The following is a 112,821-nucleotide window of genomic DNA, read 5'->3' on the forward strand; positions in this document are numbered from 1 at the left end:
CCATACTTCCTTTGCTGTGCATGCCAAAGGTATGGGAGTGAAGGAGCACATTTTTAGTTTGCAGGAGGGCACCAAACACCCTAGCACCGGCTCTGGATGAGAGAGCTCTCGTTATCGATGGTCATTTGACTATAGCATGATGTCGTCGTCGTTCCCCCCCGCCATCGATAAGTGTGTATACACTTGCGGATGCCAGCAGCCCACCAGGTCCCCAACCGCCGCCACCAATATAGGCTTCAACTGGGACTCATGTAGTGTGTATGGGGCTTAACGCTATTGGTTAATAAACCTTTCCTGTTCCTCCGTCTGATTTAACGTGAGGACATATGTGCTATTGTGTTTTCCTCTGATGCTACCACAATAGTCCCAATGTTTCCAATTCTGTGATCTGTCATCTTTACAGTAATTGCTTTGTGACCCCAAGGGCATTATAATGTAGACGTTCACTTTAGGAATTTAATTGTTTGTGGTTTTGCTGCCTCTCTGCCCAGACTGACTTCCATAAACTGTAATGTTCACAGGAAGAACCCTTCATTCTGCTTTTACACTGACAAAATGGCTATCAGCCATCAACAGACATCATATCAGTAATATAAAACTACCGATATTGAGCACAAACTTTCAGTTGCGGAATGCATCCTGATTACCTCAGATGTCTCTAGATTTATGGAAACCCTGAAGCAGATAGCCAATGGTAAGTGGAGATGCCCTGACCAATGGGAGGAGGTAAGTGGGGATGCCTGGCCAATGGGAAGTGGTGAGGGGACTGACTTCAGATACCTGACAGCCAGGAAGGTTCTTCTGACAACCCGACAATACCACACTGCACTGGACTTTCTGCAATGCAGTCAGTGGGTCAGTGCAGCCAGTCCCCACTGACATGGAACATGCAGGCAGTGTGGTGGCCACCCCTCCCTCTCTTCAATCCCTATTCTCCTACACCTGACTTCCATCCCCACTGGCGCCTTGAGCTCAAGCTCCACTCGCTGTGGGCTCAATCCTTCCCTGCCCAGAGTCCCTTTACCTGGTTTATATACTAGATAAATCAGGGCATAGGTGTAGCAGTAGGGACAGGGTGTGGTTGCTATGGGTTCTGGCCCACCCCCTCACCTAGATATGCTACCAGCCATATACTCACCTCATGATCCCTGTGGGCAACTTCTAAAGGGACACCTGCTCTTCAAGCCAGCTCTGATTCTCCTCACTGCTGCTGGGAAGGGGCAAGGCCATGCTATGCCTTTGAAACACTCCCCTACAACGGCCAGCATCAGTCAGGAGTAGAGATGGCCATCGATGGTTGCCATTAATAGTGATTCTGCAACCAGCCATCAATAGTGACATACTATGTGATGGACGACCATCAATAGCTTTACCTATCGATGGTCATTCATTTTCTTTGATTGACTGGCCAGTAGGCCAATCAGAATGTGGGGGCAGGCTTCAGGAGTGTTGTGGGCTGAGCTATGCTCTGTGTACCGGCACCTTGGTAAAAAAAAACTATTCGGCTCTGCTGTGCCATTCTATATCAGCCATAATCCCTAGTTAGGAGGACACGATGGAGCCAGCTGGGACAGCAGATGTGCCTTCTGCAGCACACTACTAAAGGAGAAGCGTACTGTCCAACTTGAATACTTTCCTCTCTGTGAGATGCCTGGAGAGGAGAAGCAGGTGGGTGGTGAAAGGGGCGGGGCCAACCTTACCTAACGGAGTTGGTAGTACATTGTGGTGGTGGAGGAGGGGGTGAGGTTGGGGTTACTTTGGCAGTCGGAGGCATCAGGACAGGTCCTGAAATAAAATAGGTGTGAGGAGGTGACAAATCCCGACAGTCATTAGCCCGACGTCGGGATCCCGACTGTCCGGACTCAGACAGCATGTCGAGCGCAACAAAGCCCCTTGCGAGCCCTCTGCGCTCGCCACTCCATCGCCACTCCATCGCCAGAACCATCATATCCATCTTTCAGTGGTGCTTATGTTACTTCACTACTGAACCCAAAAAGGACGATCAGCCCCTTACACACTAAAAATAGCATCTAAGATTATGGCAGTAAGGCTTCAATCGCTCCTTCCTGGCCGGTAGACAGAACAAAGACTGGACTTGTGGGGGGTTGCCAATTTATGAAGTGTACAGTATCTGGACAGCTGTTGTTTCTGCTACTGATATTCCCACTCAAACTCCTATTAATAATGTCCTCCTTATCCTGGATGCCAAAAAAGACATCTAATCCTGTTCTGTGGTCTGTAATAGTGGCACATCAGTGGTTCTGACGTCCTTCAATCATTTCATTTGTTTTTCTATTATTTCAATCACAATCCTGGCATCTATTGATTAGCTGTATCCCCTCTCTTATACCGCTTTCAGACCACAAATGCAGGGTCGCACCGGGACTTTAAAACGGTTCAGTCCCGGTGCGACCCTGCATGTGCAGTCTGTTCAGATGGCCTCTGCAAACCGGCAAATGTTGCCAGTTCACTGACATCATGTGGGGGTGCGGTGGAGCATTGGCGCATCATCGGGGGTGGGGGAGGAGGCAGCGCTTAAAGTTGGTGCTGCTCCAAGCGCTGCCTTCTCCATATTGTGAACGGGAAACAGGTCGCTTCCGTTTAACCCTTTCACACTGCACAGAAACACTTCAATAAACCGGTAAGAACTGCTTTTTACCTGGTTCGGATTGCCTTGTTGTTACTGGTTAGCTGTAACCCCTTTCACATCGCACTAATTACCGGGTCGTACCGGCAAGAAACCGGCTTGTACCCGGTAATAAGGGGCGATATGACAGGGGTACTACCTAATTTATCATTGGACTCCCTTTACATATACCCTCCAACAATTCCTGCACTCCTAATACTCTGGCTAAAACCGACCCTAATTCCCTGTTATGTTGCCCTTAGCAACCAATAAGTTTCAGTCTATCATTTCTCTATTGCACCCTAAAAAAAATGATAGCATCTGATTGGTTACTATGGGAAACATCACCTCAACATATTTAGAACCTTTAATAAATTGACCACGTACACTCTTCATGGTTCGGTTCACTGTAATTGGAATCCTGTAAGTAGATCCAGTGACAGATTGTGCAAACCCATCATCAATTATTCCAGAAAACGGAAGCCCAGCACCAAGTCTAGTAAACGGGGAGGCAGAGGTCTCATCCTATCGATGAGACTTCCCAGCCAGCTACTGTATGTATCTCCAACAGTTTCGGAACTGGAGGGTTGTGGGCCCAGATGTAAAAATATAATTTGGGCTCCCCTCCTCCACCCCAACCCAAGTTCACAATGTGCAACACAGCAGTGGGTGACAGGAGAAATGCAGGGGGAGGCAGAATGTGACAGGTAGATGCAGGGGGAGGCAGAGTGTGACAGGGAGACACAAGAGGAGGCAGAGTGTGACAGGGAGACACAGGGGAAGGAAGAGTGTGGAAGGGGGAGGCAGAGTGTGACAGGGAGACTCAGGGGGAGGCATAGTGTGACAGGGAGATGCAGAGGAGGCAGAGTGTGACAGGGAGACTCAGGGGGAGGCATAGTGTGACAGGGAGTTGCAGAGGAGGCAGAGTGTGACAGGGAGACGTGGGGGCAGAGTGTGACAGGGAGACGCGGGGTGGGGGCAGAGTGTGACAGGGAGACGCGGGGGAGGCAGAGTGAGACAGGGAGACAGATGGAGGCAGAGTGTGACAGGGAGATGCAAGGGGAGGCAGAGTGTGACCGGGAGACGCAGGGGAGGCAGAGTGTGACCGGGAGACGCAGGGGAGGCAGAGTGTGACAGGGCGACTCAGGGGAGGCAGTGTGTGACAGGGAGAAGCAGGGGAGGCAGAGTGTGACAGGCAAAAACAGTAGGTGACAGGAAGAGGGTGACGGGCCCCAGTGAACTGCACCTGCTGCACCAATAGTAGTTCCGCCCCTAGGAGACGATTCATACCTGTACGCACAGGTCTGAATTCGTCCCCGATGGTGGGGGACTGCACATGTACAGACCCCCACAGCAAACGCTTTCAGCTACATTTTCATTTGGCGGGGCGCTCACTTCCTGATTGACAGGCAAGGGACGTTTCACGTGCCCACAAAAAAACGATGGGTGGGCCCCTGCGAACACAGGTGTGTTCCTCTGTCTGCTTTGGGCGGACGGATGACGTCACATGAAAATAATGCCCGCTCCCAATTTGCAGAAGACCGGTCAACTGAAGAGTAAGCCCTAGCTGACTTCTGGTAGTGAACAGAGGAAAAATCATTCAAAGGTGAGTAACGCTCGCAGTGTAGCCGGGGATTCAGGCAGCGAGGTGGGCGCGTGTTCACTGGTGTGGCGTTAACCTATTCGCTAGGTTCCGAATATACACAGATTAGCGAGCAGGTCTGAATAGGGCCCCTGGTCTCCAAGCTTGTACGCAGACTGTAATATATATATATACATATATATATATATATACAGGTTTGTTCCCATTATTTTGGGTGCTGGTTCTCCTTTAAGGAGCAGTTCCTATGCCGTGCCAGTGTGTAGTTCCCTAGTGACTGCTTCGTTTCGTCTGTGTGTGTTTTCCCCAAACAGCCTTGTTTAGTTCTGTATTCTGGTAGAAATCCATCTATACCGTACAGCAGGGCAGAGACATCACAGTGCTTCCGTCTTATAACTATTAAGGCCCCAATACACTAGGCTGAGGCATCGTGTGTGGTCCTCTTACATATGACATATTGCATGTGATCCCAGCAAGGGGTGCAGGTCCATACCTCCCAACTGTCCCGTGTATCGCAGTAACATCCCATTTTTTGGGGGCCGTTCCACTTCCCACATCCCTCCCAGGGCCGGCAGTGTCCCGCGGTGGGGGAGGTCAGTTGGGAGTCCCCCCGTGTCACACATAAATAGACGCTGTGCTAATGACTGTCGGGATCCCGACTGTCGGAACCGTATACCACACCCTTTGAATACACCCCACCCAAATCGAATTCACTCTGCATGTGTTACATCTGCTCCATCTGCATTGCAGCATGGTTTTGCCCATTAGAGAAAGATTTTCTTTTTGCGATCATTACTAAATTTCCCATAAACGCTGCGTGTTTTTTTTTTTTTTTTTTTTTTTGGGGGGGGGGTTAAAAGGGCAGAAGCTGATTGGTTAGTATTTTATTGCTCTCCACTTTATCTCTCTCCAATATTTAATAAATCTACCCCAGTAGAGTTTGGGTTACTGTATGTAATGGGCCAGCACCACACACACACTGCAGCCATGTTTTTAACACTCACCTCCGAAGTTCTGCATAGCAAACCTCTGTTTTTTCGCGGGACTGTTCCTTTTTTTTATTTTTTATTTTTTTTTGTGGGACGGACTTGCGCCCCCGCCCGGGGCCGGCAGTGTCCCGCGGCAGGCGGCAGGCGGGGGGGGGGGGGTGCAGTTGGTTGTCCCCCCAGCTTGAAGGAATAGCAGCGTCTATTCAGCAACGCAGAGAGTAAAAAATGGGGCGTGGCCTCATTTGCATGTGACATGACTTCATGTGCATAGGCTACGCCCCCTTTTCAGAAGCACGAGTGTCCCTCTTTTTTAGAGGAACAAGTTGGGAGGTATGGCATAGTGTGCTGCATCCATGTCAAAAATAGCCACCAAAATGGCTGCTGCGCATGCAGAGTCGTGACATTAGTCGCCATATTTCTGGAGGCCTGCACATGGACTGTAGACTCTGGCACAAAGGCAGAGGAGGGGCCTACCTAGAGGGCGGTATTCAATGCCACTGGCGAGGGGTTAAATGGGGAGGATGGACGAAAACAAGCCACTATCGCCGTTTATACCCGTGCCGAACACTCACCCTATTCAACATTTGGGGGGAATCTTCGCTGTCAGAGAACAGCAATGATTCCCCCAAATGGCGAGGTTTGAGGCTAATGCAGGGAGCCCGCTGCATTTAGTCCAGGGTTGCCGACTTTAAGATTCTCCTCTCCGGGAGAAGCCCGGAGAGGAGAGTTTCAGCAGCCGCTCAGGGGGCGGGGCTTACGAGTGACATCACTAAGCCCCGCCCCCATGTTGTTAAAGCAGCAAATTCAGTGATCTCCGTAGAGGGGGCGGGGCTAAAATGACGCGATTTTGCCGTTTTAGCTCCGCCCCTCCTCTGAGACCCGAGGATTGCGGCATTTTAATGCCGCAATCCGGGGGTCAGCGGGGGTCCCCCCTGAATCCGGGAGGGTTGCCCACCCTTCCGGGGGCCGGGAGGGGGTACCCGATTTTCGGGAGACTCCCGGAAATTCCGGGAGGGTCGGCAACCCTGATTTAGTCACGAGCCTTGCCATTTTGCCGGCCAAATACGCCGTTTCCCCTTCACTGCAAAAACTCAGCAAGGTGGAAATGGTGGGGTCAGGGGGGGTCAGTAGAATACTAACCCGCGAGCTATGACGGTGAGCAATCAGCACTGTTTGCCGTCACAGCTCGCTAAAGAGCATTGAATACCGCCCATAGGCCCTTATTCAGATCTGATCGCAGTACAAATTTGTTCTCAAAATGGGCAAAACCATGTGCACTGCAGGATGGGGCAGATGTAACATGTATAGAGAGAGAGAGTTAGATTTGGGTGAGTTATTTTGTTTCTGTGCAGGGTAAACACTGGCTGCTTTATTTTTATACTGCAGTTTACATTTCAGTTTCAACACACCCCACCCAAATGTAACTCTCTCTGCACATGTTACATCTGCCCCACCTGCAGTGCAGCATGGTTTTGACCATTTTTTAGAACAAATTTGTACTGCAATCAGATCTGAATAATAGTCTGCACACGGGCCGCCTCCTCTGTTAAAACGCTCCCGTTAGTACCTGTCCTCGAAACAATTTATTGATGGCTGCTACACCGTGTCTGAAATAACTTTATTACTATGTCAAAGTGCATTCAAACTATTATTTATCACAAAACGTCTATGACCATGTCTTTATCGGGAAGCGTGAGCAGAAAAGGCCGTTCTATTTGAACATGTGACATCCCCCATTATGCATTGCAAGTGTTAAACACATACAGATTGATTACTCTACTTGAAGTGCAGTTAAACATCTTTAGTGAAGCTGAGATGAATAGTATCCGCAATGTGACAGCTCACGGGAAGCTGCAATTGTGTCAGGCCCGTGCCTCTTGTGTCTCAGTTTATTGTCTCGCTTTGTTCGCAAGACATTTTTTTGTACTAGTACAATATCCCATAGAGATCGCTGTGACACGGAGGCTGCCTACTGTGTCTAGCTGTTGTGTTCCTCAAAATGCAGCTTAACTCGGTGCTACGGGGTGATGTGTAAAACTGCTCGTGTGACTGTTGCTCGACCTACAGTTTACAACAAATTCCCATTGTCACCAGAATTATATAAAGGGTGCTTACCGCCTGTGTTTGTATAGAGTGCCATCAGGTTTAGTGATTAACATTACGTAATTATGTAAGAAGGGTTTGTGCACTTGGGATGAAAAGACTTTTAAATGAAGCAAATAATATTTTGAATACTCAACTATCTATGTAATACCCCTTTCACACCGCACTTGTTAAACGGTATATTGCCGTTTTTTTTTTTCCAATTTAAAACGTTTAAGGCTGCAGTGGGAAAGCGCCAGAGTTGGTTTACCGGTTAAAGATAACCGGTATTTCAAAACGTTTAAAAAGCAGAGGCCTACACGTTTCAGAGGGTTTTTTTATGCAGTGAGAATGGATCTGAAACGATATTTAGTAAAAACAACAGACTACAGACCTGTGATAGGCTGGCTGCCTTGAAACGTGTTCAGGGGAGGAAACGGGTTGACTGATGTGAATGGTATTTAAACGGGTTGGGATCGTTTGGTCGAATGCATTATGGTCGAATGTCATTACATCGAATCCATTAGGTCGAATTGCTAAAAGGTCGACATGATTCTAGGTCGACATGGGAAAAGGTCGAAATGATTCTAGGTCGAAAGGTCATTAGTTCGACGGGTCATTAGGTCGACAAGGTCATTAGTTCGACATTGTCTAGGTCGACATTCACAAAGTCGACATGGGGTTTTTCACTGTTTTTTACCTGAATGTCAACACAGTCGACATGGACACAGTTTAAAGTGCACTGCATCCCCTCGCATCGCTCGCTGCGCTCGCAATGCGTCGGGCACACTATTTTATTCTCCCACCACGCCCTAGTGGATGGTAGGGCATGAAATACCGCCTGTCAGCACATGTCGGCTCAAAAAACAGTGAAAAACCCCATGTCGACTTTGTGAATGTCGACCTAGACAATGTCGAACTAATGACCTTGTCGACCTAATGACCTGTCGAACTAATGACCTTTCGACCTAGAATCATTTCGACCTTTTCCCATGTCGACCTAGAATCATGTCGACCTTTTAGCAATTCGACCTAATGGATTCGATGTAATGACATTCGACCATAATGCATTCGACCAAATGACCGCATCCCATTTAAACGGTATTTAAAATGGTAATCTACTGCAATGTGAAGGCTCAGACCCGTTTTACATACCGTTTCAAAATACCGGTTTTTAAAACGTTTAGGCAGTGTGAAGGTGGGATAAGACATAGATAAATAAATATAAATAAAATGTAATAATAATAGCAGATTTCAGAGAGACGTGTTGTGCTGAGACCAGTTTGGATTTTCTTTCCTAATATTTCCTAATATTCATGTGGACTGGTTCATAGTTATGCAATACTGGTTACCACTGATGTGATGTGTTGTGTTGTGCATGCAGAATATACTGTATTAAAGGGTACTTGTGTAGTTTCACGGCACCACCACACTCACAGTCTGTTTCAGAAACTTGGCAGCCTGCCAAAGTCTCTGTTTAACTGTGCGCGTGCCACTCTAGCTGTTCTCATTGCAGCGCTACGCTATCAGCGCAGCGTAATGTACACGCTACAATTGAGACGCTTTAGCGCCTGAATCCCGAGTCCTTGCAAGCCGCTAAGAAGGGGGTTATCTGGATTCAGACTCTAAAGCATCTGAATTTGGTAGGGTGTAGGGGTACATAGGGGTGCACTGTTCAAAACACTCCTAAACCTGTTCACAATGACACTAGTCGACATAACAGCTGTCGACCTTGTTAATTCCACTATCCACGCCAACCCGAAGCGTGGCGAGCGGCGGCGGTACGCGTCCTACGACCTTTTCATACCCCCACTATCCACGTCGGCTTGGAGTTGAGAATAGAAAGTGTGGCGAGAGCAGCGAGCCACCGAGCCCGAAGCGTGGCGAGCGCAGCGAGGGGACGCAGATACCTTCACAGGTATCCGCGTCCCCTCGCGGGCTTCACAGGTGTCCGCGTCCTCTCGCTGCGCTCGCCACACTTCGGGTTGGCGTGGATAGTGGAATTAACAAGGTGGACAGCTGTTACGTCGACTAGTGTCATTGTGAACAGGTTTAGGAGTGTTTTGAACAGTGCATCCCTATGTACCCCTACACCCTGCCAAATTCAGACGCATTAGCGTCTGAATCCAGATAACCCCCTTCTTAGCGGCTTGCAAGGACTCGGGATTCAGACGCTAAAGCGTCTCAATTGTAGCGTGTACATTACGCTACGCTGATAGAGTAGCGCTGCAATGAGAACAGCTAGAGTGGCACACGCACATGCTACGCTGGTAACGTAGCGCTGAGAACAGCTAGGATAACAGCTAGAGCGGCACGCGCACATGCTACGCTGGTAACGCAGCGCTGAGAACAGCTAGGATAACAGCTAGAGTGGCACGCGCACATGCTACGCTGGTAACGCAGCGCTGAGAACAGCTAGGATAACAGCTAGAGTGGCACGCGCACATGCTACGCTGGTAACGCAGCGCTGAGAACAGCTAGGATAACAGCTAGAGTGGCACACGCACATGCTACGCTGGTAACGTAGCGCTGAGAACAGCTAGGATAACAGCTAGAGTGGCACACGCACATGCTACGCTGGTAACGCAGCGCTGAGAACAGCTAGGATAACAGCTAGAGCGGCACGCGCACAGAGTCTGGCAAGCTGCCAAGTTTCTAACAGACTGTGCGCGCGGTGGCGCCGTGAAACTACACAAGTACCTATTATAGTTCCCAGGAAGAAGACTTCAGGAGTGTGGTCAAAGTCATGTTTATTTATCTGCCTCAACTGCCATTTGTGTTATATACCACATTGTGGGCAGTACAGATGGTGCCTCACAGTGCTGAGGTCATGGGTTCGATACCCACCATGGCCCTAACTGTATGGAGTTTGTATATTCTGCCTGTGCTTGCGTGGGTTTACTCTGGGTACTCCAGATTCCTCCCACAATCAAAAAATATACTGGTAGGTTCATTGGCTTCCAATAAAATTAACCCTAGAAGAGTAGTATAGAGTCATAGCGCCCAGAGCAAGCTGTCATGTCACCCCCCGCTCCCCCATATACACACATTTTACTCAACAGAGAATGGCATCGGCAAGGGGTGTCGGATGACACCCCAACAGTCGGGATTCCCACAGTCATTGGTCTGACATTGGAATCCCAACAGTCGGGATCCTGACAGACAAGGGCTAATTTCCCTTATGGAGGTCCACGACCCCCATAGGAGAATGGCACCTGTGGTGAGGCACCGAGACTGCAGCGTGGTGAGTGCAGTGAGTCTGTAAGGTGCTTCGTAGCGCTTGCCCCACCCTGTTGGAGTCCCTGCACTCGGGATTCCAATGTCGTCTAATGACCATCGGAATCCTGTCTCTCTGAGCATCATACCACACTCTCAGCAAGTGTGTAGTCACTTGCCGATCACAGCACCCCACCGGGTCAGCAGCTGCTGGGAGCGCCCAGTGTGTACAGGCCCTTAACCAAGACGAATTGATGAGCAACCAACTCAAAATAAATTAGCCCCAGTGTGAAGAGAGCAACAGCAAGAACATGATCCTCTCATACAAAACCAAAAAGTACTTTAATATATGGATGGCCATTGATAATTCAAAAGCATAGTTTATGACCGATGTATAATAGTTTTGCCATCGACGGGGAAGAATCAGGTGGTTTTCCTCCATAGATGGCAAAGCATAACCGAATATTTTTTTTGTTTTTTTTTATCGAAGAGGCCCAGACACGGAGAATAGCTCCGCCCCTAAAACGCAAAGCCCTTCCCCAAGATTTTATTGGCCTACAAGCAAGTCAGTCAATTGAAAGGGATGGCCATGACGAGTTTACTACCATCGATGGTTGTTTGAACTATCACCATCGATGGTAATAGTTTTGATTGCCATCCCTACTTTAAAGGCCCGTACACACGGGCAATTTCAGGCAAAATCGCTTCGTGCTGATTAGCAATTTCGGTACTTGTGTATTATCACGGCGCCCATCGCATAGCATACCAAAAGGCGAAGCCCGCGAGGGGACGCGGATACCTGTGAAGGTATCGAAGTGAGAGTTGCCCATAACAACCATTCAAATTCTAGCTATGAGGCTGGAGGGTGTTAGATAAATCACAAGTAGAATCTGATTGGTTGCTATGGGCAATATCTCACTTCTACAAGCTCTAACTTTACTAACTTTTACCCCTCAGAAAATTAACAGTAAGTACAAGACACACAAACAAATGGAGAATAATAAAAATCTCCATGGATTATAGGTTTCTGATGTGTGACCCTAAATTTGTATTGTTATTAATGCATAAGCTACTGGCTGAGCTTTAGACATAGTAACAACAGCAATATCATGAGGTGCTGGGAGTGAGCATTTGCCATTTGGAAGCAGCAGCAGCAGCAGCAGCAGCAGCAATCCGTTATTAGTGTTTTTACTGTGCTGCTGCTTGCTGCATATAGGCAGAGTATATAAATCCAAGTTTGTGCCTGCTGGGCTTCCGTAATTCTCAGCTCCCCCCTCTCCTCCTCCCAATCTGCAGCAGGGCTGCGCTGCTGCTGGAGACTGAGAATAGAAATCAATCTGCTGCAGGCAGGAGCTGTGTGAGCACAGACCAGGAGGTATGTATGTATATCTGTATACACATGTATGTATGTGTGTGTAATGTGTCATGGCTGCAGGAAGTGCCCCACATATGTGTGTATAATAATGCACATGCTTGGCAGCAGACATATCTGTAGATTATTAAAAGGCTGTCTCTAAATGTACAGTATAGTGCTCTGCAGTAACATGAGGTTATGTGCAGAAAAGATAATGCATGCATGTATGTATGTCAGACAAAGGCTTAGCATGTGTCTGTCTGTGTCTGTCTGTGCTTATATGGGCTGTGCAGCAGACTGGGGAAGAGTTTTGAGCAGAATTCCCTGGGTTATAGTTGGGAGCTCCCTATACATATACAGTGTATGTGTGTCTAGCGTATAACTGTCTGCTTATTGTGCATGGCACAGTAATTATACCCACCCCTCTATTGTACGCTCTCTGTATCCGTATACCCGCTCTGGTATTCTACAAACCCTTGATTCATGCACTGTGGTGATCCTAATGTCTGGTTTGCATGGCTTACTGTACTCACCCCTAAATAGGAAAGTCCCATGTGTTGTGTTCTTGTAGTCCCTATGGCTACAGAGACGGTTATGTGTTTTGTACATATGGGAAGCGGTGATGGATTGTCAGGGCAGACTTGTGTGTTTGCAGAAGCATGTGTGTCTGATCGCATTCTAGCATGCTGGGATCACCTGTGACGTATCAGCTGTCCTGGTTGTTAGACCCACATCAGCTGGGTGAGCCAGCCATGCAGACTGGCCCTAAACTCTACATAGCCAAAGACAAGAATCCACCACCCTCGGTTCAATACCCATTTATTCTGTTCGTATTTGCTTTGGGCAAAAATGCTATCGTTCTATAGAAAGCGAAATGTAATGTTTGGAAATGAAGTGTCTGGTTGTTATAAAGTCCTGTGTACACAGTATTTGCTCTGGTAATGTGTACATAAGGATAAAGTGTTACATTGTGTGTGTTCCCCATGACCCTAACAAACAAAGCCTTTTTATGAAGCTTGCTCCATACAAATGCGGCCTTTTAGTTTTGCACCACTATGAATAAGATGCATGCCCATTGGCGCTGAAGTTCCTCCGAGACCTGGAATTGCCCTTTGCTGTGTGGTGAGGTGCAAATGTCACAGCTGCAGTATGTTCTTATGGTTTTCTGCTAGAATGCTGTTATAGGTTCTGTCACATGTGTTGGTATTAGGGCCTTTGTGTTGGAGGTTTTATATGATCTCAGTCGGATGACCGACAAGTACTGCTCAATTAATTGGTGGTATTTTGCATATTTGATGGTATTTATGCTGACATACATATAGCGGTATTCAATTGTTTCTGCCAATGGGCGCGCTGCAATGTGCAAAGTCACCCATTTGAGCACTGGGCGAAACCTGACCTCTCTGGGCGCGATATGCTTGAAAACCTTATTAAGGGAGTGTTGCCCCACGGTCATCCATCACCTGAGGCAGAGATCGGGTGCGATCAACAACTGAATGCTGCCTGCGATATTGACATGGTTTAAACTAGGCATGTCCAAACTGTGGCCCTCCAGCTGTTGTGAAACTATACATCCCAGCATGCCTTGCCATAGTTTTAGCATTCCCTAATAGCAAAACTGTGGCAAGGCAAGATGGGACTTGTAGTTTCACAACAGCTGGAGGGTCATAGTTTGGACATGCCCGGTTTAAACTGTTACTAGACATCCTTTAACCATTAACACCTTCACTGGGAGAAGATAAAATGCTACCAGCGTGCCAGGTACAGTTTGCTTGACCGTTCATTGTGTCAACATATCATCTACGTAGACATCACTAATGATGACTGTTCATCTGTGTCGACAAGTTATAGCAAATTGCAGATACTCTAAAGCGGCGATTTTTTTTTTTTTTTTTTTTTTTTTTTTTTTTTTTTTTTTTTCCCAACCTTTTTACCTTGCGGCACACTAAATAAGATTTTAAAATTGCCAAGGCACTCCATGACATCCCCACAGGGCAAAACACATTGGCCCCCACAGGAAAAAAAACAATCGATTGGCCCCATATAAAAACAAATCACACTGGTCCCCACAGGTAACAAAAATAAAATACATTCGCCCTTTACATGAAAATTAGAGACCAATAAATAACAGGTGGTGGCTGTAAACTGGTTTGGGCACCTCCTAGATCTGGAGGCACACTTGAGAACAGCTCAAGGCACAGTGGTTGAAAAACACTGCTCTAAAGGCCCGTTCACACTGGGCGACGGGAGTCCTGCGGTGAGTGGTGAGCTTTGGCACACATCGCTGGCACCAGCGATGTGTGCTGAGCCATCTGCGGGGACCAGTGTTCTCTTGTTGGAACACTGGCAGCGACTAGATTTTGACTGCATGCAGTCAAGATCTAGTCAGGTGACAGCACCATGGGACCACACATAGACATCGCTGGGGGGTATACACACAGGAACATGTGTGTAATTTCAGAGTGATCACGTCAGATCACTTGGCAATAGCCCTGAAATAGCCCCATGTGTACTGGCCTTAAGGCACTGTGATTTGGGAAAGTTTGGCAGCCACTGATTGAAATACATTATGAAGGACAAAAAGTTACCCCCGCTCCACCACCTGTGTGTTTGCCTTAGTTGCAAATGTAATAGCAACTGATCAAGAAGCACGGCTGGACTAAAGCCATCTTTACATCGTCCGTGTCACTTTGTGCTATGGAAATGACCTACAGAGATGCTACCAATGCTGTAGTGCAGTGGTTCTTAACCTGGGGTACTAGTACCCCTGGGGGTACTCTGCAGACCAGTTGGGGGTACTTGAAAATAATATTGGTAATGGCGGACGATGAAAAGGTCTTTTGATGGCTGAAGACCCATTGCCATGGAGACAAACCATGTTGTGTCATATGCCTGACCAGCAATCCACTGGGAGCTTCCCCCGCTGCCCTCAGACATCAGCAGTCATCTGCCCAGCACTGACAAAGGTGGAGGAAGCAGCGGCATTAATCCTACCGATGTTAGCGGGAATCCTGGAGATAATACACAACCAGTGTCTAGACACAGAAGGGCATTATTCCTTGCTGTATACTACTCCTCCGCTCCTCCTTAATATAAGGATCCGCATACCGCTAAGTACTGTCCATATTTCAAAGTGAGAGGAGGGGGTACTTATCAATGAAAAGCCTAATCAAGGGGTACGGGAGAGAAAAAAGGTTGGGAACCACTGCTGTAGTGTATACAGTATATCTCATGGTCCTATGCCAGCAGGCATATACTGTATTTCCTATACTAGTACAGTGATCTGTTTAATATTCATTATTTACAGTCCCCGCTGGAAAGCAACAAATGAGATGGCATTCTTGTTGTCTGCAAAGCCCCAGGTCAGATTACTGACTAGGAGTCAGAGGGTATCAGTGTCGGCATGTGCATTAATATTCATCTCCTCTTCTGACCACACACAGTCACACGCTGATGTTTAGCAGTTTCTATCTGTAAGGAGCGTTTTGCAATATACTCAAACAAAACATAAAAAAATTCTATGCTGGGCCCGGTCTTTCGCAATGATGGTGATCAGAGGGCCAGATGTGCTAAGCTTCTAAAGTGATGGAGAGTGATAAACAACCAACCAATCAGCTCCTGCCTGACATTTTTCAAACTGACTGTGACATGGCAGGTAGGAGCTGATTGGCTGGCTGTTGATCACTCTTCGTTTTATCACTTTTGAAGCGTAGTTTGGGATCCAGCCTATATCTGGGTGTTGACCAATCACAGAGTGAGCACTGACAGATTATTTTATTTGCCTCCGCATTTCACACATTCACCAGAATTATTGCATAATAAATGTTTTATTTTTCTGTTCCTCTTCACACCCTCCAATGACCAAGCTATTAGTCTGTGAGATGCATTTTTACTGGTTGTGTGTTTCTGCAGCATGCCTAAATTCTGCACCACGTGAAATATTTGCAGAACGCTTGGGTTAACCTGAAGGGTACTTGTGGAGTATCACGGCTCCCATCGTATGGCATCGTATGCCATATGTAGTGGCATACGATGCGATGCGATGCGATGTTTTACCGATTTTTGAGCATTTTTGCTCAAAAATCGTATGCCATCGCATGGCATCGTATGCCATATGTAGTGGCATACGATGTCATACGATGCGATACGATGTTTTACCGATTTTTGAGCAAAAATGGTCAAAAATCGGTAAAACATCGCATAACATCTTATGCCATATGTAGTAGCATACGATGTCATACGATGTTTTACCGATTTTTGAGCAAAAATGGTGAAAAATCGGTAAAACATCGCATGGCATCGTATGCCATCGATGCGATACGATGTTTTACCGATTTTTGAGCATTTTAGCTCAAAAATCGTATGCGATCGCATCGGATGCCATACGATGGCATCCGATGCGATGGCACCCGATTTTGCACTGAAATGCATCAGAATGCATTGAAATGTGTATTAAAGTAGTGAAATGCCCCCAAATGCCATTTTTCATAGTGCACCACCCCCACTATCAACGTCAACCCGAAGCGTGGCGAGCGGCGGCGGTACGCGTCCTACGACCTTTTCATACCCCCACTATCCACGTCGGCGTGGAGTTGAGAATAGAATAGTGTGGCGAGCGCAGTGAGCCACCGAGCCCGAAGCGTGGCAAACGCAGCGAGCCCCGCGAGGGGACGCGGATACCTGTAAAGCCCGCGAGGAGACGCGTATAGCTGTGAAGGTATCCGCGTCCCCTCGCGGGGCGCGCTGCGCTCGCCACGCTTCGGGCTCGGTGGCTCGCTGCGCTCGCCACACTATTCTATTCTCAACTCCACGCCGACGTGATAGTGGGGGTATGAAAAGGTCGTAGGACGCGTACCGCCGCCCCTCGCGGGCTCGCTGCGCTCGCCACGCTTCGGGTTGACGTTGATAGTGGGGGTGGTGCACTATGAAAAATGGCATTTGGGGGCATTTCACTACTTTAATACACATTTCAATGCATTCTGATGCATTTCAGTCCAAAATCGGGTGCCATCGCATCGCATGCCATCGTATGGCATCCGATGCGATCGCATACGATTTTTGAGCTAAAATGCTCAAAAATCGGTAAAACATCGTATCGCATCGTATGACATCGTATGCCACTACATATGGCATACGATGCCATTCGATGTTTTACCGATTTTTGACCATTTTTGCTAAAAAATCGGTAAAACATCGTATCGCATCGTATGACATCGTATGCCACTACATATGGCATACGATGTTATGCGATGGCATACGATTTTTGAGCAAAAATAGTCAAAAATCTGTAAAACATCGCATAGCATCGTATGCCACATGCGATGCGATGCGATTTTTAGCATACGATCTGCATACGATGCAGGTCGTGGGAGCCGTGATACTCCACAAGTACCGTAATTCATGATATTAAACCTATGTGACGCTAGTAAGTGGCATCTAGCAAAATTACAATACTGTGGGTATGGATTCCTGCTCCTTGGACAGTGTGCGGACTTTAAACAACAGCAGCTGTCACATCAGGGACTTCAGAGGACAGTTTAGACCCCATTTAGGCACAGAAGAGAGGTTTTCTCTGCAACTGCAGGAATTCTGAGCTTGAAACCCCATAGGATCCTGTCCAGGTCAGGAAAGGTTAAACACCAGCTTGCCTACAGCAACATTGTAACTTTATTTTATTGTGATCATACAGAAAGACAGGGACTAGCTGTTGGAAAAGTGATCAAAATATTTGTGTTCTATTCGATGATGTTTTGCAAAAATCAGTACTTCCATAGGGTTTTGTTGTAATATACCGGCTTACACGTAATTCAGCGTTCATGCATATTGTAAGTACTTTTATGGTTCTGACTGAGCAATTTTGTTTGTAACGTTTGATTTTGTATAGTAAATTGTACCCCTTTCACATCGCAGCAATATCCCAGGTCCTTTTTCGTGAATTACCAGTTATTTATATAGCGCACACATATTCCGCAGCGCTTTACGAAGAATATTTGAACATTCACATCAGTCCCTGCCCCGGTGTAGACTATAATATATATATTCCTTATGCACACTCATTCTAAGGTTAATTTATTGTTGGGGAGCTAATTAACCTACCAGAATATTTTTATTGCAGGGTTGACCCAGGTTGAGGTGCGGTGTGAAATCTAATCTAATAGCTCTGGTTTTAAGAAGGGTTAATCCAATACTTGCCTACTTTTATTTTCACCTCTCCGGGAGTAGCCCGGAGAGGCATCCCGGCAGAGGGGGCGGGGGCAAGGGTGACATCACTTGGCCCCACCCCCATGCACAAAACGCAGTGATTAGCGGTGCTTAAATGACGTGAATGCCGCTTCCGCATCATTTTAGCCACTCCCCCTCTCTGCTGACCCGCGACTTGCAGTAATAGAATCAGCAGGGAAGGGGGTGCGGGGGCTCCGGCTGGCAAGTGGGAGACTTGCCCACCTTCCCGGGGGGCGGACCCGACTTTTCAGGAGCCTCCCGGCCATTCCGGGAGGGTAGGCAAGCCTGGTTAATCCCTGTGTATGGGCCAAAAAATGTGAAAACCCCGTGTTGACCTTCCCATTGTCTACCTAAAGGGTGTGTTGACGTTCCAACCCTGTCGACTTAGTTCATGTGTCAACCCAATGAATATCGACCCATACCCAGCTTTAACTTTTCTATCATTGTATGGTGGGTATTCTTGGTAATTGTGATTTTTATGTTATTTTTTTATTTATCTCTCTCCAGTGTCTGGAATATGACAATAAATTATGGTTGTGATGCCCGGTGTTTATGGAATATTATTTATTTACCAACAGACACAGGGAAATAAAGTGAAGACCATATATTTTGTGGACTTCTATGTGTTCGGTCAGGAAGTGTTACCATGTCCTATAGCTGATAAATGTTCTTATATAAAGTATATATTGTATTCATGGCAGCATATACGGTACGTCTCTTATAGGTTGCTGTGTGCTGAGCCAACGACTGCAGCACGTGACTCTACTGTATTGTGTTCTCGTCCTCTTATTGTTTACTGCATTCATTGCAAAACTATAATTGTGGCATTTTTCAAACATGCTGCTGCTGCTGCCTCCCCATAATTCCTGCGAGTGTCAGCACAGCACACAGCAACCACTGCATTGCACTCCCATAACTCTCCTGCTCAGCCCTGCTAAACGCCTGCTGCTCTCTGTTATTTCAGGTTGCCTCTGTGAGAATCTGACAGCAGTCGCCTGCACGCAGCCCATCCTCCTCCTCTTCTACTTGGTAACAAAAGCCCAGCAGCATGGAAAGTCACACTGGCATCCGCACATGCTGACGGGCAAGAGGGTCTCTGTACCTGAGCCATGGACTATGTAACCATGCAGCAGGGCTGATTGGTCATCGTTCTGGTGCCTGGAAGGAAAGTGCAATTTTTTTTTAAATTTTTATATACATTTTTTAGTAAAAGGACTTTTTTGCGAAACCCTAAATTATGGCTGCAGTAGAAGCTGGAACCACCATAACGAGCCGTTTGAAGAACCTGCTCCGGTCTCCTTCTATAAAGCTGAGAAGGCACAAGCCCGGGGGAAGGAAAGAAGATATTGGCAGCAAGGTGGGTTTATGATGCGTCTGCTGTTTGCTCTGTGTCTTGCTGGGAACATGTGAGCAAGCCACTATGTAACCTCTAGTGCTAACCATTGTTCTAGATACAGGTTACCGGACACTGTTCTAAGCTTCCTATAAAGGGTTCTCCCCTGTCTAAGGGGCTAAATGCAGGTCTTATTATTTTGCTTAATCTGGTTCTTTGTCTGCAGTAAAATATTTGTGTCTTATACCATATCCTAGTTCCTGAGTTAGGGGCTGCGGTGTTCCCTGTGTTTGTACGTCACTTCCAGCACCTGCGCTTTTTATCCGCTTGTTTTTGGGACTGAGAACAGAGTGGTATTTCCAATTCTATACAGATTGTTTGATCTCGGCACAGGGGTGCTCAGCATGCTGCCCTCCAGCTGTTGTGGAACAACAAATCCCAGAATGCCTTACCACCATTTTGCTATTTGTGAATGGGAACGGAGGCAGGGCTTGCTGGGATGGGGTGTCCCACATTCATTGGAGGGTCTTATGTTTAGCACCCCTGTTCTAGCATAGTAATACACTTCCCTCTAATGTGTCCTCCCCCTGGCTGTTCCTAGTGTCTGTGTGTGTTTACTGCTGGTAAAGGTGTGTACTGTGTATATACAGTATGTGAGTAGAACATCTGTGTACTGTGTGTGTATATACGGTATGTGAGTAGAACATCTGTGTGTGTGTGTGTGTGTATACAGTATGTGAGTAGAACATCTGTGTGTGTATACAGTATGTGAGTAGAACATCTGTGTGTGTGTATACAGTATGTGAGTAGAACATCTGTGTGTGTGCGTGCGTATATACGGTATGTGCGTAGAACAGCTGTGTACTGTGTGTGTATATACGGTATGTGAGTGTAACATCTGTGTGTGTGTATATACAGTATGTGAGTGGAACATCTGTGTACTGTGTGTGTGTATATACGGTATGTGAGGGGAACATCTGTGTGTGTGTATACAGTATGTGAGTAGAACATCTGTGTGTGTGTGTATACAGTATGTGAGTAGAACATCTGTGTGTATACAGTATGTGAGTAGAACATCTGTGTGTGTGTATATACGGTATGTGAGTGGAACATCTGTGTACTGTGTGTGTGTATATACGGTATGTGAGGGGAACATCTGTGTGTGTGTGTATACAGTATGTGAGTAGAACATCTGTGTGTGTGTATACAGTATGTGAGTAGAACATCTGTGTGTGTGTATACAGTATGTGAGTAGAACATCTGTGTGTGTGTGTATACAGTATGTGAGTAGAACATCTGTGTGTGTGTATATACAGTATGTGAGTAGAACATCTGTGTGTGTATATACGGTATTTGAGTAGAACATCTGTGTGTGTGTGTATATACGGTATGTGAGTAGAACATGTGTGTGTGTGTATATACGGTATGTGAGTAGAACATCTGTGTGTGTATATACGGTATGTGAGTAGAACATCTGTGTGTGTGTATATACGGTATGAGTAGAACATCTGTGTGTGTGTGCGTGCGTATATACGGTATGTGCGTAGAACAGCTGTGTACTGTGTGTGTATATACGGTATGTGAGGGGAACATCTGTGTACATACGGTGTGTGAGTAGAACATCTGTGTACGGCGTGTGTATATACGGTATGTGAGTAGAACATCTGTGTACTGCGTGTGTGTGTATATACGGTATGTGAGTAGAACATCTGTGTACCGCGTGTGTGTGTATATATGGTATGTGAGTAGAACATCTGTGTACTGCGTGTGTGTGTATATACGGTATGTGAGTAGAACATCTGTGTACCGCGTGTGTGTATATACGGTATGTGAGTAGAACATCTGTGTACCGCGTGTTAGATAATGTAATATCTGGCTGCACCTAGGGGGAGATTCAGGTTGGTTCGCTAAGCAGCGGTCTTTCACTGCTTAGTGAGTGGACTAATGCCCGCCCCCCCTGCCAGCCAGCGAATATACTCGGTGGCATGCGAATTGATGTACACACTCACACAACCATTCGCATGTGAGCGTACGTGTAAATGACATTCTCCCCATCTGCAAATACTGTAGAAGTCAGTCTGACCGGTCTTTCTTGCTTCCGCTATGGCTGAGACCCGGCAGGGCACTGACTCCAGCCACCTTCCCCGTACAGGCTTCGGCTGCATGTTGGTGGTGATGCCCAGAGTGTTTTTTTGGGCACACCAAGGAAACGCTGGACATCCCCATGCGCCGAATTCGGCATTTACTGAGCAATGTGAAGCCATTTGCCAGACGCTGGATTGGTGAGACCTATGCAGGGACAGTGATGTAGCTAAGATGCTGGAACACGTAGAGCTAAAACTCAACACAGCGTGCTGCAAGCGTTATTAATAAGGTTTATAAAGCCTTTACCTTATGAGGTGGGATCCTTGTTCTCCAATATGGGCAGGTATGGTCTGTGCCCTGTACGTTGATGGGAGGAAGTATAATGTATGCAGTGTGGATCAATGGCTGTGCTTCCCCTATCCTGCTCTGATCAGGGTCCTTCATTACTGGCTCTATACTCAAGACTTGTTCCTGAAAGCTTAACATCAACAACATATCTGTTCCTATGTGACCTCCGTGTTCCCCTTCAGTTCTGCAAATGAGTGTTTACCATACAGATATTAGGGGCTTATACAGAACAGCATTGAGGTTGATGTACAGATGACCTGACGCCTGTTTGCGTGACTCTGCCGTGTGTAAAATGAGCGCATGCTAATGCAGGTGTGCAGAGTGCTAGCTGTTTGGAACAATACTTTCTACCATAGGGACAGATTTTGGGTAGTAAGAGGTGTTCTCGCGTGCACTCATGATAATGTTCACTGATTGCGCTGGTGAGTGTACGCTGATGACGTGTCAGGAAATAGTCACGTACAGACCACATCGTTGTGTACTCTGCTTAACCTAAGCCTCTCCGATACAAGTAAAAGTATTTCCATACATAAAGGTAAGACTTTCCTCCTTACTTACATCCCTGCCTTGGCTCCATCGTACTTTGCAATAATCCGGAATATTTGTTCCAACTTGAATGAAACAGAACTGTCTATGATCTGACACGGGACCAGGGACTGCCCGACAAACATGGATTCATTGCCTGTTATGTCCACAGAAATAAAGGGGCAGACTGGATGGGTCTCATCTGCCATCAAATTCTATGAAAACCCGGTGTCGCACACAACAGAAGCCGTGACCCACGCTGATCATTGTGATTCCTGGTAGTTCTCGGCAGGTGCTCACGGGGGGGTAGAAAGGAACTCCACACCATAAAAAGTAACTGCCACTTAACTGCTTATAACCTCTTTTACTGAGAACGCAAATCTGCAATCTTATACTGCTTTCACATTGCAGAAATGGGTAATGACACGGTATTCTTAAATGGGACTTTAAAACGGGTCTGAGCCTTGAGACCTTTCACATTGCAGGTGAAAACCGTTTTAAAAATCATTTAATACCATTCAACCCGTTTAACCCCCAAGGGACACGTTTCAAGCCATTGAAATAGAGCTGTTCAAAAACGGCTTTAAAACGTGTAGGACTCTGCTTTTTAACCGTGTTGAAATACCGGTTAACTTTAACCGGTAAGTCAACTCTGGCACTTTCACATTGCAGCCTTAAACGTTTTAAAATGGAAAAAAAATGGCAATATACCATTTTAAAAGTGCGATGTGAAAGGGGTATTATAGACCTAAATCAATTGTTTTGGTATTGAAATGGGCACCAGTGTCTCTGATAAAGAACAGAACAATGCCTTATGGTAGCTTGGTAGTTATACACTGCTCTAGACTACCCCATCTACTTTTGGGAAGTCCTTTCTTTATTCACCTTCTTGCTGACGTACCACATGGTGCTGTGACTAAACCCAAGATACAGGTGCTTAAATACAACAACAAATCTATATTGGGTTTCATTAACCGTAACGAGTTTGCGTGCCAAGGAAATTCGAAATAGGTGTGAAAATTGCAAAGCAAACCTTTTTCTTCACCATAATGACCTGTAATGTTACCTTATTATTATTTTATATAACAAATGTGACCGACTCTGGCATTTTTTTTTGCAGATATTGTGCACATCTCAGATGTTGACGCTCAAAGGGTTAAGATAAAAATATTGGCGTAGGAGAAAATATTTACCCCAGACTGTAACCTTCGCTCCAATATTTTAATTTGTGTTGGGATGTTAAATCTGAAATTGTGCTTTTCACACTGTGGGGTATTCCGCATGGCAGGCAGAACAGATTGCACTAATCTGAGGTGTTACCTGCTGATATCGCAAAGCATTATGGGTACTTCTTTCTATATTACTGTGTGTGTGTGTGTGTGTGTGGTATAGCTGACACACACATAGGGGTACATTTGCAAAGATGTGAGTTCTATTGAAGATGGGATGTTGCTATAGGCAACCAATCAATCTACTTATTTAGCCCCTTCTAGAAGAAACTGGTTGCAACAGTCCATCTTCAATAGAACTCCCATCTTGGTAAATAAACACCATAATGTCGGTCTATTTCACATTGGCAAAAGCTGACATGAGGTGTTTTTTTTTTTTTTTTTTTCACGTTTGTTTGGAGTCCATGTCAACGCGTGAGTATGCGGGTCCCTAATTAGTGTACTGCGTCCCCCTCACATGACTTGCTTATCCAGTCAGGTTTCATGCCCAGTGCCTCACTGTGGTTGGCACTTTACCATTCCCAACCCAAGAATTAAATAAAACTGAAACTCGTTGACCTTTCGTCAATGGACTTTTAGCTTGTTTGACCCTTTGTCATTGTCGACCGATTGATTTGTCAACCTAGACATAGTCTGTCCGCCATCAGGATACCTCTTTGGCTAATGAACTGTGTTGTGACTGGGTGTATCAATGGGTGAACATTCAATAGACTGACTGACTGACGGTCATAAAAACAAAAATGTAGCCTCTATGAAAAAATAGACAATCAAAATGGCGTGTTTTATGGTATCCGGTCGCTGGACCTACGATATCTATTTCGACCGTAATGGAAGTCTGACACCAGCGTCAGAGTGACGGGCGCCTGGTCGGCGGTCACATGGTCGATATGAGTTTTTTCAATGCCGAATGTCACAGGTAGACTTGGTTCATACTTTACTATACAAGTAGACCTAGCGTGAGATTATAATAATGTGCTTAGTGTAGTGCGCACCGCGCCCGCAGCAGGACGATCGGTCACTATGCACATATGCAGTGTCCACAGGGACCCCTGTGACATTCGGCACCAAAAAAAAAATGACGCCCATGTGTTCATCAACCACGCTTTAGTCTGGTCTAACTAGACTGGTTCGACTACTAAGGGTGATCGAGCTTTATGTGCCCCCTCCTCCTCCCCCCCCCCCCCCCCCCCCCCCCCCAAAAAAAACCTATACCTGCCATTTGTAAAAAAAATGTGAATCGTGCACAAATTGCGCTCTGTGGCTACCAGGCGAACTTGTATTTTTTTTAGATCTTGCTGCCCTTTTAATATGATCTATACCGCCCCACCCTGGATTCTAGTACTATTAGTAATACAAGTGCGGGTAACACTGTATTGTAGTGGTTTTTATGTTTTAGGTAGAGTGAGATTTGCTGTGTACCAACAACTCTGAGTAGTTAGACGTTGGTCTCTCTAAGCTGTAACACGGGTTCATGGCCTATTATCCTGTTATGTGCTTTTGGCTATTGTTAGGCTACAATGTTAGAAAGGGATTAGTTGAGCTTTTCAAGAAACACGGCCTGCAGGACTCTGGCCAAAGTACATGCGTGAACGGTAACATCCTGTTATGTGTGGTGCTTTATTCTAGTAGCAGATCCTAGGGAGGACTCAAGGTCTTATTTAGAGGACCTGAATAATATACATTAAGGGACATATGAACCAATATAACTGGCGCTGATATCTGCACCTACCCCTAGGTGTACCAGTGAGCTGAGCGTTAAGTAAACTTGTTTTGATGATATGCGATTACGGTCATGGGATTTTCAGCCCGAATAATCCGTTAATTTAATGAATGCTTCAAGCCCCTTTCTCCTTTCTGGAGTTACAGACTTGTCGGTGATGGGCTATGTTTCTTGGTAACCATAAAATCCTATATAAAATATAGGATTCAATTTACAGTGCTGTATATAGCGCCAGGAGGGAGCGTGCTGCTATTTTAGAGAATGCCAGTAGTCGCGGGTGGGGCAGATGTAACATGTGCAGAGAGAATTAGATTTGGGTGAGTTATTTTGTTTCTGTACAGGGAAAATACTGACTGCTTTATTTCTACACTGCAATATAGATCTCACTATGAAGTAAAACCCCACCCAAATCTAACACTCTCTACACAAGTAGCATCTACCCCACCTGCAGTGCACATGGTTTTGTCCAATCGAAATAAGGAATTTGCCTTTGAGTGAACCAGAATAAGGGCCAAAGTGTTTAAAGTTTGGTCCCATCCCAAGATATTATTTTACGGTATTCAAATATTCCAACATCTAAAATTGTTTAGGTCCCAAGCAGTTTGGATATCGGAGGCTCCACCTAATAATAAAGTTTTTTTTTTTTATTTTTTTTTTTAAATTGATCATCGATTCTCCAACTCCGTCCTAAGGGCAGTTCATGTTTTCCAGAACTCCTCGCAGAATCACCAGTGTAATGACCTTCCCCTTATAAATCTTTTTTAAAATGTGTCCGTAATGAGTGCACCTTCTGGTTGGCTTGGGGAATGTGAACGGTTTGTGATCCCTAGGATGGAGTCTGAGAACCACTGAGGTAGATCATCATAAAACCTTATGAATGGAATACTGTAATTACATCCTGTTTAGGGTTTTTGTGGTAGTTGTGTGATATGCATCTAGACTTTCTTCTCAGGCTCCGCTAGAAATTGAAGACTGCAAAACTAGAGATTCACTTTAAAAATTCTAACCAGTGTTCTTTCATATTATCTCTAGATCTTGTCAATGTATTTGGGGCAGCAGCCATTGTACAGAATTGTTTTGCTACGCTGCCTTTAATTACATTACATTAAGAATGCCAACCCCGTTATATTACGAATTTTGTGGGTGCAGCACCCACAACCCGGTTAATTTAGTTATGCGTGTAATGGGGCCTACACACTTAGCGATTTAGGGTCTTGTTCTAAGCGATCTCCCTAGATTGCTTAGAATATGCCCCTACGTCCCTCCGTGTGTAGGGGTCGTAGCGATATGTAGCCTGTACGTCGCTATCGCCCAGCGATTAATATCCAGCATACTGGATAAATCTACTTAATCGCCGGTCAGGGCCAGTGTTCTCACCAGGGAACACTGGCCCTGACAGATCGCTCAGCACAGTGTCAACACATCGTTGTATGCTGAGCGGTCTCGCATTGCTCAGAACGCTAAGCAAATCTCCCCATGTGTATGCCGCTTGAGACTTGGTAGGTGTGCAAAAAAAAAATTGGTATCCTACCAAGTACAGCCCCTTTCCTCTTGTGTATGAATATTTCCATTACATTAAGTAAATCTGTTTAAAAAAAATAAAATACAATGAAAGCTGCGATAGCTTTGTCTGCATGTACAAGTTCTTAAACCGGTCTTATCAAGGACAGATTAATGGACATGAAAGCCAGCCAAGGAATGTAGTCTGAAAATCTGCTCTCTATAGTTAGGCTCGCCATATTACCTGTTTAATTCCGGATACTTACGGTTTATACCAGCAGAGTGGCGGCCAGCGATGATGCAGTAGCACCGAGCCATACACATTGGGTGACTTTGGAGCTTCACCGCAGCTCAAATGGCCAAAATGAGCTGCTTTCAGCTGAAAATCGCCCAGTGTGTTTGGACCTCTTCTTGTCTCAAGCAAAGGTTTTTTTTTTTTTTTTTGTAATTTAAAGAACCCAACTTTCCCCCTTGTTGCATGTACACTGCACAAATCTACATATGCCCAGCCTGACTTGGACAATGGGTCGTTAAGCAACTTCCCAGCTGTATATGGATTTGAACAGCACAGATAAAAGGAAGGATGTCTTAGGCAATTAGATAAGGGAAAGCTGTTTTCTCTCTTCCAATCTGAGCAGTTCTGATCTTAGTATAAATACTGTTATAATTCTGGCAGCTCTCTGCTAAAATGTTCCTGCACGGTGTAAACACTACGCTACCAAAAAAGTGGATACTTTGAGTGCAGTATGAAAACGGTCTTATTAAGGAAAGTTCCTTCCTATCGGCTTACAGTTCCGTGTTATTTTTACTCGGCATCCACTGTAATAGAGGTTGGACTTGGCTGGCTGTCGCCTCTTGTGTCCCAACAGTTTCTCTTAATTAGTTTTTCTTTTGTAGTTATTTAACAAGATCAAGATATTAGACTGTTATTAATTAGGGGAAGTTATTAGACGGCATTTTTCGGCCGCACCAAACTTCATATCCAAATTACTTAACCCGCGTAGACTAATACCTAACCAGTGGTGTAAGTTCGTCCCAGTTGCCCGGAGGCAAGATAAATATTGGTCCCCCCACCATCACCGCACCTTATATAAATATATGTATGCGTGTATTTATGTATGTTATGTGTAATATTTTTAAAATAAAGAGTCTATGGTCCTGCCTGGAGGGGGAGCCAGCCACAGAAGCGATATCGAAGGCTTTCAATGAACTGATTCAAACTTGCAGAGGAGGAGAGGTGCCCCCTTAGGAGCAGGAGCCCAGCGGGAGATGTCTCCATAGTCTCCCAGAGTTACGCCTCTGTACCTAACCATTGAGCAATACATTGCGGGCCACCCCCCCATGTGTTTTGCATGTTGTACATTCTTGGGGGGGGGGGGGGCATGGTGTTCCCACTTTCTCATGATACTGCCCCTATATTTTAAATTGGGGAATATAGTGCAACCAGTCCCAGATTAAAAGGTCTAGATCAGAACGGAGTCAAACTGTGGGTCCCGACCACCTCAGCAGGGGGGTCACGACTCCATGTTGCTGACCATCAGGCTAATGTGTCTGTGGAGGCAGGGATAGGTTTAGTAATTTAAGTAAACACCCACCGCCTCCCTCTTCCATAGACCCCCCCCAGTTCCAACATGCTTTGGAAGCCAGCTAGATCTCTTCACTTCATCAGTCCGACTATCCCCATTACAAGCGGACATGGCCCACTTTCTGCTTCCCGCATTTAGTTATACGCTGGCATATACCCAGGTCTGCTCTCCCACCTTTGATGTATCGCAGCAGTGTATGGCCATCCGATTTCCCCCCCTTGCTGGGGTCCTGTAAATTTATTTATTGTCTGATGGGGGTCCAAGAGCAAAATAGTTTGAGAACCCCTGGTCTAGATAGTCAATAGGTTAATAACTATCGGTCGGCATGCGGCAGGCTGCCTCTATGGAAAGCATGCATAATCTGTGGCATGGCCAGTGACTGCCTCTGTGGAAAGTGTGCTTTATTTGTGCCACAGGTGGATTTTATGGAATATTTCGCAGAGGCGCTACAGGAAGAAACTTGGAGGATTCTGCCAATGGTGGAGTAAATATTAATGAACAGATTCAGAAACGATTCCCTCCAGCCCTTCAGGATTTCTATCTTAATTCCGCATATGTTGTGGTTTTTTTTTTTCTTTAATTCTGTGTGTAAAATATACTTGTCCTGCAAGTACCTGTTTAGTAAACACGGCTTCTTTGTATTCCCCCTTCCTCTGTGTAGAACTCCTGCCCAACTGCTTATGCCGGTGAAACAAATGTTCTACCATAAGCGGCGCCCTCCTACATGTACTAGATTCCTTTGGGGAATAACACGGGCACGGTCTGCTTAGTGAATTGAAGTAAAAGGAGTGGTTAATTGAATCAAATATTCTGTTGCTGGTTACTTGGAAACTGGCTATTGTGTGGGAATAGTGCTACTTGTTATGGGCTGCACACGGAATCCTGGCACTTAGGATGCCGACATGTCCGAACCAGACACATCCCGGTAACCATTTTTAACTTAACTGTATTTCTATAAATTATGTTCTTGTTTGCTTTATGCATGCTAATCGGCCCTGGGACAAGCGAGTTTGGGATGTCCATTGTTATCAGATTAAAAGACTTGCATTTTTGGTTCAAGATTGTCCTGTGCGGTTCAATTTTCCTAGTTCCTTGTGTTCTAATGATCTCCCTGAGCAGCCCCACAACAATGGATTATGCGGTTTCCAGCTACTCCCAATAACCAACTTGCTGGCTTGTCATCTTATCGAAACACTTCTTTATTTAAAGGGCCCTTTCCCTCCTTTATCCTCACATGATTGCCGGTAATCTGTATAAAGCGATTTGCAAGTCCTGTACATGAAAGATGCTTTTCCTGGGGAAACTGAAAATGAATGGATTAGCAAAGCTTTAGAAGCTTTTAACTCTGATACTCCCAGTATTATTAAAGTCATCACATCTTTATAGTCTATGGAGTACTGTGGTAGGTAGTCAGCCACCCCTTACACATCCTGTCCGACAGACCGACTGACGATGACTCCTTACTTGTAAAGGATCCCTGTGTTCCAGTAGCCGTCTAGGACACTTGCTATAATCTTGCAAGGCATGAGCAATGCAGGCATCGCACCCTAGCAAGTAGGGACCTGTTTTAGAAAATCTACATGGATTTTTCGGAAACCTGACTTTTTTTCTAGGCACTGCAGCCCGTCCTGTGTTCCTGGGTGGGTGGAGCTGACAGTTGGTCGGTTCACAACTTTTATTTTTTGGCTTTTGACAAGTCAATATGTCAGCTCCCAGAAAAACATCCTTTAAAGTAAGTATTCCATTGCTATCTGTACAGTATAACCCTTTAGGATGAAGGTAGCCTGTATGTAGTTAGGCATACTGTCCCTTTAATTCGGGGCTCGTGAAATACTCCGGTTCAGTTGGTTTTAATCAGCCACAGAACCGGTGTAATCATGAGTGTTCTGGTTTAAAGGGATCTTGTTCTGAGCCTCACATAGTGACGTTTATAGATCGAAAATGCATTCATTTTGTTCCCTCTGTATAGTAAATGTTCAGATGAGGATTTCACTATTCATATCCAGTCCCACGCTGTGTTAGTATACCTTATTTTAACTGTAAAAGTGTTTCCCAACCATTGTCCTCATGTGATGCTAAAGCTTTGTACATACTGTTACGCTCTACGAGCGAAATAGTTCATGATATCGCAGGAGCTCATGGGCAAATGATACTGTGTATACCAACTGAACAATATGGCTCAGGGGTGTCACGCAGGCCACCGCTGGACTAGATTGGCAAAATTTGACCATGTTCCAGCAATGGTGGCTTGGTGACCCGTGGGAGTGTGCATCGTTGACCATATGGTGTGTGTGTGTGTGTGTGTGTGTGTGTATACACTAGAGATGATATGCACCATAGTCTTGATAAAAAATCGTTCATATATTTATAAAATGTTACAATGTGTACGCACTTTAACTGTCCAACTTTTAGTTCTATCCATGCTTGAGCACAGGTGGTTAAAACAAAATAACTGTGGGGCTAATTTATGTCAATCCTTGAGACCTGGGCTGTTTAATGTACCGTCAGGACCATGGTTTGGAACCACTGCTGTAGATGGTGTATATAATACACCTTTGACATTGCTCTGCCTGTTCATCGCTTTCACATTATATCTGGGTCATCCTTTATATAGAAGGAAACCCAGGTTTAACCCTTCTTATAACCCGGTCAAATTGCCAGGTTGGTCGACCTGGGTTATAATTTTTAGTACTTTCACAAAGCACCTCGACTCGTCTGCAACCTGGCAATTACCCGGGTTTGAGGTGGGGTGTGAAAGGGGTATAGGGAACCTCTTAACAGTTCACGGAAAATGACTTGTTACCATGCCTACAGTGCCACCCTGGGAATAATGCCAGTTTTTGGACCCTTGCTTAAATACTCTGCAAAATGCTCCAACAAACTGTTGCATCCGTATAAAGTGTAAGTTCTCCTACTGCGTCCCATTTTATTTGTTATAAAGGGCCATATGGAAATATATCTCGGCTTTCTGTGGGTATGAGTCATTGGGTCGACATGTCTAAGGTTGAGGGTCAAAAGGTCGATTTATGGTTTTTTCACTTATTTTGTTTTTTACCTGAATGTCAACAGTCGACCTGAACACTGTATCAGTGCAGCGCGTCCCCTCGCATGGCTCACTGTGCTCTTCACCATGCTACGGGCACACTATTATATTCTCCCTCCACGCCCTAGTGGATGGTAGGGCATGAAATACCCACTGTTGGCACATGGCTCAAAAACCCATAGTGAACTAATGCTTGTGGCGAACTTTTGACCCTGTCGACCTTAGACATGTTGATCATTTTTCTCTGTGTCAACCTAAGGCCAGTCGACTTAGTGGTTAACCCAATGTATGTGGACCTTAATGGTGTGGACCTAAGGGCTGTATCCCCTTTCCGTCTGGGGCAGCTGTGGAGACGTGGTTTTTAGGCTTGTGTATTGTAACTTTGCATTCCTGGTGTACAGGTTATTTGAGCCTCTTTTGTAGGGTACACACCACGACGACCCGCTCACGATGCACATTGTGAGCGGGTCGTCAGTGTTTCTTCAGACCCGCTCACGATGATGCGGGGGGCACGACCCGCTTACGATGTGCACCGTGAGCGGGTCCGATCCAATGGCGACCCGCACCCGGCAGTATGGTCGTTATTCAGATCCTACCTGCAGCAGGTAGGATCTGAATAACGACCGACCGGCGGGACCGCGCATCGGATCGGTATCGGTCCACACCAGGACAGAAAAGGGCCCAATCACCACACAATCTACATCCAATTGGTCGGAATTGGATCTAGATTGAGGGGATGGGGCCCTAGTCGTCCTGGTGTGTACCAGGCATTTCCCAAGCAAACCTGAGTGTTGTAGTCGCACTTTACCCGCGTACCATGGAAGCGTAGCCTAGGATGCCTCCTAATGTACAGCGACAGATGGGCTCTTTATACATTCTAGGGCAGTGGCTGCAGGCCGTAACGGGACCATGCAAGGCGAATTAGACTGTGGTAATTGACTTTCCACATTAATAAGGTAATGCGGAGGAATTGGGCGCCTGCCAGGGAGATGGCAGCGCAACAATCCCATCATGCCGACTGGATATGGGGCACATTTCACTGTCTCTGCACCTTTCTCTTATGGACAAAACCATGCTGCACTGCAGGTGGGGCAGATGTAACATGTGCAGAGAGAGTTACATTTGAGTGAGGTGTGTTCAATCTGACATCTAAATTGCAGTGTAAGAATAAAGCGGGCAGTATTAACCCTGCACAGTAACAAAATAACTCGCCCAAATCTAATTCTCTCTGCACCTGTTACATCTGCCCCACCTGCAGTGTAGCATGTTTTTTTGACCATCTACGAAAACTGCTACAGGTCTGAATAAGGCCAACAGTCTGCTGTCCAAAAGACCATTCATTTGGCATGTAGTCTGGATATCTGATAAGCTGTTACTCCTACCCAAACCCTGTGTAATACTTTCAGTTCCAAATTCTTTTATCCTTTGCTGCATCTTTCGCACAGTGCATTTTATATTGGATTTCCACCACTAATGATGTTCTACCCCAGATTATATATACATCTCGTTATAACATTGGCTGTTATGTGCAGTATTGTGGTGTACTGGCATTAATCTGTCCTCTCTGCCCAAATGTTAGGTGTCTGCAGTGTTCGCTTTTGTACTTTTTAAACCACTTATAAGGAAAGTTGTAATACACACTTGTCCTTTTGATCTGTAGCACTTTCAAGTGTCAGTCCCGCCAACAAAGGCGAGTTATACTGCGCCGCCCTGTTTAGTCTTTTATAAAGACTACAATTTCTTTCTAGGACTATTTTGCGGCATTGTTCTCCTATTTCTACAACCACACTTCTCCTGGCCTGTTCTGTGCCGCTTCCATACTTGGATATTTAGCCGCAGCCTTTGTTGTATTGCCTTGGCTTCAGTTGTGAGACCTTGGCGTACATCTAATTTTGTGTGTGTGTGTGATTATTTATTTTCCAAACTTTTATTTTGCTTTGCTACTTATGGAGTGTGTTTTTAATACCCACATGTTCAACCCTAATAATAAAACAAATACATTTATGCTGTGTACACACGGTGAGATTTGACATTAGATTTTGACTATATAGTGAAAATCGCATGCAGATTGCACAGGTTTTTTTACCTTGCGATCCCGATGTGCGCTCCCGGAACAGCACAAATCGAAACCCAGATAGACAGGGCAGCAATGACTATATAGTGCAAATCTAATGTAGGTAGCATGAGTTGTATATCTAATGTAGGTAGCATGAGTTGTATATCTAATGTAGGTAGCATGAGTTGTATGTAAATAGTACAGAGTTAGCAAGATTGCATAGCACTTGAATCTCGCGTCGAATAGCAAGGGAGTCTCACCGTGTGTACATACTATTACACCCTGGAATCATGTGTACTTCTATATCACTAATGGCAAGTATGAGTCATTCAACCCCCCCCCCCCACCACCACCACCGACACGAGGATGAATTCGGCCCCAATGTCTGCAGTGGTTCTGTACAAGTCAGAACAGGTGAGGAGTTCTAAACAGATGGTTTTTACAGCTGGGTGAGTATAAGCCTCGCTGTGCATTAGTTATTGGAGAATACATGAATGATAACTTTGTCCTATATTGTATGGTAATGACATTTTTTATTTTTAAGTACTCTTTCAGTGGAGAGAACCGCATTGCAAAACAATAGATTATGCCTTTATAATTACCCCCGTGCTGCTGCGGTCACCCACGGCTAAACTGCAAATGTTGGCATTGCCCACCACTCGGATAATTACTCGTTGTTACATACATAGTTATTACTCTATACTACAGTATAATTAACCGATCTTGCTGTCATAGATTATATGTATTCAACACTTCATAACCTGAACTATTTCAATTAAATCATCCACTGAACAGATTGAATTACTTCAAGGTTCTAGTCTAGATAGAATGCATGTAAAATATACACAGGGATCTGTTGGACAAATACAGCAGGCAGTATGTCCTTGGTGCATGCATGTTGGGTAAAGTCTACATTGCCCTCTGCTGATTGGTGCTACGGGCCCAGTGATTCCTAGAGGTGTGTCTCTAGTAGGTCTAGTGCACACTTCTGTGGCTCATGAGAAATTTACATCCATCCACATTGGAACATGTTGGTTTAAATAGTTGCTTTCTGGGGTGGAGCTTGTATCCAGTGGTCCTCTACCTGGTCTATAGCGACATTTTTGGAGTGCTGGTTTATTGTGGTTAAGTGGGGAAAGTTGTGCATTAGTGAAGGTTTGGCTGTCCCCAGCAATGTAACCTCTCTCATGGCATAAACCTCCTTGCCAATGACTGGGCACAAGTTTAGGGCCTTTTTATGAATGGGCGTCTATCGGATGTATTCAGTATCGGATGTATTCAGTTGCCTCTTATCAGACTCCCATTGGCTGGGGCAGTCATTATTTTCCTTCTTGCAGCCTCCAAAGGTGCCAATAATCAATCTGGGAAAGTCTGTAGTTTGTGCACCCAAACACGGACTTTAGACCTCCACTTAAGATCCTTAAGGTGCCCATACACACTGCAATCGCGGCGGCTCCGTTTTGTACTTTGAGATGCGCGCTCCCGCGCCTCTCATTATACAGTACAAAAAGTGTGTGCTGCACATACTTTTTGTACTAGCTTTTCATCGCATTGCATCCGATGCGATACAATGTGTACTATTTAAGTACAAAACGTATGCCCATATCTTCAGATCTGGCTGGTTGGAATAAAAACATGGTTATGGATGAGTGACAGTTTGGCAGTTTTCCAGCATTTCCAAGAAGATGGTCAACTGTCATTTGCGCTCATCCATAACAATGTTTTTGTTCCAACCAGCCAGATCTGAAGATAAATCTGCGTGTGTATGGCCACCTTTAGACTGGTTTAGCGGCTTTGCGTGGCCAAGCCCTGATTGGTCAGGTGTTAACTAAAAATGGGCATCGGATTGGAAAACCAATTCAATAGCTCCAATAGACATCCAGCAAGGGAGACGCGCAACAATTGTATTGCCCCATGATCCAATGATGTTTTGATGTCTGTGCCGGCCTCCATCAGCCTTTCTCTGTTGCAGATGATCGGTAGAGTCAGACTAACTCACATTTGCACAGCCTGGATAAATCATTTCATGGTTTGAATTGCAGGTGGAAAGCAATCTGCAATGTTTTTCTCTCTAAGTTTCAAAAGTGATAAAATGGAGAGTGAAAAATATCAGGCAAGAGGTGATTGGTTGTTTATCAAACAGTCTGTGACATGACAGGTAGGAGCTGATTGGCTGGTTGCTTATCACCCTCCATTTAATCGCTTTTGAAGCTTAGTGCATCTGGCTCAGTCTGAGAATCCCTGTGCTAGACTTCGCTTTGCACAGGTGGTTGTTTTTAATGATAGGAGAGCATGATGACAGACTGCCTGTGCACAGATACACAACCAGATAGTAAGTAAAGGCAGGCATGGCCAAACTATAGCTCTCCAGCTGTTGTGAAACTACAAGTCCCATCATGCCTTGCCAAAGCTTTGCTATTAGGGAATGCTAAAACTATGGCAAGGCATGCTGGGATGTGTAGTTTTGAAACCGCAGTTTGACCATGGGATGCAGCAAGCCTCTCTTGGCTTCCTAATAATAAACGGTTGTAGGAGTGTCTTCAAAGTGCACTGTACCAGAGGAATTTGGGAATAGTTCATCCGCAATGTGACTTGCCCCCAGTGACTCTTGATTTTTCTGGAATTGTAGCACACAGTAAAGTTGAACGTACACATGGAGAAAAATAAATAAATTAGATGCTCAGAAAATGAGTAACAAAATTTTAAGCTTAGAGCAGAGGTTCCCAAGGCAGCGGAGTAGTCCAAGTTTTTAAGGGTATCCATTCTTGTCTACAGGTGACTTCATTCATACCTTTGAATGCACCCGCCCATTGAGCTGTCAATTCGCCGCCCCCCCCCCCCCCCCCAGCATATAGCAATTTAACCTTAAATGGATTGATGCTGTGTGTGTGTGCACATACATACATACATACATACATACATACATACATACATACATATTATTTTTTTTTTTTTCTGCCTAAGTAATTGACGACAAAAACTAAGTTCTCTATTATAGGTAAAGGAAAATTTTTTTTTTTTTTTTCAAGTGTTAAATGCGAAATATGATTATTTTTTTTTCCACCCCACTGGTCTTCCTCATTGCTTTGGCAGTCTGAGGCACAATGCCAGTGCTGTGATGTTGTACATTGGCTGGTTTGATACAAAAAGCCTTTCCTGTCTAGAACAATACAATCCCATGGGGTGGATGAGTTTTGTTACCCTCCCTGCTGGCATGATGGATTCCGTTATCCATGGGTCATTTGTAGCTAATGTTTAGTAATCTCTTATCCCGATGTATTGCTGTCAGTATGCACTTACTGTATAATAATAAATATTACAATAATTCAGGTGGTTGTTACTGCTCCGCCCTAATTCAATGTCAAACCTCATTTTCCAATTCTAAAATGTCAAATTGTAGCTCTGTTCTCCGTGTTACATATGGAAGATCAGACCTTTTTTAAATCCTTAAAGGGGGAATTCAGTTATTCAAATAACGGCGGGCGTAATCGTCCTCCTGGGCTATTCAATTAGCACTCACCAGGTTCATGGAGCAGAAGGTAAAAAATAAACGGTATCCAGTGAGTTAACCAGCACCGCAACTCTAGTAACACATGAATCCATGAATTTTTTGCGGATTCTGTAGGTATATCTTACTAAGATGCATGTTTATAGTGTAGATGTTGATGTTGCCCATAGCAACCAATCAGATTCTACTTAAATGCTCGCTATTTTCTAGAAGATGCTAGATATAGTTGGTTGCTCTGGACAACCTCTCCACTTCTAAAAACCTGCACCTTAATAAATATTTTGGGTGAAATGTAATAGAATGAGAGATTCAGAAAGTGAGAGATTTGGTAAGAAATCTCCAGTTTTTTTAAAGCAGCAACCATTTACAATTCAACATCAGACAGGTTTTGCAGTGTAAATGATTGCTGCTTTAAAAAAACTGGAGATTTCTTACCAAATCTCTCACTTTCTGAATCTCTCATCCTATTACATTTCACCCATGGTGTTCACACTAATTAACTCGTTTAATTAGTGTGGGAGCTAAACTGTCTCAGTTGAAAAAGCAAGTGCAATTGAATAGCCACGGATGTCTTTTTTAAAAATGAGCATATTCAAATGTTTGTGCCACAGGCACCCCCTAGAGGGCACCCAACAAAGCTATTCAAATGCATTTCCTGTTGCTTTAAACCAGATATCGGGAGCGGTATACCAGATGACAATGGCATAAATGTTTTCCCTCCAGGTGTACAATCCATTGCTATTTTGTAACCCGTCTTAAACATGGGTCACTGGGTGGAGAGTGTCAGACCATGTGGCCTGACTGTGCAGTCATCCTAAAGGCTTGCCTGTATTTGTTTCATGCAGAAGCTAGCCATCATTTCCCATAAGCACTTGGGTGGAACACTGTGTCTTGGTGTGAACCTATGACCTTGCTGGGAGTGACACATTATTATTCTCCGGAAGTCTTGCCAACGTTATGTTGCAAGGGCCTGGGTAAAGCCGTTGCCAGCATTAAACAAAACACACCCAATTGAGTTATTGCTGCTTTAAGCACGTGGCACAACCCATATGCTGCCAAAGTGCTCTCCACAAATAAACACACTTTCAGTAATCTGCTCCAATGGACGTTTTCATGTAGAAAACATGTGGTGTGTGTTTTTTTTTTTCTTCAGTTTATTTATTTTTATGGGGTTGGTTGGGGTGCCACAGAACACTTGCAGGGGTGCCCTGGGTTGGTGATGTAGGTCCAATTCAAATGAATGGTCAATGGTTTTTAATGGGTATCTCAGACAGGACAGATGCTGCAGCTGGGTCACATCGACCAGCGGCCCCGTCACACAACCGTGACAACCGGCCTACGAGATGCACCAGGTAATTGTGTAAGCAGCGCATCGACTGTGTTTTGGCATCGGAAGCAAGAGCTTCCATGCTGAAGGAAGATTGCTGTACTTTGGTAAACCATCCGGAACCATGCGCATTAACCAGTAATGAAGCCAGCAACGTGGAGTGCCGGCAAATTAGACAACAGCAGGATACAGGAGGAGTGATGCAATAGCAGAGGTCATGGACTGACATCACGCTGGTGATTGCGCTACTGTATGTGGCTCACCTGAAACCTCAATTAACCGGGCTTGCCAGAGAAAAGTGTGATGGGAGATGTGAAGGATCATGGTACAGTAGGAGAATACCCTACTAGGGCTTTATTCAGACCGGTTGTCAAGGCTGCAACCTTATGCAGATGGACAAAACCATGCTGCACTGCAGGTGGGGCAAATGTAACCTGTGCAGAGAGTTAGATTTGTGTGCAGTGTGTTGAAACTGAAATCTAAATTCCAGTGTTAAGCAGCCAGTATTGACCCTGCACAGAACAAAATAACACCCCTAGTCTCTTCAGAGTAATGAATGTAAATTCTTATTATAAGGAGAGTGATCACGGGGATCCGTAACTCCAGCATCTTCATCTGTGGCTCATCCTGCCTCCAGCATATTGCTGGACCAAGGAGTTATGTGTATATAGGTCATTGCCCACATCAAAAGGGAGGGGCACAGGCTGGCATAATTCCACCATGGTTCGGGGCTGTTATTTAGCTTTTTACTACAACTGTTAATCCGGCTGCTAATCTAGGGGGAAGAAAAGCTAAATTATATTCAATAAACATCAAGGTCAAATCAGGACTGCGCTAATTGAATCCACTCATCCAGATGATCACTTTCATCTCTATAATGGGATATCTGGGAAGATCTGTTAGATGGGTGTCACAGCTGAACGCTTTGCCGCGCTCGCAGTGTGAGGAAGGGGTTAAGGAGGTGCACTCTGCTGTGTCTGGGTGAGTTATTGTCCTGTTTGGCGCAGTGCCATAAAAGCCGTCCCTAGGTGCCCATTGCCAGTGATTTGTGACTTCTTGGAAATATCCAATTTAGATTTCCTACAGGAGCAGCGTTACAGTATTGTACGGAGGGCCACACATACCATTTGCTTTAGAATATCCCAATTTAAAGATTGTAATGCAGTTTAAGCATTTTTTTGTTTGTTTTTTTTAAACCGCGTAGACCAAATAAACTCTTGTAGATGGATTTTTTGGGGTTGGTAGCCGACAGTTCTCTTGAAGGGTCAGGGAAAATGCAGGCATTTGAAGGTAGGGCATGTGACGTCCGCTCCAGCCTCGATCTGATTTCTGTAACAGCCGCCGAGTAAGACCTGGGTTACGTACAGACTGCGCACAGTAGTAAATCAAAAATAGTAATTTGATGGTGAACAACTGCGACTAGATTTGTAGCTTATCGCAGGCGAGCACAGAGCGGGGTTTCACTTTGTCTGGTCGGCGATTACTAGATCACGTATATAGTATAACATGATACCAGTGTCCTTTAACATATACAGATCTAACATCCAGAACTTATGATGACTTTCTCTTCAAGGGAGCCAAAGGCTACTGCCTAGTATTCCGGCTAATCGTGATTCATGTGTAAATCCATACGCGATTCCCAAAGCATCAGCATTTTGCCTGTGCAATTGTGAGGAGGCCCAAAGCTTACAGTAATCTGCGACAGGAAGGAAGTGGTCATCGCTTACCTCAGACCCTTCTGGGCATGCCTGTGGTTTTTCTGACACACCCAGAAAACATCAGGTGTCTGCTCCCAAACGCATGTGAAAAATCTCGATTTTGGTAATTCTCTGACACTCTCCTATCAATTAACCCCACTGGTCATTTTTTTTTTTTTTTTTATGTAAATTGCTATTTATTTGTGCTAGCCGCATAATAGTTACCCACAGGACCAAAAGAATGCTCATGCACTAATTGGCATGACCTAGATTCGGCATTCATTACTGCAGTTGTGCCTGCTGGAGTGAGGATATTTGTAGGCTGTTTGTAATGGGCTGTTCTTACTATCGCCAGGCATTGCTTTATTTGGTGCTGTAAGTTGTACAATTCAATTTTTGTGTTTGTGGGTTTTTAAAAAAAAATTTTTTATTCTGTTTAAAACAAGAATGTCGTTCAATGTAATTGTTCCCTCCCTTTCCAAATTTTAATTCAAACTAGCTGTAGTACCCGGGTCTACTTTGAAGGAGGAGTGATATACTTTCTTTATAGTCGCTGTTTAGAAATGGTTCTAGGCAAGATTATGTACAGTGATCCAGATTAGAAGGAGAAATAGTCCTGTTCATGTTCTTTTGGGGGGGGGGGGGAGGAGGAGGAGGAGAGAGTGCACAGTCGTATGTATGTGTGTGTGTATATGCAATATACTTTTTATGGAAATACCTGCACACTTATTCAATGAGGCGATAATGGAAATTATCTGACATAGTTACCAATGGTTTCAAATGGTTCATTGCGTGCACACGAAACTGTTTGGAACCCTTCACAAGATTGGTCTGATCTTCCTCCATGCATAAAAGATCATAGACCAATCTTAACCGGCATCCTGAACGATTAGTCGTTCTTATTGATCGGGAACGCCCACATCTTACTTCAAATCTTTCCGTGTGTATGCACCTTAAGACTTGCCACGGTAAGGTGCCTACGCAATGGTGAAAATGCATTGCAGTCTATTCTGTGGTTTCAGTGCATGTATGCTCCATCTTGACTATCTAGCCAATGACTGCATGCATGGAGCTGGGGGTCAGGTGACTTCACTGACCGATATGCTTAGCGATATTGGTCAGTGTACATGCATTATATTGTGACTCCCTCTGCACTGCTGATATCACTCAATGTGGATCCAGACTGATCTTAATTGAGATGTATAGATTTGACTAGAAATGTTATGCAGGGTGTGAGATAGATAGAGATATATATATATCTCCTATTAATGAAACTCCAATCAGATTGGCCTCTGACAGGATGAATTCAATTGTCATATGTCCGATCAAGCGTCTAAATCAATGGGAGATCACTGGCCATATTTACATATGTAACTGGATCTTTTTTTCGTGTACATAGGATTGTGTTGAACACTGAAGGGGTGACACTGTATGTTCTGGAGGAAGACCAGGATCTGTTTCTCTTTTTTTTTTTTTATGGAATCAGCACAGCTGGAGATGAAATTCCCTGTCATTATTTAGCCAAAAGCTGAGCAAACTCCGAGGGATTCCTTAGTCTGCAAAATATTTCAATTCCAGGAAAGTGTTTGACACTGTGCCAGTGACATATTTCCATTTAACTGTGTGGCCAGCCATATGCATTGTAAGGCGCCGCTGGCCCTTTGTGGTGCTGTGTAAATGAAGGTTGATGACGTGACCTGTACAGGTAACACTGCCTTTGTAGACCTGCAGTCCTGTACTGCACACTAGTCACGTTGTATGGATTACTGCAATCCAGGAAGCCATTCTGTCTAATGTGAGTAGCGGTCGCTGATGGCTTGCTGGTGATGACTCAAAAGTTTATTAAGTACCCTACCTAACAGAATGGACCGCACCACGCTTTGGAGACCCCACATTGATTTTTCAAAATGTGGGAGTTATTTCTGCCACACCCTCTAAGTGTTCCTGATTGGACGGCTCAAAAGCTGATTAACGCAAACGTTTGACTCTCTCAAACAGTCTTCCAGATACTCCTCCTCCTCCTCCTTTTAACACAAATTATTTTAGCAGTTGTGGTAAATGGACAGAAATACTAGTGGCGTGTTTTTTTTTATGTAAACTTGCAGTCGCTGAGGAGGTAGGTTTGTTGCAACATGACTGAGGAGCACTAAAGGCCATGGAATGTTTCTTTCGGCTAAAGACCACATCTGTTTTTACCCTCCTTTCATGTTGGCTGTTATGTTCTCACTTAGAGGTAATTCATTTAGCCTAGAAGGGTGACTGTAACGGCGGCTGAACTCTCCACAGCTCACTCCTTACGCCGTGGGGCTTTTGAGTTGACCCCTTTAGCATGCTGACCATTGCACACTTCAGGTTTACAGCCTTATTTATATGTTCATGTTGCGTTTGTTACACTCCCACCACAGACCAATAAAATATACCATTTTTTTTTTTTTGGTGGCAATATTTCTTTGGAAGGGTTGCCTAGGTCTAGTACTGCCGCTCCCGTAACACCTTCAACTAAATCTGATTCAAGATGAGTATAATTATTTCAACTTAAATACCAAAGTAAACATAAGGTGTGGGTGTATTGGAATGTGTCCAAAGATGTGCTGATAGGATTTCAAGGGAATCTTCTTCTTTCCCAAACACGATAAACCTCGCTGGTATTAACCAGTCCAGGGTGTTCGAAGTTCAAACACCCTATCCTAAAGCGCTTCATCTAAATTGGGTGTTTGACATGAATGCAGATGTTCAGAAATATGCCCAGGGGCAGCTAGGTGTAACTTCCCGGGATTAGAAGTTTCCCACGGCTACATGGGAAATTTACCAGCATGCTGAGCTGCACGATCGTTAGTCCATATGTGATTGCTGGTACTTACTGTGCGGACTAATGCCCCATACACCAGATGACCCGCACCGTGGCCAATATCCGTAACGATATTAGCCACGGGTTAACTAATTAACCCATGCAAGTACGGGGAGAATATACAAACTCCGCACAGTTAGGGCCATGGTGGGTATTGAACCCATGACCTCAGTGCTGTGAGGCAGTAATGCTAACTATTACACCATCCGTACTGCCCCATTACAGCATGCTTTAAAGATGCTAAGAAGATCTTCCAGATCTGGATGGTTGGAGTGAAAAAATCTGGTATTGGGTAAGAGCAAATGGCAATCCATCATTTAACTAATTAAAAAAAAAAAATCCAGTTTTTGCGAGCAAATGGTCAGTTAACATTTTTGCTTAATCAATTACCAGACTTTCATTCTAAAGCATCCTACACACTAGTTGATCCCTGCCGCCCGATATTGGCAGTATCGGCAAGTGCATAAACTGCAACGGTCAACAGTGGCCACCTGCAGGAGTATATCTGTGGTTGACTATACCCTCAGGTTGAGCTGTATGTACAGATGACGGAGGGGAGTCGCTAATGACCAAAGGAAGTGCACATTGTTAGCGATATGCGTACACATTGAGCAATTTATTTTTTATTTTTTAAGAATATGACCTTAAGCATGGTCGTTATCGGCAATATCGTTTAAAAATGTTGTAACCAGCCAGATCTGGCAGACAATCTTCCAGAAAATTGTACAGTGTATGCCCAGCTTTAGTACTGTAGAGTGTTAAAAGTAAATTTTAAAACGATCCTAAAATTACATAAAGCTTCTTGTTATATTTTATTGGCACACTATTGTACAAGCTCGTAGCGGTGGTTCACACCACTTTGACATTACTCAGATACATTCCTAATGGCTCACTGTTGTAATAAATACATCCGGACTTATAGGTCCGTCATTAAGGTAACTTGAAATACCTGAAAAGTACATAGGGGTATGAATGGTTTACATTGTATCCTCTGACATTGTCTGCTTAAGTGACATATTAAGTGACATATTGTATTTTTTTTTTTTTTTTGTGTGTGCATTTGTCAAGTCTATTAGAAGTCCAAGTGGGAGCTCCTTTGTTTTTAATAAAATGGCTTCCATTACTGTAATACCGCATTGTATGTTTCATGTTATAACTGTAGATTCAACTTATTTGCAGTCATTCTGATTTTTGTGCTGAACCAACCTTTGGAACTTGGTATAATTGAACTAATTTTACAAATGTGAAGTGTTCATTGAGAAGACCATCCTATTGTCATTGAGTGTACAGATGTGTCCACGTACATCTATCCTCCATGTGATACAAGTCGTGTTATATATATATATATATCTCTCATGCATGCTCAGTGTGACGCTATTGCTCTTTTGCAACTTTTTCCATTAAATAGCATGCTGATTAAAAAGCTATGTGGCATGCCTATATTCCATGTCTAAAGGCCAATATACACCGGGCAACTGGCGGTGAGCGGTGATTCGCGCTCCTGTATCATCACTGGGAAAGCCGGTCACACCAGCAGATGAGTGGCTTTGGGGACGTGTTTTTTTAAATTTTTTATTTTTTAAATTTATTTATGGAAAATAACAAAAAAGGTTTGTTTAACACAAAAGAAGGCTAGATGTACATGGACACATTTGTATATAGACATTCCCCTGCAAGTAGTACAGCTGTCCGTGTGAGCTGGCTTTATATCTTTGATTTCTCTGACAGGTGACATTGGAGAAGGTCCTGGGTATCACGGTGTCAGCTGGAAGAGGATTCTCCTGTGACCCAAAGACTGGCCTTGTTGCATATCCAGCCGGGTAAGTTGACCCCCCCCCCCCCTTTTTTTGTTTTTGTTTGCCCTTTCCGTGTAGCCTGTAGAAACATTGACATGCAGGTTTGCACTGTACAAAATCTCTCCCCTACAATGTTTATGTTAATATCCTACCGATTATCTTATTTTCCAAAACTGGCAGACATTTTTTTTTTTTTTTGCCCCATTCCGAAGAATCTGGTGAAAAGTAGCAAACTGCATGTGTGTTAGATCCAGTCCTATGCGCGTTCCATGTGCATTAGATCAGAGCCCTAGATGGCAAGTGCTGCCCTATAGATCTATTGGATCTTCTGTGATCCTGCAGCTCTCGGAGAAGTTGCAGTAATGTATGGCTGCCTTAAGACTTTTGTACAACTTGAATTGTATCTCAGCTTCTTGTAAAATGTTTTATATATATATATATATATATATATATATATATATATATATATATATATATATATATATATATATATATATATATATATATATATATATATATATATATATATATATATATATTTTTTTTTTTTTTATATTTATATTCTTACATGCATTCTTATGTTTTGTAACTACATACCTCCCCCCCCCCCCACTTATGTATTAACCCTTTGTTTTTGGTGATTAGACAGGTCACACTCCAACTTGACATTCCTCAACCAAGTGTTGTGGTTTATGTGCTTCCCGCAGGCCAGGAACTCGATATACAACCTACTCCCCCTTCTCTTTTTTTTATTTTTTTTTTCTTCCCTCCTATTCTCAAATTCAGGTCAAAACTAGGACACTTCTTCCTGTGGGTTTTCTTGCTTCGTCTTTCTAATTGCAGCGTGTTACCCAGCCCTATAATTACTTGTGATCTATAGTAAGTTGGCTCCAAGATTCTGTCTTCTGTCAGGCAGCTGCATGATGTGTAGAAAAGGTGGGACTCTGTGTCTGCTGTCAGGTTCCTCTTCATGCAGTAGAACTATTGTATATCTGAAGAGAGCGGTCTAGCCCTGGCTGGGAACCTTATGGCAGACCAAGTGTTAAGCGTATGTGTACCTTCGTGGAAGATTCCATTTGTCCCTTGGGAGACCAGGAAAGCAATGTTCTGCTTCAGGGATTGAAATGTATTTTGCGCTTGCAGAAGGAAGTCCTTGTCGTTACGTATGTGCACTTTTAATCTGAAATGAAATTTAACAGTTCTAATCCTATTAGACTCTCTTAACCTCCTTCAGTGGTGGTTTTTTTTTTTTCTGGGGAGTGCTACTTAAAAAAAAAAAAAAAAAACCACCACTGTAACCCCCAGGTCTGGGCAGCACCGCTTAACACAATCAGCCGCTGTGCCGGCCTCTGGAGCCAATAGAAAATTCCCCTTTTTTATATTGCTTAAATTGGACAGCCACCTGCTGCATCCACTCGTTGCACTTGATACAAGAGCGTAGCAATGTGTTCTATTCAACAGTCTGTTCCCTTCAGCCAATAAGTAAACCACTACTGAGGCACTGATGGGGTTAATACTTAATATGTGGGCTCTGGATGCTGGGCTAGCAAGGTCAGATAAAGTTCCTCTATAAAATCTGGTCACGTGGGCCCTTTTCGCCACCTGGGAATATTACTGCTTCTAGAGTGTCAAATAAAAGCGCTATAAAATTGCCTAGTAGAGGCTGGAAAATGTACACTAACGTGTAACTGGTTGCTATTGGGTTTTATTTGGGCTTCTCACCGTATGACTAGGCTGAGGAACTGTAATGAGTAAGCACTGAGGCATCTGCCGCTGGAGATCCCTCCCAGTGAGCAGCGTCTGCATGTTGCACAGCCAGTTGCCCGTTGATGGATCTTCCAGGTTTAGTACAGATTTTGGTGAGAACCAGTGTCTGCAACTACACGGGAACTCTATAAAGGCGCCGTTGTAGCGCTCAGGGGACAGTATTATTCTAGGCGTTTGGCTTGTGCTAGAATTTACACCATTATGCTACCGAAACAAACGTCCAAATACGAACGGGTACAACACTACTGCACGGATGTGTTTCGGAATACATAAAATTGCTGTAAGGATAAATTCGGTCAGGGGCGTAACTAGATATTCGTAGGCCCCATAGCAAAACTTTGTAAGGGCCCCCTATTTAGCAACTGATGGTGGAAAATGCATGTACAACATGTTACTTAGACAGTAAAGATGGGCCCCCTTCAGCTCTGGGCCCCATAGCAGCTTCACCCCCTGAACCTATGGTAGTTATGCCATTCTGTATTGACCAACTCTGTTTAAGCACATGATTGTACCTGCTAGGCCTTCAAACAAGTGCGACTAGTTTTCTAGAGACCTGTGCTTTCTGAAAGGATCAATTGTGAACTGTTGTACTGTATTTGGCATACCTAGCCAACTGAGGAGGCCAAGTGATTGGCTGAATACTGGTCTAAATTGTATACCGCCCATTTTTATAGGAACCTTAAATCGGTGTCCTGTTTCTTTTACATTGGTGATCCATTCACACCAGAGGCATTCAGATGTAACAGTGTGTTAAAGCCATTGACACAATTAGAAGTTACTAATGAGACTCCGGCCATATTAGTGAGGACGGCCATATTGGGAATGAAGATGGTACGTCTAAGCTGCAGGGCAGGAAGATCCATTGGCTGAATGGCACATGCAGCTTGTGCACTTGTATGTAACCAGTGAAATAACCCAGGGAGCCTTTATCTCTCTGGCTATTTCTTAGCCACTAGTCCAGCACATCCATCCCCCTTTTGTTTTTGTATTGACCTTTTTCTATTCAAATTCTTATACTAATATCTGTGCTGGCAGCTATGTGCACCCATATGGAGAAACACTTGAATTGCTTTGTCGGGCGCCATCTAGTGGCCTCCGGCAGGCAAAACACTTGAATCCCACCCCCCATCACTTGTACATGCAGCTTAATCTTGACTATCTAGTACACAACTGCATGTACGGAGCAGGGGCGGGTGACTTCAACGATCGATATCGTTACCAATATCTGTCAGTGTGTATGCACTATATTGTGACTCCCACGTCACCGCCATAAAAATAGTAAAAAAATGTAATTCATTCACCATATATTAATAAATGACCAACTTGGTGACCATAAAATGCAAATAGGCTCATACCCTTAGTGGGTGGTGAGTGTGGAGAGGGATATAATAAACATAAGGCATATCCAGGATTCTCCTCCTGTTGGACACTCACAGGCTTGTTCCAAGTTCAGAGTCAGGTCCTGTTCGGTGATAAACAAATGGCCCAATGCGTTTCTGGCCTGGAAGCCCTTTGTCACGTCGGATCCTAATGTAGCTCGCTGGTACTGGAAACGCACGTGTATATCGGGGTATCAAGAGGAAGTTTAAAAGGTTTGTTAGGAATCCATAATAGAAATGTTTTGCACACATACTTTAGTGACACAACACTGACTTAATAAAAAATATCAACAAACTGTTGCACGTGTGCCTTTCCGTCACACTGGATGTCTCACCTGACCATGCACCAGAAACCTCAGAGCCCGACCTTGTCTAATTTCAGAGCTTCAATGTCGTGTTACCGTCTGTATTATCAGTCATATTCCGTCACAAGTACATTGTAGTCTGTCTGCTGCATGTAATGGCCCAAAGGCATTTCTAGAACACGCACACGTAGAGCGTCGGTGTAATGCAGTGTGAGGATTACTCACTCTGTCACAGCGACACTGATATTTCTGTCCTCACACCGAGCATTGTTCAGAGCAGGTACACAATGCTGGTGCAGTTTTATTTCTGTGCACAAATCATGCAGGACACTGTCACACTGAGCGTGTTCGGGGACTGTGGACGCCTTGAGGATTTACTGGCAGAGAGGACCATTTCAGCAGTGTGTTATTTATTTATTAACAGTTTCTTATATAGCGCTTTACATAGGTTTGAGCCTGGGACCCCCTCGTATCCAGTCCTCAAGGCTCTGGCATTAACTGGCGATGGATGTTCGGAGATAACATAGGGTTGCTCAGAGGTCCCATGGTGAGCAGGATCCACAGCATTTGTGCCACCTCTCAGCCAGGGCCATAGCAACTGATGCCAGTCTGTCTGACACCTCTACGTTTTTAGTGATGGTCTATGGTAGGGAATAATTATGCCCCTCTGCTTTATCTTCTTGGTCTTCAGGGCTTCTAGCTTAAAACCTCTTAAACACTATGTGATCAAGGCAGACAATATGTACGATCTGTTTAGGACTAGGTGCATGTTCTTCATTGTGCACGAATGATAGATTCATTTTTTCATAAAACAAGATGGGCAGTCGTAAAGCAAATTCTATATCGTTATTCAAAAACAGTCAGTGTGGGTGCACTATATCATTCATTCTGTAGCGCTGGGAAATTTTAGGTAAATGGTTACCGATATCGTTGGCTGCCTTGTGTGTATGCATCTTAGAATTGGCTTAACATTTGCACTTGGGTGAGTGAATGCACCATCTGACTTGATCACGCTCACTGCCTGTCGAGACCAGAATGCAGAGAGACCTGGTACAAGTGAGCTAAACCTTTCAGTGTGTTTGTAGTGCATAGTCAGGGATGTTGCTGTTTAGTTACTGGACAGGCAAGGTATTCTATCTGTCTGCTTAATAAAACTAGGTGGTTCATGTTGTACCAGAAAACCTGGAGATGTTTCTAATCACCTTTTTGTAGAACAGTGGGCCAGTGTGTTGGCCCCTTTTCTCATAGGAGATCCTCAAATCTTACTTTGCAGATGCTCAACACTATAAAAATAGAAATCCTGGGTTGCTTGGGTGTAACTCTTGTATCAACTCAACGAGTGCACCGCTGGGTGTACTCCATGGTCAAGCCTCCCCTCTTACAAATACATGACTTCATCCACATATCCAAAAAATGGTTGCAGCCAGAGACATTAACCGGTCCTCAGCTGTTTGAAATAGTGGCCATTTGAGTTCCCCATCCATGGTTTTGTGCAAGTGGGTGAGCCATGAGAACCCAAAAACAGGTAACTACACTAGTCGAGATGGAGGAGAGTTATCTGGTGTTACAGGAACTCATGACTGAAACCCAAAATCACCTAGATCTGCGCCAGTGCACTTCAGTAAAGTCTGGTGGAACATTTCCTTAAAATGGGATTTATTTTTATAGCGAGGTTTGTGGTAGGATGAAAGAAGAACCAGTGTATTTGAAGCCATTGTTTGTCAGTAGCTGAGCAACACTGATTATCAAAGCCATGCCATATCCAGGAAAAAGTCTAGGACCAGTCAGTTTTTAACTTTGATTTTCAAACCAGCACTACAATGTGCAATTCTAAATTAACAATTCGTCATAAGCGGAGAACTTAACCAAAAATCGATAAAGGTGGTACCATTTTAAAGATTAAGGGCCAGATGTAGTAAGCTTCAAAAGTGATAAAAGGGAGAGTGATAAACAACCAACAAATCAGCTCCTACCTGACATATTTCAAACAGTCTGTGACATGTCAGGTAGGAGCTGATTGGCTGGCTGTTTATCACTCTCCCTTTTATTCCTTTTGAACCTTAGTGCATCTGGCCCTAAGTATGAGGGGAGAAAAAGGGATCGTCCCAAAAATCACCTTCTAGAAATAATATCTATGACTAGTAAGCCAGCTCGAAGCTAATGCTTCGAAAGCTAGTAGATGTAGTTTCACTTGCTGCCAACAGATGGCAGTGTTTAGGAGTCACACGGACACTAGACATACAGTGTGGAATAACACTATATTGTGGGGGTTTTTTTTTGTTTGTTTTTTTTGTATATTACCGATGGGTCGAGGTTAGTGAGGTGCAACACGGTCAGTGACTGGGACGGCACTGGTTAGTGTCAGCCAGATTTACACGCGGATGATTCAGTAGTGAGTTTTGATGCTTAAAATGGTTTGGAATAATATGTAAATTATGTAATTCAAATTGTATGTTCTAAATATCTTTGTATTCTACTAACAAACTCCAGATAGTTGTGTTCTGCAGATTAGTATAGAGATCTTGGTTTTATAGTTTAATCTTTTATTTCTCTCATGGAGATGAGCTTATTATTGTGCAGAGGCTCGGTATTGAGAATGTGGAGCTTATTTGTTCACCTCGGTAAAACTGGCCATACACTAGAGCAATATAGGGTACGAATGCACGATTTTGATGGGTTGCCCAATCTATTTGTGTGGTATATTTGTTTGTGTCGAGAGATCGATCTTCTTTAGATCATACGTGCTGCGTGTCTGATCTGTTGTGATTTAGGTGCAGAACGCGAGTTGTGGTGGGTTTTTTTTTTTTTTTGCACATGCGATTGGCCGTTTCATGGCTCGTTCTCCCACCTTGTCGTGAGACGATCGATCGTATGCAGCAGCTGGATTGCACGATGGACGGTTGGCGCACTGTGTCAAATTTACACAAATCATGAGTCCAGGGCTGCTGGGGAGTTCAAGGGAAATCTTGACCCAATCAGAATCGCAAGCAGGTCATTCTAGTGTATGGTCACTTTGATAAGACATGAACTGGAAGTCCGTTAAGAATCAGGTCTGTTATGAAAATGAGTCACTCGCTTGTTCCAGAATGCAATTGGAGCGTTAGGCTATGCGTCATGTGACTAGAGGTGCTGGGATAATTTTAGTAATCATACTTGTTAATATATCCATGTTGCCATTACTTTTATATATGATCTTCTACTACTGCCACTTGTAATTTATATTGTTAAAATTACAGTTGTCACATTTTTATATGTGATTTGTAGGTTTGGCTTTGCATCCTTTAATTATAGTTAGACCAGATGTTTAGATGATATTATTTATTATACTAACCATAATAAATAATACAGATTGGTTTGAGATTGGGAAAGGCGTTTCGGCAGGGATGCATCCGTCACCAGCCCTGTTCAATATCTACGCCGAAATGATCATGAGACAATGCAGCTTGGACAAGTCTACAATTGGAGGGAAAGTCTGAGGCGATATGCGGGCACAACACTGCTCATCGAGAGTGAAAAAGGTCTGTATTATCTGGTCAGAAGAGTCAAGGAGGAACGCGCACGAATGGGACTGCACCTCAACATCAAGAAGCTGAAAGTAATGACCACTGCAGACAATGGTGCTAGCATAACATTCGATAATGAAGAAATTTGAAAGATTTATATTCCTTGGTTCCAAGATTGACCATACGGGCGAATCGGGTCCTGAAATCAAACGCCGAATTGCTCTTGGTCACGCTGCTATGCAAGGAATGACAAATATGGAAGAGCAACGACATCAGCATTGCAACAAAAACATGACTGGAAAATGCAATCCTCTATCCCATGGGTCCTCAAACTGCGGCCCTCCAGATGTTGTAAAACTACAATTCCCAGCATGCCTTGCCACAGTTTTGCTATAAGGGAGTGTTAAAACTGTGGCAAGGCATGCTGGGATTTGCAGTTTCACAACATCTGAAGGGGCCGCAGTTTGGGGACCCATGCTCTATCCTATTGCCACCTACGCATGTGAAACCTGGACCCTCCAAAAAAGCAGATTGCAGGAAAAAAAGACTGAATTATGGTGTTGGAGGAGGATGTTAGGCGTACCATGGACAGCAAGGACCATGAACAAGGACATCAAAGAGTGTGTTAAACCAAACTCCTCACTGGGAAGATCACCAAGCAACGGCTTTCATACTTCGGCCAACTCCTTAGAAACCAGAATAACACTAGTAAGTGGGTCAAGAAAAAGGGGACATCAACGTACACGATGGTTGGACATTGTTAAAGCTGACACTAACATGCAAATGAAGGACTTTACAGAAACAAGAGGCAGAATGACATCACAAATATTGATCCATTGGGTGTCGAACTCGACTAAACGGATAATCCTCCTCATCGTCGACCATAATAAAAAATAGTGAAGATTTAGCTCGTGGATTGATCAATTTAAACAATGTGGTCAGAGGCGGAGTTGCACCCCAAATCTAGGAATGGCGAGTGCCGTGGATTAGACCAGCACTCCATTTACGAGGTATTGCCCACGTGCCATCCCAAAATGAGATCAATCCATGCAGGAGCAGCGGGCGGCACACACCAGACTATATTAATGTAGTATTTAGGAGTTTTTTTTTTTTTTTTTTTTTTTTTTTTTTAGAAACTTTCATCAGAATATATATTGTGACAGGGTTAATAGGCTTTTCACTGTTTAAGCACATGACCGTAGTTAGTGATCCAGTCCAGGTTGTAGTTGCAGCTCAGGAATCCGCTGCAGCCAAGCTGATGAGTTGCACCTGTGCTATGACTTTTTAAAATTTGGTGTCTGTGGGCAGGAAAAATGCTTCTGACTGTGGTCTAGTTGCCCAGGTGATAGGCTGCAGGTCTGGGGCTACAATGGGAGCTACTGGATTTTGACTTTGATTGTGAAAGCGCTTTCCTGTGAATGTTGCTGGAAAAATAAAGAGCTGTTTTGGAACTTTTACCCGGTCTATGTGATCCTTGTCACAATCTACATTGTATTGTGTTTCTACACTTCCTGTATGTCTTTTTTAGAAGGAACCAAAGCATAAAGACCGCTGCACACTATGGGCAGTATTCAATGCGGCCGGCGAGGTGGCTGAACGGCGGGGATCTCCGAAAACAAGCGACCCTCGCAGTTTAACCCCTGCGCCAGTTTCTCACCCTGTCAGATGGGGTGGCTTGGCTTAGCGCAGCGCTATGCAAAACCGTTCATAAAGCTGCTCAGATGTATCGGGAGCGTGCATCACCGTTCACTGCCGGGCTGTACACACTGGGCAGCTCCAAGGTTGAACGGCTTTCAGCTCAAAATCGCTCAGATTGTGTTTGGGTCTTCAGGAAAAAGCTGGTAAGTTGGTGGCGGTGAGGTCATCGCAGGCACCTCGTGGCCTTCACTACTAAGTGTTTACTGAGGAACACTTGATCTCTACAGTGTGATATTTTAGGACAGGGTATTAACAGAGAGCAGAATTGTGTTGTCTTAACCCCTCGCAGGACTATTATTTCTGTATACTGTAACTTTGCTCTTTCAGGGTTAACACGGCCCATGTGTAGCCGAGAATCTGCTGCAATGGCCGCCCACATACTTGGATCTGGCGAGTGGGATTTGTCAGCCTGTTAGGTGATAGCAGCGTGTGTCAGCGATCAGGCAGCTTCAGCTAGTCACGCCAAACATCTTCATCACGCTCTTAACTCCTTCAGTGTGGCCTGCTGCAATCTCCTTCCTCCTGCAGCCCTTGCAGGACAGTGTGTCCTCACAAGCTCCTGCTGGCTCTCTTCCACCTAATGCTACAGGCAGCCTTACAGAAGAGTTCTCTTCAGGGACAGCCAGGCAAACCGCTCGTCCTCTTTTGTTTCCCTGCGCTGTTCTGGGTTTTCCTGAGTTTTCAGTCTTTATATTCAACGAGGGAATTCACCTAGTGCATGCCCAGCTTCACTGCACTTCACTTCTGGAAACCCAGAACTAAGATAAAGTTGTTGGTCCCTATTCTAACAGAGTAAAGGGGTTGTTGTTTTTTTTTTTTTTTTAATCTTTATTTCCAACATACGTTGGTCCTGGGTTTGCAGAATACATTCATGCAACCTACAGAAAAAAATATTGTACTACTACAATATACGGTTCTGGTTTGGCCAGTGGTAGTCGTTCTGTAGCCTTCTCAGTCTAAGGGGGATATTCAATCACGGGTCACGACTGTTGGGCTGGCTCGACAGCAGTGACCCTGTCCTGTTCTCGGCCGGCTCTAATGGCAATCCGCAGGCGGGATTCAATGTCCCGTCTGCCGAGCGCTGAAAAGGGGCGTGGTCATGAGTTACAGCCATGGCTCATTGAGCTGCGGCCGTGAGCTCGATAATCCATGGCCGTTCTCTGCAGAACGGGCCCGACAGCGGCAGGGTCTATTCAATGCGGTCTTTCCCGACAGCATTGAACAGGGATCTCAGCAATGTCCCCCGTCAGGAATAGTGGCGGGAGATTGAATGTACCCCCCCCTATGGCTTTGAGATCTTGCTGCAACTTGTAGTTCCACAACAGCTGCTGAGCTGCATAGTTGGAAGCATGCCAATAGAGCATTTTTAGTGACTGAAGCGTTACTATGGAGACTCAGAGTACACTTCCCATACAGTAACATGATGTAGCGATTTGGCAGCACAACAGCGTATAATCCAGTAACCATTCATGATCGCATGATTTTAAAATATATGAAAAATAAAAGAAGAAAAATCTGGATCCTATTAATTTAATCTTACCGTTATTTATGAGCGTTTCTCTTCAGCGAGGTCCACCAATAATACATTTACAGCTGTTCATAATGAGATCGACAAGCCGACGTTCCACCTTTTGATCTGACACCCACTAGACTATTAAATCCTCTGCAGATGTGTACTGGCAGGAAGGAGATTTCACCTGTGATCGCTTTATTGCACATCTGCGCTCTGCTCGCTGGGGGACCGCGTTGCAGTTATAGAAACCGAGTTCAATATAAGAAAACAAACTTTTCTGGAATTCAAGTGTTTATTACACCAGAAACTGCTGATTGTGGTTTTTGTTTTTGTCCCCAGATGTCCGGTTAGGGGGGACATATGGAAGAGATTTGCTAGGTATATGCTTTACGCTATGGTAATGCGATGACTTCATTGCACAGACCTCCAAATTGGGACAGGGTCTGACTTACTGACGAGGTGCGACTTCCTGAGTCATTGTTTGCGGCAGGTGGTACGCAATGTTAATGGACTTGTTGCGGTATACAGTACTGAAGAGCCTGAAAAATAAGTGTACTGGTATACGGTCGATAAGGGGAAGGTTGACATGTGCCGACAGGCAGCATTTTAAGCCCTACCATCCACTAAGGCATGTGGGAGAATAAAATAGTGCACTTTTTTACTGTCTATGTCGACTGTGTCAACCTTCATGCATGTCGACCTAGTTTCTGTCTAGCCAATGACCCATACCCGTACATTTTGCGTCGTGTGAACCTTTAACTCCAGATTTTATTTTTCCCTTGTCTGGGTTTTTTGTGGCCCAGACACAATTTCTTGTTATCCTTTAGGGATTGGGCTGGGGTAATAACGACTAGAAGTTGGCTGTCGGACAGGGCAGTTTGCATTCAGCCGTCACCCTCTGCGTCAAGTGTTCACAGCTGTAGATTGTGTACTGGCAGCATAGCAATGACCTAAACCTGTTCTACCCAATCCATATTGTAGTACTGGGAAATAAATCTAAATCTCAACTGAAAATGCTTTTGGCATGAATGGTAGAATCTCTTCTGCTTCCATCCCGGACATGTTGGTAAGCGTCCAGCACACGCAGGTGTAATATATTATATGGTGTACTGTATGGTATGCATTCCTGTTTTGTTTAGTAACCAATATCCTCACTTTATAGCAGGGGTTCAACCAGATAAGATGTTGTAACAAGGAGTTTGGTACATTCATAAAATTGATTTTGGTCACATTTGTATCTGATGTTTCTTTACAATGAAGATTACGGTCCCGAACTTATTCCTACTAATCCGGTCAGGTGTGGATAATCTCCTCACCTGACTTTATTCACATCTAGAAGACTGGCCCACCGTTTTTATTTTCCTTCTTGAGGCCCTTTCATACGGTCTTAACTTCACAAATTAATAATGACCCGTAGGCCCGCCTCCTTTTTGGATCTTCTATTGTGACTATAAATCTGCTATTCAAATCCACAATATGGCTGGATGTCTAGTTACCTGTCACTAGAAAAACTCTGCTCTCCTTCCCTGAAGCAATAACTAAATTTGGCATTTGCCTGCAGTTTATAAATTACGACTTGCCTCCATTCCAAATGTCGGCAATTCCTTACTCTCTGCAGTTCAAAAAGGACTTTCTGGACTTTTTGTTCTTGTTTCGTTTCTAGATCCTATTATTTTTAGTTCTTTTTATTTTTGGTTATTTCAGTGTGTTCCTGGATTTCTAGCGTCACAATTATGGGCCCCCCTTATTTTCTCTTGTCCCCCACTTGTTACAAAAGATGATTTCTGGGCATGATTTGCCTTTTACACTTCTTTTTTTTTTTTTTTAAAGATATTCCAGTCTTTGTTTTTTTTTTTATACCAAATTTGTACAACCGTTTTTTCAAAGTTTCTAAGATGTCTTTTAATGCTTCTGGTCTCTGGTACGCCTCTCATCCCACTGTGAAGGAATGCAGTCTTGCAAAGAGTTTTTTTTTCTTCCTTGTTTGTCTTTGAAACCATACTTTTTTTTTTTTTGTCCATAAAAACTTTAGGCTTCTATATATAAATATGCAATGAGTTTTACAAGCCATCGAGTACATATTGTATAACCATCCCTTTAGCTACAGGGTTGGGTACGTGATCCCAGCACTTAACATGCCGGCAGTCACAAGACCGACATTGGCATCCCAACGCAAACAGTCCCGACACTACCTGGTGGGTAAGTATGCCAGCCCTCTGCGGTAAACTTGCGTTCCGGGTGTCGACTGTTTGTTTGGATTCTGCCATTGGTTTCTAAGAGCCAGGATGTCAACTGCATCCCTGCCTAAACAGTAGTGTACAAATACCTTGTTTCATGAACCAAAGCTTTACAATTTTTGGTACTTGTTTCCTAGCACGGCCACACCGATTAAGATCGGGGTGATCGTGCTGAAAAAAATCGGATCGCATCGCATGCGATTTGGTCGCATGCGATGCGATCGACGCGACCGACCGATTTTTCACCCGATTTTTTCATTAAATCCAATGTAAATTGGGTCCCTGGGACCCAATTTTACATTGGATTGAATGAAAAAAATTCCCAACCCCCCCAAATTCAAGCGCGTAAACCCCACCCCACGATAGACGGCAACCCGAAGCGTGGCGAGCGCAGCGAGCCCGCGAGGGGCGGCGGTACGCGTCCTCCGACCTTTTCATGCCCTACTATCCACTAGGGCGTGGAGTGAGAATAGAATAGTGTGGCGAGCCACCGAGCCCGAAGCGTGGCGAGCGGACGCGGATACCTTCACAGGTAAACGCGTCCCTTCGCGGGCTTCACAGCTGTCCGCGTCGCCACGGACACCTGTGAAGCCCGCGAAGGGACGCGTATAACTGTGAAGATATCCGCGGGGCTCGCCACGCTTCGGGCTCGGTGGCTCGCTGCGCTCGCCACACTATTCTATTCTCACTCCACGCCCTAGTGGATAGTAGGGCATGAAAAGGTCGGAGGACGCGTACCGCCGCCCCTCGCGGGCTCGCTGCGCTCGCCACGCTTCGGGTTGGCGTGTATCGTGGGGCGACGACGGGGACATTTATAATGTGAAATGGGTCATATTGACCCATTTCACATTTTTTGACATTTTTACACCATTTCAATGTTAAAAAATTTTTTAACATTGAATCCTATGCAAAAATCGGGTGCATCGCGTCGCATCGCGTCGGGACCAATGTTAATGGTCCCGACCGACGCGATGCCCCCGATATTTTAACTTCCCGACAAGATTTCAATGTTAAAATTTTTTTTAACATTGAAGTCAATGGAAATATCGGGGGCATCGCGTCGGTCGCGTCGGGACCAATGTTAATGGTCCCGACCGACGCGATGCACCCGATTTTTGTTTCCTAGCCGGCAAAATGGACCTGATTTCAAAAGAAATCGGGTCCATCGGGGTAATCGTGTCCCTTAATTAAGGGACACGATTACTTAAGATTGTGGCCGTGCTAGGAAACAAGTACCCAATTTATTTTGTATTTTTATTAACCTGTCCATAATATAATCTTTCAGTTTCTGTAGCACACTGGCCTATGCAAGCCGTTGTTGCAGAAAAGCTGTAAGTTCTTAAACTATGACTCGTTCCATGGACAACTTCCTTAGAATAGATAGGACTATATGGATACATGCATCTGTATGAATTGCACCCCCGTTAAAAATGTGGCTCAGGTAAATGAATTATTGGCATTCTTCAGCAGCTCTGTGAAGGGAAGTTAAGGTCCATACTCACTGGTCAGTTTGTTGTTTTTTGTTTCACAGACCCTTTGCTCTTTTAGAACTGTGATTCTAGCAGAACCCAGTTTATGAAACTCTGATCCGGTCAATGAAAAACAAGACTGACTAAAAGGGCTGCACATTACACCACGTTATATTCCCCCCCCCCCCCCAATGCTCCACCTATTTCTACATCACAAGTACCATTCTCCCCACATGTCTAAACTTACATGCCCCGCTTGCATTGTGGATAGGAGGGCACATCGATTGTGAATCAGATGTGGTTGGCTAGGGCTTGCTTGGAAGCAGCACTGCCCACATATGGTAATGCTGCAGGAGGCGTCTGATGTAATTAGACTCCTCCCTCATGCCTGTGTGATCCTGTGCTGCATTAGATCTCTTGCTAAATCATTGGCCGGCTGAGCAAAGCCTGAGCCACAGCAGCTCTATCCCTGAGACTAGGTAATCTCATTTGAAAAACTGACACCCTAACCTTGCTATTACACAGAAAGGAGGAGATACGTCTTTGGTTTGAAAGCAGCAGCCCTTGTGGCCCCAAAGGACTCCAGGCTGTAAGTCACTTGATGTCTGCAGCCTTACTGCATACAAAGGTGCAGGACCTGTGCTGCAGCTGCTCAGTATGGGTTCGGGCATGCATAAAGTACCCAACATAGACACTTTGATCATTTGCTGCTGTTAATGCTTTAGGAACGATATCAAGCCCTTTATGTAGAAGTTTGACTGAGTCCCTACAATTGGTGTTAAGGAGGTGTCCACTTTCATTAAAGGTTCTGCAAAACTGAAGTTCTGATGTGATTTCATCCAATACTTTAACACAGCTGAAATTTTAATGTAGCAATTTAATGTACAGTGTATTTTATGGAACCGTTGTCATCGATTGGCTTTGTAGCAGCTGGTCACACCAGAAGACCGCGTAACTGTTATTAGTGTCCCATATCATTTTGCTTGTTCCCTGTATTTCTTCTGCAGCTCGGGCCAGAGCAGACAGTGGCAGATGGACGGCAATGAGCCTTGGGCATCCGATGTGCTTTCGTTTTCATCAGTTCACTCATGTGTGTCATGTTAAAAAAATAAAAAAATACCATGGAGTTGTGGACAACCTTGGTCTTACTGAGCTGTCTGATAGCTGCATTTAGGTTGGTTTTGGAGTTTCTGCTGAATGGGAAAACCTGTTTAACATTCATAAACTTGTGTTCAGGAACGTCCACATCTGTTGATTGCCCGTGCTGTCACAGTTATGAATGGCCTGTAGGCAAAGTACATTCTCTGGTTCTGGGAAATATTTCTGTAGGGTGAAGGACTTTTTATGGAATGCGCGGTCAGAGCAGATCAAAGGGCCTGGTGACCAGTCGTGTAATCCTGTATGTCTGTTTGTTCTGGAGACTTGTACATCAGTGGTTCCTAAACTCTGGGGTAAATGTATGAAGCTTGGAGAAGCGGTATATATCCCCATAAAGGACGTTATGTGCAAGGTGATAATGCTCCAGCCAATCGGATCCAATATGTAAATTGGCAGTTAGGATCTGATGGGCCTGAGAATTATCGCCTTGCACATAATGTTATTTATTGGGATCTATACCACATGTGTGTGTATATATATATATATATATATATATTACAATTATTTTTTTTTTACACAACAGCCAGCAGGGGGCTGGGAGCCGCTCATTAAATATTCATATATTACCTTCACACTGGTCCCCCTCATTACATATGCACGAGCGGGACCAGTGCAGCGGCTCCCCACCCCAGTCCCCTGCCAGCATTTGAATATGGCGACAGGGAGGGCTGGCAGCGAATGCGCCAGCCCTCCGGAACACGGCGACGGTGCAGCGAATCCTAAACAGAATTCACTGCACATCGCGATTATTCAAATTGAATACACGATCTTTGCCGCATGCATGTAAGCCGGGAGAGTGCATGCATGCGGCAAAGATCGTGCGTGTGCACAAATGCCAGGGCCGATTAGGCAGCCCAGTCTGTCGCTGCAGTATACGGACATCAGAATCCCGACTGTTCAAGTGCTCGACAGTCGGGATCCACACAGACCGGAGCTATTTCCCCCCCCCCCCCATAGAGCTAGAAAAGAGCGTGTGGTGAGCCACCAAGTCTGCAAGGGGCTTTTTTTGCTCTCGCCCGATTCCAGTCAGCCCGTCATACCGCACCTGTTACAAAGCCTGCAGTATTTTTTCCTGGGCAAGATACTAGATATTGTTTTTATTTATTATTCTATTTTTTAGCATTGTGACTTTAACCCTGTGTTTTGTACTTTTGTAGGTGTGTCGTAGTATTATTAAATCCCAGGAAGAACAAACAGCACCATATTCTGAACAGCTCCAGGTGAGTGTAACACTGGCTGCAGGCAATGTAATATTAATAAGTTTGGTTTATCTCCTTACAAAGCTGTGATGCACAAGTAGGAAGCGTTGCCCACATTTCAGTACATTTTATTGCTATTGCATAAACCGTTTAACCCCTTGCAGTCCAAAATGTTTGAATTAAAAAAAAAAAAAAAAAAATAAAAAGTCTGGTATAAATGTTTTACATTAATTGTAAAAAAAAAAAAAAAATGAATTCGAAAATTGGTCAATTTTGAATGATAATGTTATTTTAAAGTGGCTCACCATTGGATCTGCTAATTGCGCTAGGGCAGTTGAGCCGGACTAGATGTTGGTTCTGAAAGGGTTATGTTTTGCTGTAATTCTTCTTAGTTAACCCTACAAAGAATCCGTTCTATATATATATATATATATATATATATATATATATATATATATATATATATATATATATATATATATATATATATATATATATATATATATATTTGACATTTAGTTTCAGATAGTCGTGTTCCTCCATGCTGCATCAAAACTCCAGTATCTGCATACAGTAGTAGTGTGTAAATGGCAATGCATTCTCCTGTGTTACCCTGCTGGCCCTATAACTCAGCACATATGCAGTAGGTCAGGCACTCGGGCCGCCCAGTGTTTGTATACACTTTCTCCTAAGTCATCTGATCCCCACTTATTCTGGCCAGGCTGTTCTTGCTATTTTTTGTTCTGTCTCCCTCCTTGAAGTTCCAGCTCTATTAATGGCTCCTGTAGCTAATAATTGACCTGGAGGGCTCTTATTTTCTCCCTCACACCTCTAGGTGATGAGTGCTTCAAAACGGCAAGGCTCTCTGTGTCCTTGACACGGACCCGGAGGTCATGCATTATGTTGAACAGTACATGCTGAGGGATTACGTATTTGATGATCCTGCAAGCTTAACTGGGTGTCGCGTCAAATTCTCATAATTGCAACATTAAAGGCAGCAAACGTAAAATACAAGGGCCCCTGTGAAATCGGCTACGGTGGGATTGCCCGTGAAGAGCTGTAGTGAAATGTTTGTTTGTGTTGCACAGCTAAGGATCGTTGTGGTCGGTAACACACATGAATGACCAGTGATGGTCTCGGATGTTACACTAAACAAATGGGGGTTACCTTCTGTCTCTGATCCTGGGTTCTGGCCACTGTAAAGCGCTCACATTGGTCCATTTTAAACCTGTCCAGCACATACTTCAACCAATCAGAGGTGACTTAGTACCTCCTTTTTGATCTAATCATGTGCTTATACATGAATGACTCTAAAACATAGTTTACAATACAGTCTAGTCTGTGCCCAGCTTAATGGGTAAATCAGACCCATCCGACTGGGCGAAACAACAATCGAAATATAGTTGTACGAATGTTTTGGGGTATTTTTTTTTCACGCTCGCTTTGCCATTTGCTTCATGAGGGGTAGAATGGGGGCTGGCAGGGGGCGGCAGTTGGGGAACCCCCAACATTTTATGGGCGTTCTCCTGCAGGTGTGGTGATGCCTGCTTGGGGGTCTGACTTCACATGATGCCCCGAATTCGGTAGAACACGGGTGCCAGAAAAGTCAGTCCAGGCCACAGGCAAGGGTGATGTGTTACCGTACACCTCCCCTCGCATGTGAGACAGGGGATTCGCACAGGACTTTTTTTCATCCAGGTGGCGTTTATAGGCTGCGGCCATACGCAGTCTAGCGATCCGGTCTGAATTGGGCCTTTTTAGATTTCAAATGTGTTCACATTTTTTTCCACAAAAATACTCTAGGTTAGGACGTCCTAATAATAGGCGCACGGATTCATTCGTATTCCAGTGACTCCCAGCCATTTGCTGACACACCCTCATGGCTGGAGGGCAGGATGTAGGTGTCATAAGCTTCAGCAGTAAAGTTCTAAATTGTACGTCTTGTGGAACATTCATAAACTGGTGCTGAGCCGCACACACCAAGATGATCTCAGCATTCTGGTGAAACATTCTCCCCCACTCTCTGTCCTCAGGACTCAAAACAGTTCATGTTTTCCAGGTCTCCGCACAGAATAACATACCCTCCAACATGGCCCATTCCATTAGGTACAAAATGCTCTGTTTCTGGACTTCCCTGTCAGTGGCAGTTGCAGATGTGAGCCTGCAGCACAGTCCAATATTCAAAAAGGGGAGCCACACCTACTGCCACTCAAAACATCACTGTCCTAGACTCGCTGGCAGTTTATGTGACCCCCCCCCTCTTTGAATTTTGGACTGTGCTGGAGCCCCACCTCTGTAACTGTCACTGGCAGGGAAATCCAGGAACAGAGCATTTTGTTCCTAATGCAATGGGTCATGTTGGATGGTAAGGAATAACAGGTTTTATGATTTGGCTCCAACTGTGAAGTTTTTTTAAAATGTCAGTAAGTAATGAATGCACCTGTGCACCTTCCCGCATCACCTAGATAATGTGCTCAGTATGGGGTCCTGAGGACCGAGTTTGAGAACCACTGATGTATGGCCTATTCCAAGGAACTTCGAAGAATGTATCCTCATTCATTGCCGAGGTGTATTAATGCCTTGGGCCACCCACCCACTACTGCAGGGATCCTCAAACTATTTTGCTCTGGGACCCCATCCGACAATAAAAATGACAGGACCCCAGCAAGTGACTGCAGAAGGTCATCACATCACATATGTAGTCAGCAGACAGCACATACATGGCAGCATTGTGGAGGCACAAAATGGGAGGAGTCTGAAGTAACAGACAATTCAACAGCTTTATCAGACTCTTTGAATAACTGACTGAGATTAGAAAAGTCATCAGCCTGATGGCCAGCAGCATGAAATAGCGACCACATGCTGAGAAGGTCGGGACCCACCTTGGCGTCAAGACCCACAGTTTGAGAACAGCTGCTCTAGTGGATAGCACCCTCTTCTGTGTGATATTTTGATTTAAGATCACGGATTTGGGACCTGGTTTGTGGAACAGAATGTATGTATTGATGAAATGTGTTCCCCAAGGGGTGTCCACATCTAGTCATTCAGTTTTGTACTCCCACAACAATTCATAGTTTAAGCTTAGTGGTCCATTTAGTGACCGTTCCTCTAGTGGTGATCTCAAGTCTGACTCCTATAGGCTTAAATATGGCTGACAGACTAAATTGCAATATACAGTAGTGTTGGATTTGCTATGGAATGTGAACTGAATAGTTTTAGAAGCTGTGTACCGAACGTATTGCTGTGGGTTTGTACTTTCCTCTATCACTAACCAGCGGATTTGTCTCCTTACAGGAAGACCATCACTGCACTTGCATTTTCTCCAGATGGAAAGTTCTTGGTCACAGGAGAGGCAAGTGTTTGCAATGGAGCTTGTGTTGTAAGGAGTCTTATTGGTGGGGGGGATACAGTCATTGGATTGACCACTGAAGGTCGAGAGGGCTTTGGGCGACACCAGAAATAGGTCGACATTGCTAAGGTCAGAAGGTCACCACAAGTATTAGGTCGACAATGGGAAAGTTGACAGGAGGCTTTTTTTTTTTTTTTAGCCGACTTGTGCCGACGGGCTGCATTTCATACCCTACCATCCACTACGTTGTGGTGGGAGAATATAATAGTGTGCCGAGTGCAGTGAGGCACCGTGCACGAAGTGTGGTCAGGGGGGTGCAGTACACTTGGTGTTCATGTCGACATTCAGAACAAAAAAACATGAAACGTTTGTCGACCTTCTGATCTGGTCAACTTTAGCTATGTTAACCTATTTCAGGTGCCGACCTTCAGTGGTCAACCTTATTAAGGCCCAATTACCCATACCCATTACGGGGAGTTTCCTGCAGTGATCTGCTAGGGTCCATCTGATATAGATGTTCTTATAAGCAGATAGTTTGTGAGACATTGGTGCCTAGCTAGAAGTGCAATTTTTTTTTTTTTTTTTTTTTTTTTTTTATAATCTGGGCAATTTAGGAATAATGGTGAACAGTAATGAGTAAGGTTAAGAAAATTAACGGATGTGAATATTTCCAATATTAAAAAAAAAAAAAAAAAAAAAAAAAAAATGTAGTGGACTCTTCCCCAAACGCTCAATACCCAGACCCGTCAGCCTGATCCGCTAATGGAAATGAGGGGGGAAACCAGGTTTACTCCTATTTATCCCCTGATATCACATTATCCAGCCCCAAAACTGGGCAGTACAGTAATGGAATTTCTTTGAAAGTGGGTGTTCCCAAACAATAAAATAAGGTCCCTCTCCTGAGCAACAACCAGCCCTAGGTTAAACCCCATACCCCTCATGGTGGAGGGTGCAGGGGTTCATGGTATGATTTAATTTTGTTCTGTACAGACAGCCTACAGGTCTAATTGAGGCGTCGCCGGCACTTGTAGAACCACAAGTACCTGCAGAGATTCTGGAACACTGTCTGGGAGCTATAATGGTTCTCTACAGAAATTCTGCAGAGCAGGATGTTGCCGGATTTGACCAACTCTGATGTAGTTCTGTTTAGTTACCCTTGGATTTGACGCATAACTGTTCTGCTTTTTTGTGGTGCTTTAGTGATCAAAGAATACAAACAAATTCACCTACTGTAAAAATATGGTTTAAAGAGCCGCAGGAAGAAGTAATGAGTTCATTAAAAACCAATATTAACTTTTCTCTCCATTGAGATTCTTCCAAACTGTTTGATGTTGTACTTGTATTGTCTGGGATGTAAACAGCTTGTGTGTGAATTGGATCCAAGCCACCCTAATAGACGTGTGGTCCTGGCTGTATCTCGGCTTACTTTATTAATTGTAGGGGAGGAAAGATGTTGTCAGATGAAATTATACAGTAAATGGAAGAATTAGACCTTTTTTAATCCTTGGGTAGGGTGTAATGAAGTCTGAATTTGGCGGCCAGATTCAGCCATTTTTTATTAAAGGGGCAATCTCTTACTAATGGCATGACTTTGCTTTGTAAGTGGTTGCCCCTTTTTAAGAAAGCATTAGAGTTCGGGTCACCCAGCATGGCCACTGGGCTTGGACTTCATTACATCCCGCCTCTTGTGTCTTCAGCATTCCTTTACCAAGGCGCTTGACTCCATATCATACGCTGAACCTGCATTGCTGGATTTTGCCACCTTGGCTTTTCCATGTACTTTCATAGGAGAGGAACTGGGGTTCCCGTTTATATAAGGACTGAAGATTCTGCTACACAGCCTCTAGCTCTATTTTGGGGGGTGGGCAAAATAGAATGCCTAGAACAATGCTTCTCAGTCGCCATCCTCAAGGCAGCTCAACAGTCTAGATGTTTGGTGTGTCCATGGCTCAACATAGTGATGGTTCGATCAAATTAACTGGGGTGCCAATTTAGTCACCTGTGGCCAAGCATGGGTATACTTCAAATCTGACCTGAGCCTCGAGGAACTCTGGTCTATAGCCTCCATTACGGAAGGTACCTAGTTCCCACCACACTAGAAATGTTGTCCCCTTAATACCTCGCCTGGTTGCTGGTGAGGCTGCTCTACAGGTGGCCTCACATCTCCACATTTTGGTTGGAGATCATATTTTTAAGGAGATGATATCAAAATGTTGCTGCCATTGTCTCACCTAGTTTGCCCTAGTTCCTGCATTGGAATACTTTTTAATACTAAATCAAGCTACTGTTATGTTCCCTAAGTTGTTTTTGATTTTGCACATAGTCTTGGTGAGTAAACAGATCACTGCTTCAAACCATTTGTCTAGTTGTTCTGAGGAATAGCTGGAATGTGACTCCAAGACAGAGTGGCATGACTGAAATAAACAGGCGGGTGTGATGTAGACTATTTTAAGGAGGACAGAAAAGAGTGCCTTTTCTTGGTGCACCTAGAGAAATAATACTTAGTAAAACATCACTTTTATTGAGTTCATTTAAAATAGTTGCGAAGATATAAAAAGGACTGGACAACACGTAAGACAACAAATAGTGATTTTTAAAAAGGATAAGAATCCTCACCTAGCGGGACCCCACTACCCGTTATCACCGTTATTATTTATAATATAATAGAATATTATAAATAATAACGGTGATAACGGGTAGTGGGGTCCCGCTAGGTGAGGATTCTTATCCTTTTTAAAAATCACTATTTGTTGTCTTACGTGTTGTCCAGTCCTTTTTATATCTTCGCAACTATTTTAAATGAACTCAATAAAAGTGATGTTTTACTAAGTATTATTTCTCTAGGTGCACCAAGAAAAGGCACTCTTTTCTGTCCTCCTTAAAATATCCTGTCTGTGCCTCTGGTAGCACACCCTCGCATTTACATATATCCAATTAATCAATTATGCTATGAGGGTCCACCCGTTTGTTACAATAAATCTACCTCTGTGCGACTGACAAACCTTTCTCTAAACGTTCTGTGATGTAGACTACCATCCTTCGCCAGTCAGACTGGCACTTTCCACATGCTTTTTATTCTGATGTACAAGACTGCAGCTGGCAGCTACAACTAGGTTTAAAAACAGCAAATAGTGGCTGATCTGATTCATGACTTCACTTTACCGAAAAGGCCTCTGTTCTGATCTTCTCCCAGGCAACAGACTTTGGCAGTGTTTTGTTTCCATCTTGTCATTCGTTACCCTGTTTCTAAAGCATTCGGCCTATTTATAGGCTGTTTCAGATGTTATTGAGGTAGATCTTTTTAACAAGATGAAATCACATTGAGAAGCCACAAGTCCTCCAAAAGCCCAATACACCGCCTTACAGGAAACCTTCAGCTGCTTCCAGTGGTTGTCTGCAATTAGTGCTGGTATCCTCACCATCCTTGCTCAACCATTCTTTTTGTTGAACTGTCAAAGAATCGTGTGTGTGTGTGTGTTTGAGCTACTGTAGATAATGATTTTATATCTATATTTTAGCCATAAAATGAAGTCCAACTGCCTTATATTGTGTAGGTCCACCTCTTGCAGTTGAGGCACAGACCCAACAAGAGCTCTGAAGGCTTCCTGTGATATCTGGCACCAATACATTAGCAGCAGATCCTTTTTAAGTGCTGTAAGCTGCAAAGTGAGGCCTCCATAGTTTGGACTCAATTTGGGTGGACAGGGGTCAGCGTGGGCACTCTGTTCTTTCTACAGCTCCGTGGCAAGGTGTTTGGACACCTTTTTATCATATTCTGCATTCACTTTTTCAGCATATTTTGCTACATTAGTTCTGAGGGATGCGGCCCCATGCACATCCGTGACCTTGGTCATCGATGACTGTTTCCAGTTGTCCTTACTTGACCACTTTTTTGTTTGGTACGAACCACGAATATAACCTATCCTTTAGGAGGTGCTCTGACCTAGTCGTCTAGCCATCACAATTTGCCCCTCATCAAAGTCACTCCCATCTTTACATTTGTTCTTGAAGTTGATGTGCTCAAAGCTGGAAGAATGTGCAGGGTGTTTGCTAATATACCCCACCTTTTTGGCAGGTGTCGTCGTAATTATATATGGTTTTAATGTTCTGGCTGAACTCTAACAGTTGAGATCGCGATCGGTCTACGTACGTACATAGTTTGTTTTTATATTCCTGATAATGGGAGAGGGATATTATAACAAATCTATATTGGCTAATCTATATCTCCACTGTACTTACAGTATAGCGTTGTTCTTGGCAAGCTGCTGACAGACATTTTTCTGTTCTAACCATGACTTTGTTCACAGAGCGGGCACATGCCGGCAGTGCGGGTCTGGGACGTGACTGAGCGAACACAAGTAGCGGAACTCCAAGAGCACAAATATGGCGTGGCCTGCGTGTCCTTCTCTCCTAGCTCCAAGTACATCGTATCTGTTGGGTATCAACATGACATGATTGTCAATGTGTGGTCATGGAAGGTGAGTTTTGGAAGAATATTAAGATGTAACGTTAGTAGACTTTATGTATTAGTCCAATTTGCCTTCATATGTATAGTAGTACGTCATCAATGGTGTTGAGGGGTAGGAACAGTGAGAAGTGACCATGTCCTTTTACCACAGCTTCCCCATTGGTTCTCCTACTCCACCTTCCCCCGAAACTTTACTTAGCCCCATTTCCACCTGTAAGGCATAGCCATGGAGCAGATCCTTGGGTTGCGGGGCCAAGGCAGAGCTATGTGTTTTGAAGCCCTTGTCCTATGCAGAAAACCAGTAGTAGCGACTGGAGCCAGCTAAAGCAAAGATTGGCCCACAATCTTTAGCTTTCTGGTTATTGCCTAATCTATTCTCTTTCAGAAAAACGTGGTGGTGGCAGCGAACAAGGTTTCTAGTAAAGTGACTGCAGTCTCGTTCTCGGAAGACAGCAGTTACTTTGTCACGGCTGGGAACAGACATGTCAAGTTCTGGTACTTGGATGAGGCAAAGTCATCGAAGGTGAGAGTGGTAATATATGTATGGCAAGTGTTCCTGTAATAAGCATCATTTCACTTCCACTGACCAATCCACAGGGAGCAAGGATTAGAATTGCCTAGTTGTCCTATGTTAATCGTATTTTAGTTTGAGCAAAATAACACAAAAGGAAGACTGTCCCACAGCAATAGAGGTTTCCAGGAACACACTGTAACATAACACCTCTTCTGCAGCAGCAGTCACGCGTTAATTATAGTCATGCCATATTATTTTAATCAGCAGGAGCTGCTTGTGAGTAAAATTCACTCAGTTTTGCGAATAAGATGCTATTTAAAAGATACCAGGTGCAACAAGGTATCTACTTGTATTGCATTGAGGATGATGTATGTGGACACATCTGTACATGATCTAGACTAGGGTTTTTTATTTTTTGGTTGGAGGGGGGGGGGGGGATTAGGTACTTATGTAATATCTGGGCTCCCGTTTTTCTTATGAGACCGTGTCCCCTCGCGGGGCTCGCTGCGCTCGCCACGCTTCGGGCAAGGTGGCTCGCTGCGCTCGCCACACTATATAAAATCAACTCCATGTGTAGTTGGATAGTAGGGGTATGAAAAAATGGGGTTCATTTAACATGGGAGCCCAGATAATACATAAGTACCGGGGATTACAGTAGAATGGACTTATTTTGAATGAAATGCATGTGAGCACTTGTAGCTGGCCGTTAAAATGCCACATTAGTGTGAATAAATATATTTCTCATTGGACATTGAACTACACTTCTGTGTAACTGCAATCCATCTACATTACACAGTTTGGCACGACCCATAAGATAATTATCGGGTGACAATCATTGCGATGTGTCTATACACAGGTAAACTCTACAATTCCACTCCTGGGCCGCTCTGGTCTGTTGGGAGAGCTGAGGAACAATTTCTTCACTGATGTTTCATGCGGGAAGGGCAAGAAGGCGAGCAGTACCTTCTGCATCACATCCTCGGGCCTCCTGTGTGAATTCAATGACAGACGACTACTAGACAAATGGGTGGAGCTCAGGGTGAGTTTGGTCAGATGCCTTCTTGGGAATCAATGTATCTGACCACTGTGGTTGGTGGACACTGAAGATGTGAAGTCTGTGCCACTCTCCAGTTCAAAATCTGGCGATTTGTACAGCCTTTAAATCCGTAGCAGGATGCAATACAGTCCATGTTCATTAGAGGTTCCCGATGACGGCCGAACTCCAATTTAATTATTTTTTTTTTTTTAGGGCACCAATCATTTTCAATGCATTGCTTTCCTTTGCTAATGTTTGCGGCTTTAAAAAAAAAAAAAAAAGTCAACCTACAGTACCTTTTTGACTGTCAACCTAATGCTTGACATGAGTTTTCATGGTTTTTTTTGGGGGGCCAAATGTCGACAGTTGACCTGGACACGGTATTCAATGTTGGGTCACTACTGTCGGGCCGGCCTGACAGCTGTGACACTGTCCTGTTCTCGGTCTGCTCGACCGAGAATTTGAAGGCGGTATTCAATGCCCTGTCTGCCGCAGGCCGGGAACGGGGCGTGACTGCGGGAATCGGTGAGCTGCTGCTGCTGGGAGCCCAACTGCTTGTGAAGTCGGACTCGTTCTGCCGAGATCCCCAGTTCAATGCTGTCGGAAGACAGCATTGAATAGGGCCCCGCAGCCATCTCCCCTGTCGGGAATGGCTGCGGGAGATGGAAAAGTCCCCTCGCAAGGCTTGCTGCGTTCGAGCGTGGTGCCTCTCTGCGCTTGGCACACTATTTTATTCTCCCACCACACTGTAGTGGATGGTAAGGCATAAAATACCTCCTGTCGGCTCACAAAAATGTGAAAAACTCAAAAAAACGACCTTCCCATTGTCTACCTAATGCTTGTGTTGACCTAATGCCTTACAGTGTGTGCTCCGTAGCCCCGCATACCTTTAACCATACCCCCTTTATTAATGCTCCAGTAACCACATTGTAGTCACATTTCCATCCTAGCAAGCAGACATAGAAGTAGGTTGGCATCTCCGAGTCTGATCAATATTATATATTGTTGTCAATGGGCCAGGCCTTACGGCAGTTTGTACAATTTCTTGGTTCACCGCACCCCAGACTGGCTGATGTTCACACGGATGACCCGATGCAGTGTCCTTGACTGGCGTTAGCATATTAGACCACTGATGTGCACGAGGATGCAGTGACTGTTAGCATACATGTGAATCAGGCCCCGTGTGTTGTAGGAAGTTGCTGGACCGTTATATCTGCAGATCAGAGAAGTGCTGACTCTGATCGCTCCTGATCCTCGGAGCGATGGTCTTCTCAGTGTGAACCCCATGGGTATAGCTATGTGTAGATGGTTGTATCATTTCTTTCTGTGGGATCGCTGGGTTTATGAGCAGCTGTTAAGATGCGCCCTCCCAATACCTAAAGCTTGCAGGACGGGTTTGATGCCCTTATCACCTAACTCTTGCATGTATGACTATACAATTTCTTTGGGGGCCGATCATCTGCTGATTGGTCAGATAATTGTATAGTGTGCGCTCAATTTTACCCATGTGTGTTTAGAAAACTGGCTTTAGTACTGGTCCTAACTTATTTGTTATTGTCCCCTGACAGACCACCATGGCTAGCTGCATCATCGTGACTCAGGACTATATTTTCTGTGGTTGTGCAGATGGCACCGTGCGGATTTTCAACCCATATAACTTGCACTTTCTCAGCACCATGCCGAAGCCCCACAGCCTTGGAGTGGACATCGCCACAGTCACGGAAGCTAGGTGAGGCACAATGGGAAAGCTCTGTAATCATATGTGATGGGCAACATGTCCCCATTGTGTTTCTGAAATATGTCATGATTTAATCCCGCTTTTTAATTTGTCCTCGAATATGTATTTGTGTATGTTCTTTTGTGCGGATTTCCCGAATCTTCCTTCTCCAATTGAAGAAAAAATAAAAAAATGATCCTATGCCAGAACACTTCCTGTTGGAACGTGTTTCTGTGATGCATCCAATTGTATGCCTCTGACCCAACTGTAATCCTGCAGCCTAGAGAATTCACTACAGGACTTGAGTAGAGGTGTTTTATACTGTGTTGGTCCTGGGAAAGGGACGTTACGGCTTTTAAAGTCCTTGAAAGTTTATTAACGAAAAAAAAAGTACCTTAATTAAACTGTTGGCGGGCATCAGGTGGGAGGAGTGGAACGCACAGCATTGTATGGGCGTCTCCATGAAACCGCTGGGTATTCCCCCTGGGGACGCAGGTGAACTGATGCCTGCTTGAAACGAGCAGCTGATGTCACAAGATGTTTGGCAGGGCAGCGTTTAAGGTGCTTGCTAGGCAGTGAATATACACAGTCTAGCGTGCCAACCTGAATCAGGCCAATAGATGAATTTGAAGGCGGTGCTTTAAACATTTAGTAGTCATGCATCCTGGTTGTCAATACAGGAACAGGATGCCGACGGCAGAATACCAACAGCAGGCATCCCAATCAGTGAGTATATTGGGCCGGCTAGCTTGCAGACAGGGAAAGGTAATGGGAGTTAGGCCGCAGGGAGAGCGGGTTAGCTTTAGGCATTATCGGGAGGGTTAGGGTACATATGGAGCCCCTGTTGGGATTGCGGGGTCGTTCTGTTGACCACAGGGATATTGTATGTATACTAGTATGTAGTAAACAGAGGTTTGGGTTAGATCAGTAAATGTGGGTCTTCCAAGAGGCCATTGAGCGAAGACTATACAGGATGAACAGAAGAAATGTAGGACAGCAACGAGTGATGGCGAAGGAGTCACTGAGTAAAAAGTTGATGGAGAAAAATGAGAATTGGCAGCCTGCAATTCTTCCTCAGTAGCTCTATACCAGCTCTCTTCTCAATAGACCCATTTAAAAACAATGAATGATTGTTAGCCATGTATATTGCCTTGGGTGCAGCCACCAATAGCCCTCCACTTCATTTAAATAGCCACGATTCATTTACATAGGTTATTAATGCATCTGTTGCTTCTCACAGCTGAGGCACAGCGAGGAGAATTCAGGCTGCTGCACTCTTCTCAGGGAGAACAGTTATGTCTTTGATCCATGTATCCACATGTGGGTTTTTTCTCTCCTGACCCCCAGCCCACAGCTGCATGGTTTGGCTTTCAATAGATCTTGTGTTTTCCTTCACCAGCCTCTCTGTGTTGCAGATGACCCCTCCGTTTTTACAGCTTTTGTCTTCTAATGACTTGTCTGTATGGTTAAACCATAATTTATAGAGGAATGTCTCTTCCCTTCCCCATTTTCACAAGTCTACAAATTGCTGAGTGTTGCATTTCACATCGAGCAAATGCTACAAATCTGTCAGCCCCATTTATCACATTGAGCATACAGTACGGGGCCTGTGTCATCGGCCTGTCCTGGTAATGAGCCAAAGGGTATATTTGTCAAGGTAATTTTCAACTATTTTAAATCCGTCAAAATAGATAAGCTTCGGGTGCAAAAACCACATTTACTAACATTTAAAAATGCAATTAAGAAGATAGTGTTGGTAAATGTGGAGTTTAAAACAAAAATATATTTAAATGGACTTTCAGTAATAATATAGTATCTTAATTCATGGGGACTTTTCAATTTTTTTCCCCCAAGGCTACCACTAGGAGGTGTAAAATGAAGCTTTTTTTTCAATTGTCGATCCATTCATTCATACAATAGCCGCGGAGCTGGAGAGACCTTTTCTTTTCACTGTATCCTGAGGCTGTGAGAAGAAATGTGATTGGTCAGTGACTTTGGTGTCCAAGCCATGCTTTGCTCCCCTAACCAGAACTTCAGATAGCATACACTGTTCCTGACTAAACCATGGCTATTCGGGTGCTTAACCAGAGCTGTGTGCGTGCCCATTACTTTGACTGCTCAAAAAAATTGGATTTGCACCATAGAGTCTGGATAATATGCATCTTTTATCAAACGTGTTTTTTTTTTTTTGCAATCTTTATTTAAACGGCTACAATAATCAACATTCAGTCAGTGAAAAAAAAACCCTTTCGGGTGAAAACACACAATATTCACAATTGTGATCTGGTCGTTTATCAGGGATATTTTTCTCCCGCCAAAGTCAGTAACTTTGCACTAGGCCAAGCTTTTACTCTTCATACGTTTCATTATTTTCAGCTAAAAAGTGAAACTTTAGATCTCTTGCCGGAACAGAAGATTTTGACTTAGAGCGAAAAGCTTTTGCACGTTTCTTATTCCGGTCAAGTCACAACTTTTCCACACTAGCCGATTTTGAATATCTCAATTTAAATGTTTTCACTCCACCCTAATTCACACCTCTCGGGAGCACAGATTACACTGTATTCTCTGTAAGGGGGTGGCAGGAGTTTGAATTGCGGACTGTATAATACAGGTCTCTGTTTATTTTTAGATCTTACCTTTGCCAGAACTAGCAAATATTCTGTAAGAAAATGAAGTACTTTGTTTTGTTCTATCTATATACAGTAGGATCACGAATGACCCTTTTTATGCATTGTTATCTACTCCCTCCTTTTTGTATCTTCTATGGCAGTGGTTCTCAAACTGTGGGTCCCAACCTTCTCAGCATGGGGTCGCGACTCCATGTTGCTGACCCATCAAGCTGATGACTTTTCTAATCTCAGTCAGTGATTCAAAGAGTCTGAAAGATCTGTTGAGTTGTCTGTTATTTTAGACTCCTCCCATCATTTTGTGCCTCCACAATGCTGCCATGTATGTGCTGACTACAGATGTGATGGGTTATGGTATATTAGACTCCTCCCATCACTCTGTGCCTCCACAATGCTGCCATGTATGTGCTGTCTGCTGACTACACGTGTGATGTGATGGGTTATGGTATATCAGACTCCTCCCATCACTCTGTGCCTCCACAATGCTGCCATGTATGTGCTGTCTGCTGACTACACATGTGACGTGATGGGTTATGGTATATTAGACTCCTCCCATCACTCTGTGCCTCCACAATGCTGCCATGTATGTGCTGTCTGCTGACTACACATGTGACGTGATGGGTTATGGTATATTAGACTCCTCCCATCACTCTGTGCCTCCACAATGCTGCCATGTATGTGCTGTCTGCTGACTACACATGTGACGTGATGGGTTATGGTATATTAGACTCCTCCCATCACTCTGTGCCTCCACAATGCTGCCATGTATGTGCTGTCTGCTGACTACACATGTGATGGGTTATGGTATATTAGATTCCTCCCATCACTCTGTGCCTCCACAATGCTGCCATGTATGTGCTGTCTGCTGACTACACATGTGATGTGATGGGTTATGGTATATCAGACTCCTCCCATCACTCTGTGCCTCCACAATGCTGCCATGTATGTGCTGTCTGCTGACTACACGTGTGATGTGATGGGTTATGGTATATTAGACTCCTCCCATCACTCTGTGCCTCCACAATGCTGCCATGTATGTGCTGTCTGCTGACTACACATGTGACGTGATGGGTTATGGTATATCAGACTCCTCCCATCACTCTGTGCCTCCACAATGCTGCCATGTATGTGCTGTCTGCTGACTACACGTGTGATGTGATGGGTTATGGTATATTAGACTCCTCCCATCACTCTGTGCCTCCACAATGCTGCCATGTATGTGCTGTCTGCTGACTACACGTGTGATGTGATGGGTTATGGTATATTAGACTCCTCCCATCACTCTGTGCCTCCACAATGCTGCCATGTATGTGCTGTCTGCTGACTACACATGTGACGTGATGGGTTATGGTATATCAGACTCCTCCCATCACTCTGTGCCCCCACAATGCTGCCATGTATGTTCTGTCTGCTGACTACACATGTGATGTGATGACCTTCTGCATCAACTTGCTGGGGTCCTGTCATTATTTTTATTGTCTGATGGGGTCCCAGAGCAAAATAGTTTGAGGACCTCTGTTCTATGGCGACAGACTCTACATTGTGCCAATTGTCATTTGCTTAAATAATCCGCAGAGTGTAATTGCGTTATCTATTGCATTTATAATATTATTATTATTATCTCAGAACAAGCGGTAAGACCTTGGTTCATAGACATTCAGTCTATTAGCAGCATTTTCTATGTGGTAATGTCATGTTTGTGAGCATCTTGTTTACAGCATTTGTTTAGTGCAGAGACTCTTTGCAGCGTGTTGTCTGGGCTGCGTGGCTCTGGGAAAGAGTGGTGGGAATGGGAAGCGGTTGAAAGGTCTTCAGTGTCTTGGTAGATGGTCAATGTGCTAGTTGTACGGTGAGAAAATGTTGACGTGACTGTGGCCGACACATGAGAAGGTCAACACGAGTGTGAAACTGTACCTTTTTTCCTTGTGTTGACCTAGAGCAGGGGCAGCCAACTCCAGTTCTCGAGAGCTACCAACAGGTTACGTTTTCCAGCTCACCTCACAGGTACACAGGTGCACTCATTACTGACTGACACATTTGGAAAGATCCACAGGTGGCGCGAATTACTTCACTTGTGGTTCTGTGAGGAGACCTGGGAAATGTTAACTGTTGGTAGCTCTCGAGGACTGGAGTTGGCTACCCCTGACCTAGTGCATGTCAGTCTGTTGTTGACACTGTAGACCTTCTCAATCCACACCTGTGGGAATCAGTGCTGCATCTTGACTATCATGTGCAGGTAGAATTGCACCGTCCGGTGACCCCATTATATGGTGGGAAATGATAATAATAAATCGATGTCCTTTTTTATTTATTTTATTTTTTTCAACCTACCAGCCGCCTGTTCTCCAGCACTGCGAATGCCAAGTACCCGGACACTGTTGGAATGACCTTTGACCCCACCAACCAGTGGCTGTCTTGTGTGTACAATGACCACAGTCTGTATGTATGGGATATTAAAGACCTGAAGAAAGTGGGGAAAGTGTACTCTGCACTGTACCATTCTTCATGTGTATGGAGCATCGAGGTAGGTCCAGCATAACATACCATTTTACCGTTTTGGGGTTGTATTCAATAAGGATTCCGACTAACGGAACATCCCGCCAGTCGGAATCCTGGGACGTTTTTTTGCTGCGAAAAATAATGGATACATTACACGACTTTGGGACCTCTACTCTTTTCGGTGCAGAATTCTTGTTTTCCTTGCGGATTACTGTAGGCGAAGGGAATATTTTAGGTCAGTACAGGATCGCTGCACAGATGCTACATTCTAGCACAAAGGAATTGTATGCTGCAAAATGACTGATTATAGTAGCAACACACTACAGGTTTAACCTTTGTAACCCATTGCATGTCTCCTGGGTACCCTAGGGATGACTCTGGTAAAGTAGATGAATAAGGCCCTAGGTAACACGAATAAGTAGTTTAGACCTTTTTATAGTGCATAAATCCTGTAGCTTGTACACCAGAACATTGCGGTTTGTTCTAATTCCATATCCTTCTTGTATCTGCTGGTTCATGTTAATGGACATTTGGATTTGAGTGGTAACGTCCTCACCATATGGCGTACACCATGCATTTATTGTATATGCCCTGTAACTATGTACACCTCCGTTATTCTAAACACTACAGGGTGCTTAATGTCAAACCAATATCCTGAGCTACGTGACGTACGGCCAGGTGTATAAAAAAAAAAAGTGATAGTGGAGAGCGATAAACAGCCAGCCAATCCGCTCCTACCTGTCTTTTTGAAACCCAGCCTATTACATGGCAGGTAGGATCTGATTGGCTGGCTGTTTATCACTCTCCACTTTATTACTTTTTGAGGCTTGATACATCTGGCCCCTTTACTCAAGTGCTTAATATTCTTCTGGGGTCTGTTAATTCTGCTTTTTATTCCCCCAGGTGTACCCAGAGATGAAGGATGGGAACCAGGCCTGCCTTCCCCCCAACTCTTTCATAACGTGTTCTTCTGACAGCACCATCCGGCTCTGGAACATGGAGACTTCAAACATCCATGGAACAGCTCTGCACCGCAACATCCTCAGCAGTGTGAGTGTTTGTCCTGCACTCATGTTACTTTTTGCTGCAAAATCTTAGATGGTGCCTAAGAATCTGCGCTAACCTATGACACCGTTGTAGTCGCGCTCATCATTGCTGCAATATGGCTGATTGTCCTCGTTTGGCGTGCTATAGTTGCACTCACAGTGCGGAGCTGCTACTCCCTGCCATCACAGCTCATTGTGTTTTTGATATGTGGGAGCAAATTAGATGCATGAGCTAGACAATGGGACCGCGCAAATCGCTACAGATGTTCCACATGGAGATTGGCGCGTCAGCGATGAGTGCGCCTACATCTGTGGTCATGCATGTTGACTACACGTTACTAAGGCAATGCCCTGATTAAGTAATAGATTTTTGTTTTTTTTATAATATATTTCATTGCTGTAGTTGCACCAACGGCTCATTGTACAACGCCAGATCCCATGAGAATCTTTTAGCGTCGCAAGTCTGTTTTGCTGCAACTTTTTTAACCCTTTGAGTGCCAACGTTGCGCTGAGCGATGCTAAAAATGCCAGTATTGCCCACAGCTCTTTTGGTATAAATAAATACGGTACTTGTTTAGTTTCACGGCGGCAGCCTAAGCTGCGTTTTCAGCGTAGCCCAACGGCTGCCTAGCGTAGTGTCTCCGTGGCAGCCCTGCGTAGTTAGCGTAGTCAGTGTAGTGTTCCCGCGGTAGCCCTAGTCACCGTACTGTCAGGCAGCGTAGTCCCCAGCATCCCTGGCAAGCCTTCAGAGCACCTCTCACACAGCGTCAGTAACCGCCAGATCCCCTGTGCTGGCGGACGCTGGCGGAGAGGGGATCATGCAGGCGCTGGCGGAGAGGCGCTCCATCTGTCTGAGATGCACAAGGGTACGGCCACCCTGCCCGTGTCCGCTTCAGGGAGGGGGAGTTAGGGTGTTCGGTAGCACGTGCGTCTCGTGCACAAAGGAGGGTTCGGGCGCAAGTGTGTCTCGTGCACAGTAAAGGATGCATTTGCCGGTGCTCCATGTTACATACTGGCAAATGCCTCCTTTTCAAACCCCCACTATCCACCAGCCTGAAGCGGGGCGAGCGGACGCGTTAAGTGTCCTCCCAACCTGTTCATACCCCCACCATCCACGTCAGCTTCCATGTAAAATAATGGTGTGTTTTTTGGAAATCATGGCCGTGGGAACACTACCCTGATTCTGACAGGGACGCTACACTGACTACGTAACTGCCGCCATGAAACTACATAAGTACCATAAATACAAAAACAGCCAAGTCAATTAATTGAAGTTTAGTTAAATATTGTTTCCAAAAAAAAGTAGCCGGCATTTTTAGCGGATATTTTGAGGATCTCACAACATTGTTGGCACTCAAAGGGTTAATAAGGTTTGCTTGCCAATTTTCACACCTATTTTGACATCCCTTGGCACTCAAAAGGTTAATGCCTCCACAAACTAGGCAATTCACCCGTAAGTTGGGGTCTCTTCCTGTGATTTTGGCGATCAATTGCAGGAAAAGAGGCCACATTTTCAGGTGAATGACGGCAAAGCCGATGTGATGCGCAGTCCCGTGCCATCGCACCGGTGCCTGCTAGTCGCAACAACTGCACAAGCAATATCTTGGATTGATGCCTAGGCAGCCAGGCTTGGCATGCAAAAGGACCGCATGTCCTGGGTATCTCAATGGGGGACCGTCGGCGACCTCTCCAAGGGGGGAATTGTTGGTTTGAGTACATAGAGAAACTATCGAAGTAGATAAACTAACATTTTAGGAAATCCTTGTACTCACAGCTGCACAGAGTATTACAGGTATTGGCTAGATGAGAGATTCATACTGTGTCTAATGCCCCCCCATAAATATGCGGGTGCAGTCTCTTGGCACCTCCGTTATGCCAACTGGAACTTCCCAAATAAAGTTATGCCAAGTTCCTATTGCCTGCTCTTGTATAAGCAACATTGTTTTATTGTTTAATACACTAAAAACGAATTATCCGTTTGGCGTACCAGGACCTGATGAAAATCCTCCTGGTGGACAGTAATACACAGGCTTTGCTGGACACAGACTGTATCTCTGCTGGACTCGGAGATAAAGTAGATTCTCAGACACTAGACACCAAGGTTGGCATTCGCTCAGTGTGTGTGAGCCCTTGTGGGCAGCACCTGGCCTCAGGAGACAGAATGGGTACACTCAGGTAACGGCATGATATGTATGTATGGCGGACGAGTGGGCAGGATGTACGTATGCGCAAGTCTTTCATCTACCTTCTTTCTGACAGGGTCCATGAACTCCAGTCTCTTGCCGAGCTATTGAAAGTAGGAGCTCATTACTCTGAGATCCTGTGCCTGGAGTACTCCAAGCCAGAGACGGGTAACTAACTCCTATGACTGAACTTATCCGAACTATAAATACTTAAGTCGCCAATAAATGAAAAATGCATGTTATTTTATATTAATGAGATGGTAATTACACTGATGCATAGATATACCTGGTATAATATGTGATTAGCAATGCACTTTCTAAAGTATTCTGGATATTTTATAAAGATCTGTATGTTAGACAAGAATAATGGTTTACTTCCCTAGCCCTTAAGCTGCCCATACACGTACCAATTACCCGGTACTTTTTGTGCTAAAATAGCATCACATCCCATGCACAACATATGCACAACAATGCTATTTTAGCACAAAAAGTACCGGGTAATTGGTACGTGTATGGGCACCTTTAGAGACGACCTAGATTAGCGATGTCCTGCACATGGAGTAAAATTCTGTTTAGAAAGCTTTCCTTTGTGTTGTCCAAGCCCTTTAAATAACAAGAAAATCTTACCCTTGTGTTTTCTGGATTGGCTAATTAGTTGCACCTGCCAGTTTATATAACTTCATTCCTGTTTTATGCCCTTTGCATCTGTCAGGGATGAATCTCTTGGCTTCTGCCAGCCGCGACAGACTTATCCATGTACTAGATGCATCTAAGGATTACAGCCTTCAGCAGACCTTAGATGACCACTCTTCATCCATCACCGCTGTGAAATTTGCTGGTAAGTTCTTTACTACATCTAAGATTTCAGTGTTCATATTGTGACCTTTACATCTTACCACAGGGTGCATGGCCACTGTAAGATTGGCCAAAACCAGAAGGGGTTGCCTCCATCCCTCTTTTGCGGTTGCCTCTGCCTAACCATCGGGATACTGCTCCACAGATAGCTTCTGTGATCCAAAGTGAATTAGCCGCTAAGGTCCTTTGGATGATTGTGTCATGGATCCATTCCCACGCCATGGTTGCATTGAATCAGTCAACTGCTGTAGATCTTAAGTAGAGTGTCCAGGATGTGTGGTTATATGGGGAGGGAGCATATTTCAGACCTCGTGGCAGCACCTCCTAGCTGACTACTCTGGATCCGTACACCTGTCAAACTTCTCCCATGGGTGTAAGTTCTATTTGTAGAGTAGGTTAAACATTGCTTGGTTTTTGATGACGTGCAGCAACAAGTGTCCTATTTGCCCCATACTGTGTAAAGTGTTCTACTGCCGCGACCATATAAACAAGGTGCCAGCTGGAGTTCTGCAAAGTACGTGTGTTTTAATTTTACAGCTAATGATGGGAAGATGAGAATGATCAGCTGCGGGGCAGACAAAAGCATTTACTTCCGTACCGCCGAGCAGGTACGTTAATGCAAGTCTCTTTACACACACTGCAAACAGCTCATCTGTGGCAGGTAATAAAAGATCCATAAACAGACTTCTGCTATTGTACAGACTTCTCTGCAAAGAGTCACAGGACTGGTTACCAGCTGTGTTTGCTGCTTTGACTCATGCTTTATGGTTTATAGTGAGTGATGTCTTTTACTAAAGTCAGCGTGACACACGGTTTGGCCTGGGGACATAAATCATATGAATGCCGTCTACCTGTCGTCAGAAGGAACATCAGTTGGGTTTGTCTACAAACCCTGCAAACAGTGTAACTGTTATAGTCTTCCTTCCGACAAGCCTGGAAATGAGTCTTCCAGAACTCTCAAATGATTCCTGAAATTCGTTTTTTTTGTGATCTATCGTTGCGGTTCTGGTGGTGGGAATGTTGGCCAACATCAAGGGAGAGCGGACGAGAAAAAAATCCTGTAAATATCTAGCGTTATACACCGATCAGCCAGAACATTAAAACAGCCGGTCTAATATTGTATAAGTTCCCCCTTGGTCGCCAGAACAGCTCTCCCTGTTGAGGCACAGGCTCCACAAGACCTCTCAAGGGGTCCTGTGATATCTGGCACCACAATGTTAACATCAAATCCTTCTAAGTCCCGCTAGGTATTCGCTCTATGGCTCAGACTTGTTTTTTATAGCACATCCCACAGATTCTCGGATCTTGGGAATTTAAGTAGATGGTACGTGTCAAATTAACCTCTACCTGAAAATCAGGACCCACAATTTGCCAGAAGAACATTGCCCAAAGCTACACAGGGCCTCAACCTTCCATAGTACATCTTAGTGGCATCTCTTCACTATGTATCCGCACACATGCACCCAGCCATCCACAGGATATAAAACCAAAGTGATTTATCAGACCATGCTGCTTTCTTCTATTGCTTCATGGTCCTGTTCTGATGTCATGTCCCCATCGTAGGTGCTTTGGTGTGGGCAGATGTCAGCATGGACATTGACCGGTCTGAGGTCCATGGGCAGCCCCATACGCAGCAAGTGGTTATTGCCACCATTAACTTGTTAAGCAGTTTGTGCTACAGTAGTTTTATTTATTTTAGGTGATCAGATGGCTAGCCTTCACTCCCATTTATTGAGCCTTTAACACCCACCACCCTGTCACTGGGTTCACCAGTTCTCCTCCATCCTTCGGCCAGTTTATGTAAACACCAACCACTGCGTACCAGGATCATCCCATAAATCCTGACAGTTTGGAGCTGGGCTGACCCACCCCTTGACAGGTGCCATTGTAACAAGATAATCATTATTGTCTGTCACCTGTCTGTGGTTTTTAATGTTCTAGCCCAGTGGTTCCCAACCCTGGTCCTCAAGTACCCCCAACAGTGTACGTTTTCCAGGTCTCCACACAGAATCACAAGAGAAATAATTAGCTCCACCTGTGGATCTTTTCAAATGTGCCTGAATGAGTGCACTTGCTGGGTGACCTGGAAAACGTGCACTGTTGGGGGTACTTGAGGACCAGGGTTGGGAACCACTGTTCTAGCCGATGGTTGTGTATGTGGTTTAAGGTTTTTATTAACTGAATTTTTTTTTTTTTTGTAAAAACTAAGACAGGCGATGGGTCCATTCATTTTACGCGCACCCACCACATCGTACGTAAAACCACCTTATATGACATGGATGTGGATCCCAGTCTGAAATATGCAGCCATTGGATGTCAGGACCGAAATATCAGGTATCTCCCATGATCTAATCTTTCCAGTTTTATGCTATTTCAAATCTGTAAATCCATTAATAAGGCCACTATACCAGTCCCAAATCTTGTGGAAGGCTGGTCAATGTAGTCGGTCTGTTTAATTTCACTGCCCGTTAGTGACGTCGCCTTAATCAGTGAGGTCTAGGTCATACTGACCACTCACTTATATTTTGCGGGCCCAAACGGAGAAACACTTGAATTGCTCGGAGCACCATCTAGTGGCACCTGCGGGGTGATTCACGTTTGATCGGAATGGGGTGAATTCGGCCCCGTTCCGATGGTGCGTATTTCCGCATGTGCAGTCCGAGGCAATGAACAGCTTTGCAGTTTACCGAACCAAGCAGAATTAGGCACCTGGTGTGCAAAACACTTGAATTTCTACCCCTTTTATAGGGGTGAAATGAATTATATTTAAGTTTCATTTTATATATAACATTTTGTTGGGATGTTCTGCTTCCTATTTATTTATTTTATAATATATATGTTCTCTTTGAGCATATACCTAGTGGGTTGGGTGTGTGACTGTCAATCAAAGGTAGGCATCCAATGAGGTACAAGCAGCTTGATCTCATGAGTTAAGTGCAGCTGTATGCTGGATTTAGACATGGTTTCTCCATTCCCATTGGCAACATTTTGAAAATCAAATTGGCCGCTACTTCTGAAACCTTGCTAAAAGGTCCTTTTTTATCTGGTATCATCCTTAAGGAGCCCATACACGGTCCGTTGTGTAGGGCTCCGTTCTGTACTATGCGATGCGCGCTCCCACGCATCACATAGTACGGTACAAAAAGTATGTGCTGCACATACTTTTTCTACTAGGTACACATCGCATCGGATCGCAGTGCATGCACACTGTATGCACAAGGGATGCGATCCGATACGATGTGTACTTTAAAGGTACAGAACGGACCGAAAAAACGGACCGTGTATGGGGGGCATTACCCGCGTCTTCACTCATTTGTTTGTTTTAATCTTTTTATCCAATAAAATGTAATATATTTTTTTTCGTAGCTTTTTTAATAGTATGTATATAACTTGGTGCTCCACTGTCACAACGGTCTTAGAAATACATCTGCAAATGATGTTTTTGTAAGAACAAATAATTCCCCATAATTCTTTTTCAGCCGTTTCTGTAGTGCCGTATAAATGTGTACATTCATCTCGTTTATACACGAATCCTCCCTTCAGAATACATGATGCCTGTGTCAGAAATGTCTGATCCCGAACTGTATCATGTAGTGATTTGTGACCTCGGTTTATGAATGACATAAGCCAGTAAGATGGTATGTTAGATGCTAATGCTTCATAGGGCAGAGAGATCGATAGGATGCGACAGGCCAGAGGCACAGTGTGTAAGCATATGAATTACCCCAGCCACTCGGATCCGTGTACTGTACATTGCTTTCCCCTACAACGTATAGCGTTGTCATCTACCATCTACACACCCTTTGAGTGCCGAGTGAATTTGCCAAAAACGGTGTGACAAATGCCAAGCAAACCTTTTTTTTTTTTTTTTTTTTTATTAATCACCATTTTATCTTTATATAGGAAATAGAACTTTTTTTTTTTTTACATATAATATTTTTGTATTTGAATTTATATAACAAATTTGAGCGACGCTGGCATTTTTAGTGGATATTTTGGAACATCTCTCAGATGTTGGCTCTCAAAGGGTTAATATTAGAAGTGTGATCTATTTGTGTGTGTGTATAGTTTATACTATCCTATTCTACGTTTAGTGATACAACTGTGGGCCTGATTGCTGAACTGCAATAGCCTCCATCCAGACAGACTGTATACCCGCTCTCGTGTAAATTTACGAGTGAATTGCGATTGGATCGTTGTTTGCTATCCAGTAGCAAATCCATACGTAATTCACTAACCACGGAATTATTTTTCCAGTAAGGAAATGTGAGTAGCTATGACCAGTGGTGGCTCGTACCTTCTTGGAGGAGGGGGGCTGCCTCTGGCCACGGGGGTACTGCGATGCAGGCAACCCCCCCCCCCCCCTGTCTCCGCCTCTCCTCCTGGGCTATGATGACAGACGCTGGGACTGGTGCATGCGCAGTACAAACATCTGTACTGCGCATGCGCCCAGCTTCTATGGGCTGCTTCGGCAACAGCCCATAGAAGGGAATCATGGTCCCAGCGCCTGTTTAATACAAATGACAGGGACCGGCGCGTGTGCAATTGGGAAATTTGCTAGGCAGCCCACAGAAAGGCATCCTGGAGGGAGAAAACGCCTCTCAATGGGACTGCCTATATTTAAGTATGAACACAGGATAAATGGAGGGGAATGGCTTCCAGCGCGTTGCCTTGCTGCTCCCGCTATATACACTGGCATGGTAAAGTATGAACACATGAGTTTTTCATGATTTTATTTTAAACCTGTTGACTTTTTTTATGTGGGGACCCTAATGACTGCATGCTGTAATTTGGAGTAGATGGTATGTGGTCTTATTGATGCGTTGGTGATGATGCTGAGCTGGCATGCTGTGATTATGACCTACCTCCCTTCTTGCTGTTCAGGATATTTAACATCAGCAGCGGAAAGCAGAAGAAGCTGTACAAGGGGTCACAGAGTGAAGACGGGACGCTTATTAAAGTAAGTACTGTATCTAGCACTGGTCACTGACTGCCATCCAATGAGCCAATATACTCCCTGACCATGCTGTCCTGCAGTAACCCCATGACTTAGCCTATTTATTTATTACCAGTTATATAGCGCACACATATTCCGCAGCGCTGTACAGAGAATATTAGAACATTCACATCAGTCCCTGCACCAGTGGAGCTTACAATCTATATTCCCTACCACATGTACACGCACACACAGACATTCTAGGGTTTATTTTTGTTGGAAACCAATTGACCTACCAGTATATTTTTGGATTGTGGGAGAAAACCGGAGTTCCCGGAGGAAACCCACGCAAGCATGGGGAGAATATACAAACTCTGCACAGTTAGGGCCATGGTGGGAATAGAACCCATGACCTCAGTGCTGTGAGGCAGTAATGCTAACCATTACACCATCCGTACTGCCCAATCAGCCTAAGCAAATGTTGTGCAATTCCTCATGTAATTCCCTGTATGGAAGAGGTAATATGATTAGTGTTTGCAGGGTTTTGCTAATTAAAGCGATATCTCTTATAATCTGATCCGCTCTGATTTATTTATGCTCATTCCAAATATAGATTACTGGGCAAGTCTTTCTTTCTTACAGTATAGTACAGGGTGCATTATGCGTGACCTTCCAGTAGAGGACAGTCCTATTCTTTGTATTTTTGGGTTCTCAGCATTTTATACTGCTGACAAAAGAGCGCAGTCACAAGTCTTTAGGGGATATTCCAAGCAGCAGTATTGACGTGGTAACAATCTGTCGTGGTCTATATACAACGTTCGTGTGTAGTGAATGCAGCACTCGCAGAGATTTTCCTCTTCCATCGTCATCAAAAATGTGATTGTATTCTCTGATAGCAGACCATCCTGTTTCAGCAGTACCGCCCTGACCATTATCTGGTTGTAGCTGGACTGTCTTGTCGACATTACTGCTACAATTATTGTATTGTGTAAAAAAAAAAATTCAATTTTTGTTGTGGTTTAAAATCTGCCATAATTTTGTAGTAATGGATTTGCACTGGGTTAAAATAGCCATTTTCTAAGCGATCTGACGTAGATTGCTTAGAAATTAAGCACGGATCACTCAGTGTGTGTGTGTGTGTGTGTGTGTGTGTGTTTATTCCCCCCCCCCCCCCAACCCCAGGTGACAGCCATCGCTGACTCAGATCGTGAATACATGTAATCAAGATCTAGCCAATCGAAGAACACTGTTTAGCACAGCGCTACGTTTGTATGAGCGATCTAGCAACCCTGTGTGCTGAGCAATCTGACTAGCCTAAATCGCTCAGCAGTCACCTTGTGTGTATGAGCCCTTACCCCATAATTTCATCTTTGTACTTTGATGTTTTTACTCTGAAAGGATCAATTAAAGATTCACAACAAACCTCAATGTACCAGTAAGAGCAGTTGCCCATTAAACTCCCCATGTACGTAGTGTAGAATGGTTGGCGCCAACCAATGTCCTTTGAGCAAGGTGAAGACCAATCCGTTTACAGCTGAGGAACAGACAAAGCAAAAAATACAAACGGTGGTATTAAAATCAAATGAAAAGGTACTTGTTTCCTAGAACGGCGCCCATCGCGGGCATCGCATGTACATCGCATGCCATTATAATGGCATCCGATGCGATGCCCGCGATTTTACATAGAAATGCATGGTAAAATGTAAATCGCGTCGGTCGCATCGCATGCGGCCAAAAAATCGCATGCGATGCGACCGACACGAATACCGATTTTACATAGGGAACAATGTTAAATGGCCCAATTGACCCGATTTCACATAGGGAACAATGTTAAATGGCCCACAGACCCCAAATAGCCACCCTGAAGTGTGAAATGGCCCCCCAAATTGTTAACGCCACCCCACGATCAACGTCAACCCGAAGCGTGGCGAGCGCAGCGAGCCCGCGAGGGGCGGCGGTACGCGTCCTCCGACCTTTTCATACCCCCACTATCCACGTCGGCGTGGAGTTGAGAATAGAAAGTGTGGCGAGCCACCGAGCCTGAAGCGTGGCGAGCGCACGCGGACACCTGTGAAGCCCGCGAGGGGACGCGTATAGCTGTGAAGGTATCCGCCACGCTTCGGGCTCGGTGGCTCGCTGCGCTCGCCACACTTTCTGTTCTCAACTCCACGCCAACGTGGATAGTGGGGGTATAAAAAGGTCGGAGGACGCGTAACGCCGCCCCTCGCGGGCTCGCCACGCTTCGGGTTGACGTTGATCGTGGGGTGGCGTTAACAATTGGGGGGGCCATTTCACACTTCAGGGTGGCTATTTGGGGTCTGTGGGCCATTTAACATTGTTCCCTATGTGAAATCGGGTCAATTGGGCCATTTAACATTGTTCCCTATGTAAAATCGCGGTAATCGCGTCGGTCGCATCGCATGCGATTTTTTTTTTTTGGGCCGCATGCGATGCGACCAACGCGATTTTTTTCCTTGCGATGCCTAAGATCAATATCGTGGGCGCCGTTCTAGGAAACAAGTACCAATGAAAACATCCAAAATTAGGCAATCAGTATAACAATGATAATGCCACATAGAAGATATTCCGTACATAGTTGAGGTGTCGTTACCAAGTTTAAGCACTTGGTCGATGTTCCAATTAGTCCATATAGGTGAATCTAGGTCTAACCACCTGCCAACCATGGTGCCAAATACAAAGTTCCTATCTGCAAAGCAGGGCTGAATGGTAGAGCAGTCCACCCGGAAACTTATGCAAGAAACAAAGTATCTCCAAAATAATGTCTCCGTATGTAAGATGCCACTGTTGTGCCGTATCAATATCTGAAGTAGTTATGGTTTACATTAGACGATCAGAGTCAGGGCCGGTGCAAGGGGTCTCGCCACCCTATGCAAAAAATAAATCTACTGTCCCCAACACACACACACCACACTGCCACTGGAATTGTTTAAGGTTAAGGGTTTAATCAATCTGTACCAAGAAATCATTAAATTAGCAAGCAACCCATCTTGATGTCTCACATAGTGGATCAACTGACTTCACCAAAATGGGTACCAAAGTCCATAATGAAGTCTCTAAAGGTCTAGCAGATTCTGTGATTCAAACCAGAACAAGCTAGAAAATCTCAACTTGTAGTGTTGACAATATTTCTATAGATCCTTGTGTGAATACAAGGAATTTTCCTTAGTCTGTTTTTGTTTTTGGATTCTCCTTTTGAGAAGTAAGGTATTCTAGTTCTGCTCTGGCCCTTAGTGCTAACTTCTGTATCTCCCAATTGTTCGTGTTACCCAATGAATGCCAGACAATGTTAGATTTGTATGTTGAATTTTCATCATCTTCATGGTGTTCTGGTGGTGCCCTTGTTTTTCTTCCTGACCGATGCATCGTTACTTTTATGTATTCATTATACTTCTAATTTGATTTTATTTGCATTAATTTAATTTTACTTTTTATTCTTTTTAATTATATTTCATTTACACGTTCCTCCTTTTAACATTCCCTTGTTATTTACATGGCCAGATGGGCACTAGCGGCCATATTGCAGCAACGATGAGCGCAGCAATGATGAACAATCTCTAACTCCTATCTTAATAATTTTGCTCCCTCCAGGTTCAAACTGACCCATCTGGACTCTACGTTGCTACAAGCTGTTCGGACAAAAACTTGTCTATCTTTGACTTCTATACTGGGGAATGTGTCGCCACCATGTTTGGGCATTCAGGTAGTTTACAGCTGATCGTAAATGTTTGATTTCATCTTACTGCAGTCATTGCAATTCCTAAATCGTTTATTTTTCTATTTGTCTTTTCAGAGATTGTTACCGGAATGAAATTCACGAATGACTGCAAGCACCTTATATCCGTATCTGGAGACAGGTATGGAGGCTTCATATTCATGGCTTTTGGGCACATTAATACATTTATTTTTTGTTTTGTTTTTTTTGTGGGGGGTTTCAAACCTTGTTTATGTTTGTTTGTTTGTATCGCTTACATAGATCAGGGGAGTTTCTGTAACATATGCCCCACTCCCTTATGTTCTTTTACTAAACAGATCATATTTTCCATACTTTTAATGAGAAATTCAGGGGCAGATTTATTAAGCTCAGTGAAGTGATGGTGTCTGGCTTTTATCACCGGCCAATCCGCTCCTAACTGTGAAGTAAGATTTGGTTTGAAAAATGACAGGTAGGAGCTGATTGGCCAGTGATAAAAACTAGACTCTTTATCACTTCACCAAGCTTAATAAATCTTCCCCTCCATCTGTTTCAGATGTACTAACAGATATTGTGAAAATGTTATAACAAATTAGAGGGGAACCTTGAAGTAGTAATGACATTTTTAGATGGCATTATGCAGGCTTCTGTTCAGTTTCATCACTTTTACCTGTTTTGTCAAACGTCAGTGGATTCGACAATCCAGCTTCGACGATGCAGATTCAAATTTATCTTTTGTAAACCCATCTTACAAAGTGCACTTTGATTATTGTTAAGCTAATAACAAATTAATCTTTCTGCAGCTGTGTCTTCATTTGGCGGCTCAGTTCAGAGATGACTATCCGTATGCGCCAAAGACTGGCTGAAATGAAGCAACGAGGGAAGGCGGTGGAAAAATATACTCCGCACAAGACAACAAGCACAAGGTAGCGATTTGTGGTGATGGTATCTCTTCCAACTTGCTGAGTAGGCAGAGGAGCAGGGGATGTCACTTGCGATAACCGGCTGCAGCTTGTCTGGTTGTGGTAGTAATGTGTGTCTTGATGGTTGCAGAAGAGAGACCATTGCTGTAATGTGTCCGGTTCCAGTGCTGTCTTCTGATAGTGACAAAGAAGGGATTGACGAAGGGAGCGATGAAGAGATCAACAGTAAGTGGATTACAACTTGCAGCCTTACATTGATTCTTGTTGGTTTCTAAAATTATATAAATTTGGTAGTACCTGATCTCTAATGAAGGGTAAACATCCTTGGGCAGCCTTTTCTGTTTGTGCTCTAGTTGGGGACACATTCTAGTCACTTTGAGGTTACAATGAGTGCAGAAAGTGCAGTTTAAAAATAAAACCCTTCTCAGTCTTCTCTCTGTACCCTATTCTGCTGGTAAACCTAGGTTTAGTTTTGGTGGAAGGGCTGTTAGGGCGCCCCCTGGAGGCTTTGTATGTTGGGGAGCGCAGAGTGCTTTTTATTTCTTATACGGGATCTGAACAGCGGCTGCAACTAAGGGCTTTATGCTGTCACTCTATACTATTTGGACGTGTTGTGCGTGGGCATAGGAGTATGGCTCCAGCTCCCCAATATTGGAGACTCCAGGGAACAGACTCTGTTCACAGCCAGTAAGTAGGGATGGCCAACTACCATCGATGATTAGAAATCATCGATGGTTTATGGCCGATGTCAAATAGTTTTGCCATCGATGGGGGAGAACCAGATGGTTTCCCGCCATCGATGTAAAGCTTAAACTAATAGTTTCGTTTTTGCTGTTTACCTAAAGTGCCGGGACATGGAACATAGCTCCGCCCCCGATACACACGAAGCCCCGCCTCCGCATTTTAATTGGCCCACAGGCCACTCAATCACAGAAAATGGATGACCATCGATATGCAAAAACATCGATGGTCATCCATTGAATAGTTATACACTATCGATGGCCAGTGCACTTTCGCCATCGATGGCCATCCATACCAGTAAGGGACTATGGTGGGCTAGGTTCTGTGAAGAGGTATTTAGCTGGTCTTTGTTCACCTAGACATTTATTATCTCGCACACTGTCCAGAAGATCACAGAAGACTAAGCCAAGGCTCCCATTAAGAGCTTACATTACACACGTAGTATTGCCCTCCTCTGCTAGGCTATGCTATCAACCTGGATCAGCTGCTTTGACCAGCTGATTCAGATGGTTTCTAAGTCCCGGGAGTACAGGGGTTATGGCCCTTCCTTCTTTGTTGTGCTTTGTCTGCAAAGGCTGTTAAGGGCAGAGTTTGAGACCTTCTCCACTTGGGGGACAACCGTACACCCCACTAGATACTCAAGCTCCTAACGGCCATGGGGTCTAGTGGGAAGAAGCATAGACCAGTAAATCGGCGTTAGTTGAGAGAATATAAATGTAACAGAAGTCCGAACCGCCTCCTATCCACCATTTATGCCATATATTCTGTTGTGTAGGTTCTGCGAAGCCAACACCTATAACAAACTCATTTGTTAGAAGTGCATCTTACTGGGAGATGAAACGGGTAAGTCTTCAATCTGTCACTTGTATTTCTTTGTTGGATGCTTGAATATGGTACATTACTGCGGTGTCCACTAGTAGAAACCACTGGGCGGAGTTGCACTGAATTGCCAAGGTCCGTTTTTCCTGTTTTATGGGGATACTGCTAAATGTCTCCCCTACGATGACTACTGCGATACTATGGGCCTGGGTAGTATTTGTTTAATGTGTTCTTATTTGCAATTTGACATATTTACCTTTCATTTTCAGGGGAAGGAGACTGCTATTCCACAGCGCTCGGACTCCCTTGATCAGACTCCCAGACAACGAGTCCGTTGGTCTCAGCCCGCTGGAAACATCGACATGATGGTAAAGTCCATGCTGGATCTCCGCCAGCTAGATTGTTTCTCCCCAAGTGATGACCTTCTAGGACATCTAGGTCCGGAGGAGCAGGAAGCGAGCTTTGTAACGTCCACTGTGGGGGCTCCCATGGTAAGACATTTGGTGGGTTAAATGGGCAGTTGGCTAAAAGTATTCAGTGCCCTTTACAACCATCTGGGTCTAGATCAGTCTTTACCAACCTTGGTCCTCAAGGCACCTTTGGTTTATGTTTATGTATGTTGTTAGAAGTAGAGATGTTGCCCACAGCAACGAATTGCATTGTAGCTATTATATAGGCACTCAATAAGTAAGTAGGATCTGATTGGTGCTTTGGGCCTGTACTTTAGTAAATATAGTCCTAAAGCCCTGTACACACGCTTAGATTTGCTTTAGATTTGATGTTAGATTCGAATTTCTATTAGATCTGGCATTAGATCATCCCATTTGATTTGGCATTTGATCTGTACTTTTGCATTTGATTCGATTTCACAATGTACACATTCGATTTACTAGATCGAATTCGAGATTTCCTTGGCTGCACAGTAGATTTTTCTATTTGATTTTGAGAAAACGGGAGCGCGCATCGAATCGAATGCTGATCGAAAGTGTCCTAAAAACCATTGGATGTGGATTCGATTTTGCTTCTATAAGCAAAATCGAATCGAAAACCGGGAAAAATCTAAGCGGGTGTACACAGCTTATCAGTCCAGTTTACAGCGATAAGCATGCTTGAGCACAGATGGTTAAATCCAAATAACGAAGGTACTAATTAAGCACTTGAGCACAGGTATGACTTTCCTTTTAAACCTTGACTGTTAGGGTGGTATTCAATAACCTGCCGGGTTTACCCCACAACTAATTGCTTGCAAAAATCTGTGGTGCGGGGAAAGGCTATTGATTTTCCGGCACAGGAAACAGGCGATTTTAATTAAATATAGACTTGAAGTCATAAACCCACTGATTTCGTAGAAACTGACAAATCAATGGGTATTTTTCTTACGCGACCTGACTTTTTTTGGTTTTATGCAGACTTTATATGTTCAGTCTGTGTGCAGAGACTTCACAGCTAATTGAATATCTCCAGGATAAGATAGCTGCAGTGTTCCCCAATGCTAATTGAATACCCAGCCTACTAACATAATTAGTGTTCTGTGATGGCCGGGAAACGCTGGCCTAGATTGATAGTTCTCATACATAGTGTGCCCCCAATTGGGAGAAAGAGCAATAATTCAAGTTAGATGGATTTCATTATTAAGGGTCTGATTCTGAGTTGGTAATAAGAACGCAAATAGCTGTGCACCTGTGTAAGGCCATGTGCACTGCAGGTCAGGCAGATCTATATATATGGAATGCACTTGGGGATGCCGGGGCCCATCGGAGGTGATGCCGCTGGGACCACACATCATGTAGCGTATAGCCAGCTGTACTCTGGCCTGTTGTCCGCATAGCAGAGGTTAAAGACAACCTTCACAAAAATACACATTAATGCTAGATAGACCTAGTTCACCTCATTAGTCACCGACCAGTAGGTTGCCCCACTCATTGGATACTGCAAACTGACCTATCCCTGATCTCTACCACACCTAAGGCTGGGATCACATGCCACCTTTTCCTCGCTGCTTTCTTGTTTCCTATGAAAGGCTGGTTGGACCAGGTGCTCTTGTTACTTTCTAGAGACCCAGCCAGCCCCAACCTGGGGCCGACTAACCGAGAGAGTACAGGTCCTCTGTGGTAATTCCTCCTACCTACTGTAGATGTGATAAATGCTGCAATTTATTACCGCTTATCAGTGTATTGGCTGATACGGTCATTAGGTCCGAAGTGTCTAGTTAGACTACTATTAGTCGACACATGGAAAAAGGTTCACACAACGTTGATAAATGTAAAGTAATCAGGACACTGGCATGCATTAACAGGGGTATGGATTCTAGGAATGCCAATGTGATAGTGCCTCTTTACAAGGCATTGGTGAGACCACACATGGAATACGGTGTTCAGTTCTGGGCACCGCACCGGACATAAATGAATTGGAACAGGTACAGAGAAGGGCGACTAAGTTAGTAAAAGGTCTTGAATGACTAGAATACAAAGATAGGTTATCCAGGGTGAATGTTTTCACTGGAGAAACTGAGGTTGGGAGGTGATATGATTAGTATGTGGGAATCATATGGAACTGGGAGATGATTGGTCACGAACAGGCCTATACTTAGGACACGCGGCATGTACTGAGGCTCGAGGAAAAGAAATTCCGTACTGAATTAAGAAGAGGATTCTTCCCCATTAGAGCAGTAACATTCTGGAACTCCTTGCCGGTGGGGGTGATTACAGCAACTACTGTTAATGAATTTATATCAAAACTGGATGCATTTCTGGCCACTAAGGGAATCCTATAGAAATGACTTACTGAAGTCAGTAGTTACAAGTTAGATAGGTTGATCTCGATGGACTAAAGTTTTTTTTTTTTTTTTTTTTCAACCTGAACTACTATGTTACTATATTACTAGGTTACATGGAAAAAAAGTTGTTAAACTGACTTGTTTATACTTTACCATCCCAGTGGGCATAGAGGGAGAACATTCGTGTACCGAATACAGGTGACCATGTGAGGGGAAGCTGTACGCTAATACGGTGTGAGAGAAACCAAAAACTTATTTTGACACTTGGCATGTGTCGACCCTTTGACCATGTCAACCTAATGCATGTCAACTTTTTCATGTGTCCACCTACCTGTCGACCAATAGCGGTTGACTGCATGCCTGTCCACCTAATGATCCGCACCCAGCTGATGCCAGCCAATGGCCCGCAAGGTGTACAGGAAGTATCTGCTTGAAGCTGTTGCAGGAACCAGGAAGTTGTTGGTACAGATGGAGGCACAATTTGCCGCACTGTCGATTTTTTTTTTTCTTAATGTATAAGGGTACACATCACATACAATAAATTAAGGTCATAGTTATGCACATGTCATCATTCATCATTTAGCAAGTTTTACATAAGTACCGTATATACTCGAGTATAAGTCGACCCGAATATAAGCCGAGGCACCTAATTTTGCCACAAAAAAATGGGAAAACTTATTGACTTGAGTATAAGCCTAGGGTGGAAAATGCACAGGGTCTAGGCCAGGCATTCCCAACCACGGTCCTCAAGGCACACCAACAGTGCAGGTTTTAGTGATATCCAGGCTTCAGCACAGATGGTTTAATCAGAATCCCTTAGATACTAATTAAGTCACCTGTGCTCAAGCCTGGATATCTACAAAACCTGCACTGTTGGTGTGCCTTGAGGAAATGCCTGGTCTAGGGGCACACTGAGACACACTGTACATGGTCTAGGTAGGGGCACACTGACACTGAGGGGAGGTTTAAGTTGTGGGACCCATGGGAGAGGGGTTAACAGTGAGGAGAAAGTGATTGATCCAAAGATGGCTGCTGTCATTGTGAAGGAAGCAAGTCCTCCTCAATGCCTTTTACCTCTCTCCAGTGCCCAGCAGAGTGTACAGGGATCCAGGCACCTGGTAAACCTTAGCAGGGTAGTCAGTCCCTCAAGGTCCAGGGTCAGTAGGTGCAGCTCCAGCTGTAAAAGTCCGCGATTTTCGCCATGGAGCCCGATTCCCGGCCTGGCTCCGAAATTTAGGCCCCAGCTTACCAGTCATGGTAGGCCGCAAGCTGAAAAACTGTCCACCGGGTCTGCAATGAACAGCGCTATGCTCAGGGGCATCTGGCTATCGGATGGAGCCCAAACTGAGCAGGTACAGCGCAGTTAGAGGGAATTAGGGCTGTGGGAAGGTGCATTAGGCCTGGATCCACTTCCTCACAGTCTAAACTACAGTTACCGTATTCACCCTAGTATAAGCCGAGGAGGTGCTTTTTTAGCATGAAAAATGTGCTGAAAAAGTCGGCTTATACTCGAGTATATACGGTAGTAATTTCGAGTAATACAATTTAGTGATACAGTGTACAGTAATGATATTTTAGAAATGTAAAAAAATGAATAATCTTGATAGACAATTCTATTAATAGTGTATATTCTGATGTGTAGTTAACTTTTGTACAATATCGATTTCTACAAATTTTACTACAATTATGCATATTGTATTTTGATTTGATTTGTACGCAACACTGCGTATTGTGATTGCCAAGGCTTTGCTTGGCACCTGGTGACCTTTATTTCAGAAGAACTTATGTGGAAGAGCCCTTCTTATCCTTTCACTGTCTGACTTATCATACTAATTCAGGATTATTTATCTTTCCACATTTTAGGACCCATTTGTTCCCATCAACAACCTTGTTCGCCCACGGGTGATTCGGCTCATGTCCTGCGAGGAGGGCGTCTTTAAGCAGGAGCTGGATACTCCGGAAGGCAAAGAGTGTGTCATCTACCCTGAGACTGGGGGGGTGCAGCCTCTGGATTTATGCAGGTAACAGTCATGTACCCCAGTGTAGGCATAGTCCGCCCCCGTTACCCACAGAATCAGCATGTGGGTCTGATCACTGGACACTGATTACTGAATTACTGCCTGAACAATTTAGGTAGTGGCCATTTTGCCATTGATTTGCACAGTAGAAATTTGCCCCAGGGACAAGACACGGGTGCCATGTTCCTGGAGACCTGTGCATATGGGAAAATTCCAGCACAGGTAATCAATGGGCACAATACATAACCGTCCCTTATTCACATGCAGAATAATCCTGTGCAGTAATCTTATATTGCATGTATATGGAATATCCACTATCTGTGCAGCTGTACATTAACCTCTTTCTGTTTGGTTAGTGAGTTTGAGGTGAAAGGTTTGCCTCACGGTGGGTACCATGACGTACAGGAAAAGCACAGCCCAGATAGCGCCTGTTCGGTGGATTATAGCAGCAGCCGCCTGTCCAGCCCGGAGCATCCTAATGAAGGTCAGAAACTCATTTTATATCAAAATCATTGTAGGTGGGAAATACACCAGTGAAAACCAGTTTGATAGATTGATCTAAACCAGGGGTACGGAACCGTCTGGCCTCCAGCTGTTGTTGAACTATCTGTCCCAGCATACCCTGCAACAGTTTTAGCATGGCCAATGAGGACAACTGTAGCATGGGCATGCTGGGATGTGTAGTTCAAGAACAGCTGGAGGGCCGAAGGTTCCCCATCCCTTATCTAACATTTGAGACTTGTATGTGGCCGTGTAAATACTCTGCCCCTGTATGACCTGATCACTTAGGCAGGGGACAGGCTTGGCTTTCTGTGACTGGCACAGACCCTGCTTATTGGTTCAGCCCAATATAGAAATAAGCCGTGGTATAGCTCAAAATGAAGGAAAAAAAAATTCTCTGCAATGTGCAAGTTACCTTTTAGGAGTCACCTTTGGAGATGAGACCTAACAAAAACATTCTTTCTTTTGTTAATGGCAAACTTCAACCCTCAGCAGGATTCAGTTTGCTTTGTTATGGGGAGGAGGTCAAGGCAAGGAGTGTTGCATAGTCCCCCCGGTATACTGTACATAGGCATTTCATCTCTATAATCACCCGAGGGTGGCTTCATGCTGGTACAAGGTTTTACTGTCTACAGCAGTTTACAACACAAAGATCCTGAGTGCTGAAATTACTGCCAGGTGGAATCCTGGCGCTCTGGGTCTATTTTCCCTTGTAGAGGTCTACGACCCCCATAGAGGGGGAATACAAATTTGTGGCGAGGGAAGCGCAGCTTGGCAAGCAGTGAGCCCGTAAGGGGCCCTGTTGTGTTCTCCCACTGCTGGCATTCCGGTGGCGGGGATCCCGCTGTCTGAAAACGTACTGAACCCCAGCAGTTTTATATGGAAACCGGCTTATGAATTATAATAAACTTGCACTGAGATCTGTCTAGATGTCACATTTTAACATCAACATTTATTATGTGAAAAACAAAAACGTATATTGTCCAGGCCTCCGATAGCTCGCCTGATAACATGCCGACATAATGTGAAATACAGCTGCAGAACTGAGGCATCGAACGCCAGCCACCTTTACCATTTAAATTAACATTTCTTGGTATCTTCATACAAAATGTTCCAGTATACACCATATATTGTGGCACATGTTGATCATCTATTCTTATTCATTCTAGTAAGTCTTAGTGTCTTGGATGATCACAGGCCCAGTGTTACCTGGATGTGGGGTGTCAGAAGGAATCGGCTCTTGCTTCAGCACTCTTGCTTTTTGGCCTCACTATTGCTTCTTACCTCCCTTCACCATAGCAAAGAGGCAAGGAAACTCACACACTCACAAACGCTGACAAAATACTGACAAGAATTATAACATCCGTTTTAGTATAAATTCTACTTCTAGAAGGGCATGAATGGGTCACTTTAAGAAATATTTGCCATCTGTTCTCTATAATCACATTAAATCCAACATTTACTAATGCAATATCACATACCTCCTTCTAGATCAGGGCTGGGCAATTGCGGCCCTCCAGATGTTGAGGAACTACACATCCCAGGATGCTTTGCATTAGTTTTGCTATGTGGCCATGCTAAAACTGATGCAAGGCATACTGGGATTTGTAGTTCCTCAACATCTGGAGGGCCGCAATTGCCCAGCCCTGCTCTAGATATTCCGTCACCGACAATACAGCCTATACAAATGACTAGCTGTATACGGATGTGTATTATGTACCAATAACTCTACATTCAGCCTTTCACAATAGCTACTACTAAATGCTACACAATCATACGCTTATACTGGGTAGTATTGTTAAGGACACTGTAATATAATAGGTAATAGATCAAATAAACCGGTGCTGTATTTGGGCCTCTTAAATACACAGCCTCCAGGCCCTGTGCTGTTCTTGCTACATGTACAGTTCTACCATATGAAATAATATTCTCTCACTAACTAGCAGTATACAGCGCCCCCTCCAGGTGCACAGTGTACATCAGAACACTTGATCTGCGTGTGACTGTCAGTAATACACCGGTCTATATGGACGCGGTCTCACGTGCAGCTTGGTTCTCTCACTTGCTTCCACACAGTCTTTGTTAATGTCTGTCTGTCTATTCCACACTCCTGCCTGCTGTCACACCTACCCACGTCTGTCTCCTGTGGTTGGTATTTCACATTTTCCCCCATCCTGAGTAATCTCCACCAATGACTTGTCACTCCTGTCATTTGGAATCGCGAAGTTCTTTCTTTTTTTTTTTCGCTGTCAATGCTTCCTGATGACTGTAGTTCCGGATAGCTGCAATAGCTCCATTGGATACTGCAGGGTATCACAACAGGCTCCTTAATACAAATCCAATAACCCTTTGCTGTGAGAGATCCTCAAATATCCGCTAAAAATGCCAGCGCTGCTCAGAATTACTTTTTATTTTAATGCAATATTTAACTAAACTTCAATGAAGTGACTTGGCTGTATGTATGTATGCTGACAGAACAGTCGCTGTGAGCAATGCAAGTGTTTTGAGGACTGCTCACAGCAACGTTGGTACTCCAAAGGGGTTAATTGTATTGTTTTGTTTTTTTTTCACGGCCAACCTTTGTAGTTTTGCGTAGGCCTGCACTTTTTTTTTTTAAGACCCATAGCATTGATGATTAATCATCCAGGAAAAACCAGATGAATGGACTGTTATACAGTACCACCTCTACAGCTCTGCGAACTGAGTCCTGCTGGGATGGCTATTGATGGAGAGAGGAGGGGCTTGTATTTGGTCATTTCTCCTCTGGTGACACCTACAGGCAAACCTAGGTACTGACAGTACAGCTCTAGAACAAGCTGAGAATGGAGCTCTAGTTCTATTGGTGAAATGTGTAGTCTAAGAATGCAGAGAAAGCATATGTAAGAAGAAATGTATAACAAATCCAGCAGCCATTGTGGTAATGTCATTTAATCTCCAGGAAACATTTGCTATGTGACTTGCACTCTAAAAATCACTTTACTCTTGGACTGGTGCAAGACGTGAGGCTTGTGTAGAAATAAAGCCTTTGTACATTGTGAGATGCTTGAGCACCGCCTTTTGCATGCTTTAAATGTAGTTAGATCATTTTAAACACTGGAGTCCTCCATTTCCAAATATCAGAACTCCACCGACTCTTGACATGGTTTTCACTGATTTGCGGTTTTATTTTACTTCTTGTGCCGAGAAGATTCTGAAAGCACGGAGCCCCTGAGTGTAGATGGGAACTCTTCCGATCTAGAAGAGCAAGCAGAGGTTGAAGATCTGGACACGCCCTGCCTGATTCTAGATGGTGACATCCCACAGACACCTGATCAGGAAATGTTCCTCAAACAGCACTTTGGAAATCTGTCCGCAAATGGCCCAGGTTAATATTCTTACCGGCAACATTCCTATATGTAACCTGTCTTGGATATATGAGAGAGTTTGTTTCCTAAAGAGATGGAGAATTGCAGAAAATACTGTGCCAAGCTGTAGGAATGTGTTTTAGGATTGCTCCTGATTTTTCCTTCTGTCACTCCTCACCCCCCCCCCCCCTACTTTTCTTCACTATTCATTTAATTTGCCGTCCAGTGATTCCCAGTCGTTTATACCCCTTTCGTCTGCTGCCTCGCCATTGTTGTCACGTATCACTGTCAGCTGGTCCCTACCTTCATTTAGTTACATCATGTAGGATTCCTTCCATTAACATAAATACGTACAAGCATACAGCAGATTTAGGTGTGATTCCCGTCCGGTGCAGACCTTAAAGTACCAACACTATGACGTTTATATTTCCATAAATACTTATAATTGCCCATTAAGTAAATCTCAAGCTGTAGACTTCTTTCTTTGTTCCTTGGATTATACAGAACCTTCAAAAATCTCATTCGCCCCTCTTACATCCCAACTCATAGAAGTAAGTAACAAATGTGTTTTAATAGACTAGTCCCATTTTATTTTTTTTATTTTTTTGTGGGCAATATTCTATAGTGTAATGGAATGAACACATTTTGCTATTTTAAAAGTATAGGTGTAGGAACCGCTTACACCGCCTTGGTCAAGTTTGAAAATCTAAATGCTGGCTTGCGCTGTGCACTTTAAACTGGTAATCCCTACCTTTTTAATGATCTTGGCCCAAACAACATGTACATTTGTGCACCTCCTTCTTCTGTATTCGAAAAAGGCCTACCCTGTTTGGCTTTAGGTTCTCCCAAGGTAAGCTGGAGACCACCAGAGATGCTGCGGTTTGGATCTATCCATGTGCAGTTCTGGAAAAAATATAAATCATGTACATTCCTATAAAAGTAGATGCACTATAAAAAACGGCTTGCGCTACAGGCTTTCAAGGTTTTATGAGTCCGAATAGGAGGCTTTCAAAAATTGTCAAGAATCTTAACCCTTTTTTTTTTTCTTCTTTGTCTTTCAAGAAGGACCAATCCTGACCTCTGAGAGAAGTGAATGTGCCAGCATCTCCTCACGGTTCTTAGCGCTGAATCAGACACAGGCTTTCAGGTAGACATATGATATATATATGAAATGCAAGATTTTGCACCACCCTCCAACAAACTTCAGTCTAACGGCCTTCCTCTCCCAAGACCACTTCCTAATCTGCTGGCTGGAAAGGCTGCAAACCAGATGCACCGTTGTCTGATACAGGACGCTATGCAGGCTTCACTGCTGTCTATGGGCAAATAAAGGCTATATAAAAGTTAGGTGCTCTAAATACTAGTTTCAGGGAGAAGCAATGTAAGAAAGATGCTTTTTTTTTAGATGTCTTATTACAAAGGCCTGATCATATAAGGGTATGCCTGTACAACACTTTAACTAGGTCTATTTTGAACTGCAGAAATACAGTAGTTAATGGGGGCATAAGAATCTTGACTGCAGTTTGCGAGTTTTAAGTGGTTCTAGAAATTGTCATCTGATGTCCTGGACTTGGTGTCAAGGAAGTTTAATTCTGTCATGAGGGTCATAGGATGGAAATTGTATGTTTCCAGCTATTAGTTTGTTACTATATACAGTAGTTGATTGTTTGCAGGAAGAGGTAACTCGTGTCTAGAGATGCCAATCCCAGGGCATTTTTTCAAATCCCGGGATTCGGGATTGAAAAATAGTCAATCCCGGGATTGGCTTCCCTAATAATAAAAAGCACCCTGGCCGCCTGCATATTTACTTACATTTAGGGGCCAGGTTGCTGAGTGGGCTGCCGGGTTGCTGAGTGGGAGGGCTGCTGGGTTGCCGGGCTCATGCCGGCGGGTGGGCGGACGGCTGTGCCCTGCGCAGCGTGACTTCTGACCTCGTCATGCTGCGCAGTGCTGCACTGCCGGATATGGGAGAAGCCGGGCAGCATCTGAGCAAGTGCTCCAGTCTCCAATCCCGGGATTGAAATCCCGGGATCCCGCCGATCCCGAACCCGGGATTGGCCACCCTACTCGTGTCTAATTTGTTACTTGGTCATGCCGTATTTGCAAGATAAACATGATCAGTGTAGAGTGTGGTCAGCAAGGCCTTACTTGAGTGGGACTAAATTGTAGGAGGAGCAAACACAAGTAGGTGGGACTAGTACATTATTATTCCTAGAAATGTATACACTTATAACCATCAACCTCTAACTTGTACTACACTGAACAAGATGCTAAATTTACCAAAAGGTAGACTCATTTGTAATGAAGAGTGGAGCACTTTTTTTTTTTTTAAGTGAGTGTTGCAAAATGGAGTACGTTAAATCCAATCATGATAATATAACTTTTGCATGTTTTTGCCCAGGTTAATCTTCATCTTGCACAGATGTGTAGATTAGGTGGTTATCGCTGGGGCAATTTTTTTTTCTTTACAAAGCAAAGATTACTCTAGATAAGTTCCTGCTAATTTGATATTTTAGAACCCAAAACCACAAAAGTTGTGTGTTTCTTTTTTTTTTTTTTTTTTTTTATGCAGGAAGTGGCCTGTACCCAGCACTATGGAAATGTGGGAACAAGAGGTCAACGTAGATGGCGATGATCACAACACATTTATATATCCCACACCAACCAATGAATCAGAGACTCCAATACAAGAAAGTGCCAGCCCTCTAAAACCAGCCTATATACGAAAGAAGAAGCAGGCAGTGGAAATAAGGATGGGCAAAGTGGGTCCATTTCTATCCTCGGTAGTTTCCAGCATGCGGAAAACCCAGTCTGTCCATGATCTTGCACAAGAAGGTACGTTTTGAAGTCTGAATGTTCTTTAAATTCGTCATAGGATTGTGTGAATTCTTTCAGTCATATTCCTTCCCCATTGTCAAACCTGTTTCGTTTCGGTACATCCTGGTAAATTAAATTATGGCATTTGGCGAGTTTCAGTATTTGTAAAGTACAAGTAGGCAATATTCTTACATTCTTTTATTTCCATGTAATGTATTTGCAGTCAAAATGCGCCCACAAGCTCAAACTGCAGCAGAGAAAGAACAGAAGGCCATCCACCGCCGGACTTTACCAGCCACACTAACGAAAACCGAATGTTCACCATCGCTCACCCAGGCCAAGGATGTAAAACCAACTAAGGGCAGGTCCTATATGAACCCAACAACTAGCTCCATGGCCAAGATCTTACGGAGTGTGTCTGTTGGGGATAATTTGAACCTTGGTGAGGCACAGGAGACATCCAGTGGTTCTGATGTAAAAAACAATTTTTGTAATCCTGATCTGGGGATGGTTACTGTAGATCCAGAAAAGAACCATATAGTAGTGAAGGACATTGTCAAACCCCTTATGCAGCCTATCGCAAATTGCTCTTCACCAAAGACCTTTCAGCCGAAGAACCGGGCACATTTAACGTTAGACATTGCAAAACCATTGCCTGACCGCCCTATGCTTTCTTTTGGTAAAAGTAGAAACTCGTTTGAAATTGAATCGCCAAGATCACCTGGATCCAGCTGGAAATCTAAACTAGCTTTCACAGACCTAACCTGCAGGAGCGAAGGTCGAGCTTCAGAGGACATCAGTTCTACGAAGGGGTATCCTGAAGATCCTGTTGCAACAAACTCTAAAATTAATGAACTACAGCAAAGAGTGGACCTGGGTTCAGAAAGCTTCAAACCTATTCCCAGAGGGAGAGCCTCTACCATTGGCCACACTCCTGATCATAATTCAGGTCTTTGTCCTGTTGAAACTATTAGACCTAGGTCTCCTTCTCTCAATGCAGCATCCAAACTGGACTCAGGTGGGCAAAGAGGTCCACCTTTGGTGGTATCTCCCTTTAAGTCTCCCGTTTGTGTGAGTGACCTCGCCATTCCATCTCATCTCTCTCCGTCCAGTCTCTGGCCTTTCTCGTCTTGTTCACACCTGTCTCGTTTTATAAGTCACTCCAAGAATGGTGAGGCATCTGCTATGTCCACAACCCCTCTCCCATAACTTCTGTTACTTTAAGTGTTGCCTTTTTAGAGTTGTAAATTTTTCAGATGTTTGTCTATACTCTCATCACTTCCAACATTTATCTTTCTCATATTACATTAGGGATCATAGGAACAGTGGCAGCACTCTTGTCCAAGAGAGTAGATGCCACCAAAATCAAGGAATCTGCAGTGTACATTGTATATGTGCAATGGATCTGACTAGGCCGGCGCTTGCATGCACACACAAACTTCTAGGGACCGCATTGAATGCAGCACCTAGAAGCCGGGTAGGGCTGTGTGAAAGGCAGAGAAGTGGCTTCCTATTGGAATGCACTCTGTTCATTGCCGCCTGGACTGGCAGTCCCAGGGCGAGAAGACTCCTGCTCCTGGAACTGCCTGTGCTGTGTGATTAGCAGATAGTGCCAACCCTTAGATAATGGCTGCCATTGCACAGAACACTTATTTAAATAGCACTTGGATGTGTGGGGGAGAAATCAACTGAGAGCGGGAAATTCAAAAAACCCCAAGGCCATTTCTACATAATACGCTGCATCTATATTCATGCACTTCAAGTGCAAGTCTGATGTTTCATAAACTTGTTTAAATTACTAAGAATTGCTTTTGGCAACTTGACCGTATAACACGAGGTGTCTTCTTCTTCCTCCCAACCCCCTGTTTAGTGTATTCACCCCCTAGAGCTGGCAGAACTAAATCTTCCATCAGCCCCACCCCAGTGATAGAGTGGAGACCACCAGGAAAAGAAAAAAAACTTTGGGAATCCAAAATTGGGTGTGAGAGATGCTAGGTTCTTTTACCTCTCTAAAAACTCGCTCCCAGTTGAATTTCCCCCTTGGCCTTGGATAGCAAACTAAACTATCTCCCTTTTATTTTATTTTTTTAAGGTTAATTTCTTTGTTTTTGCCTTTTTTGTCATTTTTTTATTTGTTCTTTCTGTATCCGTATCGTACACACTTTTCTACTCCCACTACTGTTGGAGTCTTCTCTAGACGTCATGTTTACAAAAGGGTCAGACTAGATGGGCCAAGTGGTTCTTATCTGCTGTCAAATTCTATGTCATCAGAACCCAGTGATCATGGCGGCACTAGAAGCCACAAGGATGTGTGCTAGGACAATAGAAGGGACAAGTTTTCAGATTGGACCACAAACAGTTTGGCTGTGCACAATCATTTGTTTGTACAATTGTTACTGAAGCATGAGGGACCATGACCTGTTTCTGACACGTTCATCTCCTCACAGGATAATTGGTGTGTGTGTAAAGATATCAAAGCTCATAATGTAAATTACTTGGGTGACAAGGTAAATAACCCAACACCAATTCCATTAATTTTTTTTCCCAAAGTAGTCCTTTTATTTTTTGTTAAAATACATTTTGGTTCTGGTGGGTCTTTCTAACCATTTCTTTGGAAGCATGTCTCACACCCGCAATTTTGGTGTCATCCAATCACCTTCATGAAAAAAAAAATCCAAAAATGAGCTATTCTGTAACTGTGAATAACTGTAGCAATGGTAAATCATCCAGATCAATAAACAATTGGCCGTTGCGTATGGCCGGGGCTGGTTACCATACAGTAGGGATGGGGAACCTTTTATCCCTCCAGCTGCTGTTGAACTACACATCCCAGAATTCATTGCTACAGTTTTAGCATGGCCAAATGGCAAAAGTGTAGCAGTGCATGCTGTGATGTGTAGTTCAGCAACAGCTGGAGGGCCAAAGGTTTCCCATCCCTGCTGTATAGGTAGACGCAGATGTGGATGTATACTTGAATAGCTGCTTGACATGTACAGTATCAAATTGCTTAATGCTAACGCTAGGTACACTCTGCCGAAGAGTATCTGACCTATTAAAATCACCATTTGGGTCACTAGCATATATTAAGTATTAGTGATGTAAACCTTTTATATTAATGAATGTGACCTTTTCAGTTGCAGTGCAGCCGGTCAGCTTTGAGCAGTGTGAATTGATCGCCTCCGAGTTACAGGACAGCCTACGACGAGCGCTGAGTCTCTACCGATCGGTGGGTGAATTTGCTTCATAAATGCTACTTAATACATAACAGCATATAGTAGGTGTTGGATATGCTGCACCTACTATATAATGGCAGACTCTACATTGAGACTCCTTCATACATGGCAAATGTATAGTAACGTAGATTACATCATTGGGCTGCTCAGGATCATATATATACAAGTATAGTTATGTAGTATAAAGGGTAGACACCAAATGGACTACACCAGTAAAAGCTCAACATGGGAATGAGCTTTTCAGGTGGTGTTTTTTGTTGTTTTGTTTTGGGGTGTCTATTTCAGCACATATTCCCCAAATTTGAGTGTATCCACAAGGATAGAGTATGAAAATAACTTCGGCGGAAGGTCAACATGGAAATAGTCAACCCATTGACTGTCAACCTAGATGCTATCGACCGGATACTTGATTTTAAATAATATATCTATATTCCTTTTTTATTTAATTTAATTTAGAGCTACAGTTTTGTGGTCTTCCTGTTTTCAGAATTTTATTGTTCTCCAAACCGAAAACAATTGTTGTTGAAACCAAAAAAAAAAACTTTATTGGCTTTAAATCCTGTAGTGTTTTTTTTTTTTTTTTTTTTCCTCCTTTTTAACGGTCCAGATGACCTGTTGAGATGCTTGAGACTAATCCAAAGGAGTAAAATTAATGATCCTAAGGAGTGCCTGGAAAATGATGATTCACAGATGCCTTTGATCACAGATGCCTTTGATCACAGATGTCTAAATAGAAGTATTTAATCTTAGCAGAATTTCTTCGTTCTTTTGTAAAAAAAAAAAATTTTGTCCTAGGGGTAAATTTACGAAAGCTTCTAAAAATTGTAGAGGTGATGTTGCCCAATTTACCCCCTACACTCTTCAACCCTATACTGTCGCTTGCATTGGGTCCTAGGGAAATAAAATTACTTGTCACATTGCATTACAGATGGCCGTCTAATGTTTTGGGGGATTTTTTCCCTCTGACTTTTCACATAAAAGAATATAATGTAAAGTTGTGTAAGAGAAGCTGAATATCCACCATTGCATGGCATAATAACGGCCATTTTGTCTCCTGTAGGTGACCGCAGTTGGCCCAGCAACAAACATGGATCACTCCAAGATTGCAGACCGTCTGACAGAAACGTTTGGCATGGTGAAAAAGGAGCTGGATTCCTTAAAAGATGGAGAGTGTGGGGCGGGGATGGGGGAAGATTTGTCTCCACAAGGGCTAGACTACAGCAGTAACCTTGAACTACCAGAGGATGGTGACTCTTCGTCAGTTCACAGTTCCCAGCAACTGGGTGATGACAAGACTCTCGCCCTACTGCAGCAATACTCTGAACTTTTACTACAAGCAGTGGAAAAGAGGATGGATAAAAAACTCTAATTAAACATTCAATGCACGTGTGAACTGTTCTTCACTAGTTGTATTCATCAAGAACACTGCAAGCCAAAAAGTTTAAACACTAAACTAAATCTAGTGTAAACGGTCATTTAAAGCCTCTACACCAGCAACTACAATAACTGTTTCGGGGATCTTTCCAGACCTACAGCACTTGTCCCACAAATTGATCTGGTCTTGGCACTAGGCCAATGGCTTATGTTCTGCTTCTGCTTTCAGTTACTCGCAGAGGTGCAGAAAAAAATCCATGTGTTAAAATCTAGTATGGAATACATGGCCGTCTGCCCCCGGTGTCTGTGACCTTTTTTCTGAACCAATGTTTTGCTAGTTTAGTGCTTTAGTTTACAAAATGGCTGCCTCTGATGTGGCTAGGAAAGAGTTACTTAAACAAAGCCTTGAATAAGTATTATATTTGTTGCATTATATATTTTAAATTATTGACTTTTTATTGCTTTATTTGTCTGTGTTTTATATGTTTCTCCCTCAAAGTTTTCCATTTAATGAAAATTTATAGAAGTTAGAACTTTCCAGCTGTTGAGGTCCAACCGGTTGTAACTTGAGAAATTGTCTTAGCAGTTGGACATCACAAGATGGATGCATCTAGCTTTTAAAATGGGTCTGTCACATGCACCAGGGGAAAGGCTCGCGTTTTGTTGGCCGACTCAATGTTCAGGAGTCTGTTTATTCAGTAGGAATTGCTGACCCAATTAAGGCTTTTATTCTGGTTCATTTGGCTTCAGCTCATAAAATGGCGGCCTTTCAGGTCTCTAATTGACCTGTCCACTCTTAAGTGCTATTGCCATGTTGCTAGAGCTCGTAATTGGAGCATTTTGGAGGGATGGTTTACATTTTAGCCTTGTTGTATCTCTTTGTCTTATGTCTGTTCATTATTTAAATTCACCCAACTCCTAAATGTTTTTGGATATTTTTTTTTTTGTTACCTTCTAAACCAGGGCATATCAATTTTAAACTGCATGTTTTTAATACAAACCCAAGACATTGAGAGGATCATAAAATACCTTCACAGGTTTTTCGCATTTAAGATTCAGTTCTCTTCTTTAGCCCACACACCATATTAATCGTATATAATACTACCCATATGTAAGAACTTGCCAAATTGAGACCTTTCCTTTTAACTTTCAGTCCTGTCATTAGTTTTTGTCAGTCTTCACATTTGACAGTAGACTGAGTTGTTGTTTTTGGAAATTCTTTAGATCTACTAAGCGGGATAATTGCCAAATATAATAGTTCTTGTTTTCCACCCACCAGCTCGATTTCACTGGTTGTGCAGGGATGTTTTTGTGTTTTGATTTTTTTTTTTTAGTTTGGAAACCTTTTTTGGTTGAACCATTTGATTAAGGCAAGTTTTAGGGTGTTTAGAATGTTTTTGGGTATGTGTAGGTTTGAAGAGGTTTGCAGTTTCCAGTTTAAGCTATGCATGCGGTATTACAGCGATAACTTTTCTTATGCTGATCTGAAAGCGTTTAAAAGGGGAGGCAGGTCCTCTGACTGTATTAATGGCAACGAGGAGCAGTTTGTTACAGTTTAATACATTTTTAATGTTTTTGTTTTTTTAATGTGACAGTTAATGGTTGTATTTCATTTTTTTTTTTTTTTAATGGGTAGAATAGATATAAACCTACAGTGCTCACCTTTTTGTCATTTGATTGAGCAACATAGTTTAAGATCATTTGTAGGAAAGCCCGAGTCTTTGGAATGAGTGGATTGTTTTATGCAGGAGGATGGTTTTGATTTGATTATTTCTGAGTATTTAAATTTCTTACTATGTTATATAGTTTTTCCATTCCTTTCTAAATCAAATCTGTGCATACAATGCCTCATAGGCTAAATACATTGCATCGTTTTTGCCCTTTTAACAGTTACAGAATAGTCCTTTTATAATTGGATCTCAATAAGAATAGCGTTTGGAGCATCTTAATTTTTGGGTTCTTCTGTTGGTTTACGATTAGTTTACAATTGCCCTGAATTTATCAGGAAACTGAGCCATTTTGTAAATAGAAACACAATTCCGGATATTAAAACGGAACTTTTTACGACTAATTTTAGATTGGTCTCAATGTTGTCACTCCCCCTATATGATGTAAGAGGACTTCAATGCACAGTACTGCGAGCTAATCCATGTTCTAGGAATCGCATTTACTGCAAAGCTACACAAAGTTTAAGGCAGTGTTTTTTCTGGTGTGTTGGACTATATTGCATTTTGCTCAGTCTGAAAAAGAAATGAGTTGGTTTTGTAGGCAATTATTGGTGAGCCGTACCACTGGTTTTTGCGAGTAACTGTTGCCGTTGTAAATAGTGTAAGATAAACTTTGTATTTAAAAGGTCATCGGGTTGTTGAGACCATCTGCGTAGTACGTCCTGAGCATGGAGATTTGCATGAGAATATCACTTGGGGAATACCTCATTCATGAGCAGTCTATACTCACTCACTGTAAGCACTAATGGAAACTTGGGTAATCTGCGACCCCTCTGGTAAATGTGGAATTACTAGCCCTGGAACACTTGCACATTGATGTCCATATCAGCGGTCAACCCACCGATGGCACATGGACTGCTTAAAGCTTCCATTCACGGCGAGCAGTCCATTGCCCCAAGCTGCCCCGTGGTTCACGTCAGCAGTGCTGCTTCAGCCTCTGCGGCCTTCACACGCCACACTTCTACAAGTACAGGTTTTATACTTTTAATATAGGGGAGTTGATAGCCTTTTTTGAAAATGCCTTTTTTAATCCTTTGGAGCAATTGTTATGTTTTTGTGTGTTTTTTGCACTGTGATCTGCCTCTTTCTCTTATTTATGAAGAGACTTTTTATAGGTTCCTTTGTACTTCATGTCTTAATTTCAATAAAAGCGTGAATCTTTTATTTTATTTTTTGAGGTTTTTTTTGTTTTTATAACCTACATGTATATATAATTGTGTATTGCCAATACGTAATGCTGTTATGGCATTAAATCGCCCTACAAAAGCCTCCTCCAGCCCCAACAAGGTGACACGTGAAATGTAGTGCGACTGTACTTCTAAAACTTTCTATTCGAACGGTACACAGTGTACTTTTCAGAGCGGTAGGCCATTGGTGCTTGGTACTAGCTATGGAACGGTAATGCCCTGATGGGACTTGACTAGCCACATTCTCTCTGACTAGCCATATACACTCTGCGGTTTGGACACCATTTCACCCGATTGCTGTATTTTCGGTCCCTGAAATCTGCCCAAATTGCACGTGTATGACATCCCATCCAATGCGCGGTCACATGCACATTGGTTTGGAGCCTAAGATCATATGTGTTGCACATAAGATAAATCTAATGTGGGTACTTTTTAGCACCCACTGTATATCTGATCTGATATGTGGTGGGGTGTGTGTGTGTGTTAACAAAACATACAAATGTAATATTCAGTCACTAAGTGGTTGTACATTAATTTGTATGGGTATATTACACAATCAGTATAAACACCGGCTAGTAGTGGGGCATTATTGTATTTAGTATTAACAAATAATATAGATTTAGTATCAAATACCAAAGTAATAGAACATCTGGGAACAGTGACTACAACAGGGTTTTGCTGGAAATAAACTTCTGTAAACCACACTATAAGGGACCATCTGAAATAATACATCTTCATTTCTTTTAAAGATTCTCTGAACAATTCAAATTTCCTTAGTGGTATGTGTTATTAGAGGGGAAAAAAGGAAATGTGGGTAACCTTCAAAAATTTGATTGATGCACAAATAATAACATTTATCCCAAAAGGAAATCTGGGCAATATCAACAGGAAAAAGCCACCATGATTGGACAAAAAAGTAAGGATAGCAATAAACAATATGAAAGGAGCATTTACAATATATAAGATGAATAGGGACGAGGAGACGTTCAGTAAGTACAAAGCATACGATTTGCATGCGATGTGATTTAGCACACCCCCACTATCCACGTCAGTCCGAATCGCGGCGAGCGCATTCCTGTTCATACCCCCACTATCCACGTCAGCGTGGAGTTGATTTTATAAAGTGTGGCGAGCCACCGAGTCCAAAGCGTGGCGAGTGAAGCAGATAACTTGACGTGTCTTCTGTGGGGCTTGTTTTCTGCTGCGCTCGCCACACTTTATAAAATCAACTCCACACCGACGTGGATAGTGGGGGTGTGCTAAATTGCATAGTCTACGGGCAGTGCCGCAGTGAAACTACACAAGTACCAAAAGTTGTAAAGGGTCAAAGTAGGTAAAAGAGAATAGCCACTGAAAGCAAGACCAATCCCAATAAGTTTGTATTTGTGAAAACAAACAAAAAAAAAACAAAATAGCAAAAGAATAAAAAGAAAACCTAGGCCCCTTAACCAATGTAAACAGAAATAGTTTTACTGAGGATAAGGGCAAAGCAGAACAGTTA

The 112,821-nt window shown here is 43.9% G+C and overlaps 1 protein-coding gene across 2 annotated transcripts; it reads left to right on the forward strand.

Moving 5' to 3' along the window:
• The first annotated feature begins 11,785 nt into the window (after nt 1–11,785).
• Nucleotides 11,786–111,295, forward strand: MAPKBP1 (mitogen-activated protein kinase binding protein 1). Of its 2 annotated transcripts, XM_083166913.1 has the most exons (31): nt 11,786–11,888; nt 19,054–19,446; nt 44,623–44,714; nt 60,877–60,939; nt 64,213–64,270; nt 68,575–68,745; nt 69,121–69,258; nt 70,106–70,288; nt 71,854–72,014; nt 76,964–77,153; nt 78,032–78,178; nt 80,165–80,349; nt 80,434–80,525; nt 81,070–81,195; nt 81,750–81,820; nt 83,422–83,546; nt 86,097–86,172; nt 89,758–89,869; nt 89,960–90,023; nt 90,664–90,786; nt 90,914–91,008; nt 92,300–92,367; nt 92,613–92,834; nt 96,983–97,140; nt 97,494–97,621; nt 100,826–101,002; nt 102,045–102,129; nt 103,555–103,817; nt 104,023–104,817; nt 106,934–107,025; nt 108,093–111,295. In XM_083166913.1, the coding sequence occupies exons 2-31, from the start codon at nt 19,327–19,329 to the stop codon at nt 108,399–108,401; spliced, it is 4,689 nt and encodes a 1,562-aa protein (XP_083023039.1). In that variant the 5' UTR covers nt 11,786–11,888; nt 19,054–19,326; the 3' UTR covers nt 108,402–111,295. The 2 variants fall into 2 exon arrangements, with proteins under 2 accessions (XP_083023039.1, XP_083023040.1); XM_083166914.1 differs by lacking the exon at nt 104,023–104,817.
• The last annotated feature ends 1,526 nt before the right edge of the window (nt 111,296–112,821 follow it).

Source organism: Crinia signifera, chromosome 12 (assembly GCF_055691185.1).
Source record: "Crinia signifera chromosome 12, ASM5569118v1, whole genome shotgun sequence".
NCBI classification, from domain to species: Eukaryota; Metazoa; Chordata; class Amphibia; order Anura; family Myobatrachidae; genus Crinia; species Crinia signifera.

Excerpts from the sequence above, each read along its gene's own strand:
- MAPKBP1 (XM_083166913.1), top strand. The coding sequence starts at position 19,327 with ATGGCTGCAGTAGAAGCTGGAACCACCATAACGAGCCGTTTGAAGAAC. Across the intron at positions 80,526-81,069 it reads GTACTCCAAGCCAGAGACGG|GGATGAATCTCTTGGCTTCT; the intron begins GTAACTAACTCC and ends TGCATCTGTCAG. Across the intron at positions 81,196-81,749 it reads CACCGCTGTGAAATTTGCTG|CTAATGATGGGAAGATGAGA; the intron begins GTAAGTTCTTTA and ends TTAATTTTACAG.